This window comes from Oreochromis niloticus, unplaced genomic scaffold (genome assembly GCF_001858045.2).
Source record: "Oreochromis niloticus isolate F11D_XX unplaced genomic scaffold, O_niloticus_UMD_NMBU tig00001146_pilon, whole genome shotgun sequence".
Taxonomy (NCBI): Eukaryota; Metazoa; Chordata; class Actinopteri; order Cichliformes; family Cichlidae; genus Oreochromis; species Oreochromis niloticus.
The window spans coordinates 193,809-337,987 of record NW_020327324.1 but is presented as its reverse complement, the minus strand read 5'-3'; the positions used below and the strand labels follow the sequence as shown (position 1 = coordinate 337,987).

At 39.9% G+C, this 144,179-nt stretch overlaps 3 protein-coding genes and 6 long non-coding RNA genes across 10 annotated transcripts; all 9 read left to right on the top strand.

Moving 5' to 3' along the window:
• The first annotated feature begins 133 nt into the window (after positions 1–133).
• LOC109197073 (extensin-like) lies at positions 134–823 on the top strand. Its single transcript, XM_019352159.1, has one exon. It carries the CDS (start codon positions 134–136, stop codon positions 821–823), a length of 690 nt encoding a protein of 229 aa, XP_019207704.1.
• Positions 824–24,175: 23,352 nt separating this feature from the next.
• Positions 24,176–26,384, top strand: LOC112844747 (uncharacterized). Its single transcript, XR_003217494.1, has 4 exons — positions 24,176–24,361; positions 24,565–24,625; positions 25,956–26,228; positions 26,348–26,384. It is a non-coding gene; the product is annotated as an uncharacterized LOC112844747 (long non-coding RNA).
• Positions 26,385–27,144: 760 nt separating this feature from the next.
• On the top strand, positions 27,145–33,729 carry LOC109201648 (putative high affinity immunoglobulin gamma Fc receptor IC). Its single transcript, XM_025904368.1, has 5 exons — positions 27,145–27,273; positions 30,280–30,546; positions 31,029–31,307; positions 33,282–33,401; positions 33,659–33,729. Exons 1-5 carry the CDS (start codon positions 27,147–27,149, stop codon positions 33,727–33,729), a joined length of 864 nt encoding a protein of 287 aa, XP_025760153.1. The 5' UTR covers positions 27,145–27,146.
• A 148-nt stretch (positions 33,730–33,877) lies between these two features.
• On the top strand, positions 33,878–37,699 carry LOC109201641 (uncharacterized). Its single transcript, XR_002061702.2, has 3 exons — positions 33,878–33,933; positions 35,999–36,064; positions 36,196–37,699. It is a non-coding gene; the product is annotated as an uncharacterized LOC109201641 (long non-coding RNA).
• A 15,610-nt stretch (positions 37,700–53,309) lies between these two features.
• LOC109201621 (uncharacterized) lies at positions 53,310–118,747 on the top strand. Its single transcript, XM_025904371.1, has 6 exons — positions 53,310–53,661; positions 81,443–81,721; positions 113,869–113,976; positions 114,125–114,140; positions 114,220–114,311; positions 118,447–118,747. Exons 1-6 carry the CDS (start codon positions 53,586–53,588, stop codon positions 118,452–118,454), a joined length of 579 nt encoding a protein of 192 aa, XP_025760156.1. The 5' UTR covers positions 53,310–53,585; the 3' UTR covers positions 118,455–118,747.
• Positions 56,622–59,027, top strand: LOC109201623 (uncharacterized). Its single transcript, XR_002061678.2, has 4 exons — positions 56,622–56,676; positions 56,775–56,834; positions 57,191–57,253; positions 58,860–59,027. It is a non-coding gene; the product is annotated as an uncharacterized LOC109201623 (long non-coding RNA).
• LOC112844749 (uncharacterized) lies at positions 62,648–64,131 on the top strand. The gene is made up of 3 exons (XR_003217498.1): positions 62,648–62,909; positions 63,211–63,243; positions 63,914–64,131. It is a non-coding gene; the product is annotated as an uncharacterized LOC112844749 (long non-coding RNA).
• Positions 76,157–76,863, top strand: LOC112844748 (uncharacterized). Its single transcript, XR_003217497.1, has 3 exons — positions 76,157–76,248; positions 76,346–76,411; positions 76,538–76,863. It is a non-coding gene; the product is annotated as an uncharacterized LOC112844748 (long non-coding RNA).
• On the top strand, positions 88,073–98,013 carry LOC109201625 (uncharacterized). Of its 2 annotated transcripts, XR_002061681.2 has the most exons (5): positions 88,073–88,137; positions 95,651–95,799; positions 96,548–96,711; positions 96,790–96,924; positions 97,968–98,013. It is a non-coding gene; the product is annotated as an uncharacterized LOC109201625 (long non-coding RNA). The 2 variants fall into 2 exon arrangements; XR_002061680.2 differs by lacking the exon at positions 97,968–98,013 and having other exon boundaries at positions 96,790–97,148.
• Positions 118,748–144,179: the final 25,432 nt, after the last annotated feature.

Here is a 144,179-nt window from a genome sequence, read left to right as displayed (position 1 = left end):
TTAAGTTATTACAATTTGGACAGACAATTATACGGAAAGGGAGAAAGAGAAAGAAAGAAAGGGAGAAATAATACTTCTTTAACACCTGTTAAAAGAAGAAAAGAGCAAACAAACACAATATAGCCCCCAGAGCATGAAGTTGGCGCGGAGGAGACCTGGGCCCAGACATCCACAGCGCCCCCCCACCCCCCCACCAGAGTGCGAAAACCCAAGGAAGACCACTGGAGAGGCAACCGCACCATTGTCCCAGAAAGAGCTGAGGACAGCCTCAGACGTAGGGTCACCCAGCAACCACAGTGCAGAAGCCACAGAGGGCCGCAGTGACAGGCCCGCAGGTCCTGTTGGCAGCCAGCCGCACCAGAGCAGACTGAGCCACGGTCCCAGAGCCCCGAGGACCGAGGGCACCCCACCCTCCCGGAAGGGGCCCAACCTGGCCACAGGTACCAGGCCCACCAAGCAGCCGCCGGGAGTGAGTGAGTACGTACCTGAGCGCCCAGCCCTGGCACAAGCATACGTTCCCACCCTCATTCACACAAATACAAATACTCAGCACTCGCCCAATGTGGAGACAAACAGAAATGAACACTATACACCCATTCACACTCCCCAGACATACGCTATACTCCCAGGTCCAGGTATTGCAGCCCCCAGGGGGGCAATTAGCCCCCAGACCCAAGAGATGTTACCCCTTTCCCTGTGGTGGGGGCAAGCAGACCACCCCCGGCCCGGCAGTTGCAGGGAGGCCCAGTGTCACAGACCCCGACCAGACTGCTTAGTCCTCCCAGTCCCCCTGCCCCAATGGTGTGCAGAGAACAGGGTGTGAAGACCCCATACCTCACTCCGACCGCTTATACAGTATGTTGTGTTGCTCCATGTTGTTCTAAAGTGCATTAAAAACACAGGAAGAGTATGGTGCTTCCTGCCAGAAAGCAGTAGGTGTCAGCACGGCCCCTCCCGAAAACCCTCAATGTCTATATGCATTTAAAATTGAGAGGTGGACACCGGCCCCAGAGGTTAGGTTGCCTGAGGTATTCACTGAGCACGCTGTCAGTTGGGGCCATCTTCGTGATGTATTCGTGGATGTTTCTTGTCTCATCCTGGACTGTGGTGCTGACACTCACCACTCCCTGGCCTCCATCCTTCCACTTAGCATACAGCCTCAGGGTGCTGGACTTGGGGTGAAACCCTCCATGCATGGTAAGGAGCTTCCTCGTCTTGATGTCAGTGGCTTCTATCTCCTCCTTTGGCCAGCTTATCACCCCAGCAGGGTACCTGATCATGGGCAGGGCGTACATGTTGATAGCCCGGATCTTGTTCTTACCGTTCAGCTGAGTCCTCAGGACTTGCCTGACCCTCTGCAGGTACTTGGTGGTTGCAGCTTTCCTAGCGGCCTCTTCATGGTTCCCATTTGCCTGTGCAATCCCCAGGTACTTGTAGCTGTCCTCTACGTCTGCAATGTTTCATTCTAGTAGTTCGATCCCCTCAGTTCTGACTACCTTCCCTCTCTTTGTTACCATCCAACTACACTTCTCCAGTCCGAACAACATTCCAATGTCATTGCTGTATATCCTGGTGGTGTGGATCAGTGAATCAATGTCTCGTTCACTCTTGGCATACAGCTTGATGTCATCCACGTACAGGAGGTGGCTGACAACTTCTCCATTGTGTAGTCGGTATCCGTAGCCAGTCTTGTCAGTGATCTCACTGAGTGTTTCAGGCCTATGCAGAACAGCATTGAGGACAGAGCATCTCCTTGGTAGATCCCACACTTGATGGTTACTTGTGCTATGGGCTGTTGGCCTCTAGTGTTGTCCGCCACGTCCCCGTTGAGTTCCTGATGAAGGCTCTTAGGGTCCTGTTGATTTTGTATAGGTCCAGGCATTCCAGGATGCAGGAGTGGGGCATCGAGTCATAGGCCTTCTTGTAATCAATCCAGGCAGTGCACAGGTTGGTCAGCCTAGTCTTGTAGTCTCGGGCGACTGCTCTGTCTACCAGTAGCTGGTGTTTTGCACCTCTGGTATTCTTGCCAATCCCTTTCTGTACCCCACTCATGTATTGACCCATGTGCCTGTTCATCTTAGCCACTATGATGCCTGACAGGAGCTTCCATGTGGTACTGAGGCAGGTAATTGGTCGGTAGTTGGATGGGACTGGTCCCTTCTGGGGGTCCTTGAGGATCAGGACTGTCCGGCCTTCGTCTCTCGTCAACTAACAGCTGGTTCATTTATACTGCCAGAGGCTCATGGAGTGCAGTCAGCTTCTTCAGCCAGTAGGCGTGAACCATGTCAGGGTCTGGTGCTGTCCAACTCTTCATACTGGACACCCTTTCTTGGATATCTGCCACTGTGATGGTTACTGGACCCTGTTCAGGGATGTTGCTGTGGGCTGCCCTCAGATCCACTAGCCACTGAGCATTGCTGTTGTGGGTTGCGTCCTTCTCCCATATGCTCTTCCAGTATTGCTCCGTCTCCAGCCTTGGGGGTGCTGTTTTCATATTGTTCCCCTGCCACTAAGACTACACCGTAGCTGGTTCTGTGGAGAACAGCTGGTTTATTCTCCTGCCTTCGATCTCTCTGGTGTACCTCTTCAAGCGGCTGGCCAAGGCTGTGAGTCGTTGCTTTGCAGTTTCCAAGGCCTCAGGTATGGACAGCTTGTTGTACTTCTTAGGCACCTTCTTCATCGCACCTTTCTGCAGCTCTGATAGCTGGCTAACCTCCCTCCATGCTAACTTGATCTTAGCCTCTAGTCTCCTTCTCCATGGGGGGTATTTCTCCTTGTGGCTGTTCAACTTGTAGCCAAGCATCTCACTGATCACTGCTGCCGTAGTGTAGATCAGCTTGTTAGTCTCGGTAATCGTGGTGGTAGGGTTGTCCGTAGTGCTGCATTCACATCATCTAGTCGACCTTCTGAGGGTACTTCACGTAGTCTTGGTAACCGGCTATGGGGGATCCAGGTTTCAAGCTTTGCCATAATCCTGTCTTTCAGGTCAGTTACTCTCACATTCACTGATCCTTCTATCGCACTTGGGGCTTGGTACCCAATCTCGGGTGTTTTTTTAAAAGTAATTTTTATCATCCTTGATGTGGGCTGGAGATGCAATGACCTTAAAGCTGCAGGTAACCATCTTCACTGACCGCACCATCTGTGATGGAGGACTCATCCCTCCTGGTGTCCTGCAAGCAAACAATCGTATTTTTTAGAACACCAATCTGCTTTCTTCAAACATTATTTTCTGCATTTGCTATAGAACAGACCCCAATTTAGACAATCTCAGGCTCCCTCCCCACCGGAAAGGTGACATTCAATGTCCCATTTGTCAGTCTGGATAATTGTCGTTCAATTTAGGGCCTAAAGAGATATGTGCTTAAAAAAAGGCCCACCTAATTTAAATGTAACCATTACATGCTTGTTAAAAGCCAACTTCCAATATGTAAAGTTTCTAATAAGAAAAAGGACCAGATAAAACATATGGCAGAGTTTATATGTAACATAGGCAACCCCAAAATGTTTCTTATGATTCAGCTATGATTTAACTTAATTCTTTAGAAGGACAACTTAAATTACTTTATTTTCAACTATAAAGCCAACCTAGACTTTAAGCTAGACTTTAAGCATTCAACAGGCCACTAATCTGGTTTTTGGCTTTGTATGGCGTTATTTTTGTGCCTCGAAAAATTTGCAAGCGCAAATGTTGCATTTTGAGGAGAAAATTATTTTGAGCGAAGAAAAGTTTAATTTGAGCAAACAAAATTCATTGCTGCGTGCACGAAATGTATTTCAGTGTTTTCTATTATCCATATATACACACAATAACAGCCCCTCTTGCTCAGATCTCAGCTAAATCTAGTGGAGTGGTGTGGTTTAAACTAGATTAAAACCAACAATGGTCTTTAACCTCCTAAGACCCGAACTCTTCCACGGCATGCATTTTTAATTTCTCTTTGATATTGGGCATATTGGGGCCCAACGAATGTAAAAATGAAGAATTACCAGATTTTTTTTTTTACCTTATTTTTGTTTTTATGAAAAATCAGAGCCACATATGAGGATATTCGTTTAAAATTTTGATAGGACAATAGCAGTATAATGTCCTCGTAAGTGGATATCAGGCCCTTGTAGAGCAAAATTGAGTATTTTGGTCTAAATAACCCAAAATGTGATGTCCACATATGTGGACGCCAGGTCCTAGGAGGTTAAAAATATAAATTTTGAAATAAAATAATTAAACATACTAACTGAAAATGGATTTAGCTACATTATGGACGGTGTTCCCAGAGTGCAGTAGCTAGCGAGCTGACAGTAAGAGCAAGGTCGCATCCTTCAGCTGACCGGGAGGTCGAGGCACGATGTGCCAGGAGTGCAGTATTCTCACCGGCTCTTGTGAGCCTCGAACTTCCGGTCAGAGGTCTCTGAAAACGTCAGAGCACTTTTGCAAATATAAATATATGGGATGTCTTGATAAACTGAGCAGATATTTGAAGTTTACACAGCTACATTCTTGCCTGAAAATATCTTAAAAGTTTATTTTGTGACCCAGTAAAAGTAATATTAAAACTAAGTAGCTACCGCCATTGTTGGAAACTGGAATTGGCTGGGCCACGCTGTGAATTCTGGGATAGGTTGGGCCACGAAGGATGCATTTGGAGCAGACTCGAATGGAGACAGCCTTCATCGCCTGCCTGTTACATAATCGGCCTTCAAGTGCAACCCCCAAAGGATGCACCCTATTTTGTGAGATCTCACAAAAGTTAATTTTAATTTTTTTTTCTCCAATGTCCCTTGCGGGGCTTCGTACACTTGGGGTTTGAGCTGCCAGCTTTGCACAGATATACAAATGTAAAATGCGTTCAAGCCCCAGTGTAAAATTGGGATATCTAGGCTTCCAGTGTATCCCTGTGTTTCTTTTTCTAAATAAACGGAACAATTCGTAACCCCTTTTACTAGAAAACACAGATTTACCAATTACAGACACTCAACAGTAGCCTATAAATGTCTTTGTATTAGGTTTTTTATATGGTTTTTGTAAGTGAGGTGTCGATCTTTTTTTTGCTTGGAAAAGTCAGCCAGTCACCAGATGGGGGACACATTGGTTGCACTTCACTGGGGATCATCCTCTGCAGTGAGTATGTGCAAACTAATCTCTGTTTATTTTGAATATAGAAATCATCCAGGTAAAATGGAATAACACTTTGATGGTAATCTTATAATTCTCTAATGAAACCAGGCTAAGATTAATGTTAGCCTAATGAATAATCCTAAACATGTAATTAATAATTATCTGTTTTCTCGTAAAAGTGGTTACATGTTGTTTTGTTTATTTAGAAAAAAGAAACACGGGGAAACACTGGAAGCCAAGATGTCGCAGTTTTACACTAGGACATGAATTCATCTTACATTTGCAGATCTGTGCAAAGCCGGCAGCATGAAGTTAGTTTCAAATCTCCATGTGGGTATCAAGCGATTTGCCCACGTGTGTTAAAGGTTTTTTTTTTTTAAAAGTAAAATTATTGGATTCATGATGTTGAACTTAATAAATCGTGCATAATTGATCAGTATTTATTCAGGTTTGGATTTACTCATTTGTAAAATAGATCTTTGTGTGGTCAGATTGCTTTGTATTTGTGTGTGAGTTATCCAGGCGCTCTCGAGTTTTTGAAAGTTACACACTTATTGTACACATCTGTAGATATTACTTTACACTTCTGGATTATGTTATACACATTTGCAACACTTTTAAGTCAAATTACTCTCCATACCAATATTTATAAACAACCCAGGAGTCCTGTAATATGGTCTGAACACACCAAGTTAAAAAATAAAAAAAATATTTAACAGGAAAACAGGATTGATTGAAGAGTTGAAAATCTGAAGCAGCCAATACGCAAGTATCCTCAGATCACCTGTATATCAAAGATGTGAGACTCTGCCTCGTACCTCTTTTCCCAAATTGCAAATCACTTCACAGCTGTACTAAGGGTAATGTATGAGGCAGTTATGCCTCATGTGAGCCCAGCATTTTTATCCTAATTGGATATTTATTTATTTTCCTGTGAACAGTTCCCAATAAGCCCACTGTGACCCTGCAGCCATCCTGGACTCAGATATACAGCGGTGAGACAGTCACTGTCAGATGTGAGATTCAGGGAGGTGAAGGAGCTCAGTGGACGTATGAATGGAGAGCAGCCAAGTTAAACACACCTCCAACATCCAATGAACACAGAATCATCAGAGCTACTGAGTCTGACAGTGGAGGATACAGCTGCCGGAGCAGAAGGGACTATTTCTTCTCAGAGTGGAGTGATATCATCACACTGACTGTATCATGTAAGTTGGAGATCTTTCATCTATAATAGTTAAAAAAAAATGCTTCTTTTTGATACAACTTTGTAGCTGTCTTAGTGATGCTCAATAAATAGTTTTTGCTTTCAGTTGGCAAAGATCTTAAACAGATACTTTTTTCATTTTTTTTGAATAAACTTAAATGGTTTTTTTTTTTCATTTTCTGATGTTGCTGCACACGTGGATTACAGAAACTTGCAGAAACTGTATTATGATGTAGTTAGTTCAGGTCTTACTCTCTAACGCCAAGGAGACACACAAGTTTGTAAATGTGATAACTAAAGAATGAAGCGACACATCAGTTTCAAATTGATACCATAGGTGGGTCTACTGGGAAGAATCCATTGTGTGATGTTTACATCTTCCCTTCTGGGAACGCTGGCATCCTCCCACAGTCAAAACAAGTTTTACAAGTACACAAATCCAGAAATGTTGATTTCCACTTTTCTTCTCACTGTTAAAGAAAAACCTTAGAATTAGAAAATGTTCATGTCTCTGCAGTAGAAGATATGATTCTTCTAGAGTCTGATCAGTAAATTATTCCATACTTATATAACAATATAATATTTACTATCATTTCAACAACTATATCTCTAAAACAATGAATTAAATATTAAAGATTCACAGTGCAGCTTACACTGATATAAGAGCCTTGTGTGAGTCTGGCTGTGAGTGACACTCTGGTAAACCCATGATGGAATTGCAGGTGTAGAAACAGGAAATCCTTTGCTCTTTTCCAGTGAAATAGACAAATCAGAGTCTCACAGTAAGGTTTCTGCTGAGGAGGAAGATGAGAGTTTGCTACACAGAGTATAGTCAGTCAGTTTAGATTAACTTCTTTTTTTAAAAAAATTTGGGTCTAAAACACAATACAAGGTGAATTCATGTTTCTAAATTTCATTGAGGACCAAACAGAAAGACATTTGTTTAACCTGTTTGACATTATGATGTTCATATGGGAAATTCTTGACTTGAATTATAAGTGGGAAACAAACAGCATGATAAAAGCTCCAAATCAAAATGAATACAGGATTAGATCTGCTTCATCATCCAACAGTGGAAACTATCGCTGTAAGGGCAGAATGAAAAGTTCACAGCATAAAACAACAGAGTGGAGTGATTCAGTCACACTGACAGTTTCTGACAGTAAGTAGAGTCATAGTTCATTTAACCTGGAAATAGAAACAGTTTGTAAAAATGTGTTTTTATTAGTACATGTTGAGATATTTGACATGTTTAGATAGTCTCACTCTTAAAGTTCATCATAAATATTTGTGAGTCAACATTTTAGTGACATTGAATTCAGAGTTAAGAGACGAAACATTGAGAGAAAATCTTTGTTGAACAGATAAACCCCGTCCTGTCCTCACTGTGTCTCCATCATGGCTGAGTCCTGGAGCCTCAGTAACTCTGAACTGTGAGGTTGAACATCCGTCTGCAGGATGGAGCTTCTACTGGTATAAAGCTGTTCCTGATCTATCAGAGAAATCCTCCAGTTATGAGCTGCTACCTGATGGCAGTGGGACTGCACAGGACTCCTACATCATTCATGGACAGACACACACAGCAGGATATGTTGCAGAGCTGGAAGAGGAGACCCAGAGTATCACACTGATCACAGCCAACCAAAGTTTGTCTGGTCTGCAGGTGAGAGATTTTGTCTTTCCTCTCTTGTCATTTACCAGTGACAAGGATAAAATGAGATTTAAAGCCCATATTGGCAGATGACTGGTACTTTTATGTTTTCTAATTAGGTATTTCCTAATTATAACCTCTTCTCCACCATGGAAACATGGGGGGGCAGATTACACATGAGGGAGTAAAATGAGGAGATTATTTTGAAAAGAAGAGACACAGACAGGCCCAAAGAAACAAACATCCACTCATCTGTTGACTTCCTTAACTATAATTCAGGGTTGTGGGGAACACTGAGTCTATCCCAGCTGTCTTGAATGCTTGGAAAGAAGGAAACAGTTACCTTCTTTTCAAGTGCTCATAACTACGATGACCTGCGAATGACTGAGAACCCACAGACGTATCTCAGCTGTCACAGGGTGGTGAGAAATGGGGCCCAAGAAATGAACAACAAACTAAAACAGAAGAAAAAGACTGAGTCAGAGAGGAAAAGAAAATACTGGTAGAAAAGAGGATAAATAGATGAACACACAGACTGAGTGTTAACGTGTGACAAGAAATAAAGATTTGGAGACATGCAGAGGTTTAGAAGAAGTTTTACAATATTCACTTTTTCAGATGTTCATTCAGCAGCGTCTCTCACAGTGAGTCCTGACAGAGTGCAACACTTCACCTCTGACTCTGTCTCACTGACCTGTGAGGGAAACTTCACTGAGTGGAGAGTGAGGAAGTTCTCTGAGGACGGCTTCCTGTCTCACTGTTGTGACTGCCAGAAACTGCGTGGATCCTCTTATAAGATCCACAGCTTACAGGAGGGTGTTACAGTGTACTGGTGTGAGTCTGACTCTGGAGAGTTCAGTAATGGAGTCAAACTCACTGTGCAAGGTATTCATTAGTTTTTTTTCTAAATTTAAATTCTTCACAAATCCAATTGCTTCAACACAAATTTTAAACATTTCATGCTGTCTGTTAGAGACACCACTCAGCAGGTTGTAACAACTGACCCTCTCATTTGTTTCTTTCATTATTAAAAATAAATAAAAAATATATATATATATATATAAATATATATATATAGATAGATATAGATATAAATGTTATTTAATGTTTCAGTTTTTGTTTTATGGTTTGTGTTTTTTATTATTATTAATTTTGATATTTACAATCAAATATTTTTAATCTTTGATGTGAGTTCAAATTACACACACTAAATAAAGTTCATTCAGAGTTTGTGCTGGCATTGTGATCATGTGATCTGTTCAGCTTTATTTTGTTTCTGGCTCTGACCTAAAGTTTTCTCATTTCAGGTTTTGGACGTGAAAGAAGTTCATTTATCGTTCCGTTCATCATCGGACTTGTTAGTGGAATTATTGTCGTGCTGCTGCTGATGTCTTGCTACAGAAAGTTAAAGGGTGAGAGATTTTCTGATCGAATTTTAAAAGAATATTTTTCTTTTTGTAATGCTGTGACAGTTTTAAACAAACTGATGTAATAATGTTTGTGTTTTTACAGAACCCTGTTGTAACAGGTTGGTGCAGCAGTTTAGTTTCATTTTAAACACAACAATAACTTTGAATTACTCCTCATTACATTTACATTATTTGCTAAATGTTTCAGTCTCACTCAGTCTCAGAGCACCAATCAAAGCTCTGCTTCACAACAAACAAACAACCAGAGTGAAACTCAGGTTTACTCCTCTCTTCTTCATGGTGAGACCAGAAATTATTACTTTTCTCTTTATTACAGTTTTTAACACTCAGTTTGTTGTGAAGAAAAAAATCTTTTATTAGATAAAAACAAAAATAAATCATTATATTTAACTTCTTTTATAACTTCTATTTTCAATGACTTGTAGGTGATCTTTCAGTCTATGAATCAATCAGAGGCTCTGGAAACACTGGAAGTGGTACAAACAGTATAAACTTTGATAATAACAGAGCTGTAAGAAATGTAAATATTTATTCTGACTGATCAAACTTCATTATTTCAGCAGATGAATACAACAATGTCACATTTGGATTTCAGCTTGAAGGTCTTGATAAGAGGAGTGAGTACAACAAACATGAAATGTAATAATTGGTTGAATGTTTTTGTAACTTGTGTCATTTTAGAGGAAGACAGTCTCCATGTTATTAAATACAAATATCCATCATCACAACAGGCAGACATGATGGCACAGAGGAGAGCTCTGACTACAATAATGTGAATCCTGAATCAGCCTCAGGTACAAATGTGAACTCTACAGACACTGAATCATTAGTAATCAGATTACATGTGCAGTAAAATGAGTAACATCATTGTTGAAGTTTCAGAGTTTTGTGGAGCTGATGAGCTGAATCACGACTGGTTTTAGTTACGTTGTGTTTCTGTTGTGGTGTCTGAGTAAAATAATGAGCCTCTTAAATTTCAAACACATGCAGCTAAAATGTGAGAAAGTGTAAGTTTCCCTGATGAGATCAGTTCTGTGTGATTAAAGAGTGAAAGTGTAAAAGGTCAGAAAGCATCAAAACATCTTTGGCACCATTATTTCTTTGTTTTTTCACTTTTGAAGTCGTATTTGTTCTGATTTTGTTTCAGGTCCATAAAAAGATTATTTCAACAAAACTCAAGACTCACGAACAACGTCAGCAACAAAATCCAACTCAGAACATTTTGACAATGTTTAGAGAACTGCCAGCATCCAGATCAACAGCAGTTATATTAAACAATGACATGCTCTTGGTTTAATGTCAGCACTGGAAGACTGATAATATGGTTCATCTTTGTATTAAAATCTTATTGTGTTTATTTCTGTTGTAATAAGTGGAGGTTGGATGATGAGGGACATTGTTTCCATCAAGACACAATTTCATGATTTGGTTCTGTGAGTTTGTTTCAGTCTCTTATTTAAAAAAAATCTCTTTAAGATGTTCACTCACTTCTTCCTGAATTTTACCTGCGATCTTTAAAGCTTACTGTATGGACATGTTTATTGCATATTTTTGCATATCAGTAATAACAACAACAAATAATAATAATAATAATAATAATAATAATAATAATAATTCTCATGTTAATTACATTACTTGTTGCCAAATTGTGATGCACAAAAACTGTATAGTCATTGTTCAGATTTTACAGTGTGATTCATGTCATCACTGAGGCCATGAAAGAGGAAAAAATTGTGTATGATCAAATTGTTTTCTGTAGGTGATGTTTGTGTCTTTTATGCTGTGAACAGTTTGATGTGTGTAAAAAAATATTTAGTGCTTTAAAAATAATCAAAATAATATCACAACAACACTTCTTTGTTCCTCTGGGTGACCTGTGATGCTTATATGTGTATAAAGATGTTATTTCTGCTATATTTCTGCTATATCCTATTTATTAAACGTCAGAAAATGACTCATGATTTCTGTCTGAGCCTCCAGAAAAGAGGAAACTCAGCCTGTGGTTGAAGAGAAAAATGTTTTGTTCAGTAAATGACTTGTTTTAGCAAAGAGGCAACAAGAAATGCAAACAATAACAGCACAGTGTTGTTCTCTTGACAACTACATGCTGACATTCTCAAATATAAATATAAAGTATTTCCTTAGTTGAAGGGATATAAAGTGTCAGGTGTGCCCCTGTAGCACTGCACTTGTTCTCTGTGTGGACTGCACATTTTTATATCATCTACCTGTACTGGGAAAAATACCACACTGTGAGAACTGATGAAAACTCTCCTTTAGAAAACTATTCAGCATTTAGTTGTCAAGAGTGTGTTTCTCACACTGATAACCAGCTGTTTGTTTGATTATTATTATTGTATGATTATTTATGATATGTTCAGTTAGTTGTTCTGTTTTCACTTCTTTGCTGCCCGACATGTTGCTAACAGAACAAAGTACAGAACAAAGAAGTAATCTGTTCTCCACATCAGAGAGACATCAGTGTTCAAGGTCGGTCCTGTGAAAGACCCTTTATTTACCAAGTAGCCACCTGGACATATTTGGTCATTTTGGCTGTAAGAATCTCAGAATCAAACTACAAGTGAAGGCTTTTGTCCTTTTTTCAGAATAACCTCAGCGTTCAATATCTGGCAGCCATTTCACATTATTGTATTGTTATGAGTGGAACCACAGTTTAAAGTGGGAAAGAAAAACAAACTCTGTTTTTTCAGACTTATAGTTAAGTTGTTAAGTTTTTTATAAATCCTCCCTTTTATATTATAAATTTCCAGGTATTTTTGGGTGTTGCCACTTCTCCACACCCGCCTCTCTGTTCCGTGTGTCATCAATTCATCCCTATGATTGGACCGTCTTTGCACGTGCATTCTAATGATGCACTGTAAAGTTTCTTAATGCTCATCTTCTCATCTTTCAGTAACCGTTTGAAATGTCTCTCTTAACCCAACTGCTCGAGGAGTTACGGTAGTGTGGATCAGCCATGGTAAAATCCAGGGGGAGTTGATTTTTCTGTGTTCAGACAGCAGCAGCTTGTGAAAGTAATACACCAAGTATCCCCGAAAAGCTCAGCTTCTCTTCTTTTCTGAACCATTCACATTTTCCGCTGGTGGGCCCATTGTAAATAAGGGTAAGTGTCAGTGTGGATATACAGATATACAAAGTCCAATCACTGGACTGTGTTTACAGCTGGTGGCCAATAGGGGGAGACATTAATCGATTTATAACTTATTGTAGCTGTCATGGTCTCCCAGTCCTCCTGGTCAACCAACACGTTCTCTCTCCTCACAAGTATAATGAACTCGATACTTTACTTTCTGTTTCTGTTTGGTGTCTCCTGTACGCACTGCAGCAGTTTCATCAAAGAGGCAACCTGGCTGTGTTAAAGGTCATGAAAATTCATTCAGAATTAGCAACACCAATGATGTTATTAATTATATAACATCTGTGTTATATATTAAAAAGTATTGGTACCAGTATCAGTATCATCGATACAGGCCCTGTATTTACTTGGTATCAGATCGATACCAAATCTTGCAGTATTGCAAACAACAAACAAACAGTGAAATATTAAATTCTTTAAACTGTTATTATTTCAGCACCATGGACAGCACACAAGGTTTTTACTGCATGAGCTGTGCTCTCTAACATGTGACTGTTTGTAGTGTATAGATCTCTCTCTCTCTCTCTTATGGTGACAGGTTAATAATTTTCATCTAAAAAAAATACTGTTGTACTGTTTCTAGGGTCCCTGTCTCTGGGTATATGTGTACTCTGAAGAGCACATCAGGTCACTGCAAATGTTTATGTATATTTGAATTAAGAAATCATAAGAGAATCTGTCTCTCTCTCTACCCACAAAACCACATATAAATATATTTTTCTATGTGTAACTTCAGACGGTCAGATCATTGTCACTCTCCACCTTTCCCATACAAAAACATATCTCAGATATAATCACCATCTACCATACAGAAACACCTGTGACATATAAACATTGGGTTGTGTTTACAGCTGGTATTCAACATAGGGCACAATTTAGTTATTCATTGCAATGGATTAAACTGCTTGGCTGAGTGTTAAATATTTCCAAGAGCTGTGATGATAAAGGAGACTTTGACTTCAGAGTCTATTACTTACATCACAGCATGTTGCAGAAGACTAAAAAAATACTCTGTGTGTTGTAAATGTAGCTATAACTGTGTCTAAAGAACAAATTCAGATCAAAATAAAAGTAATTTTTTAGAAAGGATGAAACATTTCTTATTGATTATTGGCTGAAAGTGATTAAAATTTTTAATGTTGTGACACAGTGGGCCCGCACTCTGAAAGGGAGGGGAACATCTGAACGGAGGGAAACATTCAAAGAGGCATATGCCTGCTGAATGGCCTCCACAACCCGGTGGGACAATCGAGACTTAGACAGGGGTCTGCCCAGAAATCCAGAGTCGAAGCTGACAAATGGCTGGTCTGTCTTCCTAAACGGTCGGGTAAGCAAAACATGCTGTGCCAAAGCACGGAGATAGCACAGGGCAACCTGGCTCCCAGCTGTCTCCTTGTGCAGGTCCCCAGTGGGAGATATTCGTAACTCTGCATTTACTTGGACAGGTGAAATTCAAACAGGGTCATCAGCAGCAACCCAGGGTTAGGCCGGAGGATAACCCCTGTGTCACCTGCATCATTGCCTTTGGACCAACAGAGCATGCAACACACAAAGGATCATGTCAACTGCAGTCTTGTGGGGGTCCAGCTGGTGGACCGCACACCAGGAGGCAAACAGCCCCCAAAGAAAGCAGTAGGCAGTCCTGGTGGATCGTGCACAAAACTCCTGCAGCATTCTCACTTTTAGATCAGGCTGTGCATGGAGCCTCTCCCTCTCAGGGTACAGGCTGTCACCCTGAGTCCTACTGGGAAAAGATGGAACAGTGACCCCCTCACCTGGGACAGGAGGTCCCTCAGAACAGGGAGCTCCCGGGATGTCCTGGCCATGACTGGCAGGGAGAAGAACATATGGCAATGTGTCGATTCTCTGGGGGAAAGAAAGGTTTACTTCTGCCCCTCTGAAGCAACTCCAGATCTGGTGGACCACCTCTGGATGGAGTCTCCACTCCTCTTGGATTGGGCTCCCCCTCGACATATTGTAATGTCCACTTTCACGTTCAATGGCCCTGGCACATAAACTGCTTTCAGTGAGTAGAACAGGGTGAGCCCACTGCCACAGTCTGGTAGCTATCGTGCAGAGGAGGGGAGACCCTCGGCCCCCTTACCTGTAGATGTAAGCTACTGTGACCATGCTTTCTATCTTGATGATAACATGGTACCTTAACGGTCGCGACAGAAACTGCTTGAGTGCCAGGATGACAGCTTGCAGCTCCAGCATATTTATGTAGGAGACGCCCAATGACTGATATAACAGCTATTGACCGTAGAGCCCTCAGCCTCAGGAGCTGACCCCGCGAGTGAAGCCCAAATAGATCTAGGCACACCCCGAAGGTCTGCTGTCAATTCAGGGTGAGGGACATGTTGGCTCTGATGGACTCCACGGTCATGCCCAGAAATTACGTGATGTGGGAAGGCTGCACATGACATGAGCAGAGCTACATGACTGCAGCACCGTCCTTTAGTGCAGCAGAAGGATACGGCCCGATGCAGTGGGAGAAACTCTCACTCACTGGGTTAACAGCCAGTCGGCCACAGAGAGGACCCACTAACCATGTGAACCCACAAGACTGTGGGCAAGATGCCAGAGGGGCTCTGACTTTCAAGCATGTTTCTCACACAGCATGCTGGTGTTCTTGGCTTCTTGGTCTTATGGGGTGCAGATGCTCTCTGAGCACAATTTACCACACTGCCGGGTGTTATCTACACTAGTGTATTCAGCTTTTCTTGAATGTTTTGGTTCTGGGTCTCATCATGATGCACCTTCCTTGTGTTTCCGGGGTTTTGATATTATGAAGATTAAGGGCACAACTTCACAAATCTGAATACAAACACACACACAAAGAAAAGAAAGGGGGGTGATAATGTTTCAGATTAATATTAATTGACAGATGCCTCAGCGTGTAGACAAGACTACATATGACATGTGAGTCTAGTGGTTCAGGTCACCCTTTAGTTCTTTTCTGACCCCCCTTTGTTCTTCTGAGCAGACTGTGATGACTGCATGTGTGTAAAAGACTGTTGTTGGTTTATTTTTATCTGCTGAAAATCTGATACCACAACATTTCTGTCTGGGCCTCCAAGAAAAGAGGAAATGCAGCCTGTGGTTTCAGCCTGAAGTCTAACGTTTGTCTTCTTTAAAGTCAACACAGCACAGTGGAAATGTGCAGGTATGACAATGTGTGAAAACAGGTTAAAAGTAGCTTTATTGTGGTGATGACACATGCTGGACTAAAGAATAAATAAAGCATGTGGGCATCAAGAGAAACGGTGAAAAGCTTGTTTCTCACGCTCATGTCTTTAAGAGTCTCTGCATGGACGTGCTGTAAATGTTCATTTATCTCTGGAATAAATAAAATCATCCATCACTCTCTCTGTCCACAAAATCATATACAGACATGTTTTTCTTCTTACTGCAACTTCCAAACAGGCCAGTTCCTCACAGTATAACACAAAACTCCAAAGTATAATCACTGCTTTGTAACCAACAGAGGAGCCAGTAAATCATCTATACCTACTGATACTAATGTGTCTGTTTGGCTGGTGTTACAGAAATGGTTCCTGCACCTGTGATGATGACGTCAGTGTTCGACTCCAAACTGTCTGCTGGACTCTGCAGTATCACAGAGTCCCCAAGTTTTTAGGCCTTTTTTGACTTCATGTCTGGAGGCATTATGAACTCTTGAAATATTGATGTGTACTGAAACTTTTGCACTTATGTTAACACAAAAGTTGCAAATAAGGTAAAAACAGGAAGTTAAATCTTAATGTATTTTACCTTTGCCACAGAAAAGTGGAGGGATGGAGAAACACACCTGCTGTTAAACAATCTAAAACACTTGGATATCAACATGTTGGTGAGTGTGTGTAGATGATACTGCAACAAACCTTAATCATAACCTTTGTAAGAAAGTGTTTGACAGAATGAAGGATGGAGTTTAGCACTGCTCAGTGCCAAAATACTTATAAGGCCCTGAAACGAGACCCAGGTTTTGGTTACGCAAAGAAGCTGATCGATTGTCTGAAGCAGTTAGAATAGCACAAAGCTACTGACCTGACCTCATTCCACAGTCTATACCCAGGGGAAGCTACACCAAGTCTGTATGTTTTAATGAAGGGTGTACCTTTAACACCAGTTGTCTGTATGATCCACTTGGTCACCTATAACATCTAAAGGTTTCTGGCTTCGATCCTCAACCCGTTGGTAGGCAGCTCTAAACACCACATCCAGAACATCTTGGATTTTGTTGAGAAGGTTAAAGATAACATTAATGAGGCAGATGAAACAATTGTCTTGTACAATGTTACATCTCTCTTCAGTTGTCTTCCAGTCACTGAAGCAGTGGAGGTAGTTTGTAAGAGATTACAGGATAACCCCAACCTCAGCAACAGGACCACTCTCAGCACCGACCAAGTGTGTTTGCTCTTGGAACTGTGTCTTCATTTCACCTACTTCACATACAAGGGTCAGTACTTTTATGTGAAGCCTTATAAACAGCACTGTTTATAATGTTGGGGAAACCTGCAGTCAGCTGAGACTGAAGAAGTCAGTTGGATGAGTGAGAAAAGTTTTTCTCACTGAAAACTCTACATCCAGATGATCAGAATCAACTTTTTGGGAATGAAGGATGGAGGCTGTGTTTGTGAGCTTTACCTGTGATTGATACTATAGACTGTATATTGAAAATGGCCATTGTTATGTGTTTTGATCGAGTGAAAAACTGAGGTACACTGTAGGCTTAGTATCATATAAGTACTCACATGTGACACCGTTGCTAATACAGCTGCACTGGCTCCCCATTGAGTTCAGAGTTCATTTCAAGATTCTGGTACTGACCTACATCATTAAACTTCTACAGCCCAATGTGCCTAGCAGGTCTCTTAGGTCATATAATCAGGGTCTACTTGTCATTCATCATACAAGGCTGAGAACTAAAGGGAGACAGAGCTTTTGCCACTGTGGCTCCCAGACTGTGGAACTCTCTCCCACTGAGCTTAAGATCTGTGGACTCAGTAGCTTCTTTCAAAAAACAACTAAAAACACGTTTTTAGAATTGTATTTTGTTAACTGCTGTCTTTTTGTGTGTTTGAAGAACTTGGTGATTTTTTATCTAGAAAGGTGCTATATAAATATAGTTTTACTTGACTTACTAGACTCATATAGAGGAGACTAACAGAGTAGCCAGAGTACCTGGAGAGAACCCAGACAGGTAGAGGGAGAACATGCAAACTCCAGACAAAAAGTCCCAGCTGGTGGATTCAAATCCACAAACTTCCTCCTGTGAGGTAACAGTACACACCACTGTACCTCTGTGCCACTCATTTGTATTATTATTGAATATCTGTGTAGGTTCTCAGTCATCCAGGTCATGGTAGTCTAAGGAGTTTGGAAAGAAAGTCACTAAACTTCTTTAAGTTTCTTGAAGACGTCTCACCTCTCATCTAAGAGGCTTCTTCACTTCTAAAAGCAAATGGTGGAGAGTCCTGAGTGTTTAATCTTAGTGGGGATTGTCCATTAAGAGTATCATATACCCGTTTTTAATCATATGTGTAATCAAGGGATCTCAAAACTGCATTGTAGGTGACTGACAGTTGATACCATAAGTCACCACCTCTGGTCAATGATGGTCATTCACAGTGGACATAGATGGCCTCTTTCACTCACAGTATTTTCAGCTCAAAATGTGAACACGTGCACCTTCAAACGAGTCATATTTGATATGCTATTGGGAACAGATGAAAATAAATCAAATATTTGGAGATCATTGTCTGTGCATAATCCTGGAGAGTGAGTGAGTGTGGTGGCCTGAAACTGAGAACAATACATTTCGGGAAGACAGCATTCATGTATGGCACAATAGATGTTTGTGGATGTTCAGAAACATTGGCTGATAAGATGAGTCAAGATAAAATATTCCAACATTATGATGATCCACAGCACACTGCACAAATCACATAAAAGTCTCTGAGAATAAAACATAATTATGAGCTGGTAAAATATGTCACCTGACCTGAAACAACAGAAGGTAAGAAGAAAACACAAGAAGCAAGCCTGCATGTTTGCAGTGGACAGGAAATGTGAACACGTCACACAAGTGCTGTGGTCAAAGCTACAGGAGCTGTTTGAGGTTTCTATAAAAAGAAAGGAAGCACAGAGAGGCCACAGTCAGAAGAAACACTCTGGTCTTATCTGTATTAAATGCAGCTTCTCTTTTTATTATTGATGTAAAGTCAAAGTGTTTGAGATCAGCTGAGGATCAGAGTGCAGCAGGGCTGGATGTGAGGATGGGGCACTCTTTGCTCTGCATGACGGGCTTATTGTGTAAGTACTAAATACTTTAGTTCATTTTGAGTTTGATTTTCTGCCAGTTTGATCCTGATGATGTTTAATCTTTACTTTAGTGCTCGGTACTCTCTTCTATGTTAATGCTGGAGGTGAGAAATGTTTCTTTTTTATTACATTTATAAAATATGTATAATTTTGCTCTGATATTTCATATTTCATATTTCATGCACCATTTTAAATCACATTCTGTTTCTCTGTTTGTGCATCGTTTTATTTAAGGTATAAAATCAGTTTATTAACAATAGTCAGTTAAATCCTGCAGCTCTGTGCAGTCACTCTGTGGTTTTGCTCAGAATATTAATTAACTGCTTTAATTTGTTTCATGAAAACACATCTTATTGTTTTCAAGTCCAAATGTCACCAGGATGCAGTAAATCTTTTGACTCTTAACAGCAGCAATAAAAATCAGGACAGCTTCAAAATGACTTTATGCTTCCATCAATCTCTAACTTGATGTGTTTATGTGAACAGTTCCCAATAAGCCCACCGTGATCCTCGAACCATCCTGGCCTCAGATATACAGCAGTGAGACAGTCACTGTCAGATGTGAAGGAAGTCAGTCAGTGTTTGTATGGAGAGATGGCACATTAATCAGACCATCAACATCTGAATACAGAATCAGCAGAGCTACTGAGTCTGACAGTGGAGGATACAGCTGCTGCACCATGCCTGATTTAAAGTGCAGTGACATCATCACACTGACTGTATCATGTAAGTTGGACACATTTCATTCAGTCATATTGTTCTTTGTCTTAGTTTAGTAACAAAATCAGAGAAAATCATAACAAATATTAAACACAGATGTAATGATCTCAGTTTCCTCAGTACCTGCACATGTGTAGTTTCCACCACTGCAGCTCTGAATTATGACACAATTATTTTGTTTTTATAATTTATTTGAAGTTGTTGAACAAACATGATCAATAAATACAGAATGAGCAGAGCTGCTGTCTGACGATGGAAAATAGAGATGCTGAAAAAAGAAAAGGCTGATCATCAACAGAGAAGAGTTCTGTTATCACATCACAGCCCTGGTTGGAGTCGGGGATAGCATACAGTATGAAAAACATCTGTGTAAATTATGGTGACTGATAAATGCTGCTGACTGTCCACTGGTTATGCATCTTTATGCATATATATTTATGTGATCATGATCCTTAAAACAAACATTTAAATAAAAAACAGATTAACAAAAAATCTGAAAATAAGAGTTTCCACAATCAACTGGTCTCAGATCAGTTAACAGTGTATAGTTCACCTGTCTCTGCATTTAGGAGTACAGTTTGGTGGCAGAGCATAAAAACAGTCTCACCTTATTCTTGATTCACTCTGATAAAGTTTTCATCATGTTATATACATCCAGTGTTAGCTCCTGGCTCTCTAGCTGGCTAACAGTTAGCTGAGATACCTGTGCTGTCCTCATGTGCTGCTGACAGTTGTTGATTCTCATCTAATTTGCTTTAAAGACACTTTTTTATTCTTGTGCTGTTGATGCCTGTTTGCATCATGTGTGATGGTCACACTGAGATCAGGGACCGACCTACCTGAGAAACCTGAGATCTATTATTGAACTCCATCTATCTTCTTAACCCATCATCCAGGGTTGTGACCTATTAAGCACTTACTGAATACATAAAAAAAATACATAAATTATAAATTAATAAAAATAAATTTTGATTTTTTTTTAAATTACTATTGAGTTTTTATGTTGAAATCTTTATTTGTAATATGACAAAGTTCTTCCCCAAAGCAACTGACAGTCTGATGTTTGTCTTTCCTGTAACTACAACAGCAAGTAAACCCAGAGTCACACTGACAGCACACAGTTCAGTCATACCAGCAGGGGGCAGTGTGACACTGAGCTGCTCTGTGGAGGGCTCTGCTGGCTGGAAGTTTGACTGGTTCAGACGTGATTCACAGTTTTCTGGAGCTCAGAAAATAGGAGCTGGAACATCAGAGCACACTATCAGTATTTCAGAAGGAGGCATCTATTACTGCAGAGGAGGGAGAGGAGATCCAGTTTTCTCCACAGAGGACAGTGCTCCAGTTACAATTCAGAAACAAGGTGAAGGTGAAATTTGGTTGTGAAATAAGACGAAAAATCATGATTAAACTGAAGTAACAATTTATAAATATCATTTTTTCAGTTTAATATTTGTGTCTATTTGTTTGTTGAACAGTTTTGGCTGTTGTGAAACTGCAGCACAGCTGGTCTCAGATATTCACTGGTGAGACAATCACTCTCAGATGTGAGATTCAGGGAGGTGAAGGAAAGGTGTGGAAATATGAATGGACAGCACCCAACACAAACAGCCCTCCAACATCCAGTGAATACAGGATCAGCAGAGTTTCAGTGTCCCACAGTGGAGACTACAGATGTCGGGGTAGCAGTGACTATCTCTTAACAGGATGGAGTGATGCCTTCAGACTGACAGTTTCATGTGAGTTGGACCATGATTCATGCTGACATTTAATGTTTTCATGTTTACATCTGTCTTAACAGGAAAACTCCAACAATGATCCAGCTGTCTGCAGGCAGCTCAGGACAACAGTTTTTCTCACTGTGCAAACAGAAAGTAGAGACACCATGGAGGCTCTTAAAATATCAGCAATGTAAAGAGGAATGTACAGAGATGACAGTTTGATAAGAGAATGATAAATCAGTGAAATCTTTAGTTTGTTAAACAGTCTAATGTGTCACATGCAGGGAAACTAATTATTTTTTTGTGTTTGTAGATAAATTACTGTGTGAATGTTTAAAGTGTGATTAGTTCTGTAAGAAATGTATTCATGATGATGATTTAATTTTTCAATGGTTTTGTTTCTTCAACAGCAAGTAAACCCAGAGCCACACTGACAGCACACAGTTCAATCATACCAGCAGGGGGCAGTGTGACACTGAGCTGCTCTGTGGAGGGCTCTGCTGGCTGGAAGTTTGACTGGTTCAGACGTGATTCAGTCTCTTCTAAAGCTCAGCTCATGAGAGGAAATGAAGCAAACAGAGTTATTAGTGTCTCACAAGGAGGTCTGTACCACTGCAGAGGAGGGAGAGGAGATCCAGTTTACTACACAGCGGACAGCAGTGACGTCACAGTTGTGGAGACTTGTGAGTTTTAAACTTTCTGTTATTTAAGTTTCTCATGTGTTTCATACAAATGTAGAAATAAATATTGTGGCATCAACTCCAGAAAAGACTAGAAAAACTGCATATTTATAGCTCATTAGCTGCTGTTAGTCTTTAAATTGTGTTTTGTTAAATATTTTTGGCCTCTCTCTTTCTAAATGCTTCTTTATTCTAAAAAGACTTTAAGTGGACATGAAAGACTACATGTATGAAGCCATAGAGCCCTAAAAACAAATAAACAAAAATAAAGGTTAATCCTGAACATGTTGCCATCCGAGGTCATCACCAAGCTAACAGCTCAGCTAACATCAGGTCAGATCAGGGTCGGTAACCCGCGGCTCTTCCGCCCCTCAGCTGTGGCTCCCGCAAGCTTTGGGTGAAAAAATAAAAAATAAAAGTCCAACCTTGCTTTAAGAAGGTGGCCTGATGGGTAATGTATTCCGTGCCACAGGTTGAATGTTGTGGTGAAGACAGGGAGCGCCTCTCTCTGCGGTGTGTGCGAAGCAGCGAGTGAGAGTAACATCTGCAGGAGGAAGTTTACAGAGTGAGAAAAAGCAAAGTGTGTTTATAGCAGCAGCTACTGCAGCCAGAGAGAGTCTGACAGGCCCAGCTGTGAGCCAGATGTTAGTATCCAGCTGTTCACTGTGTTCACCGCCTCCAGAGGAAGAAAGTGTGCTGCTGTAACCTTCCCACGCCTCTCTCCATCTCTGCACTTTGCCATAAGTTGACCCAGAGCAGAAAGCTAGTTAGCAGCTACGAGCCAAACTCAGAACACTGAGCATCAGCCAGAGGTCTCCGTGGGTCAGAGCCGTGGATCTGGAGATAAACCTGCCATTCTGACACTCATGTCAACATGACACAGTCTGCTTTCATAAGGAGACAAATTTGTCTTGAAAGTGTTACAAATGTGCACGATATGATCAACAAGCAATGATTTGTGACTTGAAAGCAGCTCACATTTGTGGATCTGTGTGAAGCTGGCAGTTAGATTAGACTCAAAACCCCACGTGGGCACGAGACGTGATCTGTGCGTGTCAGGTGATTCGTCCACATGTATTTAAGGTTTTGTGACCTTTATATTATCACCAGATATGTTGTTATTGTGCAATAAATATCTTTATATTTTCGACCCTGAGCTGATGTAATTGTATTTTATACTCAGGGCTGCCCGTGGCTGCATGACAAAAACACAGAAGATGAGCTCATTGAAATGGACTGAAGACATAATTACATACAAATAGTTTTCATGATTATTCTTCTTATTTTACAATTATTGGACCACAGCTACGTTTTATTTACTTATTGTGAACTCAAACAGACCTGCACAATGATGCTTTATTTAAAGTAGGCCTGCACAGGCCTGTGCTGTTTTTCTCCTCTTTAATGTTTTTGTTAAAAAGTTCTTAAAAGGTAAAAAACTTCTTCTTATTATTAAGACATCTTGTATTGTATTAAGTATATTTATTATCATCTCTGAATTATGGACGATGAATTTTAAAGAAAGAAATCTGAAAAAACAATCCGGACCTTAAAATTTGTGCCTCAATGATCAGCAGTTACTCAGGTTTGTGTCGACACATTTGTAAAATAGTTTGTGTGAACTGGAGACCTGAAAAGTTGCACACAAATCACTGCACACATTTGTAAATATTACTTAATGCTTGTGAATCATATTATACACAGTTGTACCACTTTCAAGGTAAATTTGTTGCCATAAAAACAAGGATATACTGTCCACCTTCACTCCCTGTCTCTGTAGCAGTCAGTGGTTCTTCAAAGGGAAAATGCAGCTGTTAGCTGTAATGTTAGGATTTGTAGAGCACTTTATAAATGTGGAGTGTGTGGAGAACAGGCTGTGTGAGTCAGATACACCGGTGGGCCACCACACACGTGTACCACACGGTAAATAAATGTAAACACTGATTTTTCAATCCAGCTTCATTTACAGTGAAAATGTCACCAGGATGCAGTAAATCTTTCTCCTCTGAACAACAGCAAAAAGAAAATCAGGTTTCAAAATGACTTTATGTTTCTATTTGTCTCTAACTGGATATTTTCTGTGAACAGTTCCCAGTAAGCCCACTGTGACCCTGCAGCCATCCTGGACTCAGATATACAGCGGTGAGACAGTCACTGTCAGATGTGAGATTCAGGGAGGTGAAGGAGCTCAGTGGACGTATGAATGGAGAGCAGCCAAGTTAAACACACCTCCAACATCCAATGAACACAGAATCATCAGAGCTACTGAGTCTGACAGTGGAGGATACAGCTGCCGGGGCAGAAGGGACTATTTCTTCTCAGAGTGGAGTGATATCATCACACTGACTGTATCATGTAAGATCTTTCATCCACATTATTTCAAATTACTTATTGTGTTAATCTAACCTTTAATTGGGAAAATTAGTCATCTGCCTATTAAATAAAATCACAAATCAGATGTTAATTTATTTATTTTTTATTCTAGTAAACTTTCAAACATGATAACAGACAGTTTGTGTTTATATTACAAAACTGATCATTTAACCATTTGTGGACAGGCTGCAGTCTTCAGTGTCCATGAACAGCATCAACATGCTGGTTCAGACGTTTCTTCTCAGGGTGGAAATTCTTTCTTTTCTTCTTGTATAAAAATATTTGTAATTTTAGTTTTAATTCAAAATGATTGGTTAAAAATATATAACATTTCATGAATATCAAAGAAAAAGCAAGCGAATGTTTCAGTTCAACATGCGCTCCAGTCAGACATTAAACTTCAGTAACACTGTGCAGTTATGAAACTTTAATCTGAGTCAAACTGATTTAATCAGCATTAAATAAATCAATGAAATAAACATCACCCCACAGATAAAACCTCAGTGAATTATGTCCAGTGTTCACTCAGTGTGGGTGTTAAACTGTGTGACTGGAGTCGTGCTTTGTGGCATCGAGAGCTCAGAACAGTCCATCAGCTAACAGTTAGCAAAGCTAACATCGAAGCGCTTATGCAAATAGACTCAAACAAACTGACCATGGATTAAAAAAGTACACTTGGTGACCGACAAACAGGGTATTTTAAAACTTTACTTATACTCGATAGCACTATAATTGCTGCTTGTGAATTGAAATGCATTCTGGGATACCTGGCTGCCCCACGTCCACAGTACCACCAGTTCATCGCAGTCAATTTTCTAGTATCGATCTGTGCTGACTTACTCTACATGGTAACCAATCAGATGTTAGACAAGCTGCAGTGGCAGCGTTAAACAAGACCCTCCACAGGTTGTTCACATTTTGGCAAGTTTGGTCTCATGAGGAACACAGACTCCATCTTTAGCTGAATTAAACTCAAAGGACTCCTGTGTGGTTTTATTTATTGGAGACTTCATTGGAGTCTGTCAGCCTCTCTGATTGTTGAGTTTTTCTCTGTAAATAAGGTGTTTACATTATTCAAAATTAAATTTAAGATCATAGAAAACTACCTGAACTTGATGTTGGAACCATGTCAGCGATGGTCACGGTGCTCGAACAATAACAGACACCATTCAGTGTAGTGTGACTTTAGACTATTATTAAAGGGAAATGTAGAGAGGACACAAACAAACTGACCATGGATTAAACATGGATAAAGTACTTTGTATTTGTAACATTTGTCTTTGAATAGATGAAGAATAAATCAGAGGGAATCTGTAGTGTAGTTGTGCATGAAGACAGTCTAATGTGTCACATGCAGGTAAATATTTTCTGTTTGGTGCTAGAAGCTAAATGACTGAGTGAATGTGTGAAGTTTGATCATTACTATTAAGCACTTACTGAAAAAAACAACAAATTGCATATTTCTAAAATGATTCTTGAATTTTTTACTTTCTCTTTAAAATCTTTATTTATTGCAACAAAGTTTTTCCTGAAGCAAGTGACAGTCTGATGTTTGTCTTTCCTGTAACTACAACAGCAAGTAAACCCAGAGCCACACTGACAGCACACAGTTCAGTCATACCAGCAGGGGGCAGTGTGACACTGAGCTGCTCTGTGGAGGGCTCTGCTGGCTGGAAGTTTGACTGGTTCAGACGTGATTCACAGTTTTCTGGAGCTCAGAAAATAGGAGCTGGAACATCAGAGCACACTATCAGTATTTCAGAAGGAGGCATCTATTACTGCAGAGGAGGGAGAGGAGATCCAGTTTTCTCCACAGAGGACAGTGCTCCAGTTACAATTCAGAAACAAGGTGAGGGTGAAATTTTGTTGTGAAATAAAATGAAAAATCATGATTAAACTGAAGTAACAATTTATAAATATGATTTATGATTTTTTTCAGTTTAATATTTGTGTTTGTTTGTTGAACAGTTTTGGCTGCTGTGAAACTGCAGCACAGCTGGTCTCAGATATTCACTGGTGAGACAATCACTCTCAGATGTGAGATTCAGGGAGGTGAAGGAAAGGTGTGGAAATATGAATGGACAGCACCCAACACAAACAGCCCTCCAACATCCAGTGAATACAGGATCAGCAGAGTTTCAGTGTCCCACAGTGGAGACTACAGATGTCGGGGTAGCAGTGACTATCTCTTAACAGGATGGAGTGATGCCTTCAGACTGACAGTTTCATGTGAGTTGGACCATGATTCATGCTGACATTTAATGTTTTCATGTTTACATCTGTCTTAACAGGAAAACTCCAACAATGATCCAGCTGTCTGCAGGCAGCTCAGGACAACAGTTTTTCTCACTGTGCAAACAGAAAGCAGAGACACCATGGAGGCTCTTAAAACATCAGCAATGTAAAGAGGAATGTACAGAGATGATAGTTTGATAAGAGAATGATAAATCAGTGAAATCTTTAGTTTGTTAGACAATCTAATGTGTGACATGCAGGGAAACTAATTATTTTTTTGTGTTTGTAGATAAATTACTGTGTGAATGTTTAAAGTGTGAATAGTTCTGTAAGAAATGTATTCATGATGAAGATTTAATTTTTCAATGGTTTTGTTTCTTCAACAGCAAGTAAACCCAGAGCCACACTGACAGCACACAGTTCAATCATACCAGCAGGGGGCAGTGTGACACTGAGCTGCTCTGTGGAGGGCTCTGCTGGCTGGAAGTTTGACTGGTTCAGACGTGATTCAGTCTCTTCTAAAGCTCAGCTCATGAGAGGAAATGAAGCCAACAGAGTTATTAGTGTCTCACAAGGAGGTCTGTACCACTGCAGAGGAGGGAGAGGAGATCCAGTTTACTACACAGAGGACAGCAGTGACGTCACAGTTACAGAAACTCGTGAGTTTAATTATTTTATTTCTACCAGACTAAGAGGTCATTATGTAATGTGTGCTAACAACTTTATCTAATAGCTGTGAGTTTATTAACCCTCAAATGAGTTTTCTGCTCATTAAGATTACTTGGAGAGGTGGGAAAATACAAACATTTATTCAACTTTTATGCTCGTTTTGAGCGAGGGAACCCCACAACCACAACCAAAGCAGACATGACGCCAGACCACCAACCTCTGACTCTCTCCCCCACCGATGTAGGAGCGGTGCTGAGCAGGATCAATGTCCACAAGGCTGCAGGTCCTGATGGCATACCCGGGCGTGTTCTCAGAGCGTGTTCTGGGGAGCTTGCAGGAGTGCACACAGACATATTCAATCTGTCCTTGGCCCACGCTGTGGTACCGGCCTGCTTCAAATCCACCTCCATCGTCCCGATACCCAAAAACTCCAACCCATCTAGCCTCAATGACTACCGCCCAGTAGCCCTCACCCCCATCATCACTAAGTGCTTAGAGCAGCTGGTCTTAGCACACTTCAAATCCTGTCTCCCTCCCACCCTGGACCCCCACCAATTCGCATACCGCCAGAACAGGAGCACAGAGGATGCAGTCTCCATCGCACTGCACTCTGTCCTCTCACACCTGGACAACAACAACACCTACGCCAGAATGCTGTTTATAGACTTCAGTTCAGCATTCAATACAATCCACCCCTCACAACTCATCAGGAAACTGACAGACCTGGGCATCAGTTCCCTCATCTGCAAATGGTTACTGGACTTCCTGACCAACCGCCCCCAACATGTCCGACTGGATAACCGCTGCTCATCAACAATTACAATGAACACCGGTGTACCACAAGGCTGTGTGATGAGCCCTTTCCTCTACTCCCTCTTCACCCACGACTGCAGACCTGCTGATGGTTCCAACACCATCATTAAGTTTGCAGATGACACCACGGTGATTGGCCTCATCAGTGACAATGATGAGACCGCCTACAGGGAGGAGGTGGATCGTCTGGCTGAGTGGTGCGACGCAAACAACCTGCTGCTTAACACCGAGAAGACTAAGGAGCTCATCGTGGACTACAGGAGGAATGCTGACCCACATCCACCCATCTACATTAAGGGGACGGCTGTGGAGCGTGTGAGCAGCTTCAAGTTCCTGGGAGTCCACATCTCCGAGGATCTCATCTGGACGACCAACTGCTCCAAGCTGGTCAAGAAGGCTCACCAGCGCCTCTTCTTCTTGAGGACTCTGAGGAAGAACCACCTGTCCTCAGACATCCTGGTGAACTTCTATCGCTGCACCATCGAGAGCATCCTGACCAACTGTATAACAGTCTGGTACGGGAACTGCTCTGCCTTGGACCGGAAGGCGTTGCAGAGGGTCGTGAAAACTGCCCAGCGCATCGCCGGAGCACCACTTCCTGCCATAAAGGACATCTACAGGAAGCGGTGTCTGAAAAGGGCTGGGAAAATCATCAAAGACCCCAGTCACCCAGCACATGGACTCTTCACCCTCCTGCCCTCTGGGAGGCGCTACAGGAGCCTCCGGACTAAGACCACCAGGTACCGGAACAGCTTCTTCCCCACAGCTGTCAGACTCCTGAACTCTGCCTCCTGACATCTGACCCACGTTAAACTCATGGACTGAACATACACACACCCACAACCACTAGCACTTTATCACTATCACAATTATCCACATATCTCACTTATCTTAACTGCACTACTGTATAGTTCTGTGTAAATATCATTCTGTACATACGATAATTTTTAATCCTACAACTGTTTATAACTTGCATAGTTCACATTCTGTATAACTGTATATCTCAGATTTCTGTATAGTTTTTATTTCATATTTATATCCTGTTCATAGCCTGTACATACTTATAGTTATAGAATATTCATAACATACTTCACACCGTGTACATTATAACATACCATAATAGACCCATTTCTGTAATATACTTACATATCTATATTATTGCTAATATATATTGTAATATATCTATATCACGACTAAAACACTTTCTGGATGGATGCAAACTGCATTTCGTTGCCCTGTACCTGTGACATGTGCAATGACAATAAAGTTGAATTCTATTCTATTCTAACTTTGGTTTTGATTTAAGTCCAAAATGGTGAGATTAAGGACTCACCCTTACAGAGAATGTCTCCAAAAAACATCAACAAAACGATTCACACCTTTAAAAAATGTGTTTTAGCTACAAAAGTTCAAATTCCAAAGAAAAATGAGACCTTGCAGTGAAAGTTTCAGATTTGTTTTAATAACAAACAATAAAACAATTGTTTCTGTGTTACAGTGTTGATGTAAATACCAGCCGTACCTGCAGGTGTAAACACGAGACTGTGCTGTAACTATGTAAACACTGTATATGAGAGTTGTGTTGGATCTGAGTGTTCAGCGTTCAGCATGGTGATGGCTGAGGGATAAAAGCTGTTCCTTAGTTTGTTAGTTCTTGTCTTTATGGCTCTGAAATGTCTGCCTGAAGGTAGACGTTCAAACAGTGCATGACCTGGGTGAGATGGATCCTGAAGGATTTTCTTCATGTTCCTGAGACTGCGGGAGCTGTGCAGTTCTTCAAGTGAGGGCAAAGGATGGCTGACTATCCTCTGGGTGACCTGTATAACCCTGTGGAGCTCTTTCCTCTGTGCTACTGTGCAGCTGTGCTATACAGTTCTTCATGTAGCACAGTATGCTATCAAAAACCAGCTACAGGTCAGGGTGTTGGAAAATATCTCAGTGCATCCTGATGAAGCAGTCCTGCCTCTGGCCTGGTTTTGACTCTTTGTGCTGTTTATAGCTATTTTGCAAAGTGGGATGTGGCCGTGATCAAAAACTGTTATCTGTGGTCAGACTTCCTGAGGTGTGGTTTAACCCTGTAGCCTGTTGGAGGCTGATTTTTTTCACTCACGTTACTCTCATGTTTTAAACAGCAGAATTTTCATGTTTTTATTTGTCTCTAACTGGATATTTTCTGTGAACAGTTCCCAGTAAGCCCACTGTGACCCTGCAGCCATCCTGGACTCAGATATACAGCGGTGAGACAGTCACTGTCAGATGTGAGATTCAGGGAGGTGAAGGAGCTCAGTGGACGTATGAATGGAGAGCAGCCAAGTTAAACACACCTCCAACATCCAATGAACACAGAATCATCAGAGCTACTGAGTCTGACAGTGGAGGATACAGCTGCCGGGGCAGAAGGGACTATTTCTTCTCAGAGTGGAGTGATATCATCACACTGACTGTATCATGTAAGATCTTCATCCAGAGTATCTAAATAAGGAAAAAGCACTTCTTCTTTCTTACAGCTTTATAACTGTCTTTCATGTTGGTCAGTAAAATGTTTAGTTTTTATTCCAACAACAAAAACCTGAACAGCAGCTTTTTATTCACAGTGAAGAGAACAAAACATATGAGAGTAACTTCTCTGCTGTGCAGCTCTAATACATGAAAGATGAAATGCAGAACAAATGCTGAATCTGTCTCAGCTGCTCCACCACATCCACTAAGAAACATTAAATCCACTGATTGTTCCTCATGTGTGTCTTTAACTTAGAAATGCAGCAAATTAAATCTGAAAGATTAGTGTTGTGTTTGTGTGATAGTTGTACAGTTTGTTGTAGCTTCACCATTAAAGTTATGTGATATTTATTATTTCCATATTTCCACCAAGTTATTTCAACTGGTTTGATTCAGTCATTGACTTTTGTTCTTTGTCTAAACTGAACTGCAGATAAACCAAAGGCCAAACTGAGAGCTGATAACACAGCTGTTCCAGTAGGGGGCAGTGTGACCCTGACCTGCTCTGTGAACCCATCATCATCATCTGGATGGAAATACTACTGGTACAGAGATGAGAAATCCTCTGAAGCCCTGACCACACAAGATGCAGTTTTCCACTCAAATGGACAAATCAGTGTCTCACAGGAAGGACTCTACAGGTGCAGAGGAGGAAGAGGAAACCCAGTTTACTACACAGAGGACAGCCAGTCAGTCAGGATTGGGAAAACTGGTCAGTTTGACATGAAGTCAGATAAATTTCTGATTAAGGAGGAAGATGAAGAACAAAAGGCATTAACATTTTTGACATTCATGTGTTTTTATTGTACTTTCTTGAACAGTAACAGCCTCAAACAGGCCTGTTGTGACTCTGTATCCAAACTGGTCTGAGATATACAGAGGAGAGACGATCACTGTCAGATGTGAGATCCATGGAGGAGACACTGAGTGGGATTATGAGTGGGAAACAAACAGCAGGATAAAAGCTCCAAATCAAAATGAATACAGGATTAGATCTGCTTCATCAGCCAACAGTGGAAACTATCGCTGTAAGGGCAGAATGAAAAGTTCACAGCATAAAACAACAGAGTGGAGTGATTCAGTCACACTGACAGTTTCTGACAGTAAGTAGAGTCATAGTTCATTTAACCTGGAAATAGAAACAGTTTGTAAAAATGTGTTTTTATTAGTACATGTTGAGATATTTGACATGTTTAGATAGTCTCACTCTTAAAGTTCATCATAAATATTTGTGAGTCAACATTTTAGTGACATTGAATTCAGAGTTAAGAGACGAAACATTGAGAGAAAATCTTTGTTGAACAGATAAACCCCGTCCTGTCCTCACTGTGTCTCCATCATGGCTGAGTCCTGGAGCCTCAGTAACTCTGAACTGTGAGGTTGAACATCCGTCTGCAGGATGGAGCTTCTACTGGTATAAAGCTGTTCCTGATCTATCAGAGAAATCCTCCAGTTATGAGCTGCTACCTGATGGCAGTGGGACTGCACAGGACTCCTACATCATTCATGGACAGACACACACAGCAGGATATGTGTGCAGAGCTGGAAGAGGAGACCCAGAGTATCACACTGATCACAGTCAACCAAAGTTTGTCTGGTCTGCAGGTCAGTTTGAGGAATTTTAATCTTCATGTTGATGATTTGAAAGTCTGTAAATCTGGCTGCATAACTAGCAGGACTCCTGTGAACCACACAAAAGTCAGACGTATATTTTCACTGTGATATTTTGAATCCTAACATCTGTGAGCTTTGTCTCTTCACTGCATGTTGTTTCCAGATGTTCATTCAGCAGCGTCTCTCACAGTGAGTCCTGACAGAGTGCAACACTTCACCTCTGACTCTGTCTCACTGACCTGTGAGGGAAACTTCACTGAGTGGAGAGTGAGGAAGTTCTCTGAGGACGGCCGACTGTCCTCTGACTGTAGGAGAATGACTGGATCCACATGTAACATCAACACATCAAAGTCAGATACTGCAGTGTACTGGTGTGAGTCTGGATCAGGAGAGTTCGGCAGTGCAGTCAACATCACTGTACAGAGTATGTTATTATACATTTACTTCTTGGATTTGAATGATTTAGACGTCACATGAACATTTGTCCCAGCTTTGCTGTATGTGAAGTCATTATGTGATAAAAATAAAACACAAACAGCAGTTTTTAAATACACAAGATCAGATCTTCATGATGAAAAACATTTGTACAATCTGTTCTTATTATTGTTTGTCAGCTTTTTCTAAAAGTGTGCACCAGCTGATGTGACTGAAACAATTGTGTGTGATTGTGTCACAGATGATGGTAATGGTCCTATCCTGGTGAGTCCTGTTCATCCTGTGACTGAGGGAGCTTCTGTTAGTCTGAGCTGCAGTTTGAGAACACAAAAAATACTTTCCAATGTGTTTTTCTATCACAATGACAAACTTATTCAAAATGATACCCGAGGGGAGCTGAAGATCTCTGCAGTGTCAAAGTCTGATGAAGGTTTCTACAAGTGTCAGTACTCAGGAAGAGAGTCAGCACAGAGCTGGATGTCAGTTAAAGGTGAGCAGGATCAAAACATTTGATGCATTTTTGTAAATGAGTTTTGTTTTAAGGCTTGAAGTCACCTCGCTTCATTTTCTGAGAACTTTCCTAAAATTATTTTATGAATTATAAATTATAATTAAACTTTATTGTTTGTTGTCACAGTAACTGTATCAGGAGCTGACAGCTCTTCATCTCCTGTGTGGTTGATTGTTGGACTGGTTTGTGGAGTCTCTCTCATTATTATTCTCCTGCTCTTGTTGTATCGCTGCAGAAGAACCAACAGTGAGACCTTTTCCTTTACTTATCATCATTCAATGAAGCTGTGTTCAGAGTTTAACATGGGAAATATGGGACAAGGAACTATAACTTTATATCCACACTGACACTTAAAGCCTGTCGCAGGACCTACCTTGAACACTGAGGTCTCTGATGTGGAGAATAGATTACTTCAAATGTTCTTTTGAATTATCATTCAAAGACGTAAATCCATCATGAGGTTCATTTAAAAGCAAAAGTCTTATTTTACATTTTTAATAAAGGTGCTGTTAATGAGCAGACGTTTAACCAACATCATCATCAGCCAGTGTACTCCTCTCTTCTTGCTGGTTAGTTTTTCATCTATTTATAATATTATGCTGCTGTTTGCAACAAGACTGTACTTATTACATCTGCTGCAGCTTTTAATATAAATGTTATTTTCAATAATATTTGTGTTTAATTTAATATCACAGACATGAGGTGACTGATTTTCTCTGACCTGCAGGTGATCGTTGTGTCTATGAGATAATCAGAAGATCTGAAAACTCTGACAATGGTGAAGTATAAACTTTCATTAATATAGAGCTTGTGGAAGCTGGATGATTATACAATAACTATGTTTAACATTGAAGTCTATGCGTCCAACCATTTTCTTATGCTTGGGGGCCAGGTCGTGGGGGCAGCATCCTAAACAGAGAGGCCACATCCTCCAGCTTGTCTGGGGGAACACCAAGGCTTCCCCATACCAGCCCACAGATATAATCTCTTCAGCATTTTCTGGGTCTGCCCCAGGGTCTCCTCACAGTGGGACATGCCTGAAAAACCTCACACAGGAGGCATCCTTGTCAGATGCATGAACCACCTCAAATGTGGTTCTACTCTTAGCCCCTCCCACATGGCCAAACACCTAACCCTATCTCTAAAGGAGAGGCAAGCCACCCTTCGAAGTAAGCTTATTTCCACGATCTCGTTCTTTGGGGTCACTAACCCAGAGCTTGACCATAAGTGAGGGTAGAAATGTAGATTGAGAGCTTAACTTTTACGGTCAGTTCTCTCTTCATCTTGACGTACCGGTACAGTGGACGTAGCACCAATCTGCTCCCCTCTCCTCCTGTGAGTGGTGGGCTTATAGGAGGGTGGACTAGGGCTGGGTATCATCACTAATTTCTAGAATCGATTCGATTCTGATTCACAAGGTCCCGAATCGATTTGATCCACGATTCGATTCGATTCAATTCTATTTGAATCTGGGAAATTTTGACAGTCAGAAATATTATAATTCAGATCAGTACATTTACATATTTTTGTATCTACAAAAAGGAAGCTGACACATGCAAGACTTTATCAAAGGTGTGAGCGTCACAGCAGATGCCTTTGTGTCAAAGTAGCTGAAGATAAAACACAGAAAAACATGAAGGTGGTTTTTCTGGCCTGGATTTTATAAAAATATTCTGCAGTACATCAAAAACGAAAGAAAACCATTAATCAACATATGAACGTTACCTCTGACGTTACAGCGGTTTTATTAGAAACACAGCTAAGCATTTTGCATTTTGCATAATTTTAAAAAGTTTAAATTTGTTCAGTATTGAACGGCAGAAATTAGGTTTTCTTTTTGGAAGTAAGTAAAAGGAAAAAAACAGCGGCCGACTTGTGCGCAACAAGCAAGCGAATAATGCAGAAAACAGATTTTTAGACGGGAAACTGTTCTTGAAGTACAGAGAGAGAGAGAGAGAGAGAGCTGTGCATGACGTGTGATTTTATCGTGGTGGAAGCAAAACAGTAAAAGTCAGAGTGATTTCATGACGATGTTTATGTGAAGCGTAGTTTGGATCTTCTTTTGCTGCTGGTTCGGTCAATATTGTTTGGAGAGAGATGAAACTAACAGCTTTAGAATCAGCGCTAAAAGTGCGTGAACACAAAGCGCGGACCCGCCGACAGATCAGAATCAGCGAGCTGTCGGCTTTCAGCCCCGACCGTGTCCGTGCCGTCAGGTGAGAAAGGCGACATCTCACTGATTCTGATCCGCAGGTCCGCGCTTTGTGTTTACGTCTTTGTGCAGAATCTGTGTACCTGCTCTCATTTACTGTCTTAGCTGTTTCCTGGTTGTTGAAATTTTGTGAGGTTTCATCTGAGATTCTGGCATTTCGGGCAAAATAAATTTATATTAAAAAGGATTTTAATGAATCGATTTCACGTTATCCAAGCCAGAATCGATTTTAATCAATAAATCGATTATAAAAACCCACCCCTAGGGTGGACCCATGTCCTTTTTTTGGGCTATGCCCAGCCAGGCCCCATGGACCAATGCCTGGCCACCAGGCGCTTGCTCTTAGGCACCCTCCCCAGGCATTGCTTCATGGTGGGACCCCGTTAACCCTTTCAAGGGCAGAGTGAACTGTTCCTTTCATTCAGGTTTTTTTTTAAATTATTATTCTTTGTCTGGTCTTGGGTGAGGGACCGGATAAAACTTGCCATTGGAGACCCTACCAGGGGGCACCACCCCTCTCCTCCAACAACAACATAGCTCCTGGGATCCATGGGACACACAAACCCCTCCACCACAATAATTTAGAGATTCACGGAAGGGAACATTAACATCAGTAAGATTATTATTTCAGGTCCAGCAGAAGATGTTTACGCCAATGTCGCGTCTGTGATTCAGCTCAAAGTCATTAACAAGACAAGTGAGTGCACAAAATGCAAGATTTAAAATGCAAATTATACAATGGTAATTATTCTCACTGATAATAAATGCATTTAAGCACAGAACAGAGGGTGTTTGTTTTGAAATGCTTTCATTTGATCACCTCAACAGGGCAACGTGGTGACGCAGAGGAGAGCTCTGACTACAATAATGTCAATCTGTCAGGGTGCTGGGTCGTTGACCAAAGATTCTGAGGTTATTTTGCTTTTGTGAGTCTCTCTGTGAAAGTGTGAAGATGGTCTAAGTTTAAGTTTATACAGTTTAACCAGGAGTTTAGTTCTTTCTATGTTTCTGAGTTTTCTTGTATTTCCAGTTTATGGTTTATTGTCTGTGAGGTTCCACTTGTGTGTTTGTCTCATCCCTGTGTTGCTTGTGAGAGTCTGTCGTGTCATCCATGTTTATGCTCACTCGCCCTCTGTGTGTCTTAGTAGTGTCAGTGTGTTTTGTCTCCTTCTGTTTCATCTTTTGTCTCCCTGTTTGTTTATCCCCGTTTCTGCATCAAGCTCGTGTGTTCATGTACTTCCTGTTTTATTTTGACAGTATTTCATCCCGTGTTCAGTGTGTTTGGTTTGGCTTCCCTGTCTCGTTACATTCGATTCATCAGAGCTGTTTTCCAATGTGTTTCCACTTCACTGATCATCTCTCAATCCTTCAAAGGTGTGTCGAGGTATTCCCAGTGTTCCACGTTTTCTGTTAGTTTAAGTTTGAGCTTTCCCAGTTTAGTTTTTTTTTTCTCAGTCAGTTCTTTGTTTATTTTTGGATAACCTGATTTGGTTCATGTTTGTTTCCAGCCCTGAAAAACGTTTTTTGTTAAAATTTTGATTTTGCCTCTCGTTGTCTGCATTTGGGTCCTTACAAAGAGCCACACAGTCTGCAGCTACAGATTGTGACAAAATCCAAATTTAGTCACAGCTCTAAAATCTTAACAGCAGCTCTTTAGCTGTTTTTCCTCTTTAAAGTCTCTTAAATACTTGAAGTCACTTTGAGTGAAAAGGAGAAGATTTTGAATTCGAAGCAATGATCCTGATGCCTGAGTTTATATTTCCTTCAGAAAGAATCACTCAGTGTGTTTCACTTGTTTCTCTCCCATTAGATAATAATTTTTATTTACTTTAATATACTGTAGATCTTTTTATCTTTTTAATTATTTATTTTATTTTAATATATTATAAAGTCTTTCTGTGAAGCACTTTGTAACTTTGCCAATGAAAGTGTGATATAAATAAAGTGTGTTGTTGTTGTGTGTCAGACTGAGAGTACATGTTACAGCTGTTCAGTGTTGTGCATGAATCCACTGAAGGAGAGCTTTCATTTAAAGGCACTCATTGTCATTTAAAACAGCTTACAACCCTCCAACATGAACTAAAGCTGTCAACATAATGGGAAGTAACAACTGCTCTGACGTTATGCTCAGCAGCCTTTTTACTGTGTAGCAGAGTTTTCCCAGTTTTCTCAGGAGGTCCGGCTCATACTTTCATGTAATACCGATTTATTTTGACAGTGTCAGTCACATGTTCAGCAAGACCATGATAACTCTGTGCATGACACATGAATCTTAATTTTCTATTTTATGTATTTTTATTCCACTGTAATGTCTTTATTATCTGTTCAATAAAGTGAGCTGTAAAAATTCAAATCACTTTTAAACTACTTAAAATACAGTTTCTAACTTTCTCTTCTGCTTCATGACTTTTTTATGCATTGAAATTGAAGGAGCTCATGATTTCTGGCTTAACCACACAGAGAAGAGGAAACACAGCCTGTGGTTTGAGCCACAAGTCTTCCTTTCAGCAGATTTATGATTGATTCATGTTCTCATCAAACTTCACACAGCAGAGAGGAAACAAGGAGTTCAGACAAAGAGCACAGCGAGAATTTCATAAGCAGCTGTTTTCCTGATTGTTGATTTATGATCTGCTCATTTAGTCCTTCTGTGTTCATTTTATTGCTACATGACGTCTTACTAGAACATTTTGTTATTTATTATCAAAGAACCATCAAGTCATTGTTTAATGTAAGTTCTCATATTTTACTTTTTAGATGCACATTAATTTTAGTTTGCATCTGTGTGGGTTTCCTCCATGAACTCCAGCTTCTTAACCAGCTGTTCTTATTATTTATGATATGTTCATTTAGTTATTCTGTTTTCACTTCATTGCTACCTGACATCTTGCTAACAGAACATTTGAAGTCATCTATTCTCCACATCAGAGAGACATCAGTGTTCAATGTAGGTCCTGTGACAGGCTTTAAGTGTCAGTGTGGATATAAAGTTATAGCTTCTTGTCCCATATTTCCCATGTCAAACTCTGAACACAGCTTCCAAGTCCAATCACTGGACTGTGCTTACAGCTGGTGACCAATAGAGGGAGACATTAATCCATTTATAATTTATTGTAAGGAGTGAGAACGTGTTGATATGACTGAAGAACAGAGAGACGATGATATTGACTTTGGACCCTATCATGAAAATAACCAGGCCTTGGATGGATGTCATAGTGATCAAAGCATTTACATTAACAAACTTTAAAAATACAGTTTTATTTTTAAAATTCCACAACTTCCACAAGATGAATAAAACTTTTAAATGAGTTTTATTGGACTCCAGTAAATAGTAATCATGGGCAGATCGATCCAAATATTGATAATTTTGATACCAGCATTTGTATCGATGTTGATCAATACGAGTGTAATGAGCTCGATACTTCAGTTTCTGTTCTCCTGCATGCACTGCTGCAGTTTCATCAAAGAGGCAACCTGGCTGTCTGTGTAAATGCTGCTGCTTTCAGGTGTCACAGAGCAGCCTCAGTTTGCTTCTCCTCTCTTGTGTTTTATTTTTTACTGTCACTGACTCAGCAGTGCCGGCAAACGTGCTCAGCTAACCAGGACCGTCCAGCAACGCAGTAAGCAGAGAATATCTATGTAGATAACTGTGGTAATAATAATATTTCAGTTATATTACTTTAATTTTCAAAGTGAAACTGGCTAATTCTTACTTTAGCCAACTCATGAAGTCTCATTTATGCTAAAACATTGATATAATACATTTATCTCACTGAAGCATTAAAATGAAAACAATTACAGGAATTGAAACAAATATACCAAATATAGTATGGCTCAGATTTAATTCAATATAATTACCCTGTTGTGCTAAATGTGAAAAGGATACTGTATGATTACTGTAGTTAAAATACTATTAGATGTGCTAGATTATTGTTTTTTATTTTGGTTCCAGGTTTTAACTAATTAATAATCCAAAGGACAAAAGAAAAAACTTAATGGCCATGAAAGTTCATTCATTCAGAATTAGCAATCTGATGATGTAGTTAATAATTAAAAAGTATTGGTACTGGTATCAGTATCAGTGATACAGGCCTTGTATTTTACTTGATATCAGATTAATATCAAATCTTGCACACGCATCTTATTGCACACGTCTAGAAATAGTGAACTATTAAATTTATTAAACAGTTAAAACTTCAGCACCATGGACAGCGCACAAGGTTTTCACTGGAGGAGCTGTGCTCTCTAACATGTGACTGTTTGTAGTGGTGGACCTGCACACATTTAGCTGCATGCACATATAGATCTGTCTTTCACATTTATGGGCATAGGTTAATAATTTTCATTAAAAACAAAAATGAAATAATTTACTGTTGTACTGTTTCTAGGGTCCCTGTCCCTGGGTTACATCATGTCACTGCAAAAGTGTATGTATATGTGAAATAAGAAATCTCAAGAGAATCTGTCTCTCTCTCTCTACACACAAAACCACATGTAAATATATTTTTCTTTGTGTAACTTCAGACAGTCAGATCCTTGTCATTCTCCACCTTTCTCATGCAAAAACACCCCTCAAATATAAACACTGGGTTGTGTTTAGAGCTGGTATTCAACAGAGGGTGCAATTTAGTTATTTATTGAAATGAATTAATCTGCTTGGCTCACTGTTAAATATTCTAATCCTTCTACTTGTAAGTCACTGGGTGTCCATCTGAAACTGGGAAATTAAGGAGTCGGCCTCATTAAGTGCTAAATGACCCAAGAGAACAGCCTTGATTGCTGCCACCATGCCTCGCAGGGTAACTGCACATTTATTACCTCCAGCTGGGACTGCAGAAACTGCAGGATCATTTCAACTGTGGGGGTCCAGCTGGTGGACCTCACCAGGAGGCCAACAGCCACCAGCAGAAGGATTAGTAGTCCTGGTGGGTGGTGTAAAAGACTCCTGTAGTGTTCTCACTTCTGGATCAGGCTGGATCAGGGACTACAGAAACTGCAGGATAATGTCAACTGTGGCGCCGGATTATTGTTGTGTTTTTTGTTTTTTTTGTCTTTGTGTGCTTTTTTGTCTTCTTTTTTATGGCACAGGTAGGTGGGGCAGCAATTCACTGAGCCTCTGGCACACCTGCTACTCGTCAGACGCTTTCATCAGAAGCGTTCTTAAGGAGCTGCACGACAATTGTCTAGTATCTAAGTATTGTCCTTTTCAGGGGTGTCTGTGTAACTGTTCGCCCAGATGGAAAAATGTTGACTCCCTGGAAAAAAAGAAAAAGGTTGACTTCTGTCCTGTCTCTTGTGACAATGACATGGTGCCCCTGCAGACACAACAGAACTTACTTGAGTGCCAGGATGACAGCTTGCAGCTCCAGCATTTACAGTGAGGTCAATAAGTATTTGATCACCCTGTGATTTTGCAACTTCTCTTACTTAGAAATCATGAAGTCGACAATTTTCAGCATAGGTGCATTTCCACAGTGAGAGACAGAATCTAAAAAGAAAAATCCGGAAATCACATTGTATGATTTTTGAACAATTTATTTGTGAATTACTTTGTCAAACAAGTATTTGATCACTTGAGTCAAAAAAATTTAATATTTGGTACAGAAGCCTTTGTTAATTACAGCGGTCAAACGGTTCCTGTAGTTCTTCACCAGGTTTGCACACACTGCAGGAGGGATTTTGGCCCACTCCTCCATACAGATCTTCTCTACATCTGTCAGGTTTCGGGGTTGTCGCTGAGCAACACGGAGTTTCAGCTCCCTCAAAGATTTTCTATTGGATTTAGGTCTGGAGACTGGCTCGGCCACTCCAGAACCTTAATATGCTTCTTACGGAGCCACTTCTTGGTTTTTCTGGCTGTGTGCTTTGGGTCATTGTCATGTTGGAAGACCCAGCCACGACCCATCTTTAATGCTCTGACTGAAGGAAGGAGGTTTTTGCCCAATATGTCACAATACATGGCCCCGTTCATCCTCTCCTTAATACAGTGCAGTCGTCCTGTCCCCTATGCAGGAAAACACCCCCAGAGCATGATGCTTCCAGCCCCATGCTTCACTGTACGTATGGTATTATTGGGATGATACTCATCATTCTTCCTCCTCCAAACACGGTGAATGGAGTTAAGACCAAAAAGTTCTACTTTGGGCTCATCTGACCACAGGACTTTCTCCCATGACTACTCTGGATTATCCAGATGATCCCTGGCAAACTTCAGACGGGCCTGGACATGGGCTGACTTAAGCAGGGGAATCTTCCGTGCGATGCAAGATTTTAAACCATGATGTCTTAGTATATTACTGATAGTAGCCTTGGAAACGATAGTCCCAGCTCTCTTCACGGCATTGACCAGCTCCTCCCGTGTAGTTCTGGGCTGATTCTTCACCATTCTTGGCATCACTGAAACCCCACGAGGAGAGATCTTCCGTGGGGCCAACGGACATTGACAGTCATCGTTAGCCTCTTCCATTTCCTGACAATTGCTCCAACAGTTGTTCTTTTTTCATCAAGCCGCTTAGCAATTGCCCCGTAGCCCTTTCCAGCTTTGGTCTACAATTTTGTCTCTTGTGTCTTGTGACAGCTCTTTGGTTTTGCCTATGTTGCTACTTAGACTTTGGCTGATTGTGGGGTGCACAGGTGTCTTTATGACAGCTAACGACCTCAAACAGGTGCTACTAATTTAGAATCATGAGCAGAGTGTAGCTGGACTATTTGAAAGCAAAATAACAGGTCTTTGTGGGTCAGAAATCTGGCTGATAAGCAAGTGATCAAATACTTATTTGACACAGTAATTCACAAATAAATTGTTTGAAAATTATACAATGTGATTACCAGATTTTTCTTTTTAGATTCTGTCTCTCACAGTGGAAATGCACCTATGCTGAAAATTGTAGACCCCTCCATGACTTTTAAGTAAGAGAAGTTGCAAAATGGGTGATCAAATACTTATTGACCTCACTGTAAATGTCTGAGACAACCAATGACTGATCTAACAGCTGCTGAGTCGAGAGCCTTCATGGACTGTGCACCAACCTGTTGGGGAGTCATCTGTGAGGACCAACGAGCGGTAAGTCACAGGACCCATCCCTTGGCCCTCCTCCAGGCTGGTCGAGTACCCTCCACCGATGGAGAGCTCGATGTAGCCCCTGTGAGACCACCACTGTTGGGACTGTGTTAAAACATGCTTTAGTTTCTCACATTTTTAATGCAATCCTTGTTCACCCTACTGAATTAAAGCTGAAAGTCTGAGTTTCATTTAAAAAAAATTCAGGGGTTTGGGGTGGGGTGGGATTAAGGAAGTTTCAGAGTACTGCAGATTCCTCAGCCTGTAGATGATAGTACATATGAGTCTAGTGGTGCACGTCACCCCCTCCCTGTTTGTTCTTTGTTTCTCTGAGCAGACTGTGATGACTGCATGTGTGGAAAAGACTGTTGTAGGTTTGGTTTATTTTTATCTGCAGAAAATCAGAGACCACAAAATTTCTTTCTGGGCCTCCAAGAAAAGAGGAAATGCAGCCTGTGGTTTCAGCCTGAAGTCTAACGTTTGTCTTTCAACACAGCACAGTGGAAATGTGCAGGTATGACAATGTGTGAAAACAGGTTAAAAGTAGCTTTATTGTGGTGATGACACATGCTGGACTAAAGAATAAATAAAGCATGTGGGCATCAAGAGAAACGGTGAAAAGCTTGTTTCTCACACTCATGTCTTTAAGAGTCTCTGCATGGACGTGCTGTAAATGTTCATTTATCTCTGAAATAAATAAAATCATCCATCACTCTCTCTGTCCACAAAATCAGAGACAGATACAGTGATACAAATAAATTATTTAAAAATCATACAATGTGATTTCCAGAATTGTTTTCAAAATCCTGTCTCTCACAGTGGGAATGCAGCTACATCGTGAATTTCAGACCCCTCCATGATTTCTAAGTGGGAGAACTTGCAAAATCGCAGGGTGTTTGACTACTTATGTTCCTCATTGTATGTTTTCCTTCTTACTGCAACTTCCAAACAGGCCAGTTCCTCACAGTATAACACAAAACTCCAAAGTATAATCACTGCTTTGTAACCAACAGAGTGGAGCCAGTAAATCATCTATACCTACTGATACTAATGTGTCTTTTTGGCTGGTGTTACAGAAATGGTTCCTACACCTGTGATGATGACGTCAGTGTTTGACTCCAAACTGTCTGCTGGACTCTGCAGTATCACAGAGTCCCCAAGTTCTTAGGCCATTTTAGACTTCATGTCTGGAGGCATTACAACCTCATGACATATTGATATGTACTGAAATTTCTGCACTTATGTTAACATATAAGCTGCAAATAACATAAAAACAGGAAGTAACATTTTAATGTATTTTACCTTTCCCACAGAAAAGTGGAGGGATGGAGAAACACACCTGTTGTTAAACAATCTAAAACACTTGGATATCAACATGTTTGTGAGTGTGTGTAGATGATACTGCAACAGACCTTAATTGTAACCTTTGTAAGAAAATGTTTGACAGAATGAAGGTGTCACAGCGAGTGAGATGATAAAGGAGGATCCAATTGCAGGCACTTGTAAAGGTGTGAAGGTGGTTTATTGAAAACACAGCACAGGGAAAAATGGCAAACGAAGACAAACTAAACTATACTGGAAAACAACTAAACTACAGAGCAGGAACCAGAACATGAACATGAACATGAAAGAGGGCGAGCAGAGGCAGATGACGGTTAACAGCAGGGATAACACACAGAAGGAGCACGGTGAATACACAGACGGACCAGCAACTACAATGACAGAAGACGCGACTTAAATACACACAGAGAAATACAGGGAGATTACACACAGGTGTGGACACAGCTGGGAGTAATTAACGAGACGAGACAAGGGAGGTAAAACTGAACACACTCACATGAGACGCAGACCTTCACAATAAAACAAGAAACAAGAACACTACACAAGGACGCAGACACGACACTGAGAGACAGACAGAATACAGGTCCTTCTCAAAAAATTAGCATATTGTGATAAAGTTCATTATTTCCTGTAATGTACTGATAAACATTAGACTTTCATATATTTTAGATTCATTACACACAACTGAAGTAGTTCAAGCCTTTCATTGTTTTAATATTGATGATTTTGGCATTCATAACTCATGAAAACCCAAAATTTCTGTCTCAAAAAATTAGCATATTTCATCCGACCAATAAAAGAAAAGTGTTTTTAATACAAAAAAAAGTCAACCTTCAAATAATTATGTTCAGTTATGCACTCAATACTTGGTCGGGAATCCTTTTGCAGAAATGACTGCTTCAATGCGGCGTGGCATGGAGGCAGTCAGCCTGTGGCACTGCTGAGGTGTTATGGAGGCCCAGGATGCTTCGATAGCGGCCTTAAGCTCATCCAGAGGGTTGAGTATTGCGTCTCTCAACTTTCTCTTCACAATATCCCACAGATTCTCTATGGGGCTCAGGTCAGGAGAGTTGGCAGGCCAATTGAGCACAGTAATACCATGGTCAGTAAAGCATTTACCAGTGGTTTTGGCACTGTGAGCAGGTGCCAGGTCGTGCTGAAAAATGAAATCTTCATCTCCATGAAGCTTTTCAGCAGATGGAAGCATGAAGTGCTCCAAAATCTCCTGATAGCTAGCTGCATTGACCCTGCCCTTGATAAAACACAGTGGACCAACACCAGCAGCTGACATGGCACCCCAGACCATCACTGACTGTGGGTACTTGACACTGGACTTCAGGCATTTTGGCATTTCCCTCTCCCCAGTCTTCCTCCAGACTCTGGCACCTTGATTTCCGAATGACATGCAAAAGTTGCTTTCATCCGAAAAAAGTACTTTGGACCACTGAGCAACAGTCCAGTGCTGCTTCTCTGTAGCCCAGGTCAGGCGGTTATGCTGCTGTTTCTGGTTCAAAAGTGGCTTGACCTGGGGAATGTGGCACCTGTAGCCCATTTCCTGCACACGCCTGTACACGGTGGCTCTGGATGTTTCTACTCCAGACTCAGTCCACTGCTTCCGCAGGTCCCCCAGGGTCTGGAATCGGTCCTTCTCCACAATCTTCTCTTCCTCAGGGTCCGGTCACCTCTTCTCGTTGTGCAGCGTTTTCTGCCACACTTTTTCCTTCCCACAGACTTCCCACTGAGGTGCCTTGATACAGCACTCTGGGAACAGCCTATCCGTTCAGAAATTTCTTTCTGTGTCGTACCCTCTTGCTTGAGGGTGTCAATGATGGTAAAATGGTAAATGGACTGATTCTTATATAGCACTTTTCTACTCTCCCGGAGTACTCAAAGCACTCTATACAACATGCCTCATTCACCCAATCACACCCACTCGTACAAGCACTTCTAAACACAGTGCAAACTAACCTGCATTCACAGACATTCGTACTCCGATGAATGCATCGGAGGGCAATTTGGGGTTAGTATCTTGCCCAAGGATACTTGGCATGCAGATCGGGGAAGCCAAGAATCGAACCACCGACCTTCCGATCAGTAGCTGATCTGCTCTACCACCTGAGCCACAGCCACCCACAGCCTTCTGGACAGCAGTCAGGTCGGCAGTCTTACCCATGATTGCGGTTTTGAGTAATGAACCAGGCTGGGAGTTTTTAAAAGCCTCAGGAATCCTTTGCAGGTGTTTAGAGTTAATTCGTTGATTCAGATGATTAGGTTAATAGCTCGTTTAGAGAACCTTTTCATGATATGCTAATTTTTTTGAGACAGGAATTTTGGGTTTTCATGAGTTATGTATGCCAAAATCATAAATATTAAAACAATGAAAGGCTTGAACTACTTCAGTTGTGTGTAATGAATCTAAAATATATGAAAGTCTAATGTTTATCAGTACATTGCAGAAAATAATGAACTTTATCACAATATGCTAATTTTTTGAGAAGGACCTGTATGGTGCTGTGGAAGAATTTCTTTTATTTATGTATCATTCACATTATTTTATTGTATAATGCCTTGGTGCCACTGGATTTTAGCATGTCTCAATGTTTCTCACACTCATACTGTTAACACATAGTGTCAGGGAGTTGGAGGGAAGCATTCAAACAGCTGTGTACTGCCTTTTGTTCCTGTAAGAGGTATTTAACTGAGGGCTCAGTTAGGAACTCTGCAGATCGTCTGCCCCAGCGATGCATTCCCTCACCAAGCTTTAGTTTCTGTCCTTTTTTTGATTAAAGGACGTTAGCTACCGCTCACCGTTTGTCTGCAGGCTTTATTAACTGGAAAACTTCCACAACAGTGGGAAACAAGAGTGTAATTATTATCTCTGCGTAACTGAATATGCTTGGTGACAGTGTTATATTTAATGAATTTGTGTACAAATAACTTTAGATATGGCTGCATGGATTTTGTTTCTATTCCGTATGATTCTGACTGGAATGTGAAATGTGAGACGCTCAGATTGTGATGCATTTGTGGCGTTTTTAGAACAAATGATGTGAATAAATAAAGGTGAGGAAACTCAGAAAGAAAGGAAAACACTCTACCTGTCGTCCATCTCATCATTTACCTGTTTTTTCAGGACCAGATATAATCTGCTGACAGACCTTTAACTAGCCGTGTGTTTCATAGGTCAAAATCTTTGTAAATACCACACACACACACACACACGTACTATGTTGCGTTGAGTTTTCTAGACACATGTTGTTCTTACAGTGTTTCAGATTTATTTGCAATCTGTTTGTTTTTTGTATTGTTGTTAAATATTGAGTGAGTTTATCAAGTTGTCTACAGATGAGTGTTAGTGTTTTTCTTTGATATGCCATCAAATCATAAACTTTACTTTGAATTCAAATGTTCTCATTTTACTTTAGTTTGTGAGTCACACACGTCTTTAGAAGAACTACACAGTGAGTCACTTCCTGTGTTTGGGGTCACAACCAAACAAAGTAGAATTTCAGCGCATCGTGAGAACATTTACAGATCTGTGCTGAGCTTGAAGAAACATTGTGACTGTAAAAAAGGATGTCTGGAGGTACAGAACAACTTATACAACTACAAGTCAGAACTGTGCTCTATGACACCATGAATAATAATGAATACACCAAAACACTTGCTGAAACGATGACTTTCAGTCAGCAGCAGAAGAAAACTCCAGCAGGATCCACAGGACACGACAACAAAGATAAAACTATGACCTGCAAAGTGTGTCAGTAACTAAGCAACAGAGCACCTTTGTATATCACAGAGAAAGGTAGGAACACAAAACAGGAAATAAACTTAAATGTTTGCAGTGGACAGGAAATGTGAACACGTCACACAACTGCTGTGGTCAAAGCTACAGGAGCTGTTTGAGGTTGGTGTAAAAGGAAGGAAGCACAGAGAGGTGATAGAAGGAGGAGCTGAATATAAACTCTGGTCTTATCTACATTAAGTGCAGCTTCTCTTTGTTCTGCATTTATTATCAATGCAAAGTCGAACACTTTGAGATTAGATGCAGATCAGTGTGCAGGGCTGGACGTGAGGATGGGGCACTCTTTGCTCTGTTTGCTGGGGTTATTCTGTGAGTACAATACACACCTTTACTGTTTGAATGGCAGCGATGAAGGAAAATGTTTCTCACTGGTGACAATTACAGTGTATCACTGCTTTAACCTGTTTACCTGACAGCTTCAACACAGCAGACTAAATCTTTCTTCATGTTTCAGCCTGTTTGACAGCTAATAGAAACACATAAATTTGATGATGAGCAATAACTGTACAATCTGAAGATTTACCTTTAAAAGCCTCAGTTTATATATTTATTGTGATTTTGTCAGTTGTATAATGTCTGATGATGTTTCATTATTTTAGTGCTCAGTACAGTCATCCATGGAAACACTGAAGGTGAGAAACTGTTTTTTTTCTCATGTGTTTCTCTAAATGACGTCCTCTGTGTTATATTTTGTATCATAAACCAAACATTTCATTGAGATTATTGGTTAAAATGTTAATATAACCGTGTTAAGTGTGTGAGCACTCAAACACACACCCACGATACAAACTGTATGTTTACTGAAGAGCTGTGGCTTCATACATGTGGATTTTCTTTTCATGTTTATCTGATCTGAAAATGTCAACAGTGTGTGTAGTGCAGATTATCTCACTGAGTTATGCTTTTGGGATGTATGCTGGATTATATAGTGGGATTTTTTTTTTTTTTTTTGATTACCTCTTGGAGTTATAAATATGCTAATTATCAAAAGCTCCAGACAGATGACAAATTAAAGGAAAAACCAACATGAAACATGGTAACCAAATGCTGCTCTGAGCTCAGCATAGAGTTTGTTACCTTCATCCCTCATTTGGTGTTTTGATTAGAAGCTGTCTAACACGTCACTCCAAAAGTCTGTGTAGATGTTCAGTGTGTTGAATTGTGTGGCTGCAAAAACTCCAATAGATGATTCACATTATTTAAGTTTGCATCAAACATTCAGAGCAACGATTTTATAGTTTTGATCTTTTTCTAAATGACAGAACTTGGAGTGAAGCCCACTCTGACAGCAGACAGATTAACCATACCAGCAGGGGGCAGTGTGACACTGACCTGTGATGTAAAACACTCTGCTGACTTTGAATATGACTGGTTAAGAGAACCCCGTTTCAACTCTGAGAAGACCACAGTAACTGGTGAATCAAAGAGAGAACTGGTGACCTCTAAAGCCGGCATCTACAGCTGCAGAGGACGTATAAAAGGGACAAATTTACTCATAAAAGAAAGTGACTCAGTCATCATTCAGGAAACTGGTGAGTCTAAAATTTTATTCTGGAATAAAACAGCTTGAATTCTCCAAAGTTTCTCCATTTCTAAATATGAAATCTCTTAATGCAGAGTTTGTGACCTTTGATTGTCTCTGAAAATTTAGTTCTGTGTTTTATATTTAATTAGTGGATAAATCATTGAACCTAATACAGCTGATTAAAGTTATTGATCTGAACTGTGCAGAAAAGAAAACATCAAACTTCTTCATCCTGTCATGTGATGAAAGATGAGGAACTAAATGCACAGGAGGGTGAGACTGACAACACTGAAGGAAAAAGTTAAACTAAAGACTAAATTAAAGAAGAACTAAAGGTGCCATAAAATACTCAAGAATCAACTAAGATCAATAAACAAAAGTACAAACACGAACAAACAAATTTAACCTAAAAAAACCTCAGAAACACAAAGTCAGACCCGGGATCACGACACACTCCAGATTTCTACATCCTCTTTAGTTTCATCAAATATTCACGTTTGATGTTTTTATGATTAAATTTAAATTAGAAGCTCTCTAATATGTAACTCCATTAGCTTTCAGTTAAGTTGTGATATTTTTTCACTTCATTTGCATCAAATATGTTCAGTTTTTTTTTGTTTTGTTTTGTTTTTGTTTTTGTATTTCGTAATTACAGGACATGAAGTGAATGTTACTGTAACAGCAGACAGCACAACCATACCAGCAGGGGGCAGTGTGACACTGACCTGTGATGTGAAACACTCTGCTGACTTAAAATATGAGTGGGTCAGAGAAACCTCATCTGCAGTGAAGTCCACAGAAGCTGTTGGATCAGATAAAGTGATCAGGATCTCTAAAGGAGGAAAATACCAATGCAGAGGATGGAGAACAGACATAACTTCACTCATAGCACAAAGTGACTCAGTCATCATTCAGGAAATTGGTGAGTTTAAACATTTAATCTGAAAGTAATTTATGGACCTGTCAAGCATCTAATGAGGGCTAATAAAACTGTCATAATTTTATGATGTAATAACAACAACAATAACAACAACAACAACAACAACAACAACAACAATAATAATAATAATAATAATAATAATGTATGTAGTATATAACGAGTTAGAAATTAAATGTATGGGTCAGTCATTCCTAAGCATGTTTTTATGTCACTTAAAAATCATTTAATATTCTATTTATTTGTATTTGAAAATCATAACTGAACAGTGAGTGGGACATAATTTGTGACTTGTCCTTACAACAGAAAGGTAACAATGCAGGCTGGGAGATGCAGGCTTCACCAGAAGTCTACATTTAATTTTATTCATACATGTTTAAATGGTAAAAACTGAGACTTAGACATTCTTCTCTGTGGGAGTCTGACCGCCCAGAGCGAGTGAACAGAAATTCTCACCTGCTCGACTTTCAGTGACCTGGAGCTCCTCCTCTGTGCCAATCAAACCTATAATAACAGGTGATGCACGTATGCAGCGTTCAAACACCTCCCATTGTGGCTCTGTAGAACCATGAATGCTCCTAATTTTTTTAAAGATGATTTTTTTCAGGCCTTTTAGCTTTTATTGAATAGAGACAATGTAGATAGACAGGAAAGCCGAGTGAGAGAGAGAGAAAAATGAAGACATGCAGCAAAGGGGTGCAGGCCGGGACACGAACCTGACCATACTGCTCACCCACTGAGCTGAACTGGAAATCGCTGTTTTTGAATTTTTAATGATGGAATTGTTTCTAGAATAATAATACAAACAGAGTCATTCAATTACATATCTCAATATCATTTTATATGTAGATGGAAATAATAGTGAATGATGTTTTCAGTGATGCAGTGTTTGCTCACCTTTCCTTGTTACTGGAAACCACTCCATCCTCTTTTATATATTTGAATCAGTGGATAAATGATTGAAATGAGTTCAGCTGTTTTAAAGTTATTGATCTGAACAGAAAGGTGAACATAAAACATTCATTCCAGATTTCTGCATCTGTTTTTGTTCTGTTGTTCTGCAAACTTCTTACTCTTGTTAATTGACCTTTTTATAGAAAGTACTTTTCATTTCCATCATCCAGCAGGATGAGATTCAGCTACAGAAATGATACAAATGTTTATTAATTCCTTTTGTGTCATAACTGTAGAATTTTGCTGTGGAAAGTTTCCAACAGGATCGATGTGGCGCTGCAGCACAGCTGGTCTCAGATATTCACTGGTGAGACAATCACTCTCAGATGTGAGATTCAGGGAGGTGAAGGAAAGGTGTGGAAATATGAATGGACAGCACCCAACACAAACAGCCCTCCAACATCCAGTGAATACAGGATCAGCAGAGTTTCAGTGTCCCACAGTGGAGACTACAGATGTCGGGGTAGCAGTGACTATCTCTTAACAGGATGGAGTGATGCCTTCACACTGACAGTTTCATGTAAGTTGGTTTATGAATCAAACTGAAGTTTCCTGTTTTGTGTTTTAAACTCAACATCAAAAAACACAAACTTGTGTTTAGTGCCAGTCAGAGTCAGAGCCACACTGAGAGCAGAAAGGACAATCACAGCAGTGATACCAGCAGTTCTTCAGTCTGTCTTTCAGTGTAGTTACATTAAAATCATTAAAATCAGGACACAGTTTATGAAATTTGGGGGATCAAGGCCAAAGAAAGAAGCCATTTCATTTTACTGTGTGTAGCCGGTCTAAACTTACACTGTTGCTGCAAACTGTGTTGTGTCAATGAGGAGATGAGTCAGCAGTTGCTTTGCCTGCTGATGCGAGTTTATTCTCCAACACTGTTTAAATGAAAATTAATTCAGTTCAGCAGCTTCTTGTGATTGGGCTTCTACATGCACAGCTTTAAAAGAAGCAGTGTCTTTGAATACATCAACCAAGATTTGAACCATTTTAGCACTTTTACTGTGCTTAACATCTCTGTAACAGGATCATTAGCATAATCTCATCTCTCCCCAGCAGGGCCTCCTTCAAAACTACAGGAAGTGACACATGTGGGAAGTCAAAGGTTACAGAGAAAATGAAAGCTTTCATATACAAAATAAATACACAAAATAACTAGATACATATGTATGACTTGGGTATAAAAAAATAATGACAAAACCAAATAACAGAGGATGGATTCTCTGTGAAATATAAATAAATGTATTTTAATGCACATCTTACATGTGGATTCAGATTACTGTTTACAAATTGTACAAAAAAGTTTTTTTACTATAGAAAAACTTTTGTCTGTCGAGTTTTGACTTTCTTAGGAAGCTGTTTAGATTTTCCTTTATCCCTGCATTAAGGGTTTGTGTTTCCACTGGAAGCAAACATCTCTTTTTAAAAATAGAGCAGTGTTGCATTCTGGGAAATAGAGTATAATTTGAAGCTTCGATTTAAAATGAAACACTACAATTATCAGGGGCTGCACTTCGGTCGGTTTCACCAGTCTGCTGCAGATCATGTAGCAGTTCTTTTGTGCAGATTTTCAGGAAAGATGTTTGGCCTCATGCATTTCAGTCTGTTTGAGGTCTGGACTTTGAATGAATCATTGCTCTCCTGCACCATCAAGTAAATGTAACACAGGCAGTGCGATCATAATGACAACATGATGTGTGATGCTTTGAATTGAATAAATTAATGAATGATGTTTGTGATGCCAGTAGATATATTCTTAATGTTTCATACTAGTGATACAATGAATGTGCTTAAGTTACTAGGGGCAACATATAACACATCCTCAGTGCTGGATTTAAGCTTTCTTTTTTTGTAAGTGACTATACGATAATATCATTAGAGCATTTTCATTTACCCAGAGTCACTGACTTAGAAGCTTCTGATGTGTTTAGTTATGATTTTTTGTTTTTATGCAATTTTAAGGAATCATGTGCATATTTATATAATTTTCCTCTTTCATAACAGCAGATAATCCCAGGGCCACACTGACAGCAGGAACAACAATCATACCAGTAGGGGGCAGTGTGACACTGACCTGCTCTGTGCAGAGCTCTGATGGATGGAAATATGAGTGGTTCAGACGAACCCAAAGAACCTCTGAAGTTCAAATCAGAGATCAACAAAACAGAGATATCAGAGTATCTCAAGGAGGAAACTACAGCTGCAGAGGAACAAGAGGAAACCCAGTTTACTACACTGATATAAGTGATGATGTCACCATTGAGAAAACCTGTGAGTTCAGTAATTTAGTTTGAAATATACATTCACTCATGATTATCAAACATACAATGTGAAGTTTTCTGTGTTGATTTCATGTTTCTATTTGTATCTCAACTGTTAATATGTGTAAACAGTTTCCAATAAAGTTGTTGTAAAACAACAACCCAACTGGCCTCAGATATTCAGAGGTGAGACGATCACTCTGACATGTGAGGTGCAGGAAGGAGGTGAAACCACTGAGTGGGAGTATAAATGGAGAGGACCCAGGACACCCACACAGTGGACACACAATAATGATGTGACATTCAGAGTTTCTGAGTCCAGCAGTGGAGACTACATGTGTAAGAGTCGACGCAGAGATGACTCATATTCTTCAACAGAGTGGAGTGAAGCCTTCACATTGTCAGGATCAAGTAAGTCATGTTTGTTGTGTGATCTCCATTTGACAAATGTCATAATGGTCAGCACAGGATGAATTCAATGGTCTACAAAGCATGTTCCATTGTTAGTCAGACAAAGAGCTGCAGCTGATAGTAGCCTCATTGTAGACAGTTTGTCACCACTTTGTGTCATCAACTTTCAGCTGGTATAGAGACGCCAATGCTGACCTGCTGCTCCATCACCTGAGGACAATAATGAGGACAATAATGAGATAAACAGGATAAATAAATAATATATTCAAACAAATAACAATTGATCTACAATTTCTATAAAAAAAGAATAAAAGTAATTCTGAACTATCACCTGATCAAATACTGCCATCTTTTAAAATAAATAAACACACAGACATACCACCAAAAATAATGGTACTGTTTCTATGATTAACATTCTCACAACTCTGAGTCACTTCCACTCACCTTTAGCAGGAGGCTTATTGAGATTGATATCTTTAAACTCCAGGGTCCTAAAGACGGACCAGCTTATTAATCAATCTTCAAGTACTTTTTAAAGAGAGCCAAGAAAATATAACTTTCACAGCGTCGATCAAAACGATTGTACAGTTAGTATCTCTTCAAGATCACCAAGATTTGGTGATGTTCACCAATTTCCATCTAGTTATTTAAACTGTTTCGATTGAGTCATTTACTTTTTTCCCCTTTTTTTTGCCTGTCCCGTTTCTTTAGCCGTCAGAATTGATGTCTGAACACAGATACCCAACAGATTTACTCATCAAGGCCTTGCCGTATTGGTCCATTTGATCAACCTTTGTTTTAATTTCATTTCATTTCATTTTCAGTTGTTACAGATGGGACAGACATGGCTGGGGGATAGGAAAGGGAGAAAGAAAGATGAAGGAAAACAAAAGCAGAGGGGAAGAGGGACAGTGAGAAAGGACACTAAAAAAGAAAAAAAATCTCCCAGATCACCTGTTGAGAGAAAACAAGCAAAAAAAATTTAGAGCAACATAATAAACACAACACGATTGCATTAATCTAGCTAAGTGTAAATAACAGTAAATGCTAAATATTGAATGTTGTTATGCAGCACGCAGGACCGACAGCACACAATGTGCTTTGAGGTAGCAGCCAAGAAAGATGTAGTTTGTGTTTATGAACAGTGAACATCTGTGTACACGATTCAGTCATTTACTTTTGTTCTTTTTCTAAACTGAACTGCAGATAAACCAAAGGCCACACTGAGAGCTGATAACACATCTGTTCCAGTAGGGGGCAGTGTGACCCTGACCTGCTCTGTGAACCCATCATCATCATCATCTGGATGGAAATACTACTGGTACAGAGGTGAGAAATCCTCTGAAGCCCTGACCACACAAGATGCAGTTTTCCACTCAAATGGACAAATCAGTGTCTCACAGGAAGGACTCTACAGGTGCAGAGGAGGAAGAGGAAACCCAGTTTACTACACAGAGGACAGCCAAGAAGTTCAGATTAACAAAACTGGTGAGTTTAGATTCTGCATCAATGTTGAATAGATTGATGATTGAGGATTAATATGAAGGTCAAACACAATTACATCTCATGGTAACCTCTTTGACATTGTAATAATGGTTGAACATGAATAGTCATGTAAAATGTGGAGTCTAGAGAATCAGTGTCAGGAATGTGATCCAAGGAGGGGAGACTAGGTAGGATTATGAATGTGAAACAACCACTTTCAGCAAATCTCCAAATCAGCATAAATTCACAATTAGTTCTGCAGCAATTCTACAAGTAACACTGCAAGTAGTGTAGAACAGGAGTCACAACATCAAACCACAGAGCAGAGTCATGCTGACAGTTTCTGACAGGAAACAGAAAATCTCAATGTAAACATCAGTTTTTGTTTCTTTATATTAAGATTTTACATGTTTGACATATTTATATAGTAAAAGTTTGTAAAGCAGATTTACTGAAGTCAACATTTTAAGAGACTCGATTGTGCTGATGTGTTTACTGTTGTGAGTCAAGTCATTTAAAAATGACAGGAGTTGACTCAAAGTGGTTTCAAGTCAAGGAAAATCGATGAACTGGATTTATTATAAAATTATCTTATAAAATATCAAATATAATTAAACTTTATTGTTTGTTGTTACAGTAACTGTGTCAGGAGCTGACAGCTCTTCATCTCCTGTGTGGTTGATTGTTGGACTGGTTTGTGGAGTCTCTCTCATTATTATTCTCCTGCTCTTGTTGTATCGCTGCAGACGGTCCAAGTGTAAGAGCCTCTTCTTTTCATGCTGTATCAGAGAGTTTATTTACTACATGGACTTTAATTATTCACACATATACATGTATTCTGATCTCATGACACAAAATAAAACATCACAAACATGTGTAATAACATTTGTCTCTTTCACAGATTCCTGCTTCACCAGGTTGGTAAAATACTTTTTATTATTATTTTAAACAAACATCAGTTACTTTTGAGTTTATTGTGTTTATTTCATGTTTCAGGTGGATCCAGTCTGAGAGTCACAGTCCGGGCTCCTCCACAAATCATGGAGTCAACCAGAATGAAACTCATGAATACAACTCTCTTCATCCTGGTCAGCACTTAAACCGATCTTTATTATCATTATTAATATTGACTTTTCATTCAGTCTCCATTAACAGGAACATTTCTCAGGTTCAGTTTGTGCTCAGCAGTTTTTCAAAGAACATTTATCAAAATCCAGTTGGACAAACATCCAAATAACCAACTGACTACATGCACAAAAGATCAGAAACAAACAGGATTTTACAACCTGATTGTATCTTTAACTCGACTGAAAGAATCCACAAATGTTATTGTTTCATATCAGAACAACACAAACAGTAACACCATGATGGGTTCATGCTCTGAAAATATCTGATAGTCCTGGATTTGACTTAAACACAACTAATGAAATTAAATGTGATGTGTTTACAAACATTTTTATATTTCAGGTACAGATGAACCCCGAGACGTCACATATTCTCTTATTAAACTTCAAAACCTTAGAAAGAAGAGTGAGTACACAAAACACTCAGTGTAGAAAAAAGTCTGGGAAGTTTTTAAAGTGTTTAAAATGTTTTAATTATTTTAATTAATCTGATCATCTTAACAGGGAAGCATCATAAACCAGAGCAGAGTGCTGTTTACTCTGAGGTGAAGACGGGAGCTGCAGGTACAGTCACAACAGTCTCATTCAGTGTTTGTACTTGAATGTGTCATCACATCATTATATTGCAGGTAATTATAGGTCAACATGGAGTTTAGTTATTCACTTACCAAGCTTAGCTACTACATACGACCACTACACATCAGCAGAGTTGAATCTTATACACATCGAGGGCCGTTCAGAGTTTAGTGTAAGTTTGTCTGCTTCATATACAGAATGATATTGTTATTGTACAGTATGGTATTGTCCATCTATATGTCCCCAAACTAAATAGTTTCTCTCATGTTTTTACTCTGTAGTAATGTTCTTGTCATCATATCTGTGCTGAACAAATGTGTCCTGAGCTCTGACGTCTCTTTTAGAGGACAGTCTGATGTATGCTGAGGTCAAACAGCCCAAAAAAGAAAAAGCCAAGAACAACAAAGGTGAGCAAAGTCTGCCATCATCTCCACTGAATATTGTTCATCACCGTTAATTGCTAAGATATTAGAGAAGGTTGTGGCTAAGCAGCTTACAGCAGTTTTAGACAAACATAATCTCTTTGACAAATTTCAGTCTGGCTTTCGTAGAGCTCATTCTACTGAAACAGCCCTTCTTAGAGTTTCCAGTGACATTCTGATGCAAAACGATGCGGGAAAGTGTTATGTGCTCCTAATGTTGGACCTCACGTCAGCCTTTGACACCGTTGACCATTACATTTTGCTTGAAAGGCTGAAATACTGGGTTGGTGTATCTGGGTCTGCCTTAGAGTGGTTCTCCTCGTATCTCTATGAACGATACTTTTCTGTGGCGGTCTCTAAGTACAGGTCATCTTCCACGTCCCTGTCCTATGGTGTGCCACAAGGTTCTGTGTTGGGGCCCTTATTGTTTTTAATATATGTACTTCCTCTTCAGCATGTTTTGAGCCCTTTTGAGGACATTCGCTACCACTGCTACGCAGACGACATCCAGCTATATATGTCTTTTAAACCTGAAGATGTTTCTAAGCTACAGATTCTAAATGTGTGCTTAGAAACTATCAAAGGTTGGATGGCTGACAACTTCCTCCAACTTAATGAAGAAAAGACTGAAGTCCTTGTATGTGCTCCAGACAGACATGTACCTAACATAATGAATGCTCTTGGTCCTCTTTCAACATTTGTGAAATCGTCTATCAGGAACCTAGGGGTAACCTTTGATTCTGCTCTTACCCTGGATGTCCACGTCAAATCTCTGGTTCGGTCCTGCTTCTATCATTTAAGAAACATTTCTAAAGTGAGCCCTATAGTATCTCATACTGAACTGGAGATTGTTATTCATGCATTCATTTCATCACGATTGGACTACTGTAATTCACTGTTTACATGTCTAAACAAAAACTCCCTGGAGCGTCTGCAGATTGTCCAAAATGCTGCAGCAAGGCTTCTGACAAGAACATCTAAGTACTCTCATGTGACACCGTTGCTTATACAGCTGTACTGGCTCCCCGTTGAATTCAGAGTCCATTTTAAGATACTGGTTCTGACATTTAAAGCTCTTCAAGGACAAGCACCAGCCTATATCATTGAACTTTTACAGCCCTATGTCCCTAGTAGGTCCCTGAGGTCTTGTGATCAGGGCCTACTTGTTATTCAGCATACTAGGCTGAAAACCAAGGGTGATAGCGCTTTTGCCACTGTGGCCGCCAGACTGTGGAACTCTCTTCCTCAGAACTTAAGATCTGCAGACTCATTGATTACTTTTAAAAAACAGCTAAAAACACATTTTCCAAACAACTTTGGACTGTTTTTGTTTTATACCTTGTGAAGCACTTTGTGATCTTTTATCTAGAAATGTGCTATATAAATAAAATTTTACTTACTTACTTACTTACATCATGTTTATCTGCTCTTAAAATGTAAATCTGTTTATTTTAATATTTATATTTACGTATTCATGCGTACTACTTACTTGGTTAATAAAATCTAATTCTATCTTTGCATTAGTGGAGACATCCAGTTTCCTCCTGGTTAATGATATTATTGTTTTCAATGATCTTCTCTTCATTCACAGGAAAATCAAGTCCTGCAGCTGATGCAGCAGTTTATTCTGAAGTCACATCAGGAAGCTCTCTCAGTAATTCTGCTGCCATGCAGGCTGATTTATTCTTCACATTATTAAATGTCTTCAGCTCATAATATCTTTACATGTTGGAAATCACTTTGTCTTTTTGTGCTTGTCTTACAGGTCAGTGAGGAGAGCTGTAGCAGCAAAGCCAAGAAGAAGCTTTTTATGAAGCCACTCTTGCTCCTCTGCTCCCCAAATATCAGACATGCTCAGCTTTATGTACAGTTACAATATTAATTCATAATATCATATAGACATATTGCTGTCTTTTAGTATAAAACAAATGGAGGTGTATTCATATTTAATATTCATGCTTTTTATCTTTGGTTATTTTTTATAAAGATTTTGTAATAAACCTTGAATGTATCTAACATGTTCCAACAGCAGTGAGAACAAAGTGTGAAATATTTGATCTTTAGTATCTGACAGCACAACTTAAAGTTTGCAGTGTTTCACAAGTAAATACTGATATGGGACCAACAAATACTTTAACTGTGTTTGTCTAAAGATCTCGTACATTATATAAATAAGAATTATATCATAGGCAGTAAATATGAACTTATTTCAATTATATTTTTGTCTCTTTGATTATTTTATGCTTCTGTAGTTAGAAGGTAGAAATAAAATCTTTTTGCATTTGAATATTTTATGTTTATGTCTGATTTTTGTTTCCTGTATGAGATTATTCACAGACTAACAACACAAGCAGATTGTAACTGTGTTATCATGCAAACCTGAAATAAACAGATGTGAGTATGATTTGCACAGTGGTCACTAACAGTACAGAGCATGACAGCAGTCTGCATGTATCTGACACAGAGGACTGTGAAGCAGAACATTTACAGAGAGAAGCTCTCTGTGTGCTGCTGTCACAGGATGCAGTCAAAGGAAAAGAGAACTTGTACATGTGATAAATCTCATATAAAAGATTGCATAGAGACAGAACATCACAGAGCACTAAAGCTCTGCATCAATCATAGGAAACATGACTCAGAGAAGTAGCAGTATTACAATTCATTAATACGACACGGGGCACAGGTCAGGGTCCTGCTCACTCAGGTATAAACTTAACCAGCTGGGTTGAGCTAGCTTGGCATTTTCCTCTGCAAAATCACCATAAACACTGCTGATCATGTGCTCTAATAACTCAACTGTATGTGCTGTAGATGGGTTTCCCTCCTCACTATCAATCATGACCTTGACTTATAAAGCAGGTGAGCAACAATAACTATGCTATCACCCTTTACTTTGTCCTGTCATCATTAGTAAATAATTTGTTGATTTAGTCTTTTTCCTTTCTAGTAAAATCTCATTTTTAACCATGTTCTGATGTTTTATGGTCTGAATACAGTCCTGTGTTCCCTTTTGATTTAATGAAGTGGTAAATATTAAAGTAACATCATGTTTTATCATGTATTTAATCGATTATAAGTGCAACAATGGGGTTGATATGTTTTAACAATAAACATGAACACATATATAGAGCACCAGGTTTTACATACTTGCAATGACTCCATTTGCATTTTTCTCATTCTGCATAAAAACGTCTGAAGAAAGTTTGTTTTGATTTACTCAGATGCAGTTTCAGTGTTACTAGCTTACATCGTTACACTTCAAACAGATTTACTGTATGAAGGACTCCTGCTGTATCCTCACCTGCTGGAGGAATGGATGACATTAGATTTATCTCCATACAAGCACATGTGAGTATTAAATTAATTGAAATGTAAAAAAAAAAAAACACAGAGGAGATTTAAAGAAAACATGGAGGTAAACTGGTAAAAACCCCCACTACTGTTAAAAATTCAAAAGAAATGGCAGCACAGGTGGGACACAAAGGCAAAGACAGGATGGATCAAGTCAAGACATCAGAGAGAAACACAAGAGAAGAAATAGGTTAAGAAAGGTTCACAGGAATAAAAATTAATTATGTATGCTTGTAGGAAAGTGTAATACAGAATATTTTTATTGAAATGTAGTGGATTCAAGGGAGCTGGAGAAATCCTTAAACTAAGATACAGAAGCAGGAAGTTTAGAGGTTTTATTGCAGGGGGTCAAGAATGGTGGTGTGAGAGGAGTTTAGAGTTTTTAAAGGAAACAGAAATTCTGCACTGAGGATGAAAGACAAACAGTATTTGGAGTCTGGTGTTACCATCCAAGCTGCGTTAAAGCCACTGAGCACCAGGGCAGACTGTTTCTGACCTGTGTTTGTTTTTGAGTTAACCTCTTAAAACTCTTTGCAAATGGAAAATGTTGTATATTTCTGATGGATGTAAAACTTTTAAAACACTTAAAGAAAATTCTAATAATTTCAGACCTGCACAGAAATGTATTGATTATGTCTTATTGAAGCAGCAATATCAAACAGTATTACAAGATCAAACTGCAAAGAATAACATCTTTACTCTTCTGAGCAGCTTACATGTGTGTGAAAGACTGTTGGTGGTCACCATCTATTCTCCCACAGGCTTATTTTTATCCACTGACAGGCCTCATGGTTTCTGGTTGGGTCACCATGAACAGAGGAAATGCAGCCTGTGGTTTCAGCCTGAAGTCTTCAGTGTATCTGATGTTTAGTTTTATGTTATCAGCTCACAGTAGAGAGTTAACAAGGAATTCAGACAAAGAGCACAGTATGAATTTCACTTTGACCTCTGTGTGTATGACACATGTTTATATGATGTGCCTGTGCTGGAATAACAGTAATAATTAATCATGCTGGACAATGTGTGAAAACAGACTAAAGTAGCATCATTGTGGTGATGACGGACTATGTGGGCATCGAGAGAAGCTGTGAAAAGTTTTTCTCATGCTAGAAGCAGAAAATTGTCTCTCTTAAAATAAAAAAATAAAATAGAAGAGTTTCCTTTTACAATGTTCAAACCTTTTGGAAAACTGGTAAAAATATCTTTGAGAAATTGTTGAAGGCTCGTTGACTGATGTCAGCCATGTTGGATGTCTCAGCTGAGTGCTCTGCATGAATTACTGATCCCCGGTGGTTAATCCGTGCACTGCATGTGTGTCTGTATACATCAGGTTCTTTAACGTGAGCAGAAAAAGCCAAGCAACAAACTCTGTTAAAGAAGATGAAAAGAAATTTGATGAATGTCGGTCAAATATTCTTCTGTTAGAGGAGACAAAGACAAATTGGCTCACATTCAGTGAGACAGTTCAGTGAATCTGTAGTTGTGATACTGAAGCGTGGAGGCAGGACACGACAACAAAGATAATAATAATGGATTGGATTTATATAGCGCTTTTCAAGGAACCCAAAGCGCTTTACAATTCCACTATTCATTCACACACTGGTGGAGGCAAGCTACAGTTGTAGCCACAGCTGCCCTGGGGCAGACTGACAGAAGCGAGGCTGCCATATCACGCCATCGGCCCCTCTGGCCAACACCAGTAGGCGGCAGGTGAAGTGTCTTGACCAAGGACACAACGACCAGGACAGAGAGCACAGGGATCGAACCGGTGACCTTCCAGTTACAGATGTGCTTCCCAACCCCCTGAGCCACGGTCAGAGAAAGAAGAAAAAAGACAAAATATGTCTCATTGAAAAGAAAAAAAAGGAAACAGTTCACTACCAGTCTACCTATCTATCATTAAAACTCAAAACTAACACTATGACCTGCAAAGTGTGTCAGTAACTAAGCAACAGAACACCTTTGTATATCACAGAGAAAGGTAGGAACACAAAAGAGGAAAGAAGCTTAAATGTTTGCAGTGGACAGGAAATGTGAACACGTCACACGACTGCTGTGGTCAAAGCTACAGGAGCTGTTTGAGGTTGGTGTAAAAGGAAGGAAGCACAGAGAGGTGATAGAAGGAGGAGCTGAATATAAACTCTGGTCTTATCTACATTAAGTGCAGCTTCTCTTTGTTCTGCATTTATTATCAATGCAAAGTCGAACACTTTGAGATTAGATGCAGATCAGCGTGCAGGGCTGGACGTGAGGATGGGGCACTCTTTGCTCTGTTTGCTGGGGTTATTCTGTGAGTACAATACACACCTTTACTGTTTGAATGGCAGCGATGAAGGAAAATGTTTCTCACTGGTGACAATTACAGTGTATCACTGCTTTAACCTGTTTACCTGACAGCTTCAACACAGCAGACTAGATCTTTTTTTTTTTTTATGTTTCAGCCTGTTTGACAGCCAATAGAAACACATAAATTTGGTGATGAGTAATAACTGTGCCATCTGAAGATTTACCTTTAAAAAGCCTCAGTTTATATATTTATTGTGATTTTGTCAGTTGTATAATGTCTGATGATGCTTCATTCATTATTTTAGTGCTCAGTACAGTCAAACATGGAAACACTGAAGGTGAGAAATAGTTTTTTCTTCCATTTATATCATACGTGTTGATCTTAACTAGTATTTAGCTTCTCCTGTGTTGCTCTAAATGACGTCCTCTGTGATATATTTTGTATCATAAACCAAACATTTCATTGAGATTATTGGTTAAAATGTTAATATAACCATGTTAAGTGTGTGAGCACTCAAACACACACCCACGATACAAACTGTATATTTACTGAAGAGCTGTGGCTTCATACATGTGGATTTTCTTTTCATGTTTATCTGATCTGAAAATATCAACAGTGTGTGTAGCGCAGATTATCTCACTGAGTGATACTTTTGGGATGTATGCTGGATTATATAGTGGGATTTTTTTTTTTTTGGATTACCTCTTGGAGTTATAAATATGCTAATTATCAAAAGCTCCACACAGATGACAACTTAAAGGAAAATCCAATATCAAACATGGTAACCAAATGCTGCTCTGAGCTCAGCATAGAGTTTGTTACCTTCATCCCTCATTTGGTGTTTTGATTAGAAGCTGTCTAACATGTCACTCCAAAAGTCTGTGTAGATGTTCAGTGTGTTGAATTGTGTGGCTGCAAAAACTCCAATAGATGATTCACATTATTTAAGTTTGCATCAAACATTCAGAGCAACGATTTTGTAGTTTTGATCTTTTTCTAAATGACAGAACTTGGAGTGAAGCCCACTCTGACAGCAGACAGATTAACCATACCAGCAGGGGGCAGTGTGACACTGACCTGTGATGTAAAACACTCTGCTGACTTTGAATATGACTGGTTAAGAGAACCCCGTTTCAACTCTGAGAAGACCAGAGTAACTGGTGAATCAAAGAGAGAACTGGTGACCTCTGAAGCCGGCATCTACACCTGCAGAGGACGTATAAAAGGGACAAATTTACTCATAAAAGAAAGTGACTCAGTCATCATTCAGGAAACTGGTGAGTCTAAAATTTTATTCTGGAATAAAACAATTTGGGTTCTCTAACGTTTAAGAAATTCATGTTGAAAAACTAGCAAACGTAAAAAAACAGTGAATAATGTGACCTCATCTTTGCTCTATAATGAAGAATCATTTCTGTAACCTCTTAATGCAGTGTTTGTAAGCTTTGATTGCCTCTGAAAATTAAGTTCTGTGTTTTATATTTAATTACAGGATAAATAATTGAACATAATACAGCTGTTTAAAGTTATTGATCTAAACCGTGCACAAAAAAAAGTATTTATCCTGTCATAAGAAAAAAGGAAACTTTACACACACACACACACACACACACACACACACACACACAAAGGGAAGAAAATGCAACATAAGACACAATAAACAAATGACTACCAAAATAGAACAGGAAATGAAAATTACCAAAATAAAACAGGGAGTTTGGATTAATAAGTAAACAGTGAAACAGATACAATAATTAAGTTAAAGTGGAACTGACACTGGAGGATGAGACAGGAAACACAGAGGGAACAAATTCAACTTTCAGACTAAATTATAAGAAGAACTAAAGACTCCAAAAATACTCAAGAATAAATGAAGTTCAATAAACAAAACTACAAAGATGAATAAACAAAAAATTTAACCTAAAAATCTCAGAAATACAAAATCAGACCCAGGATCACGACACACTCCAGATTTCTACATCCATTTTTAGTTTCATCAAATATTCCCATGTTTGATGGTTTTATGCTAAAAATTGAAATTAGAAGCTGTCTAACATGTAACTCCATTAACTTCTAGTTGAGTTGGGTACTTTTTCACTTAATTTACATCAAATACTTTAACTGTATGTTTTTTTTCCCCATTTCCTTTTATTTCTTAATTACAGGACATGGAGTGAAGATCACTTTAATAGCAGACAGCAAAATCATACCAGCAGGGGGCAGTGTGACACTGACCTGTGATGTGAAACACTCTGCTGACTTAAAATATGAGTGGGTCAGAGAAACCTCATCTGCAGTGAAGTCCACAGAAGCTGTTGGATCAGATAAAGTGATCAGGATCTCTAAAGGAGGAAAATACCAATGCAGAGGATGGAGAACAGACATAACTTCACTCATAGCACAAAGTGATCCAGTCATCATTCAGGAAACTGGTGAGTTTAAAAATGTCATATGAAATAAAACAACATGGATTCTCCAAAACTTGGAGGAGATCAGAGAGGGATATTATTATGATATAAATTTATGTCACAAAGTGATTTATGGCCCCAACTGGTCAAGTTATTTATTGTAATTAAGCTGTCATAATAAACAACGGGATTATAATATTGAATAAAAATGTTATTTCTTTTATAATATGTTTTTATAATATGTTAAAATTATTTATTTTAATATGTTCATCAGTCAGAAATTAAATGTTTGTTTCAGTCATTCATAAACATGTTTTGTGTTTTGGCTCCTGATGCTCAGGTTGCTGTTATCAATCACAGTTTTTGGACAGAGTGACATCACTCTAGGTGATAGGCTCATTTCACAGGCCATCCTGACCAATGGCTGTGGAGCTGTCATAGAAACCTTTTTGAATGATTCTGAAGATACTCTGAAGAGTCAGCTCAGAGATGAGAGATAGTTTAATAAAGATTTCTCTGGTGCTCATGATTCTTAAGTGATCATTAACAGGACTGACTGAGGATCAGTGAAGAGGGCGAAACACAGCGAGGGTGTAAAGAACTTCATGTTCTGAGACCATCAAACATCTTTTTCTGTGAGAGAGAAACAATGAGACAATTATAACAATAATAATAGTTTAATATTTAATGACTGAAACAAAATGGTTTGCTATGTTTAGGTATGAGCTACAGATGTGAGCAGCACATTTTTTGTAGATTCAATGACTGGGCGATCAGACCTCTGTACTGGTTGTTTGTGGCTCTGTAGACACGTGACCTAGAACCACAGCTGCAGTTGTCACCATCATCATGACCTGTGAAGCAATAATCACACATGAAATACATGATTTTTACTCGTCTCCGTGCCTGTCACTATGGCACAGCTCCAGACTCCTTTCTCCCGTCCAGGCCCCAACGTCCTACTGAAATAAGGGGACGTGTGATCAGATGACTTCCCCCGGCTTGACCGGTCCCCTGCACCTGAGCCACAAACCACACCCACCACAAATAGAAATGGAAATAATAGTAAATGATGCTTTTAATGATTTAGTATTTCCTTGCCTTTCCTTGTTACTGGACACCACTCCATCCTCTTGTATATATTTGAATCAGAGTATAAATGCTTAAAATGAGTTCAGCTGTTTTAAAATTACTGATCTGAACAGAAAGGTGAACATAAAACATTCATTCCAGATTTCTGCATCTATTTTTGTTCTGTTAGGATTTCAAGCTGCGAACTTCTCACGCTTGTTAATCGGCCTTTTTATAGAAACTATTTTTCTTTTCCATTTTCAATCAGCCAGCAGGAGGAGTTTCAGCTACAGGGATTATAAAAATGTTCATTCATTCCTTTTATGTCCTAACTGAGGAATTTTACTGTGAAAAGTTTCCAATAGGATCAATGTGACGGTACCGCACAGCTGGTCTCATATGTTCACTGGTGAGACAATCACTCTCAGATGTGAGATTCAGGGAGGTGAAGGAAAGGCGTGGAAATATGAATGGACAGCACCCAACACAAACAGCCCTCCAACATCCAGTGAATACAGGATCAGCAGAGTTTCAGTGTCCCACAGTGGAGACTACAGATGTCGGGGTAGCAGTGACTATCTCTTAACAGGATGGAGTGATGCCTTCACACTGACAGTTTCATGTAAGTTGGACCATGATTCATGCTGAAGTTTCCTGTTTTAATGTTTACATTTACGTCAGCTGATTTATAACCTCAACCACAGACTTTAATATAGATCATTTTATTGGAGACTATTTATTTCTGTGAAAATCAGAAAATCATATTTTAATAGTTACAGTACACTGAATGGTATCGTTTATTTCTGTTGGAGTGGGAGAGGTTTATCATTCTTACACCCAGACTATTTGTTATCATCAGGGTTTATAAAGTCATTTTAATACTATTAAATAGTACTATTTTAATAGTAATATAAAAAACTAGAACTATTAATAGTACTATTTTTGTATTTTCTTTACTACTATTGAAAACTTATTCAAAAACCCTGTGATTGTTTGGGAAAAAGAAGATAAAAAGCCTTTCACCAAACACTGATTGTCAGTCATCAGTGACAAGGTTCCCACATTCAAAGTGACTGAAAGTTATTTACAGTGATTTATTATTTCCATTTTAAATAATTCATAGACCTGCAACAATGGCCAAATAACATTTTACAAATTCATGATAACACTCCAAAAGAAATCAAAGATGTTGTTCAGTGCATGAAACTATTAAAATATTAATGAAAAGTCAAACAGAGATGATAAGAAATTCAAAACTGTTTTATCTGATATTTGTCTTTCAATGAATAATAAATCAGAGCGAGTTTGATTTTGTAACACAATCTGATCTGTCACTTGCAGAGTAATTACTCATTTCTATTAAAAATGACAGTAGTATAGGCCTATTTAACACAATATACAGTTTACACAAGACAATTTTATTTCTTACATTAATGTCATTTATTTTTACTGTCATAAACAGGATGTGACAAGCTATAATTATAACAACTGTACTGCATTAAAAACATTCACAGCAGGCGGGATATCTGGTCTTAAAGTGATCAAATATGAACCCTGCTTCGGTGGCAAAACTACTCTGCGTTTATTAAGGCTGTAGTGTTTTTAAACAGGTTTTACTGCTTTGTATCTTGTTCTATTTAATCTGAACAAGCCCCTTAAAACAGTCAGTGATCACTGTCGACCTCTCTCGGTTTTTATTACCACTATTCTTCAGCAGCACGTTTTAAAGCTGTTTTTAAAACCTTACGAACTACAGCCCAGCCCATGCAGCAGTATGTTAATGACAAACCACGTATTGTGGATGGATTATCACATCATTATATACCAGCTAGCCCAACTCCAGTAACCCTACAAACGTCACTCCTCTTTACTTTTCTGTTGTCATTTATGTCTGAAGTGATAGCAGACTGTACGTTTAATTTTTCAGAAATCCCCCAGTCAGAACATGGTATATTATTTAATCTTTACAATATTTTTTTTGGAGACTTCCTGTGTATCGCTAGAAGGAGCCCACGGTTTGAGAATGACTGGTTTAGATAAACCCGCGGTCATAGTGAGACCAGAAAAGGCAGTCATACAGTCAATCACTCCTCACAGCCTCACTGTTTTTCTCCATCTGTTAAATGAACACAAAATTATCTTTTTCTTTTTGTGCAGGTCCATTCTTAAGTAGAAATCAACAAATTTACCATTATTATGAAATATATATTCTTAATATTTCTCTGATGATTTTATGCTTCTCTTTTATAAATCTTTTGTGACCAGTTCTCAATAAGCCCACTGTGACCCTGCAGCCATCCTGGACTCAGATATACAGCGGTGAGACAGTCACTGTCAGATGTGAGATTCAGGGAGGTGAAGGAGCTCAGTGGACGTATGAATGGAGAGCAGCCAAGTTAAACACACCTCCAACATCCAATGAATACAGAATCATCAGAGCTACTGAGTCTGACAGTGGAGGATACAGCTGCCGGGGCAGAAGGGACTATTTCTTCTCAGAGTGGAGTGATATCATCACACTGACTGTGTCATGTAAGTTGGAAATGTTTCATCTATAATCGGTAAAAAACAAACAAACCCAAACACACACAAAAACAACTCTTTAATACAGCTTTCTAGCTATTGTAGTGCTGCTCAGCTTTCATATGCCAAGGACCCAAAATGCAGGACTCTCGGAGACAGGACTTTAAACTTAAAGCACAGCTTTATTGCTGGGAAAAAACCTCATAATAAATTAAACTGACCAAAAAACAAAACAAAACTCTGGACAGAGGAACTAAGGACTGATACACTGGAAGAGGAAAAACTAAACAGGAGCATGAGACAACACACAGCATGTTGAGAGTACGACGTGACAGAGAGCACAGGAAAACACGGGGCTTATATACTGTTAAGGTTCAAAAATGTTGAGGGGGAATTCAAAAATAACCACAGATCCGGCCGGGTGCAATTAGACGACATTTTAATGAACACATGTGTGAGTCCGAACGCTGTGCAGATTTCAGCGTCGAACTACCTTACAATAGTCAGACAAAGGTTTTATAGGGTTGGGGGTGATATTGCTCCCCCCCCCTCTCAGACACAATACAGCATACGTCAACTCAAAACCACAAATGTTCTGTCAACAACTTTTAACATAGTTTTAAACAGAACATCATCTTCGCGTCGAAGCCAGGTGCTTCCTGTCTCCATCCTCGGACGCTCGCCTCCGCTGTCGCTTATCTCTGGGACATCTGATGTACTTCCTGGAACAGACTAACACGTACGCACCCCGACTTCTTACCTACTCAAAGGAGTCTATCTAATATGTGTATGTATATGTCAGCTTCTGCTGCCCTCTGGTTCACCCTTCACTTCATCAGCTACACCTTGTAACCTTTTCACTAGACAGAAGGCCAGCACAACTGAAACTCTGTGTGTGTATGTCTCGTCTGTCTGTGCGTGCACGCTGCATGTGCTCTCTGAACCTTAGTTGACCTCAACTTAGGCAACCAGGCTAAGGCCATCCTGTGTGTAATGATCTTGACTTACATGTAAAATATATAAAACAAATGTTTCAATCTAATACAACTACTTAAAGCTTAATCAAAGATAAATGCATAAAAGACACCCTACTCTTAACTTGCACTTAGACTCTGCTTTCGGTTTCACTTCTGCAGAAGCATGCAACTTCAAACACATGTAACTTCCTGTCTTTACACAGAATATATTTCCTGTCCCTGCACTCAGTTTCTCACCCACTGAAGACTATGTGTAAGAATATAAAAACATTCAAAAGCCTTTAAAATTATAGATTCAACTCAACAGTTTAAGGTGGTTCTTGCTGGACTTGTAATAAAGACAAATATAATACCAATATATTTGAACATCTGAATGCATCTGCATGCAACATCACTATTAATAATGAAATGGTAATGATGATTATAAAAATAGCAGCAAATAATAGCAGTAAAACATTTCTCCTCTTGACAATACACAGGGAGTAATCAGGGAATGGGCAACAGGAGGGAGACACAGCTGGGAGAAATTAGGCTAACGAGACAGGGGAGAAGTAAAACTGAACACACTGACATGAGACATGAACATGATCCTTCAAAGTAAAACAGGAAATAAGAAAATTCACAAAAATGCAAACTTGACACTGAGAGAGACAGGAAGATATGACACATGGAACTACAACTATACTAAACATGAGACCAACCGAAGAACAAATCCTTAAACACGAATAAACAGAAACATAGAATTCTAATAATAGTCAAGAAAGAACAAGAATCAGAATACAATACCAAATATAAAATCAAACCAAAACATGACAACTCAAAATACCTCAAAAACCATGACAGTGTGGTAGCAATAGCAAAGGCACGGTCACCTCTGGCTTTTAAACGAGACCTTGGTTGCACTAAAAGCAGTTGACTAGAAGACCTTAGTGCTCTCTTGGGGTTATACAGGTTGTACTGCCTTTCCCTCTTCACACTGCGCTGAAGAGGAACAGGCAGCAAGGTTTAACCCTTTTCTTCCATCAAGACTCTGGAGACCATTACTCTTTGTCCACAGGTTTAATGATGTAGAAAGTGTGAAACTGAAACAAACATAACACAATTACAGTCACAAAGTATATTCTTTAAATCTTCCATATACACTGTACCAACAATCTACAATAATCTAAATCAACATAGCGTAGCACTTTAGCTGCGAGAATAAGCATAGCCGCAATCTAAACATGTGGTTTCAACAACTTATCAAAGTTACACATTAAACTTCCCTCATGTCACAAAATACTACAGGAACTACAGGTGAGTATCAAATAAACAATATACATACAGACGATGCTCCAAAAGATGAAGGATTGGGGGCAGATGCATGTGGATTCCTAGCAGTCACTTAGCCATGTGTAAACTTCAATAAACCTTACTACTTCCTGCTTCCTTCCACTTCCTACTTCCTGCGATGTCTCCAGGTGTCTATTAAACTATTAAAGGGACAGCTGCACTAACACTATCAGCACACAGGTCAAGGAGATAGGTAAAGTAACTAGGAGTCAGTTTATTTAAAATTTTAAAAGTGAAAAAAAGGATTTTAAAATCCTTGCTTGTCTAATTTGAAGGAGCTATCCAGGAGCACCCTGGAATGAGAGAGATGGCTGGCAGAAGACCCCAGTGTATCAGTTAGCTGGTCCAGGGGAATGTGGCTATGAAAAACAATAATTTCCGTTTTGTTTTCATTTAAGGTAAGAGAGTTATGAGATAGCCAGTCTTTAATATCCCACAGACAGTCAAACAAAGGCAGGAATGAAAACGGGGCATCCAGATTCAGAGGGAAGTAGATTTGGATGTCATCTGCGTAGCAGTGGAAGGAGATGTTATGTTTTTTTGAAAATGAGTCCCAAGGGCAGCATGTACAAGGACAACAACGTAGGACGTAACAAAGACCCCTGAGGCACACCACAGTAAAAAGGGGCAGAAGAGGAAGAGTATTTCCCCATGGTGACGGAGAACAATCTCTCAGATAGATATGATTTGAAGCATGAAAGAACATTACCTTTAAGGCCAACTACATGTTCTTCATGAGAAGGAGGAATGTCATGCAGCATATTAGAGCTTCTCAAATGATCAGTTTTTTCCTTCAAAGTTGAAAAAGACATAAGACGTAAAGACATAAGTGCATGCAACGACCATGGCAGCAACAGACGTGTGTAGATCAACAATAGATAATATAGAGTGTGGGAGAGAGTACCATGCAGCCAGGGGCGGTCCTGGCCTGTTTGGTGCCCTGGGTCCCTCTTTTCTGGGATTTCACACAACCCAGGAACAATGATTAATACATAATGGGCTTGGACTGACACCATTATGACTGAAATGTGCTCTATTTGGAAGGAGCCCGCCCCCTCCCCTTTCGACAGGTTGTGTGTGAGATTTCAGCACAGCATCAGCAGCAAGCAGGCGCATAATCAACCCATCTGCGCTCCAGATGGATTAATTGCGTTAAAATTTTTAATTGTGTTAATGGTGATGACGGCGTTAACGTTGACAGCCCTAGTTTGTTCGTTTGTTTTTATTTATTTTGTTTTATTTGGGGAGCTGGTTATTAGGTGCCGCTCCAGCCAGCCAGAGAATCCCCAGCCATCCCACCCCTCTCCTCCCTGTGCAGCAAGCAACAGGTGAACCTTGTAAATGGAGCGCGCCCTTACTCCTCATGCAATGCAATGGCCATGCAATCCCCAAAATGCGCTGACATGATGTCAGGGCAGCATGGGTGCGAGCAACTTTTTTTTTGCTGATGCCCATGATGCCGCCCCCACCACAATGCCGCCCTGGGCAACTGCCCATGTCACCGCCACTGCATGCAGTGTTTAAAACGTGGACATACTGACATTACTTTAAGTTTTATTCAGTGAAAAGTGACAGTCCGCTGTACACGCTGCATGAGAAGAAAACTTCTTTCTACAGCAGAAAATTAAACTTAAAATCTGAGCAAGCACCTAGCACGCTGCCACGGGAATGTGAAGTTCATAGAGAAACACCCGGATCCTCCCACTGACATGACCGCTGCAGCACCGGGCAAACCTCCCCACTCCTGCTAAACAAGTGAAAATAGATTTATAAGGGACAGGACTTAGTGCCACTGAATATTTGATTTTAATTATTTTTTGCTGTGTTTTACTTGCATCTATTTGAAAGAGTGAGTGTAAACAAAAAAACATTATTTTATTTAATATGCTGGAATATGGTTGCATATTATTTAATTTTGCTTAATGCAATGTGCATAAATTGTAGAAAGAGGCTTTCCATTTGATTCAATTTTATATGATAGATGCATAAAAAATAGAATTGTGCTGAAAGGTCTATTCAAGTAACTTGACCAACACTGGCTGCCTATATTATTATCATTTGTTTTTTTCTCAATTTAGATTATTATTAATAATAGTAATAGTAATAGTGTGTATCACAATAAAAATTCAAATGAATGAATGAACAATGACAGTGGTGGTTAAGACTGTCACCTCGCAGCAAGAAGGTCCTGGATTTGAATGGACTGTTCTCTCCAAGTTTGTGACGGCCTCTGTGGGTACCCCAGTGTCCTACAGTCAAAACAAGCTTTACATCCAGACAAATCCACAAATGTTGATTAGGATTAGAAAGTGTTCATTTCTTTGCAGTAGAACGTCTGCTTCTTTTAGAGTCAGATCAGTATATTATTTCACACTTCAAGTATAATATTTACTATCAATATAACAAATATATTCCTAAAACAGTGAATTAAATATTTAAAAAATCCACATTGGAGCTCACACTGTTCCAAGTGATCTTTGTGAGTCATGATAGAATTACTGGTAATGAGACTTGAAATCCTTTAAGCCTTGCAGTTTTCAACGCGAGTTGACAAATCAGAGTCTCACAGGAAGGTCTCTTCCTTCGTGCAGAGGAAGAAGAGGAAACCCATTTTACTACACAGAGTACAACAGGGAATAAGTGAAGTTTTGATTTTGGGTTTAAAGAACAATGTAGAATAAATTCACGACTCAGCATTTAGATGAAGACACAACAGCATCATATTTCTTAAACCTGTTTGGCATTATGATGTTGAGCAATTCTTGAACTGGACTGTGTCAAATAAGACTGAAAGGAGACACTGAGTGGGATTATGAGTGGGAAACAAACAGCATGATAAAAGCTCCAAATCAAAATGAATACAGGATTAGATCTGCTTCATCATCCAACAGTGGAAACTATCGCTGTAAGGGCAGAATGAAAAGTTCACAGCATAAAACAACAGAGTGGAGTGATTCAGTCACACTGACAGTTTCTGACAGTAAGTAGAGTCATAGTTCATTTAAGCTGGAAATAGAAACAGTTTGTAAAAATGTGTTTTTATTAGTACATGTTGAGATATTTGACATGTTTAGATAGTCTCACTCTTAAAGTTCATCATAAATATTTGTGAGTCAACATTTTAGTGACATTGAATTCAGAGTTAAGAGACGAAACATTGAGAGAAAATCTTTGTTGAACAGATAAACCCCGTCCTGTCCTCACTGTGTCTCCATCATGGCTGAGTCCTGGAGCCTCAGTAACTCTGAACTGTGAGGTTGAACATCCGTCTGCAGGATGGAGCTTCTACTGGTATAAAGCTGTTCCTGATCTATCAGAGAAATCCTCCAGTTATGAGCTGCTACCTGATGGCAGTGGGACTGCACAGGACTCCTACATCATTCATGGACAGACACACACAGCAGGATATGTGTGCAGAGCTGGAAGAGGAGACCCAGAGTATCACACTGATCACAGTCAACCAAAGTTTGTCTGGTCTGCAGGTCAGTTTGTTTCTTCCCAATAATTTGTGCCATCACTGTAATCCACCAAGATTCAGCCCATTAAAATCTTTTTTTTTCTAATACTAATTTTATATTTTGAATGCTAACATTTGTGAGCTTTGTCTCTTCACTGCATGTTGTTTCCAGATGTTCATTCAGCAGCGTCTCTCACAGTGAGTCCTGACAGAGTGCAACACTTCACCTCTGACTCTGTCTCACTGACCTGTGAGGGAAACTTCACTGAGTGGAGAGTGAGGAAGTTCTCTGAGGACGGCCGACTGTACTCTGACTGTAGGAGAATGACTGGATCCACATGTAACATCAACACATCAAAGTCAGATACTGCAGTGTACTGGTGTGAGTCTGGATCAGGAGAGTTCAGCAGTGCAGTCAACATCACTGTACAGAGTATGTTATTATACATTTACTTCTTGGATTTTAATGATTTAAACATCACATTAACATTTGTCCCAGCTTTGCTGTATGTGAAGTAATTTCATGTGGGAAAAATAAAACACATACAGCAGTTTTTAAAAATACAAGATCAGATCTTCATGATGAAAAACATTTGTACAATCTGTTCTTATTATTGTTTGTCAGCTTTTTCTCAAAGTGTGCACCAGCTGATGTGACTGAAACAATTGTGTGTGATTGTGTCACAGATGATGGTAATGGTCCTATCCTGGTGAGTCCTGTTCATCCTGTGACTGAGGGAGCTTCTGTGAGTCTGAGCTGCAGTTTGAGAACACAAAAAATACTTTCCAATGTGTTTTTCTATCACAATGACAAACTTATTCAAAATGATACCCGAGGAGAGCTGAAGATCTCTGCAGTGTCAAAGTCTGATGAAGGTTTCTACAAGTGTCAGTACTCAGGAAGAGAGTCAGCACAGAGCTGGATGTCAGTTAAAGGTGAGCAGGATCAAAACATGCGATGGATTTTTGTAAATGATTTTTTTTGTTTTAAGATTTGAAGTCAACTGGCTCTATTTTCTGAGACTTTTATGAAAATAAATAAGTTTATCAATAATATCTTTCTTGTCACAGTAACTGTGTCAGGAGCTGACAGCTCTTCATCTCCTGTGTGGTTGATTGTTGGACTGGTTTGTGGAGTCTTTCTCATTATTATTCTCCTGCTCTTGTTGTATTGCTGCACAACAACCAACTGTGAGACCTTTTCCTTTACTTACTACAAACACTCAAACACACAAATGCATCATGAGGTCCATATAAAAGCAATCAAGCAAGTCACATTTTATATTCTAATAAAGGTGCTGCTAATGAGCAGATGCTCAGTCAGGATGAAGATCAGCAGCAAGTGTACTCCTCTCTTCTTCATGGTTAGTTTTTCATGTAGTTTTAAATATTCTGATGCTGTTTGCAACAAGACTGTTCTTATTACATCTGCTGCAGATTTTAATATAAATGTTATTTGCAAGAACATTTGTGTTTAAATTAGTATCACAGACATGAGGTGACTGATTTTCTCTGACCTGCAGGTGATCGTTGTGTCTATGAGACACTCAGAAGATGTGAAAACACTGAAAATGGTAAAGTTTACACTTTCATTAATATAGAGCTTGTGGAAGCTGGATGATTATACAATAACTGTGTTTAACATGAAAGTCAATCAGATTATTATTTCAGGTCCAGCAGAAGGTGATTACACCAATGTCACATCTGTGATTCAGCTCAAAGTCGTTAACAAGACAAGTGAGTGCACAAAATGTGAGATTTGCAAAATATACATTGGTAATTATTCTCACTGATAATAAATGCATTTGTGGACAAAACAGAGGGAGTTTGTTTTGAAATGCTTTCATTTGATCACCTCAACAGGGCAACGTGGTGACCCAGAGGAGAGCTCTGACTACAATGATGTCAATCCAATTTCAGCCACAGCTCTAAAATCTTAACAGCAGCTCTTTAGCTGTTTTTCTCTTTTTCTCTTTAATGTCTCTTAAAAACTCGAAGTGACTTTGAGTGAAAAGGTGAAGATTTTGAATTCGAAGCAATGATCCTGACAGAGTTTATGTGTCCTTCAGAAAGAATCGCTCAGTGTGTTTCGCTTGTTTCTTTCCCATTAGATAATAATTTTAATGGACTTTAATGGACTGTAGATCTGTCTATCTTTTTAGCTATTTCTCTGATTTTAACAGATTATGAATGTCTTTCTGTGAAGCACTTTGTAACTTTGTTAATAAAGGTTTTTTGTTAATCAGATCAGATCAGATAGTCCCACACATGGGAAATTTGTTTTGTTACAGCAGAAAGTGGAATGTGCTAAGTTGCAGTTGGAAAAATAAGAAAAAACACTGGAACAGAATAAGATAATCAGAATAAGATACAGTGGTCCCTCGTTTATTGCGGGAGTTACATTCTACAAATAACCCGCGATAGGTGAAATCCACGAAGTAGCCAACTTTATTTTTTAACAATTATTGTAGATGTTTTAAGGCTGTAAAACCCTTCACTACACACTTTATACACTTTTCTCAGACAGGCATGAACATTTGCACACTTTTTTCTCTTGCTTAAACACTCTCACAGTTCAGACCTTCGTAGAAAAATAAGTCCAGTGTTATAGAAGAATGAAACCAAAGGCACCTGCGGTTCCCTTTGATGGTGCAAAACATTTCATCAACACTGTTGTGTTTGTTGGGGAGAAAACTTACAAACATACAGTACAGCACTTCAGAGTCTCACTGCTAGCGATCGAAGATTTGCACGAGGTAGACGCAGAACACAATGCGCTGTAAAAAAAAAAAAAAAAAAAAAAGGATAAATAAATTAAAAATAATTAAAAAGCATGCAAAACTGCACAAAAAATATCAGCGAAACAGAGGGCTGCGAAAGGTTAACCACGTTATAGCGAGGGACCACTGTACCTTACACAATAGAATAAAATAAAATACTGAATACAACAGAATAAAAATGCTATATACAACTGAGTAAAATATAATGTTGTCAGAAAAAGCGAATTGTACTTAGTATTATTGCACATGTGTGGATGTGTGTTTTTGGTCAGCTGCAAAGTCTTTGTTGTGGAGTCTGACAGCAGCAGGAAGGAAACACCTGCGGAGTCTCTCTGTCCCACACCGTGGGTGCAGCAGCCTGCCACTGAAGGAGCTGCTCAGTGCTGTCAGAGTCTCCTGCATGGGGTGGTTATTAATACATCCTTAATTAAGTAACGTCTGCCGCCGCAGACTGTGAGGTGTGGAGAGAGGTTGGTCACGAATGCAGACACTGAAGACGGACTTGAACTGAGACTGAACCTTTATTACAGTAAAGCAGAATACAAGCAAAAGCAAAAGGTGACAGAGAGTAAACAAGGAAAACCTGAACTGGGACAAACCTACCCCCCCCCCCCCCCCAAAAAAAAAAAACAAGAATAAAGAAATTAAATACCTGAGGCATGGGAAATGCAGTTTGTAGTGATGGCCCTCTTGAAACTGACGCTCCGGAGCAGTAGCGGTTTTAGATACGGGCGACACGGGCGGTTGCCCGGGCGGCATCGTGGTGGGGGCGGCATCACGGGCATCGGCAAAAAAAAATTAAAAATTGCTGGGAGTAAGGGCGCCCTCCGTTTGCGAGGTGCGCCTGCTGCTTGCGGCACAGGGAGGAGAGGGCGGGGTGGCGGGGGATTCTCTGGCTGGCTGGAGCAGCATCTAATAACCAACTCGCAAAATAAAACAAAATAAAAACAAACCAACAACACGAAAACACCAGACACTATGATAAAGACTTATAATTTGTACCGATGTTTTTCTATATTTCCCTCGGGATGAATAAAGCATAATCAATCAATCAATCAATAATCAATACACGAAAAGTGAGCGCGAGAGCCCTCGGTGCGCCTGCTCGCTGCTGAAGTCAAAGTAAACTTTATTGTCATCTCCGCTACATACAGTCCAGTATATAGAGAGACGAGACGACGAGGCTCCAGTTACAGCAGTGCAAGTAAACGAACAATAAATATTTAAGAGTAAGAAAATAAATATACACTTTAGGACTCGGGGTAAAGGGATCAATAACAATTTAAAATGTATATTTTATATTTTGTTGATTTAAAGTCTCACACACAACCCGTTTTTAAAGTTTAAAAAAGAGAAAAGAAGAGGAGGAGTGTAGCGACTTCCACAGTCGCTAGAGGCCGGGGACTGAGCCTGCCTATTTGCCTGACGCGCTGTCAACTTTACGCAATAATGCGAGAGGTGGAATTGCTTGCTTGTTTATTAAAGTGCTTGAAAAGTTTACAGAGCAATGTGATCGGCTCGCGATTCAAACTCTTAAAACATCACAGGCTCTAATGCAACAAGGGGAAACTCGTTGTGCTGCGGTCAACAAAAACTACAGCTACCCAGCCCTCCTCTCTGTCAAAATCAAACCAGTGAATGACAGACTGACAACGCCCTCTTAATGTCACCGCTAGCACCCACGTGACTCCTGTTACACATCACCATAGCAACCAAACAAATGAAAACCCAGTGATCATTAAAATTCAATATTTAATTATGGCTCCTACAAGGAGAAACGAGCAAAAGATACAGGTAAGCAGATGTGTCATTGGATAATGGCAGGTCATGTATCCTAAAACTTTCAGAATACTTTCTTAATTATGTGGGTTACAGCTCCTCCAAGAAGAAATGGTAAAAATAGTTACAGTAACAGACTAAACTCCAAACAATATATACAATAATATAATATTAATATAATAGTGATTAGTCAGTGTCAATTGTTGATTTGTCCTGTTCTCATTGTATGATGAATTATGATGTCTGTTTAGTAGCCGTTTGCATACTATATTTTCTCTGTCTTCATATGTGTGTGTGTGTGTGTGTGTGTGTGTGTGTGGTGGGGGGTGGGGGGGGCGCCAGAGGGAGTGTTCGCCCAGGGCGCCAAATAGGCTAGGACCGCCACTGCTCCGGAGCGTGTGTCGAAAAAAACAACACACTGGTTCAGAAGCACTGTGTCGAAGCTTGCTTCGTTTGGCAAAAGTCACGTGACCAGTGACGTCCGAAGCTTCATTATGCACGTAACTGCTTCGGTACCTGATTCAAATGGAACGAAGTGAATCATTCACGGGATTTGTGGAGTGTTTTGATGGTGACAGATAGCGAACCACTGATCATTCCACTGAGAGATTTGATTCTGTTGTGTGGGAGTATTTTGAGTTGATTCTGGTCGGTGGGTTTTCCAGCTTTGTGTTCTGGCTGTTTGCTCTTGTTTTGTGCGTGTTTATTTTATCTGAAAACGGGAAAAACTTAAAATGTCAAAAATCTGCTTTTCATAATATAAATATCATTAAATAACTTTAGAAAAACTTCCATTTGACTCGTAACATTTAATGTTATAAAAAGATATATTTTATTTAAAAAAAAAAATCTTAAAATGTTAGTCTACAAAATGTGCAACAATTTAATATATTTGTTCTCTTTAGCTGATAGTTTGTGGAGCCATAACTGCATCTCTACCAGTTTTTCTGCACTCCAGCCTCTTCTGTTCCATGTGAAGGGATTTTCCTTAAGGCAGGAGAAATTATCTCCACGAAAAGGAACAGGTTCGGCCATCGGAACAAATTCTCTTCTTGAATAAAAATGAAAAAGGGTTTCCTTAAATGCATCATGTTTTGAATTTGCAAGTTCATAAGCATTTTCGATTTCCATTTCACAATCAATTCTACTCCCAGGTCAAAAATATGTATAAGAAAATTTCCCTAATATAATATTATTTATAAATATACCCGTCTAGAGATTAACTGCATAAGTACATGGAGGCAGGACCTCACAGCAGAAGCATACTGCATAATGTGCATTATTATATGTATGTTATATGTAACGTGGTATTTTTCAATTATTGTATTTGCCAACATCAAGAAGTCACAAGCAAAGAAAGACTAAACCATGGTGCATTTTCAAACAAGGAAAGTTTACTGGTCAAAATTATTTATTAAACAAATAAACTACATTTTTTAACACCAAAAAATACGCGTTCAAAGCAACACAACAGCAGCCCAATATCAGACAGAATTCCACTCTGTAGAGTGGGCAATCATTATGAAGCAGTTGGTTTTATTTTGTGGATTCAAGCTGCTCTTCATATTTTTTGGACACAAGATGTCACCAGAGAGGACTGTGTTGAAAAGCTTCGAGTAATGAACCGTTTTTCAATACAAGCTTCAGCGCTTCAGAAAGCTTCATTTGGCCATCACTAGCAGTTTGTGATAAGCAGGAAAAACGCAGATGAACTGACAGGGAACAAAGGGAAACGTGACATAACAGGGCACACAACAGGGAGGAACAGGTGAACCTAATCCGACAAAATGAGACAGCGAGGAAGCAAAACAGAATACGCTGACGCAGGACATGGGACTGTCAAAGTAAAACAGGAAATACATGAAAATAGAAACAAGGAACACTAGACGTAACACAAGGAACACGAGAGGGACAGTCACAAAACCTGAGGGCTAAAGAATAACAAAGGGAACTAGTAATACAAAAGGCAAAACCATGAAAAACCACAAAATAACAGAATCTTAAAGAATCTAAAACCTAAACATGGAGTCACCAGACCGTGACAAATTACTCTTTAAATACACTAAAGAAAATATAAGTTTCACAGCGTCGATCAAAATGAGTTTACAGTTTATTGTTTATTGTTTATGTTCACCATTTCCGTCTAGTTGTTTAAATCATTTAGATTCAGTCATTTATTTGTTTGTTCTTTTTCTAAACTGAACTGCAGATAAACCAAAGGCCAAACTGAGAGCTGATAACACAGCTGTTCCAGTAGGGGGCAGTGTGACCCTGACCTGCTCTGTGAACCCATCATCATCATCTGGATGGAAATACTACTGGTACAGAGATGAGAAATCCTCTGAAGCCCTGACCACACAAGATGCAGTTTTCCACTCAAATGGACAAATCAGTGTCTCACAGGAAGGACTCTACAGGTGCAGAGGAGGAAGAGGAAACCCAGTTTACTACACAGAGGACAGCCAAGAAGTTCACATTAACACAACTGGTGAGTTTGTTAGGACATTTTAAGAGACTGGGCTCATGTAGATGTGTTCACTGTGGGAAGTCAAGTCATTTAAACACAGCAGGAGTTGACTCAGAATCTAGTCAAGGAAAACAGATGAACTGGATCTTTTGTAAAGTTATGTTATGAAATATTAAACATAAAAAAGTTGATTAATAATTAATTTTTGTTTGTTGTTACAGTAACTGTGTCAGGAGCTGACAGCTCTTCATCTCCTGTGTGGTTGATTGTTGGACTGGTTTGTGGAGTCTCTCTCATTATTATTCTCCTGCTCTTGTTGTATCTCTGCAGACAGTCCAAGTGTAAGAGCCTCTTCTTTTCATGCTGTATTAGAGAGTTTATTTACTACATACACTTTAATTATTCACACATATACATGTATTCTGATCGAACAATTTAAATCACAAACATGTGTAATAACATTTGTCTCTTTCACAGGTTCCTGCTTCACCAGGTTGGTAAAATACTTTTTATTATTATTTTAAACAAACATCAGTTACTTTTGAGTTTATTGTGTTTATTTCATGTTTTAGGTGGATCCAGTCTGAGAGTCACAGTCCGGGCTCCTCCACAAATCATGGAGTCAACCAGAATGAAACTCATGAATACAACTCTCTTCATCCTGGTCAGCACTTAAACCGATCTTATACACATCGAGGGCCGTTCAGAGTTTAGTGTAAGTTTGTCTGCTTCATATACAGAATGATATTGTTATTGTACAGTATGGTATTGTCCATCTATATGTCCCCAAACTAAGTAGTTTTCTCTTATGTTTTTACTGTCTCTCAGTAATTCTGCTGCCATGCAGGCTGATTTATTCTTCACATTATTAAATGTCTTCAGCTCATAATATCTTTACATGTTGGAAATCACTTTGTCTTTTTGTGCTTGTCTTACAGGTCAGTGAGGAGAGCTGTAGCAGCAAAGGCAAGAAGAAGCTTTTTATGAAGCCACTCTTGCTCCTCTGCTCCCCAAATATCAGACATGCTCAGCTTTATGTACAGCTACAACATTACATCATAATATCATGTACAGTACTTACTTATAGCAAAAAGTATATGGAGGTATATTCATATTTGAGTTCTATGCTTTATAGTCAGGTATTTCTTACATTCATTCTTAAACTTTTCTTTTAAACCTTTTTTAAGAGCAGTGAGAACAAAGTTTGAAATATGTGATCTTTAGTAGCTGATTGCACGACTCACATTAGGACGTACTGGTGTGACCAACAACACATATATTTACTGTATTGGTCTAAATTGATACAAATGATATGATCGGTACTGTATAAATTTAAATGCAATAAATATGTTTCATTTATTTTTTTTCTGTTTTTTTTTCTATTTTATAATTTTCTACATGTATAGTTAGAAGGTTTACATTTGAATGTTTTATGTTGACTTTGGTTCAGTGTATAAGATTATTTCCAAACTAACAACACAACAAGAGGTTAACAGGAGCTTCCACTACAGGAGGCTGTAATGTTAAATTTAGTCTATAACATTTTCTGTTGTCCAAATGTTAATTCAAAATGACCCCACGAACCACAGTAATAGGTTTGTACTTCATGTAATACTTTATTTTAAAATTATTACATCATCATTTATAATATTAAACATATTAAATACATATTTTTAATAAAGAATACTGTGGTTACCTGTGTTTATAAATTATGCACTAATGTGTAGTAATGGAGGAGAAAAGCTTTATGACAGATTAAGTAAATATTTGCTTATACATCACTAATGCTTAATAGTATTTATGTTAAAGTGTTACTGAAGTCACAGATGTAGCCAAATCTGGGAAGCTGTTTTATTTACTGCTGAGCTGCACATGCGCAGAGCCTGCTGCAGGCTGTCTGTTGAATTCACAACGGCACCAGAGCGCCGTCATGTTTATAAATGAATTTGGTAGATGTGACAGACTGATTTAAAATAATCCTGGATTAACAATAACCTCAGTTAACAGCCTGATATCTTCTTCTAAAGCAGAGCTGCACCAGAGCAGATTGTTTTTGTCTTTAGAAGTTCAGACTTTGTCACGAACCAGCTCAAAAATAAACTCTACTTTACTGTCATCACAAATAAGAGAGTAGGGTGCAGAGAGTTTGTTCCAGATTTACTTTAATGATCCTTAATTGAGTGAAGAGTCAAGTAGCATTGGAAATGACCTAAACCCAGTGAGGGTGTGTATACGTGTGGCCCTAAATAAATCAGAATATAACAAAGATTAATCTTCAACCCCATACACCAACAATCTGTTACATCTCCATGAAATAATCAACTAAACATTCTGGATAAATTAAATACAACAGCAAAGTAAAAAGCGACCGACAGGTCAGGAACGGAGTTCTGGAAAATATTAATATATAACTAAAAAAAACACAGCTCCTTTAAAATCTTACAAATATGGGGACTTGCCCTCTCATGAGCATTATGAAAATATGCCATTAAACATATCCACTCATTTTTTAAAACACAACCTGTTCACTGAGTTTGTATTTGCAGCTTTCATCAACCACTCCTAAGGAAGTGGATGGAAGAGGTTTGAAAAAAAAATAAGTCGTGGCTGCTGTCGTGGATACAGTTTTCTTGTGGATGGTTGCTTCACACGCTGAACAGAAAAACTGATTTCCAGAAGAAACACAGTCAAGGCACTGGACAACATCACAATCATTTTGTAACCACCTGTCTGATCATTTTAATCAATTGTGCAAGGGCTAATTTCCACAACCACATAAAGAAAACTGTTTCCTCACCATCACAGTCAAATCTTTCCCATTGTACAGAATATCATGACGGTCATTGCAGAAATGAATGAATGAAGCTGTATTATATGTGTTAATGTGAGCTGTGTATAAATGACATAGTGGCATTTCTTTATCAGTCGGTGAAGCAGCCACGTCCCGTATCTCATGTCAGAAATGGGCTGTTGATTTTTTAAATGGAAAAATAAAGGCTGACATTATTCAGACTGTCAGAACTCAAAACATGGGACATCTGGAAGAAGCTCCTCACTTTCTGGGACCTTCCCAGTGCCAGCAGGTTGAACAGCACAAGTAACCTATGTCACTGATGATTAATATAAAAGATCGGGTGTTATTATTTTAGTTATTAATTTAGTCATAATACAAAAATAATGCAAACATGCATCTTTTGTTTCCAGCTCATCAGCCATGGTCTTCCCTGCCTCCAGCCATCCTTTATATTTTCTCATGACTCAGATTCCAGGTTCACATAAGAAAACAGAAAAAGTTTGAAAGGACAGAATTAAGACAGAAACAAAATACAGAGAAAAGCACAAAATAGAAACAATGACACAGAAGAAAAGTGGGAGAAAGATGAATAAGGAAGTGTCGGGTTTCTAAATCTGATTACAGCCTGAAAAAAATAATGAAAACATATGAGCCAGGATTAGTTTGTGCAACTGAGCATTTTTGCAGAACACATTACAAAAACTCATCGAAGACAATGTAAATGTGTGTATATCAAAGCTATGGAGTTTATTGATCTAAACCAGTGGTTCCCAAACTTTTTTTGCCAGGCCCCCCTTTTTCACAAGAAAAATGTTCGCGCTCCCCCCCCCCCCCCCCCGCACAAACTCCATTGCGGTTTATTTCACACCTCAAACATTTAGTAAACAATTAAGCAAATACAAGTAAACGGCAACAAATTACAGGTAGTAATAAAATATACTACTAACTCTTTTATGCTGCGTCCACACCTACACGGGTATTTTTGAAAACGCAGCTGTTTCTATGCGTTTGGGCTTTTCGTCCACACGTAAACGGTGTTGCGATTCACCGAAAACGGAGATTATTTAAAACTCCTTTTTTGCGTTTATGTGTGGACGAGGATTACAGAGTTCGTCACGCAACGTCAAAGGTATGTGCCTCTTTTCACGTCACGCTGTGCGCCACGTTATTGTTTACATGAGATGAATTGCAGAATGGCAGATAGAGACAAAATACTGTTACTGTTAATCTGACTATCTGCAGGTTTTACACGCGTACATATACACATGCAGTTACTGTCCCTCCATTTAAAAAGGCAGAGGCGTCACGGTGTAATTATTTTACCTGTAGTTGTTTTTTTTTCCTGTGTACTAATATTCAACATTGCTGTCAATACATTTTTCAAAAAATGTCTCTCTTTGGCTTGGAAGGAAGTTGGTTTGGAAACATATTTGGCGATGCTTCATCTCCTGCTTTGCGTTTGTGTGGGAGCCCCGTCAAAAATCTGTCCATTATGCTAGCAGTGTCCAAGCTTTCTTTTTTTTTTTTCTTTTCATCGGCCCCACACTTTGGGAACCACTGATCTAAACAATCGGGGACTCTGCAGATTAGGCTCAGACTGCTGCCTGAATTCTTGAGGCTCTGAAAGCAGGAGCAACAACTGGGGTCATGTATGCAACATGTGGTCTGTGATCCTGGACTCATCCCAAATCTCACCTATCTCACATGTACAGGATCTTTTAAGCATCCTTTAATATTCTCCATCTCCTTTTTCCTCGTTTTTTAAGTAGAAGTGATGTTTTTACAGAATGTGTTTGGATGATTGCTGTTAGCTGTTAGCTGCTCATCTATCAAGAGCTTTATTCTGCAGAGCCAACACTTTTAATAAAGCTTAACAAAATACAGCAGGATAACGCCTGCACACATTAATACTAAGGTCTCTTTATTCAAAGATAGGAGCATGTCTCCATCTCCTGAACCACACATAAGGAGACGGCCATTTGACATTTAATCAAGGGCATAGATTTGGTATTTTAGACTTTACTTTACTTTAGGCTTATTCCATATAAATCAGGTATCAAACAAAAATAAAAATAGTTTCAAATACAGTCATGACAATAAATTAATATGACTTTAAGGACTTAACAACATTACTTCAGTTATAGTACACCAACATCTCTTATACATTAGCACTAGTGCGGCTCCGCGTGGTTTGGGCAAATAAATTAGAAGTATTTAGCTGAAGTGTATTTTATTTATGTTAGTTCTTTTTAACTTGTAGTTCTAAATTGGAAGATTATTGTGATATTGAAATATAAAAATAAAATTATATTCTATTATTTTTTCATCGCTCAAAATAAACGTCACACTCGCGGAAGCCGGTATACCCGCCGAAACGCCGTGCATTTATCGAGACTTTCAACCCCAGGTAGGCCAATTATGGATCTTCGGATCCACATTATGTCAGCAGCTGTTCTCCACCGTGAACTATAGACAAACACCGTGCGTAAACTGACTTCGTATAGCCCCGATTTGCGGACTCTGTGCGCAGAGGTTCAGGAGCAGAAGTCCCATTGTAAACAAATCACGGCAGACCCGACGATGTTTCCATGAGCATGCTTTTGAGCATCTCTTTATTGACCACTTTTCACACACGGTTGCTGTACGCATACAGCCGGCTGTAGCTTTTCAGCTCACAGCCCGACATACACCACCAACAACACAACAGCACACATAGTCCAGACGTAAAGGCAGCGAGGCGTGATTGCGGGTGTCGCTCAGGTGCGTCCGCCTCCCCTGCAGCGGCGCTGCAAACCACGCCCCGCCGCACGCATTAACCGGGTAAAATACATATTTAGGCAGAATTTTGCAAATATCTATTTTTCATTTTTCAGCAGCATAGTGCTTTTTTCAAATTATTTTTTAAGAGTCAGGTCAAGGCTCCAACAGCCCAAAGGCGATATAAGGGTGGCGGCTCACAACAGTTTTTGTTTGCTACATGGATCATTTTAGTTCAGCTGGGTGTCTTTCCTTTTGTTATATTTCTTTAAGAGTTCAAAATGTGTTGATTACATAAATATAATTTAATTTTCTCTGTAGCACTTCATGGATTTCATAAGCAGCACACCTTAGTTGTTCACACAAAGCATAAAGATAAAAAACAATATATACAGTGTTATCTTCATTTTAGATGTCAAAAAGTATTTGCGGCTCCCAGTGTTTTCTTTTGCGTGGAAACCGGGTCCAAATGGCTCTTTGGGTGTAAAAGGTTGCAGACCCCTGGCCTAGGCCCTAGGGTTTATTTCTGGGATTTCGCACAACCCAGGATTCAAATCATGAATACATAATGGGCTTGGATTTACAACATTATGAATGAAATCTATTTGGAAGCAGCCAGCCCCCCTTTCCTTTTGACGAGTTGTGTGTGAGACTTTAAATCATCAAACTGTAAATTATAAATTTTAAATTGTTATTGATCCCTTTATCCCTGGTCCTAAAGTGTATATTTATTTATTGGAATGTGCATGCGCAGACAGATTGCGCGACCGGCGGGCCTTGAACTTTCTAAGGGAAAAACACTTTCTCACGGACGGTGACGAAGCGGATAACAGTCTTGAGTACCTGCTGGTCTTTGAAGCTGTGGATTCTGGGACTGTTGGAAAAGGTAAAACATTTTCATTAAAACCTTTTTACTGTTTTGTTTTTGTTACTCGTCATTGTAGCTTGCTGTTAATGCTGTGCTAACAGTAACGCTTAGCTATGTTAGATACGTTAGCCTTTGACGTTAACGCAATTTAGTAGTGATGGCCAAATGAAGCTTTCTGAAGCACTGAAGCTTGTATTGAAAAACGGTTCATTATTCAATTCAATTCAATTCAATTTTATTTATATAGCGCCAAATCACAACAAAAGTCGCCTCAAGGCGCTTTATATTGTACAGTAGATAGCACAATAATAAATACAGAGAAAAACCCAACAATCATATGACCCCCTATGAGCAAGCACTTTGGCGACAGTGGGAAGGAAAAACTCCCTTTTAACAGGAAGAAACCTCCGGCAGAACCAGGCTCAGGGAGGGGCGGGGCCATCTGCTGCGACCGGTTGGGGTGAAAGAAGGAAAACAGGATGAAAGACATGCTGTGGAAGAGAGACAGAGATTAATAACAGATATGATTCGATGCACAGAGGTCTATTAGCACATAGTGAGTGAGAAAGGTGACTGGAAGGGAAAAACTCAATGCATCATGGGAATCCCCGGCAGCCTACGTCTATTGCAGCATAACTAAGGGAGGATTCAGGGTCACCTGGTCCAGCCCTAACTATATGCTTTAGCAAAAAGGAAAGTTTTAAGCCTAATCTTGAAAGTAGAGATAGTGTCTGTCTCCCGAATCCAAACTGGAAGTTGGTTCCACAGAAGAGGGGCCTGAAAACTGAAGGCTCTGCCTCCCATTCTACTTTTAAATACTCTAGGAACAACAAGTAGGCCTGCAGTGCAAGAGCGAAGTGCTCTAATAGGGTGATATGGTACTACAAGGTCATTAAGATAAGATGGGGCCTGATTATTTAAGACCTTGTATGTGAGGAGCAGGATTTTGAATTCAATTCTGGATTTAACAGGAAGCCAATGAAGGGAAGCCAAAACAGGAGAAATATGCTCTCTCTTTCTAGTCCCTGTCAGTACTCTTGCTGCAGCATTTTGGATTAGCTGAAGGCTTCTCAGCGAGTTTTTAGGACTTCCTGATAATAGTGAATTACAGTAGTCCAGCCTGGAAGTAATAAATGCATGAACTAGTTTTTCAGCATCACTCTGAGACAGGATATTTCTAATTTTAGAGATGTTGCACAAATGGAAGAAAGCAGTCTTACATATTTGTTTAATATGTGCATTGAAGGATATGTCCTGGTCAAAAATGACTCCAAGGTTTCTCACAGTGTTACTGGAGGCCAAGGTAATGCCATCCAGAGTAAGAATCTGCTTAGATACCATATTTCTAAGATTCTCAGGGCCGAGTACAATAACCTCAGTTTTATCTGAATTAAGAAGCAGAAAGTTAGCGGCCATCCAGGTCTTTATGTCTTTAAGACATTCCTGCAGTTTAACTAATTGGTGTGTGTTACCTGGCTTCATGGATAGATAGAGCTGCGTGTCATCTGCATAGCAGTGAAAATTTATGCTATGTCTTCTAATGATGCTGCCTAGGGGAAGCATGTATAATGTAAATAGAATTGGTCCTAGCACTGAACCCTGTGGAACACCATAATTGACCTTAGTGTCTGAAGAGGACTCTCCATTTACATGTACAAACTGGAGTCTATTAGATAGATATGATACAAACCACTGCAGTGCAGTACCTGTAATACCTACAGCATGTTCTAATCGCTCTAATAGGATATTATGGTCAACAGTATCGAACGCAGCACTGAGGTCTAGCAGGACAAGCACAGAGATGAGTCCACTGTCAGAGGCCATAAGAAGATCATTTGTAACCTTCACTAAAGCTGTTTCTGTGCTGTGCTGAGCTCTGAAACCTGACTGAAACGCTTCAAATAAGCCATTCCTCTGCAGATGATCAGTTAACTGTTTGACAACTACTCTTTCAAGGATTTTTGATATGAAAGGAAGGTTGGAGATTGGCCTATAATTAGCTAAGACAGCTGGGTCTAGAGATGGCTTTTTAAGTAAAGGTTTAACTACAGCCACCTTGAAGGCCTGTGGTACATAGCCGATTATTAGAGATAGGTTGATCATAATTAAGATCGAAGAATTAATTAATGGCAGGACTTCTTTGAGCAGTTTTGTAGGAATGGGGTCTAAAAGACACGTTGATGGTTTGGAGGAATTAATTATTGAAGTTAACTCAGAAAGATCAATTGGAGAAAAAGAGTCTAACTTAACATTGATGGTACTAAGAGTAGCTGTAGATAATATTACATCTGTGGGATGATTATTGGTAATTTTTTCTCTAATGATAAAAATTTTATTTGTGAAGAAGTTCATGAAGTCATTACTAGTTAGCGTTAAAGGGATTGTTGGCTCAGTAGAGCTCTGACTTTTTGTCAGCCTGGCTACAGTGCTGAAGAGAAACCTGGGGTTGTTCTTATTTTCTTCAATCAGTGACGAATAGTAAGATGTTCTGGCTTTGCGGAGGGCTTTCTTATAAAGCAGCAAACTATTTCTCCAGGCTAAATGATGATCCTCTAAATTTGTGACACGCCATTTCCTCTCCAGCTTACGAGTTATCTGCTTTAGGCTACGTGTTTGAGAATTATACCACGGAGTCAGGGACTTTGGATTTGAGGCCTTAGTTTTCACAGGAGCTACAGTATCCAGAGTCGTACGTAGTGAGGAGGTAAAATTATTAACAAGATAATCGACCTTTGTTGGAGTAGTGTTCAGATAGCTGCTCTGCTCTATGTTGGTACAGGGCATTGAAGATGATAACAGTGGGTGGATTATATTCTTAAACTTAGTTACAGCACTTTCAGAAAGACATCTACTTTGATAAAGTCTACTCTCCACTGCTGTGTAATCAATTATTGTAAATGTAAATGTTATCAGGAAATGATCAGACAGCAGAGGGTTTTCAGGAAACACTGTTAAATGTTCAGTTTCTATGCCATATGTTAAAACAAGATCTAGAGTGTGATTAAAGTGGTGGGTGGGTTCTTTTACATTTTGAGAGAAGCCAATTGAGTCTAATAACAGATTAAATGCGATGTTGAGGCTGTCATTTTTAGCATCTACATGGATGTTAAAATCACCCACAATAATTATTTTATCTGAGCTGAGCACTAAATCAGATAAAAAGTCTGAGAAATCAGAGAGAAACTCTGTGTAAGGCCCAGGTGGACGATAGATGATAACAAGTAAGACTGGTTTCTGAGTTTTACAGCTGGGGTGGACGAGGCTAAGCATCAGGCTTTCAAATGAATTAAAAGTCTGTCTTGGTCTTTCGTTAATTAATTACTCGAAGCTTTTCAACACAGTTCTCTCTGGTGACATCTTGTGTCCAAAAAATATGAAGAGCAGCTTGAATCCACAAAATAAAACCAACTGCTTCATAATGATAGCTCACTCTACAGAGTGGAATTCTGTCTGATATTGGGCTGCTGTTGTGTTGCTTTGAACGCGTATTTTTTGGTGTTAAAAAATGTAGTTTATTTGTTTAATAAATAATTTTGACCAGTAAACTTTCCTTGTTTGAAAATGCACCATGGTTTAGTCTTTCTTTGCTTGTGACTTCTTGATGTTGGCAAATACAATAATTGAAAAATACCACGTTACATATAACATACATATAATAATGCACATTATGCAGTATGCTTCTGCTGTGAGGTCCTGCCTCCATGTACTTATGCAGTTAATCTCTAGACGGGTATATTTATAAATAATATTATATTAGGGAAATTTTCTTATACATATTTTTGACCTGGGAGTAGAATTGATTGTGAAATGGAAAGGGAAAATGCTTATGAACTTGCAAATTCAAAACATGATGCATTTAAGGAAACCCTTTTTCATTTTTATTCAAGAAGAGAATTTGTTCCGATGGCCGAACCTGTTCCTTTTCGTGGAGATAATTTCTCCTGCCTTAAGGAAAATCCCTTCACATGGAACAGAAGAGGCTGGAGTGCAGAAAAACTGGTAGAGATGCAGTTATGGCTCCACAAACTATCAGCTAAAGAGAACAAATATATTAAATTGTTGCACATTTTGTAGACTAACATTTTAAGATTTTTTTTTTTTTAATAAAATATGTCTTTTTATAACATTAAATGTTACGAGTCAAATGGAAGTTTTTCTAAAGTTATTTAATGATATTTATATTATGAAAAGCAGATTTTTGACATTTTAAGTTTTTCCCGTTTTCAGATAAAATAAACACGCACAAAACAAGAGCAAACACCCAGAACACAAAGCTAGAAAACCCCCCGACCAAAATCAACTCAAAATACTCCCACACAACAGAATCAAATCTCTCAGTGGAATGATCAGTGGTTCGCTATCTGCCACCATCAAAACACTCCACAAATCCCGTGAATGATTCACTTCGTTCCATTTGAATCAGGTACCGAAGCAGTTACGTGCATAATGAAGCTTCGGACGTCACTGGTCACGTGACTTTTGCCAAACGAAGCAAGCCTCGACACAGTGCTTCTGAATCTGAACCAGTGTGTTGTTTTTTTCGACACACGCTCCGGAGCGTCAGCTTCAAGAGGGCCATCACTACAATTTAGTATCGGTATACAGAACTGTTTTCCTAAGAAAACCACTGGTATAATTAAGTGAAGGTGCTCCCAACTAATTTGAACCTTTGACTTCTAAAATATGTGGTTCTATTGCGTGCTGTGTACATAACCTAATGTCAGCTAGACCGATATTAAAATTTATAATATTGTTAAAGTCACTAAAATGGCGCCTGAAGCCTGTTGTGATGTGAGCTCTGTGTCTGCTCTAGAAACTCTGAAATTCAGTAGAGCTGAGCCGTACATTAAATACTCACATCAGCCTGTACTTTGAATTCTGTAAGAGCTGTATAAAATAAAGCTATGCATAAGTGTTTTGAATGAATAGAAATGTGACACATGAGAAGGTGTGTCTTTGACTGTTCCTGTATAACTTATTTTCGGACTAGCTGACAAGTTATGCTCTGGTCATTTGATGTTACCAGGATGGATGTCCTTTTGTAATATAGTTAAATTTTCTTTGTACATTTCATTTATCCACCATCATACATTAAGCCAAGAAGAGGTCATTATACTAACAAGAGGTATCAACGCTGGGCAAAAGTTCAGCATGTGGTTAAAGTTTGTAATCCAGCCAGGGTGTAAATATCACTCAGCAGCCAGTCGTAGAGCTGAAGCAGGTGGCATCAACACATAAATCTACTCTACCCGGCTTAAATCACATGACCACCTCTGACCGAAAAGCTGTAGATTTTTCTTGTTTGCACAAATTAATTAAGACTTACACTAGCAGTTTGCAGACCACTTCAGGGGAAAAATCAACACCATCAGATGTGATATTTTATCTTCTCGTGATATGATTTTAAACACATCTGAAGGCTCGATTGTACCCGAGGAGACACTGGACAGTTTTGTCCTGGTTAATGCTGAGAACCTTAAGAACGTTTTCTCCACAGTGAGACCCACCACATGTCTTTTAGATCCAATCCCCTCTTTACTTTTTAAAATACTTTATGGATTTTTTGAAGCTGAGCTTTTATACATGATGAATTGCTCTCTTCAGTTCCCTGCTGCCTTTAAAATGGCAGTGGTGAGGTCAGTCTGGATTTAGGGTGAACCACAGCACAGAGACCGCTCTCCTAAAGGTTTTAAATGATCTTAGATGTAACTGGGACTCCCAAAAGCTCTCAGTCCTGGTGCTACTGGATCTAAGCGCAGCCTTTGATACAGTAGACCACGCTATTCTTTTAAACAGACTGAAACACATGGTGGGCCTCTCTGGTGCTGTACACAACTGGTTCACTTCCTATCTCTCAGACAGAACTTTTATGGTGAGTATGGATACATGCTCCTCTAAGATCCATAAAATGACATGTGGTGTGCCCCAAGGGTCGGTCTTAGGCCCTGTACTTTTTAATTTGTATATGCTCCCTCTTGGCAGTGTCATCAGGAGGCATGGAGTGAACTTCCACAGTTACGCTGATGACACTCAGCTGTACATCTCCGTGTCTCCTGATGACACCAGACCAATGGATGCTCTTTTTAACTGTATTCTAGATATAAAATCTTGGATGGCAGAAAACTTTTTACAGCTTAACCAGGACAAAACTGAAGTTTTAATCATCGGTCCTGAGGCTCAGAGAGAGAAACTCTTGTCTAAATTACAGGCATTTTCACTATGTCCTTCACTACAAGTGAAAAACTTGGGTGTTATTTTTGACTCTGAGCTTGGTTTTATCCCACATATTAAACACGTAACCAAAATTGGATTCTATCATCTAAAAAATATAGCCAGAGTCCGCCCTATTCTCTCTCGGGCCAACACGGAGATGCTGATGCATGCTTTTATTACCAATCGCATTGATTACTGTAATGCCCTGCTCTCTGGTCTCCCCAAAAAGAATATTTCACCTTTGCAACTTTTGCAAAACTCTGCAGCTCGTGTGCTGACGAAGACCAGAGGGCGGGCCCACATTACACCGGTTTTACAATCGCTGCATTGGCTCCCCGTGTGTTTCAGGATCGATTTTAAAGTTCTTTTATTGGTTTTTAAATGTCTTAATGGTCTTGGGCCTTCTTATCTTTCAGATCTGCTTTTACCGTATGAACCCTCGCGGACCCTGAGGTCCTCTGGTACTGGCCTTTGATTGTCCCTAAAGTCAGGACACATACTCACGGAGAGGCAGCTTTTCAGTGGTATGGTCCTCGTCTGTGGAACAGCCTGCCGGAGGAGCTCAGGGCCGCAGAGAACGTACATGTTTTTAAGAACAGGCTCAAGACCCACCTTTTTAATTTAGCTTTTAACTAACGTTTATTTATTTTATGCTTATTTATTCTAACCTGTTATTCTATTTATATTATTAATTTAGTTTTTACCTAATATTTATTGATTTTATTCTTATTCATTTTTTATCTTCTTACTCTGTTTATACTTATATTTATATTGTATCCCACTCTTATTTATTTTATCTCTTTATCCTGTTTATATTCTTATTAGGTCATATCTCCAGTGTTTCCTCGGAGGGGGCTCTCTGCACCGGGGCTGTGATCGACTGTTGCTGCTGGGGCTCTGTGGGTCTTCTCAGCCTGGCTGGGGGGCTTGTTTGCCTCCCTCCTGCTGCGTGCCCAGCCTGGAGGCTGCGGTCTGTGACTGGCTCCCGGTGCAGACGGCTTCCTGTGATAGTGTTTCGTCACTTGGCTAATGCGTACCCAGCTTAATATTATTCTTTTAAGTGTGTGTGTGTATGTGTGTGTGTGTGTGTGAGAGTGTGTGTGTGTGTGTGGGGGGGGGGGGGGGAGAGAGAGAATGTGTGTATTCATGATCGTTTCTGTTAATGACAGTGTGGGGAGTGAGTGGGAGGGTGGGGTGGGCTGCTTTTAACCATGTAAAGCACTTTGTGCTACAGTTTTTTTTTTTTTGTATGAAAAGTGCTTTATAAATAAAGATTGATTGATTGATTGATTGATTGATTGACTAATTCTTTTCACAGCTCCAACAAAATGAGGAAGAGGAGCGGGAGAAACACACTTAGATTGAATTACAATTGGATGGAAGTCGAGGACAAGGAGAAGGAAGCTTAGGATGAGGAGGAAGAAAAGCAGCAGGAGCATCTTTAGGGATCTCTATGATGTCATTGAGGTTTGTTTCATTAATATTGTCCTCTCACAAAGAAAGATGACTTGTTTTAGTTCACCTACTCCCTGTATTAAGTAGTGATTTGCAAAACGTTGTGGAAAACCACGGAGCAGGCACGTATAGCGCACCTGCAGGTAAATGAACATCAAATCTCTAAGACTAAAATCTGTATTATACTTTTAGTCTTAAGAACATATGTTGTATATTTATCACCCTTATGATAAAACCCATGTCAGCCATTGGTTTATGGACTCAACATTTGCTTTATTGCTATTGCTATGTGGGTTTTTGTGAGCCTTTTGGGACCATATTAGGATGAGGGATCAGAATCTGGAGTCGTGCACACTACTGTTTCCTTTAGTGTGTATCCATAAGATTTGTACAACAGATCCAAGTTGTGCCTTGAAAACAGGAACGTTGTCTGCATAGAGGAGAACTTTAATAGCAGGCTTGTACAAAGTGAGGCTTTGTGCTCACATTTGCTGCAAACACTCGTTTTAATTCTGTTTTCCCTGTTTTGATGCAGAATTCAGTTGAAATCAGGGAAGAACTGGACTTGTTTTTTATAATGTGTTCTTGTGAATTAATTGTGTATCGCATACATTTGATTTGACTTTCTGCGAGACAACAGTCGTCCGCTGGCCAAAAAAGTTTTCCAAATACCTCCACGTTATCAAGCCTGGATTTAGAAAAGAATAGCAAAAAAATCTGCACCTCCTGCTTCACATGCAATTTGTGTTTGTGTGTTCAGAGGCGGCGGCGAGAGGGGAGACCTCGGCTCATCCAGCTGGAGAGCCTGACCAGGAGGAGTCTACATTAACTCGGCTCTTCCAGGGCACCCTGCAGACTCGGCTGCTGGCAACAGCGAGGGATGATGTGAACGCCAAACTGGAGTCCATCACAGGTCGACTGCAGGTATGTGAGTCAGACCTTCTGAGGAGGGTTTCACTTTTCTCTCTTCTTTATAATTGACCCTTGTTTTCTCTCTCTCAGCTCCTTGTCTCAGAGATGGAGGGATTTGAAGCACAAAGGGAGCAGCTTGTCGTTTGGTTGGCTGATATGGATGCCCGCCTGAGTGAGGTTGACCAGCTGACAGGAAACACCTGTGAAAAACTGAAACAACTGCAGGTGTGGCGTTGTTTTGATATGACATATATTTGATATGATACATACGTCAGAGACATTATCCTAAACTGGACTAACAAAGAACCAGGAGTCCAACATGAAACTTACCTTACATAAGGTAAGGCTGAAGTTCATTGATAATTTTGATCAAAAACTTGTTGTTGAAATATTTTTACTGAACATGCAAACATCTGCTGATGACAATGTGTTGATTTATTGGTCTGTTATGAAGCTATTGCTATTTCTAATGTGTTTTTATCACTTTCTGATGTTTTATTAATTAAACAATACATGTATTAATTGTTGTTATCTATAAATATAGTATTTATGTATATTTATTTATAGTATAGTAAAATTTTTTAATTATTACTGTTTAAATGACTAATATGTGACATGTATTAGTAGTGATGTTGTGCTGAGGGTTAAAATGCCTTTTTGTCTTTTGGTATATTACGAAATGGCAATAAACCATTAATATATGTCTATGCTGTGCTCGTGTTTATTTTACCCTACTCAAATTCAATTTATGATACATTTTATTTTGAAAGATTTAAAATGGTTCTTTAAAGAACCATTTCAAAAAAGGTTCTTTAAAATGGTTTTTTAAAGGACCATTTGAAGGACCTTTTGAAAAATGGTTCTTTAAAGAACCATTTCTTTCAGTGGTTCTTTGAAGAACCATTAAAGGTGCCTCAAAGAACCATTTCTTGATGGTTCTTTGGGGCACATGTCACATGTGCCATACATACTGACTTTAACGTGTGTTTGAACGAGCTGACGGTTCACTCGTTAAGCTGAAAGAAAGATGCTTTAATCACAGGAGTCACACGTGTCCACTGGACCATCTGGGAACTCTTCTTGTTTAGCACTCGTAATAACACAAACACTAAATCCTCCTTCTCTTGTGCTGTTTTGTAGCAGTGTATACACCTGAGACTGTCACCTGTCTGTCTGTCCTGCACTCTCTCTCTGTTTCTTTCTCTCTGATTGTGGAATAAAAGTATGAACATGTATTTATAAGTTACACTTGTGTTTGAATCCTGCAGCTTATCACACATTTGATTTCCATGTGTGACAACTGCAAGTGTCCAGAGTGAGGACAGACTGAGGGACCCACTGCTGCACATCATCTGTGAGGCTTTGCACCCCTGACGATCCACCAGGACAAACTCAGCAGTGTGTGAGGAAGAGGAGGAGGAAGAGCCAGCAGCAGCTGACAGATGGAGAGAATAGACAGACTGTTCCCTGTTTGTGAAGGACTGCTAGAAAAGTTTAACATAACTAATTGTCTGTCCTGAACCAGTCTTATTAGGTAATGTTCAAATAATGTTATCATCCCAGTGTTTTCAGTGTGGGAGAAAGTACTCAGGGCCTTCAAGTTACACACTATGAAAGGCAGAGACAAGTTTAATATTCAGAAACATAAAGTGTGTATCAGCAGCAGAATGGACCTAAAAATAAATGTTTGTTTCAGTTCTATGAAGCTTTGAGTATTTTGGATTAGTAGTACTGCTGTGTTTGTTGCATCATATTGCTGTAATTGTTTATATGCTTTATATATTCTGAGGTAAGTTGATCTATAGTGTTACATCATATTCTATAAGGATGTTATGTGTTTGTATAGTTTCTGCCCAGTTTGACCCATTTAGCAGAAGTCGGCCTGTTTAAAGCTCTGATATCTATTCTGTATGACTTAAAGCAGTTATGACATGCTCTGATTTTCTCACTCAATAAAGGAATATTTCATATATCAGTCTAATCTTCATTCTATCAGAAACAGTTATCACAGCTCGTACATTTGCTTTTTACACATATATGTAAGCATTGAGCCAAATTTAGTAATGCCAACATACTGAAGGAACAACATTTGTCTCTTATATGTGATACATTTATATATGCACTGTCAAAGATGCGTGTCTTTGAGTGAAGATTTAAGGTGATAGAAAATATAAATAACTGCAACTTGAATCTTTACTGAAGCTCAGTATTTGACACGGCGTTCACTCACATGAATTTCACTCACATGTGCTGTACCAGTGTACCTGCACATGTGACGTGACAATAGAAGTGATTTGATTTGAGACTTCAAACTCACTGCTGTAATAACTTATAATGATTAATATAATAACTATAATATTGACCATATCATATTTACACTGACTTTAGTCTCATGAACAACATTAACTAATTGTTATTTACTAGCTAATCTTAAAATGACTGTTCAGTACAGATATGAAGGCCAACAATCACGTTTTACAGTCCTGTGGTCTCAGTCTCAGATACTTATTAAATCACACAAAGCTCGTGTAGAAACAAACAAACAAATGAACAAAATATGTTCTCCTTCATTTCTGTCAACCACACGTTTCCAGCTATCATGGTTGCTAGGCAACCTGGGCAGCGCGACGGAGGCTAGACCGTCCCATTTCACAAGCCTCGCACTTCCGGCCTTAGCGGTCTTTGAGTACGCGGCCCTTGAGGACCGTTGAGGCTGCGTACTTTAAGGCTGCAGACCCTGAATTGGGATATGTTGTGAAATCTGTTTATGTTGTTCTAGTAAGGCTACCATGGGGGCAGCCACTAGAGGTCGCTAGAATACTGTTTTATATATGTTTGCTTCCGGAATTGATGTAGGCACGTACGCTGCTGCTACAATTCAATAAAAGCGGTTTGTGCTTGAGAACGCTGCGTCTTATTGCCTCCGATCATGACATGGTGTCAGAATTGAGGACTTCACGCCGAGTTACACGGAGAAATGGCTAAATTTGGACCTCCGGAGCCGTTCGACTTTACACAGCCGGCGGAGTGGCCGATATGGCGGCAGAGATTCTCCCGTTTTCGAGTGGCGTCCAAGCTAGCGCTGGAGAGCGGCGAAGTGCAGGTGAACTCGCTCCTTTACTCCATGGGGAGAGATGCTGAACCAATATATGGCTCATTTGTGTTTCCTGCTGCTACAGAGGCCAGGCCAAGTCCACAGTTTGAGTACGATCTGGTTTTACAGAAGTTCGATGAGCACTTCGTCCCAAAGAGAAACGTTATCCACGACCGCGCCTGTTTTCACAAACGGAGCCAGAGGGCCGGGGAGACGGTCGAGGCTTTCGTGCGGAGCCTGTACGAGCTCGCGCAGCACTGCGAGTTCGGCGGCAGTAAAGACGAGCAGATCCGGGACCGTATCGTCATTGGATTAATTGACAAAGATGTTTCACAAAAACTGCAGCTGGAGGGGGACCTAACTCTGGATAGAGCCATTCAACTGGCACGCCAGAGTGAACAAGTCAAACAGCAAAGTGCGGAGCGAGTGGAAAGCACTGTGAATGAGGTGAAACAGAGGCATTATAACAGCATGAGAAGGAGTTACTACCAACCTCGTCAGGTACGTGAGCAACAACATAGTGAGAGTAAACCAAAGTGCCAAAGATGCAACAGGGTGCATGACAAAAGAGAAAACTGCCCAGCCCGCAATAAAAGATGCAGAAAGTGCAACAAGCTGGGACACTTTGAAATTGTATGCAAAACCAAAATGCTAAAAGAGGTCAGGGCTGAGGCTGTAGAGGATTCAGATGAGGATTCATTCTTCATAGGGGAGCTTTTCCTGGGAGCAGTAACTGAGCCAAAAACTACAGTCATTGGGGAGTCAGGCTCAGATGCCGACTGGGACATTGAGCTACTAGTAAATGGCAGTCCAGTTGATTTCAAAATTGATACAGGCGCAGACACCACTGTTATGACAGAAACGACCTTTAATAAGCTACAACAGAGACCCAAACTTATCCAGTGTAAGCCAACTGTGTACAGCCCTGGTGGAAAAGTCAAGTGCATGGGTAAATTCCTTGCTACTACGGTGTACAAAGGCCAAAAGTACCAGTACTCGATTACAGTTATAAAAGGGCGGTACGCTAGTAACCTACTGGGAAAGACAGTGGCGAAGCGCATGGGACTAGTTGCTAGAGTTAACAAAATCAGTAGTGACTTAACAGAGGATGTGTTTGGAGAAATTGGCCTGCTGAACTGTGAACCTGTAAAAATTGAGCTGACCGAAGATGCAGTGCCGTACAGTGTAACCACCCCACGCCGGGTGCCTTTTCCTCTCCTCCCAAAGGTGGAAAAGGAAATAAAGCGCATGCTCAAACTTGGCATCATTGAGGAAGTCACCGAGCCAACAGACTGGTGTGCACCAATGGTGCCTGCTCCAAAGCGCAACAAGGATGAGGTCAGAGTGTGTGTGGACTTAAAACGTCTGAATAAGGGAGTAAAGCGTGAACGGTACATCTTGCCCACATTGGATGACATAACTCCCAAGTTAGCAGGGGCTAAAGTTTTCTCCACTTTGGATGCCTCCAGTGGGTTCTGGCAAATACCACTGGAACCCAGCTGCCAAAAACTAACCACGTTCATAACTCCCATGGGCAGGTTTTGCTTCAGACGCCTGCCATTTGGCATAACTTCAGCACCCGAGATCTTCCAGCGGCTCATGAGCACCTTGCTCAAGGGCCTAGAGGGGACTGTCGTCGTGATGGATGACATACTGGTTTTCGGGGCTAACAAAGAGGAGCATGACCGACGCTTAGATGCAGTATTACAGACAATCAAAGCATCAGGCCTTAAGCTTAACAGGTCCAAGTGCCACTTCGGAAAGAATGAACTACAGTTCTTCGGTCACATCATCAGTGCGGATGGTGTGAAACCTGATGATGGCAAGGTGGAGGCTATTGCTAGGATGCCCAGCCCCACCAATGTAGAACAACTCAGGCAGGTACTCGGATTAATAAACTATGTTGGAAAATTCCTGCCGGGCCTGTCCACGGTGCTGCACCCCCTCTCAAATCTTCTCAAGAAAGAGACTATATGGGTGTGGGGCGAGCCTCAGGAGCAAGCATTCAACAAAGCGAAAGCAATGCTCGTGGCTGCACCAGCACTTTGTTATTATGATGCAGGCCGACCAACAGTTGTCAGTGCGGACGCCAGCAGCTATGGTCTGGGTGCTGCACTGTTACAGGACCATGAGGGGGAGTTACGGCCTGTTGCTTTTTGTTCTCGCACGCTCACAGACGCAGAGAAAAGATATTCGCAGATCGAAAAAGAGTGTTTAGCATCTGTCTGGGCCTGTGAACGTTTTGCCCGCTACATCCAAGGCATGGGTCAGGTACGCCTACAAACTGACCATAAGCCCTTGGTGCCTTTGATCAACTCATACGACCTTGATAAAACGCCACTGAGATGTCAGAGACTGCTGATGCGGCTGATGCGATTCAATGTCACTGCTGAGCATGTTCCCGGTAAACAGTTAGTGGTGGCAGACGCACTCTCCAGACATCCACTGCACGGATGCTACCCGTCCGAGACAGACAGCCAGGTCAAAGCATATGTGAGCAACGTAGTGACAAGCAAACCTATCAAGTCACATAAGTTGGAGGAAATTCGTAGAGCTACACAGAGGGACCCAGAGCTTCAAAAAGCAATCATCTTCATCAGACAAGGGTGGCCTCGGAGAATGGCAAAGAACTCACCACTGCAAGGTTTTTATGCAGCCAGAAGCCACCTTTCAGAATCAGATGGTCTAGTGCTCTACCACGATCGCATCGTAATTCCTACAGCACTCAGACCCAGTGTCCTTGACCAATTACATGAAGGCCACCAAGGACTAACTAAATGTAGGGAGCGCGCAAGATCAACAGTGTGGTGGCCCAACATTGGACTTCAAATAACACACAAGGTGAGGTCATGCATCTTTTGTAGAGAGCACAAGCCTACACAGCGACGGGAACCCCTTGTGACTACTCCTTTGCCCAATGGCCCCTGGCAAAAGATTGCAGCTGATCTGTGCGAGCTCGAGGGTAAGAACTTTCTTGTCGTTGTTGACTATTTTTCAAGAGACATTGAGATTGCTTCCCTCACTACAACAACAAGCAGACAGGTCATTAACAAGCTCAAACATATGTTCGTTAGATGGGGCATCCCATTAGAACTGGTCAGTGATAATGGGACGCAGTTCACGTCATCGGAGTTCCAAGACTTCAAACTGAGTTATGGCTTCACCCACACTACGTCGAGCCCTCATTACCCCCAGTCAAATGGAGCTGCTGAAAGAGCTGTCCAAACAGCCAAGTTCATTCTCAAACAGCCTGACCCCTGCTTAGCCTTAATGAGTTACCGCTCTACACCAATTGCAGCAACCGGTGCAAGCCCAGCTCAACTTATGACAGGACGTCAAATCCGCACCACCGTCCCAGTACTCGAACAGACATTGCTGCCCAGTCCAGTCAATAGGGACACGGTGTGCCAAAGGGATGCTGCAGCTAAGAACTCTTACAGATTCTTCTACAACCGCAGACATTCAGCTCGTCCACTTCCTGAGCTTCTCCCAGGCCAGGATGTTGTAGTGAAGCTGGACGGGGAAAAGGGGTGGACGACTCCAGCCAAGGTCATCAGTAAGTCTAAAGAGCCGAGATCCTATTTGGTGGAGATGGCGAATGGGAACGTGACTCGCCGCAACAGACGACACCTTCAGCCTGTCCCAGGCACCGCTGATCCTGAGGAGCCGCAGCAGAGCACTGTTCCAGCTACACCGACTACTCCAACTAAAGTGGCGGTTGCTTCCCAGGAACCACCAGTAAGGCAGGCATTGCCAGTCCCTGCCCCGGGGTCTCCTCTCCGCCCTACCACACCTGTGAGAGTGACTTCCAGGGGGCGGGAGATTAAAGTACCTCTCAGATTCAGAGACTGAGACCTATCTCCTTTCTATGTTCTAAGGGCAGAATAATCCCTTATCAGGACTGAGGGTAGTCTACCCCTGTGATGTCCTGCGTCCTGACAACACTGTTTTATGTTGAAAGTACTTTTGTTAAAGGGGGAGATGTTGTGAAATCTGTTTATGTTGTTCTAGTAAGGCTACCATGGGGGCAGCCACTAGAGGTCGCTAGAATACTGTTTTATATATGTTTGCTTCCGGAATTGATGTAGGCACGTACGCTGCTGCTACAATTCAATAAAAGCGGTTTGTGCTTGAGAACGCTGCGTCTTATTGCCTCCGATCATGACAGGATACAGCCAAGGAGGGGGGCAAGAAAGAAGGAGGAGAAGAGGGAGAGGACAACACCACGCCCACACACTCCCACAGCCTCACAGGATGTAACAACAAGCGTCACAGAGCACTGTTGTTTTAAAGCAGGACATAAAAAGAAGCCTAATTCTGGGAGTTCATCCTTTGGACAAGTGAGATTAAAACAAGTTTGTTCAACCGTCACAGTGAAACCTGACGCTGACTTCCAGCCACTGAGTCCAAAAACCTGGCAGCGGAGAAATATTCCCAGATGTCGATATACAGGATACGGAAAAAAAAAAAAAATCAGAGTTTTTCAAGAAGAAAGAGGTTGAAGAAAATTGTTGCCTTAAAGTAAAAGAGCAGGTTTTATGGTCTTATTATAGAAAGTCGAAGGAGAACAACACGAGAAACGCGCATCTGTTTTCAGTGGGCAGGGAATGTAAATACGTCATAGGTGCTGTTGGAGCTGCTGTTGGAGGCTGGAGTGAAAACACAGAGAGGCCAGTTCGAGGAAGAAGCTACAGTCTTATATGTATTACAGCGTCTTTCTTCTTCTTCGCTTAAAAATTATCAGTGCATCACAGAGCAGCAGAGCTGGATGTGAGGATGAAGCGCTCTTTGCGTGCTCGAGTTATTCTGTCAGTACATCACTGACCCAGATTACAAAGTGACTCTGGGGCGGATCCGGTTCGGACTCACTTTGCTATCTGGGGACTCTTTCTGTTTGAATGTTACCGACTAAAGGAACCATTTTAGGACCGTCTCAGTGTATGAGGTGGTTAACGCCGTTTCACTCAGAGCTTGAACTTCAATTGTTTTTTACGTCGCACCATCAAAATAAGAGAGAGAGATCGTGTAACCATTATGTTAGCTAACTCCTTGGATCATTTTAAAGGTTGAATATCATGTTGCACACACACTGTCACACTCTTATCTATATAAAGAACTACATCTCTTTCTTCTGCTTAATTTTTAGTTTGAAGTAAAACAGTTAAAGATTAGCTGCATCAGAGAGCAGCAGAGCTGGATGTGAGGATGAAGCGCTCTTTGCTCTGCATGCTGGAGTTACTCTGTAAGTACATCACTGACTTTCTCTGTTTGCATGTTATTGATTAAAGAAACTGATTTTCATTTGTGTAAATTTCATGAAGAAGTGAAAAAGTTTGTCTTAGAATTTGATTGGTTCTGACTTGTGTCTGTTTAACATTGTGTGGGATACACTGCAGTTTTACACTTACAGTTTATAGTTTATGAGCTCAGAAAATGATTTGAGGATCAACATGAACTGAAAATTCACCTTTTTTAATGAGTTTGATGATGTTTCAATCTCGATTTTAGGGCTAAGTACACTCTACTATGGAAATGCAGAAGGTAAGATTTTGCTTCTTTTTTTTCTTTTCTTCTCGTTTATAAAATCTTAATATTATCGGTCTGTATCTGTCATGATCCTGGGTTTGGGACCAAGAGTTTTCAGTTTTGAACTCTCAGTTTCTGTTTGATATTATGTTTCACATGGTTTGTTGTAGTTTTACAGTTTTGAGTTGATCTAATATTAGACTTTGTCTTGGGTTGTGTTTTCATTCACATTCTGTGTGTATTGTTATCATTTTTATTTATTTTTCAAGGTTGTTTCCCATCCTCCTGTGTTCCCTGAGTCTAGTCTGTGTGTCCTGTGTCTCCTGTGCTTAGTCAGTTTCATCTTCATGTTTGTTTACCTTTTGTCTGGGTCAAGTTTGTGTCTTTGTGTCTCTGTTTTCATGTGAAGTTTCATCAGTAAAGCTGTTTTGAGTTTAGTTCTGCTTCCACATCCTGCATATTGGGTCCTAACGTGCCTGCTGCACAGCAACCCATGACAGTATCACTCTAAATTAATCTTCATGTTTACATTTTTGCCACAGCTGAACCAAAATTTAGACAAAGAACACAAACAAGAGTTTACAAAATTATCAAGAGTTTATTTCCACAGATACGAGTAGCTGAGACAAACAGGTGACTGAGATAAATGTGAGGGCTGATTATCCACGGGTGGAGAGCCTCCAGCTCTCTCAGAGTCTTTCTGATGTGAGGGAAGTAAAGAACAGGCTGAGTTAGAATAGATTTGGGTTACAGGCAGGACGGAAGAGCGAGAGCTGAGGCGAGTGAGTGTGGCCGAGTGGTCAGAGACACGAGGATGGATGAAGATCCAGGAGGAACAGAGATGAGCTCAGCAAGTGAATCAGATTTGAATGAGTCTGTGATGTAGCAGTGTGATGATGGCCTCCCTCACTTGCATTAATATCTTTTTGGGCTTCATATTTAAAATTACAGTAAAAAGCTATAAAATACAAATTCAACACTTTGAATCAACTTCAGATATTATGTTTGCTTCATTTGTCCTGAAATAACAAGAGAGCAGCTCTCACCTGGACACAGACTGATGGTCAGTCTGTTGTTTCATTAATTTTAAACATCTTAAAATGGAGCCCTGTGGATAGAAATGGCTGTTATTCTTAAACAGTTGATTGACTTTAATGGGTTTTTTTGTAAAACCCCCTGATAAAAGCTGAAAGTCTGCACTTCAGTCACATATTGATTATTTGATTTACGATCCACTGTGGTGGTGAACAGATGCAGAACTACAAATCTGGTAAAACATTATGGCCTTTTTAAAATTCTCATCAAACCTGCAGTGACAATAGTTCTCTTGTTCTGGGGGGATTTGTTTTCTTTCTATATTTCTAACTTACAGTACATGACAAGGCCACTCTGACAGCAGACAGCACAACCATACCAGCAGGGGGCAGTGTGACACTGACCTGTGATGTGAAGGAATCTGCTGACTTAGAATATGAGTGGTTCAGACAAACGTCATCTGAAGAAAAGTCCATAATAACTGATGAATCAGGCAGAGTGATCTCTGTGTCTGAAGGAGGAAACTACACCTGTAGGGCTGAAGGGAAAAATATCATAATGACAGAAAGTGACTCAGTCACAGTTCAGGAAACTGGTGAGATTGAACATTTCACTTGAAATAAAACATTTTTTATGTTATTATTATTATTACTAGTAGTTTCTTTTATTTTTTTTATTGTATTTGAGCTATTTTTAAAGATTCCTGCACAACAAATAATTCACATAGTTATGATGAAAAGCTGCTGTTGGATGTTTTTCTTTCTCAGTTCATAACAGGATCACAGTAAAACTGCAGCACAGCTGGTCTCAGATATTCACTGGTGAGACAATCACTCTCAGATGTGAGATTCAGGGAGGTGAAGGAAAGGTGTGGAAATATGAATGGACAGCACCCAACACAAACAGCCCTCCAACATCCAGTGAATACAGGATCAGCAGAGTTTCAGTGTCCCACAGTGGAGACTACAGATGTCGGGGTAGCAGTGACTATCTCTTAACAGGATGGAGTGATGCCTTCAGACTGACAGTTTCATGTAAGTTGGACCATGATTCATGCTGACATTTAATTCAATTCAATTCAATTTTATTTATATAGCGCCAAATCACAACAAAAGTCGCCTCAAGGCGCTTAATATTGTACAGTAGATCGCACAATAATAAATACAGAGAAAAACCCAACAATCATATGACCCCCTATGAGCAAGCACTTTGGCGACAGTGGGAAGGAAAAACTCCCTTTTAACAGGAAGAAACCGGCAGAACCAGGCTCAGGGAGGGGCGGCCATCTGCTGGGACCGGTTGGGGTGAGAGAAGGAGGACAGGATAAAGACATGCTGTGGAAGAGAGACAGAGATTAATAACAGATATGATTCGATGCAGAGAGGTCTATTAATACATAGTGAGTGAGAAAGGTGACTGGAAAGGAAAAACTCAATGCATCATGGGAATCCCCGGCAGCCTACGTCTATTGCAGCATAACTAAGGGAGGATTCAGGGTCACCTGGTCCAGCCCTAACTATATGCTTTAGCAAAAAGGAAAGTTTTAAGCCTAATCTTGAAAGTAGAGATAGTGTCTGTCTCCCGAATCCAAACTGGAAGCTGGTTCCACAGAAGAGGGGCCTGAAAACTGAAGGCTCTGCCTCCCATTCTACTTTTAAATACTCTAGGAACAGCAAGTAGGCCTGCAGAACGAGAGCGAAGTGCTCTAATGGGGTGATATGGTACTACAAGGTCATTAAGATAAGATGGGGCCTGATTATTTAAGACCTTGTATGTGAGGAGCAGGATTTTGAATTCAATTCTGGATTTAACAGGAAGCCAATGAAGGGAAGCCAAAACAGGAGAAATATGCTCTCTCTTTCTAGTCCCTGTCAGTACCCTTGCTGCAGCATTTTGGATTAGCTGAAGACTTTTCAGTGAGTTTTTAGGACTTCCTGATAATAGTGAATTACAGTAGTCCAGCCTGGAAGTAATAAATGCATGAACTAGTTTTTCAGCATCACTCTGAGACAGGATATTTCTAATTTTAGAGATGTTGCGCAAATGGAAGAAAGCAGTCTTACATATTTGTTTAATATGTGCGTTGAAGGACATGTCCTGGTCAAAAATGACTCCAAGGTTCCTCACAGCATTACTGGAGGCCAAGGTAATGCCATCCAGAGTAAGAATCTGCTTAGATACCATATTTCTAAGATTTTCAGGGCCGAGTACAATAACCTCAGTTTTATCTGAATTAAGAAGCAGAAAGTTAGCGGCCATCCAGGTCTTTATATGTCTTTAAGACATTCCTGCAGTTTAACTAATTGGTGTGTGTTACCTGGCTTCATGGATAGATAGAGCTGCGTGTCATCTGCATAGCAGTGAAAATTTATGCTATGTCTTCTAATGATGCTGCCTAGGGGAAGCATGTATAATGTAAATAGAATTGGTCCTAGCACTGAACCCTGTGGAACACCATAATTGACCTTAGTGGGTGAAGAGGACTCTCCATTTACATGTACAAATTGGAGTCTATTAGATAGATATGATACAAACCACTGCAGCACAGTACCTGTAATACCTACAGCATGTTCTAATCGCTCTAATAGGATATTATGGTCGACAGTATCGAATGCAGCACTGAGGTCTAGCAGGACAAGCACAGAGATGAGTCCACTGTCAGAGGCCATAAGAAGATCATTTGTAACCTTCACTAAAGCTGTTTCTGTGCTGTGATGAGCTCTGAAACCTGACTGAAACGCTTCAAATAAGCCATTCCTCTGCAGATGATCTGTTAGCTGTTTGACAACTACTCTTTCAAGGATTTTTGATATGAAAGGAAGGTTGGAGATTGGCCTATAATTAGCTAAGACAGCTGGGTCTAGAGATGGCATATTGAGTAAAGGTTTAACTACAGCCACCTTGAAGGCCTGTGGTACATAGCCGATTATTAGAGATAGGTTGATCATATTTAAGATTGAAGAATTAATTAATGGCAGGACTTCTTTGAGCAGTTTTGTAGGAATGGGCTCTAAAAGACACGTTGATGGTTTGGAGGAATTAATTATTGAAGTTAACTCAGAAAGATCAATTGGAGAAAAAGAGTCTAACTTAACATTGATGGTACTAAGAGTAGCTGTAGATAATATTACATCTGTGGGATGATTATTGGTAATTTTTTCTCTAATGATAAAAATTTTATTTGTGAAGAAGTTCATGAAGTCATTACTAGTTAACGTTAAAGGGATTGTTGGCTCAGTAGAGCTCTGACTTTTTGTCAGCCTGGCTACAGTGCTGAAGAGAAACCTGGGGTTGTTCTTATTTTCTTCAATCAGTGACGAATAGTAAGATGTTCTGGCTTTGCGGAGGGCTTTCTTATAAAGCAGCAAACTATTTCTCCAGGCTAAATGATGATCCTCTAAATTTGTGACACGCCATTTCCTCTCCAGCTTACGAGTTATCTGCTTTAGGCTACGTGTTTGAGAATTATACCACGGAGTCAGGGACTTCTGATTTGAGGCCTTAGTTTTCACAGGAGCTACAGTATCCAGAGTCGTACGTAGTGAGGAGGTAAAATTATTAACAAGATAATCAACCTCTGTTGGAGTAGCGTTCAGATAGCTGCTCTGCTCTATGTTGGTACAGGGCATTGAAGATGATAACAGTGGGTGGATTATATTCTTAAACTTAGTTACAGCACTTTCAGAAAGACATCTACTTTGATAAAGTCTACTCTCCACTGCTGTGTAATCAATTATTGTAAATGTTATCAGGAAATGATCAGACAGCAGAGGGTTTTTAGGAAACACTGTTAAATGTTCAGTTTCTATGCCATATGTTAAAACAAGATCTAGAGTGTGATTAAAGTGGTGGGTGGGTTCTTTTACATTTTGAGAGAAGCCAATTGAGTCTAATAACAGATTAAATGCGATGTTGAGGCTGTCATTTTTAGCATCTACATTGATGTTAAAATCACCCACAATAATTATTTTATCTGAGCTGAGCACTAAATCAGATAAAAAGTCTGAGAAATCAGAGAGAAACTCTGTGTAAGGCCCAGGTGGACGATAGATGATAACAAGTAAGACTGGTTTCTGAGTTTTACAGCTGGGGTGGACGAGGCTAAGCATCAGGCTTTCAAATGAATTAAAAGTCTGTCTTGGTCTTTCGTTAATTATTAGACTGGTGTGAAAAATTGCTGCCACACCGCCCCCTCGGCCTGTGCTTCGAGGTTTCTGGTAGTTAGAATGACTCGGGGGTGTTGATTCATTTAAACTAACATAATCATCCAGCTGCAACCAGGTTTCTGTAAGGCAGAGTAAATCGATTTGTTGATCAATTATTAAGTCATGTACTAACAGAGACTTGGAGGAGAGAGACCTAATATTTAATAATCCACATTTCACTGTTTTACTCTTTGGTTCAGATGTGGATACTGTATTGTTCTTTCTTTTTGATTGTTTATGTTTAAGTTGTTTATTGCTGGTTTTTAGTTTGTTTTTTGTCTGTTTGGGAGCTGACACGGTCTCAATGGAGATGGGTTTTTGGGGGGGTAGCAGGAGGAGAGAAGCTGCAGAGAGGCGTGTAAGACGAATGTTTTAATGTTTACATCTGTCTTAACAGGAAAACTGTTACTGTAAACTGAAAGCGAGAGTTCAAGAACCAATAAGTGGGATCGATAAGCAAGCAGAGACTAATGATTCCCAGGACTTAGACTACTGGGAACCAGTTCTCTACTCCCATCCCTGCATGCAGGATTATGAATTACTGTTTGTGTTTGTAGATAAATTAATCAGTGTTTAAAGTGTGATCAGTACTGTCACAAGTTTATTCTTGATTATGTTTTAATGTTTTACTTATTTTGTTTCTTCAACAGCAAGTAAACCCAGAGCCACACTGACAGCACACAGTTCAATCATACCAGCAGGGGGCAGTGTGACACTGAGCTGCTCTGTGGAGGGCTCTGCTGGCTGGAAGTTTGACTGGTTCAGACGTGATTCAGTCTCTTCTAAAGCTCAGCTCATGAGAGGAAATGAAGCAAACAGAGTTATTAGTGTCTCACAAGGAGGTCTGTACCACTGCAGAGGAGGGAGAGGAGATCCAGTTTACTACACAGAGGACAGCAGTGACGTCACAGTTACAGAAATTCGTGAGTTTAATTATTTTATTCTAAACCCTGAAAGAAGCACACTGTTAGTTTTCCTGACTACTGTATTATATATGCAGCTTTAGAAATGACTAGAATACAACACATTTACTGTTATTATATGAAATAGAAATCATAATATTCTTTTGTTGGTTTTATGTTTCTGTTTTATGGATATTTTCCTGTGAACAGTTCCCAGTAAGCCCACTGTGACCCTGCAGCCATCCTGGACTCAGATATACAGCGGTGAGACAGTCACTGTCAGATGTGAGATTCAGGGAGGTGAAGGAGCTCAGTGGATGTATGAATGGAGAGCAGCCAAGTTAAACACACCTCCAACATCCAATGAACACAGAATCATCAGAGCTACTGAGTCTGACAGTGGAGGATACAGCTGCCGGGGCAGAAGGGACTATTTCTTCTCAGAGTGGAGTGATATCATCACACTGACTGTATCATGTAAGATCTTTCATCCAGAGTATCTAAATAAGGAAAAAGCACTTCTTTTTTCTTACAGCTTTATAACTGTCTTTCATGTTGGTCAGTAAAATGTTTAGTTTTTATTCCAACAACAAAAACCTGAACAGCAGCTTTTTATTCACAGTGAAGAGAACAAAACATATGAGAGTAACTTCTCTGCTGTGCAGCTCTAATACATGAAAGATGAAATGCAGAACAAATGCTGAATCTGTCTCAGCTGCTCCACCACATCCACTAAGAAACATTAAATCCACTGATTGGTTCACAGCATAAAACAACAGAGTGGAGTGATTCAGTCACACTGACAGTTTCTGACAGTAAGTAGAGTCATAGTTCATTTAAGCTGGAAATAGAAACAGTTTGTAAAAATGTGTTTTTATTAGTACATGTTGAGATATTTGACATGTTTAGATAGTCTCACTCTTAAAGTTCATCATAAATATTTGTGAGTCAACATTTTAGTGACATTGAATTCAGAGTTAAGAGACGAAACATTGAGAGAAAATCTTTGTTGAACAGATAAAGCCCGTCCTGTCCTCACTGTGTCTCCATCATGGCTGAGTCCTGGAGCCTCAGTAACTCTGAACTGTGAGGTTGAACATCCGTCTGCAGGATGGAGCTTCTACTGGTATAAAGCTGTTCCTGATCTATCAGAGAAATCCTCCAGTTATGAGCTGCTACCTGATGGCAGTGGGACTGCACAGGACTCCTACATCATTCATGGACAGACACACACAGCAGGATATGTGTGCAGAGCTGGAAGAGGAGACCCAGAGTATCACACTGATCACAGTCAACCAAAGTTTGTCTGGTCTGCAGGTCAGTTTGTTTCTTCCCAATAATTTGTGCCATCACTGTAATCCACCAAGATTCAGCTCATTAAAATCTTTTTTTTCCTAATACTAATTTTATATTTTGAATCCTAACATCTGTGAGCTTTGTCTCTTCACTGCATGTTGTTTCCAGATGTTCATTCAGCAGCGTCTCTCACAGTGAGTCCTGACAGAGTGCAACACTTCACCTCTGACTCTGTCTCACTGACCTGTGAGGGAAACTTCACTGAGTGGAGAGTGAGGAAGTTCTCTGAGGACGGCCGACTGTACTCTGACTGTAGGAGAATGACTGGATCCACATGTAACATCAACACATCAAAGTCAGATACTGCAGTGTACTGGTGTGAGTCTGGATCAGGAGAGTTCAGCAGTGCAGTCAACATCACTGTACAGAGTATGTTATTATACATTTACTTCTTGGATTTTATTGATTTAAACATCACATGAACATTTGTCCCAGCTTTGCTGTATGTGAAGTAATTTATGTGGTAAAAATAAAACACATACAGCAGTTCTTAAATACACAAGATCAGATCTTCATGATGAAAAAGCATTTGTACAATCAGTTCTTATTATTGTTTGTCAGCTTTTTCTAAAAGTGTGCACCAGCTGATGTGACTGAAACAATTGTGTGTGATTGTGTCACAGATGATGGTAATGGTCCTATCCTGGTGAGTCCTGTTCATCCTGTGACTGAGGGAGCTTCTGTTAGTCTGAGCTGCAGTTTGAGAACACAAAAAATACTTTCCAACGTGTTTTTCTATCACAATGACAAACTTATTCAAAATGATCCCCGAGGGGAGCTGAAGATCTCTGCAGTGTCAAAGTCTGATGAAGGTTTCTACAAGTGTCAGTACTCAGGAAGAGAGTCAGCACAGAGCTGGATGTCAGTTAAAGGTGAGCAGCATCAAAATAGTTGATGGATTTTTATAAACCAGTTGATGACTGAGAAGGAACATTAGATTTTCTGATTTAAGTCTCAAAGTCACTTGGCTCTATTTTACAAAATTATATATATATATATAAATACATATAATTCATTAATAATTAATTATTATTTGTTGTAACTGTGTCAGGAGCTGACAGCTCTTCATCTCCTGTGTGGTTGATTGTTGGACTGGTTTGTGGAGTCTCTCTCATTATTATTCTCCTGCTCTTGTTGTATCGCTGCAGACAGTCCAAGTGTAAGAGCCTCTTCTGTATTACAGAGTTTATTTACTACACACACTTTAATTATTCACACATATACATGTATTCTAATCTCATGACACAAAATAAAAATGGAACAATTCACATCACAAACATGTGTAATAATATTTGTCTCTTTCACAGATTCCTGCTTCACCAGGTTGGTAAAATACTTTTTATTATTACTTTAAACAAACATCAGTTACTTTTGAGTTTATTGTGTTTATTTCATATTTTAGGTCGATCCAGTCTGAGAGTCACAGTCCGGGCTCCTCCACAAATCATGGAGTCAACCAGAATGAAACTCATGAATACAACTCTCTTCATCCTGGTCAGCACTTAAACCGATCTTTATTATCATTATTAATATTGACTTTTCATTCAGTCTCCATTAACAGGAACATTTCTTCGGTTCAGTTTGTGCTCAGCAGTTTTTCAAAGAACATTTATCAAAATCCAGTTGGACAAATATCTAAATAACCAACTGACTACATGCACAAAAGATCAGAAACAAACAGGATTTTACAACCTGATTGTATCTTTAACTCGACTGAAAGAATCCACAAATGTTATTGTTTCATATCAGAACAACACAAACAGTAACACCATGATGGGTTCATGGTCTGAAAATATCTAATAGTCCTGGTTTTGACTTAAACACAACTAATGAAATTAAATGTGATGTGTTCTATATATATATATATATATATATATCCAGCTGCGTACGCAGCTGGATAGCGTAGATACGCAACTGGATAGCGTAGATACGCAGCTGGATAGCGTAGATGCGTAGTGGTTAGACTACACGCCTTTGGAGCAGAAGATCGCAAGTTCGATTCCTGCCTGGGGCGTCTGTATCCAGTAAGGGTCCTAAGGCTAGACCCCCTATGCTAAAAGTGAGCCTACCGCAGACATGAGCGAGACAGATAGATATGAAGGCATGCCGGCTCGGACGTCGCCCGGATCAACAAGGTCCGCGTCAGGTGTTGAGGAACCAGGGCACCCTGACGACAAGTGGGCTACTGGAACAAGAAGGCATCGGTGGGCAAGAGACGAAAACAGGGCGTTGTTGAAATGCTACTACGCAAGTAACCCTGGCGGAAGGGGTTACATGAATAGGATGAGGGACCTATGGATTCTTCGATACCCAACATCCACAATGACGGCGAAACAACTAGTAGCTCAGTGTTCCAACATTCGAAAGAAGGGACTGCTCTCACAGCTAGAGATTGAGATTTATGGTACAACATAAATGCTACGGCAAGGAGGAGTCAGGACGCCAGGTCACTGACCTGAAAGATAGGATCATGGCCAAGCTTGAAACCTGGACCCCCCCTAGCCGGTTACCAAGATTACGTGAAGTACCCTCAGAAGGTCTGCTAGATGATGTTAATGCAGCACTACGGATGATACCTACAACCACGATTACCGACACTAACAAGCTGATCTACACTACGGCATCAGTGAGATGCTTGGCTACAAGTTGAACAGCCACAAGGGGCAGTACCCTCCCTGGAGAAGGAGGCTAGAGGCTAAGATCAAAGTAGTGTGGAGGGAGGTTAGCCAACTATCGGAGTTGCAGAAAGGCGCGACAAAGAAGGTGCATAAGAAATACAGCAAGCTGTCCATACCTGAGGCCTTGGAAACTGCCAAGCAAAGACTCACAGCCTTGGCCAGCCGCTTGAGGAGGTACACCAGAGAGATAGAAGGCAGGAGAATAAACCAGCTGTTCTCCACAGAACCAGCAAAGGTGTACTCTCAGTGGCAAGGGAACAATAAGAGAACAGCACCACCAAGGCTGGAGACGGAGCAATACTGGAAGAGCATATGGGAGAAGGATGCAACCCATAACGGCAATGCTCAGTGGCTAGTGGATCTGAGGGCAGACCATAGCGACCTCCCTGAACAGGGTCCAGTAACCATCACAGTGGCAGACATCCAAGAAAGGGTCTCCAGTATGAAGAGTTGGACAGCACCAGGGCCCGACATGGTTCACGCCTACTGGCTGAAGAAGCTGACTGCACTCCACGAGCGTCTGGCAGCACAAATGAACCAGCTGCTAGTTAACGAGAGACACCCGGAATGGCTAACCGAAGGTCGGACGGTCCTGATCCCCAAGGACCCCAAGAAGGGACCGGTCCCATCCAACTACCGACCAATAACCTGCCTCAGTACTACATGGAAGCTCCTGTCAGGCATCATATCGGCTAAGATGAACAGGCACATGGGTCAATACATGAGCGGGGCACAGAAAGGAATTGGCAAGAATACCAGAGGAGCAAAACACCAGCTACTGGTAGACAGAACAGTCAGCCGAGACTGCAAGACCAGACTGACCAACCTGTGCACTGCCTGGATTGATTACAAGAAGGCCTATGACTCAATGCCCCACAGCTGGATACTGGAATGCCTAGAATTGTACAAGATCAACAGGACCCTAAGAGCCTTCATCAGGAACTCAATGGGAATGTGGCACACAACACTAGAGGCCAACTCCAAGCCCATAGCACAAGTCACCATCAAGTGCGGGATCTACCAAGGAGATGCTCTGTCCCCACTGCTGTTCTGCATAGTCCTGAACCCCCTCAGTGAGATCATTAACAAGACTGGCTACGGATACCGACTACGGAACGGAGCGGTTGTCAGCCACCTCCTGTACATGGATGACATCAAGCTGTATGCCAAGAGTGAACGAGACATCGATTCACTGATACACACTACCAGGCTATACAGCAATGACATTGGAATGTCATTCGGACTGGAGAAGTGTAGTCGGATGGTAACAAAGAGAGGGAAGGTAGTCAGAACTGAGGGGATTGAACTACCAGAAGGCAACATTGCAGACATAGAGGACAGTTACAAGTACCTGGGGATCCCACAGGCGAATGGGAACCATGAAGAGGCCGCTAGGAAAGCTGCAACCACCAAGTACCTGCAGAGGGTCAGGCAAGTCCTGAGGAGTCAGCTGAACGGTAAGAACAAGATCCAGGCTATCAACACCTACGCCCTGCCCGTGATCAGGTACCCTGCTGGGGTAATAGGCTGGCCAAAGGAGGAGATAGAAGCCACTGACATCAAGACAAGAAAGCTCCTTACCATGCATGGAGGGTTTCACCCCAAGTCTAGCACCCTGAGGTTGTACGCTAAGCGGAAGGAAGGGGGCCGGGGACTGGTGAGTGTCAGCACCACAGTCCAGGATGAGACAAGAAACATCCACGAATACATCACGAAGATGGCCCCAACTGACAGTGTGCTCAGTGAATACCTCAGACAGCAGAAACCCAAGAAAGAGGAGGAAGGCGAGGAACCATCATGGAAGGACAGGCCCCTGCACGGTATGTACCACCGGCAGATAGAGGAGGTGGCTGATATACAGAAATCCTACCAGTGGCTGAACAAAGCTGGACTGAAAGACAGCACAGAGGCACTAATCATGGCAGCACAAGAACAAGCTCTGAGTACAAGATCCATAGAGGCTGGGGTCTATCACACCAGGCAAGACCCCAGGTGCAGGCTGTGTAAAGATGCCCCAGAGACAATCCAGCACATAACAGCAGGGTGCAAGATGCTAGCAGGCAAGGCATACATGGAACGCCATAACCAAGTGGCCGGCATAGTGTACAGGAACATCTGTGCCGAGTATAACCTGGAAGTCCCAAGGTCAAAATGGGAGATGCCCCCAAGGGTGATGGAGAATGACCGAGCTAAGATCCTGTGGGACTTCCAGATGCAGACGGACAAAATGGTGGTGGCTAACCAACCGGACATAGTGGTGGTAGACAAACAGAAGAAGACAGCTGTAGTGATCGATGTAGCGGTTCCGAATGACAGCAATATCAGGAAGAAGGAACACGAGAAGCTGGAGAAATACCAAGGGCTCAGAGAAGAGTTCGAGAGGATGTGGAGGGTGAAGGTAACGGTGGTCCCCGTGGTAATCGGAGCACTAGGTGCGGTGACTCCCAAGCTAGGCGAGTGGCTCCAGCAGATCCCGGGAACAACATCGGAGATCTCTGTCCAGAAGAGCGCAGTCCTGGGAACAGCTAAGATACTGCGCAGGACCCTCAAGCTCCCAGGCCTCTGGTAGAGGACCCGAGCTTGAAGGATAAACCGCCCGCAGGGGCGTGCTGGGTGTTTTTTTTTATATATATATATACATATACATATATATATATACATATATATATATATATGTACATATATATATATATATATGTATATATATATGTGTACATATTTATATACATATATGTATGTGTGTATATATATATATATATACACACACATACATATATGTATGTGTGTGTGTATATGTGTATTTGCCTTTTATTCTGAAGTCACATCAGGAAGCTCTCTCAGTAATTCTGCTGCCATGCAGGCTGATTTATTCTTCACATTATTAAATGTCTTCAGCTCATAATATCTTTACATGTTGGAAATCACTTTGTCTTTTTGTGCTTGTCTTACAGGTCAGTGAGGAGAGCTGTAGCAGCAAAGCCAAGAAGAAGCTTTTTATGGAGCCATTCTTGCTCCTCTGCTCCCCAAATATCAGACATGCTCAGCTTTATGTACAGCTACAATATTAAATCATAATATCATATAGAGTTATTGCTCTCTTTTAGTATAAAACATATGGAGATGTATTTCTATTTAACCCTTTAAAGCCGGTCGGAGCGGGCACGCTCCGTTTTGCGTAACTATTTTTAAATCCCTGTAGTACCGGAACCACGTAAGCTAGCACAATAATTTTTTTTGCATATGAAACCGGAGGAGTTGTACTTACATCTTATGCCATCAGCTTGTCCTAGGTCACAGTTTCCTTCCACATGTAGCTTTGCAAAAATTGCATAAAAAGCGCTTGCAGGAACAAAAACATAATATTCCAGAAACACACTTTGCCGATCCGATCAGCTGTTTGTAACACTTCCTACATTGAAATAGACAGCGCGAACTATCGCATGTCCGCCATTACCTGCCCGAAACTGGAAGTGACGTCATTTTCGCGGAAAATTTAGTTTTTTACTTGTAGGCCTTAAAAGCCTATACTGGTGTTTTTAAAAGTCATGTTTGACTTTATGCTTTTTTGAATAGTTTCTGGGATGCTTAGAACTCAAATTGCACTGCTTTAAATAGTTTATTTTGATGCACGTGCTGTTTTCTTTGCAAATTTGCATTGTAGGATTGTTTTTTCAGTTTTTTCTGCAGTATATAAAAATTGGTGTATCTCAAAAATAAAACTATGAAGACACTGAAAATAAATTTCCTGTTGTTGTAAACTATTTTTTTCAACTTTTTTGTATTTAAAGTTTTGAGGGATAAACCTCTTAAATTTCTCCAAGTAGAAATATATGTAAAAAAAAACCCAAAAACGATTTTCAATTTTTTTGTAGTTTATTGCACTTTTTTGCAATTTATGTAGTTACTATGGACTTAATGCATACATATTATTAAAATTTGGGCTATAACAGTTGTATTGATGTATATCAACTTGAAATGCTCCCAAAAATGGCACTACAGCATGTAAAAATATAAAGTAAGCTCTGGTGGACTTGGTTCTATGGTAGGTCTTAAAGGGTTAATAAAATAATCAAATTACAGGATTTACATTTCTGTTAGAATACTTTTAATTAACTGCTTTAGCCCACTTACAATGAAAAGTAAAAAAATCTTGTTCATGACCTGTGTAGTATGTTAACACTATTGGAAGTAAAAATAACTTGAACTCCAATTTTGAAAACACAACATTTATTTTTTTTTTATTATGCTCTGACTTGTATTATGAGTATGAGTGTGTGTGAAGCTCCTGCTGTACACTAACCCCCTGACTGTGCGGGAGTCCTGTAACTCTTTTGTCTGCAAAATACAGTATATAATAACCAATGCTGGGCAAGTTACTTTGAAAAAGCAATTAATAGTTACTAGTTCCTTCTTCAAAAAAGGAACTGAGTTTTGCAAACAACAAAGTTATGTGCAGCTATTCATCTAAAAATGCAGCCAAGGCGTTTTTTTAAAATAAATATTTCAAACTATTTACAGAACAATCAGGTGTTCTGCATCAAATAAGATGCCACACAAATTATTTGTGCCACTCCAAAGAATAATTTCTGTCCACTATAAGATAAAGGAGCACATAACAAGTCTGATACCTGCAGGCCTGACAGCAGGAGGTATATCACCACCTATAGACAGCATTTACACAGTAATCTGCCTTTGGTGGCTTTTTGGCAGCAACTGTAACATTCAGCTGTCCCCCCCCTCTCTTTTTCGACACAATTTAAAAACTGGTATATAGTTTGAAGTCCACACTTTTAACACAAAAATGGAAATTGGGGTTGCCTTGGGCTGACATCTTGTTGCTATGTCATCTTAAATTGGTCATGAGATTGGTTTACCATGACTACTTTATTCTTCCTCAGCTAATCATCAGCACTTCTGCGATTGTCCCCCCCTATCTCCCGGTACGCTGAAGACAGCTTCAACCGTCAGTATGTTGAAAAATAGTAACGAGTCCTCACCCCATTTTCTTGTTAGTAAGGGCATTGTAACGATAGAAATAGTAATTTTTCAGATTACTAGTTACTGAAAAAAGTAATGTCTGTTATTCCCATCACTGATAATGACACAATTATTTGCATTTCTACTACTCAGAAACTAGTGAAAGTATTTAATGATCAATATCCACAAATGAAAAGTAAATAAATGACACTAGATGAGCACAAATCTGACTGAAAACTTAAACTTCACCTTAATTTTTCTGTCTGTCCTGCTCATATCTCCAATGTTTGTACACATTGTCGGTAGCATATCGTCACTCCACATCGGCCACACCGCTTTGCCAGCTAAAACACTGGTGGTGGCACATAAGGACGCTGTCATGGCCAGTCAACGTTGATTAGCTGCGCATATACGAATGTGAATCGCATCATTGGCTGGAGAAGCCACTCAAAGGTCACTTGCACTGCAAAACAGCACAGAATGAATTGTTATGTATTTATTTGAATTTCAATTCAGGTTGGATTTTTTATTTTTTTTGTGCACAGCACAGATTTTCTGTGCATGGAGACCATGTCAGCAGTGCGCGATTGCACATGTGCGCAGCTTAGAGGGAACAGTAGCAGTGGGTAAAGGTGATGGTCAAACCACCTCCCTTCATGATTATGTCCCGCCATTATTTTCTTACCACGTTAATTTCACCTTCCTCTGTCTGTTCACTCTGTTGTTGTTGTTCCTCCACTTGCAACAGCAGCAGCCTCCTGTGACTGTGAGGGCTGGTTACTGGTTGTTGCTAGTACTACCTGATGGTGCTCCGAAAGCTAACGTCATTAATTTGATACTTTTTACGGCATTTATTTTTATTTTTTCTGTCTCAGCTCTTCAGCTCTATCTTTTCACTACTTCTTTTACACTAAACTCTGTTCCACAGCGAAGGTAGGGGAGGGTTGTGTTGAGAGATTTCATTGGACAATACAATATCAGGATGAAAATGAACAAATGGGCTGCTTTACTGCCGGTACGCAACAGCTCTTCAATTGACTCATGGGCTCAAATGTTCTGATTGGAAAAGGTTGAACATGAATAGTCATGTAAAATGTGGAGTCTAGAGAATCAGAGTCAGGAATGTGAACAAAGGAGGGGAGAATAAGTGGGATTATGAATGTGAAACATCCACTTTAAGCAAATCTCTAAATCAACAATAAATTCACAATTAGTTCTGTAGCAGTTCTATAAGTAACATTGCAAGTAGTAATTCAGCTCTGAGTACAATAATGTGAATCCTGAATCAGTCTCAGGTACAAATGTGAACTCTACAGACAATGAACACATTAGTAATCAGATTACATGTGCAGTAAAATGTGTGACATTGTTCTTAATTTCAGTTTTGTGGAGCTGATGAGCTGAATCACTTTTTATATGACTGTTGTGACTGCTGTTGTGGTGTCTGAATAAAATAGAGAGCCTCTTAAATTTCAAACACACATGCAGTTCTGTGTGATTAAAGAATGAAAGTGTAAAAGGTCAGAAAGCATCATCACATCTTTGCCACCATTATTTCTTTGTTTTTAACTTTTAAAGTCGTATTTGTTCTGATTTTGTTTCAGGTCCATAAAAAGATTATTTCAACAAAACTCAAGACTCACGAACAACGTCAGCAACAAAATCCAACTCAGAACATTTTGACAACGTTTAGAGAACTGCCAGCATCCAGATCAACAGCAGTTATATTAAACAATGACATGCTCTTGGTTTAATGTCAGAAGACTGATAATATGGTTCATCTTTGTATTAAAATCTTATTGTGTTCATTTGTTTGTAGCAAGTGGAGGTTGGATGGTGTGGGACATTGTTTCCATCAAGACACAAGTTCAATATTTTATTATACAAGTTTGATTCAGTCTCTTTTTTATTTCTTTAAGATGTTCCCTCACTTTTTTCGAAATTTTATATGTGATCTCTACAGCTTACTGGACATGCTTATTGCATATTTTTCATATCAGTAAAAAAAAATAGTTTAAAAATGTTTAGAATACTTGATGCCAAATCATGATACGGATTTTACAGTGTGATTCATGTCATCACTAAGACCATGAGAGAGAAAATTTTGTGTACGATCAAAGTGATTGTTTTCTGTAGGTGATGTTTGTGTCTTTTATACTGTGTACAGTTTAATGTGTGTAAAATAATTGTGGTCCTTTTAAAAATGCAACATTTTCTTCAAAATAATATTACACCACACCTCTTTGTTCCTCTGAGTGACCTTTGATGCTCATATATGTATAAAAATCTTGTTTCTAACTGTCTGCAATATGATATTTATTAATCAGCTGAAAATGACTCATGATTTCTGTCTGAGCTCCCAGAAAAGAGGAAACTCAGCCTGTGGATGAGGAGAAAAATGTTTTGTTCAGTAAATGACTTGTTTTAGCAAAGAGGAAACAAGAAATGCAGACAATAACAGCACAGTGGTGTTGTCTTCACAACTACATGCTGAAATTGTCAAATATAAATATAAAGTATTTCCTTAGTTGAAGGGATATAAAGTGTCAGGTGTGCCCCTGTAGCACTGCAAGTGTTCTCTGTGTGGACTGCACATTTTTATATCATCTACCTGTACTGGGAAAAATACCACACTGTGAGAACTGATGAAAACTCTCCTTTAGAAAAATAGCAGCAAATAGTTGTTAAGAGAAGCTGTGAAGAGTGTGTTTCTCACACTGATAACAACTGATAACAACAAACTGTATGAGCTCAGATTGTGGTCATAAATACTTTGTACTTGTAAATCAAATGTGTATTTGTGATTTCAGTTTTGTAACCTAACCGAAATATGTGATTTTTTGTTTGTTTGTGCATGTACAGATGAGTATTTGTGCGTGTGTAAAAAAGATTTGTGTTTGTAAAAGATATTTATACGAGTTAAAAAAAATTTTTTTAAGGTCTGCTTACACGTAAGAAGCAAAAAACTACTTGTAAAACTCTTCACTCAAGTTTCCTGGCTGTGTGTGGATTTCAACTTTCTTTCAGCTGATTGCTCAATGTCATGTCAAACACAGATTTAACAATGCAATCAGAGAACAAGTGGGTTTGGCTGTCGGAGGGGTTGTGATTGACATGACATTGAGCAATCAGCTGAAAGGAAGAAAAATGTACACACACACAAATACTCATCTGTAGATGCACACACACAAAAAAAAATCCACGTTTTGGTTTACAAGGTTACAAAACTCAGTTCACAAATACGCATTTGATTTACAGGTACAAAATATTTATGATATGATATATTTATTTGAGCCCATATTAGCCAGAGTCCGCCTGCTTCACTTATCAGCACACCGAGTTTTTAGTTTAGTTTCAAATAAACAATAAAATATTAAATTAATCAAACTGTTAGAATTTCAGGACCATGGACAACACACAAGGTTTTCACTGCATGACCTGTGCTGTCTTACACCTGACTGTTTATAGTGGTGGACCTGCACAAATTCAGCTGCATACACACACACACACACACACACACACACACACACACACACACACACACACACACACACACACTCTATTTATGTTTTATTTATCTCTATTCTCTTTTTCTGTCTTGCTTTAATTTTTTTTTTTTGTAAATCTTTAAAATATAAAACATCATAATCAAAGTGAGATTTAGAAATTTCCTAACCTCTGTTCCTTGACCTAAATTATGTGTATTAGGTCAAGGAAAGGTCGGTAGGAGAACTAAAAGGACCTAGCAAACGAGAAGAGCCGTGCACTGAAAGTCTGAACCACTTTAAAACATGTGATGTCTGCAATGCTGAAACTACAACATGCAGAAGATGGACTACAAAATGCACATCTTGTTTCATCAATGTGCTCTTCAGTGTGTCTGAATGTCAGAAAGCCGCCACCATATAAACATGGTGAATGGAAATGTAACTAGACAATTATAACTGATACAGAAAGCCATCCAAGAGACAGAGTGATTTATAGTCCTGGAAACCCCTCCCTGTGTATTAATAACCTGGCTGATACAGACACTCACACGCAGTTAATGTTCAGGTTAATATTCAGTATTATGTTGCTGCTCTGAGAACGCACGACCACACACATACGGGGAAAACTTGAAGTAGCAGCAACACAACAGACATCAGTGATGTTACAGCAAGTTAGTTTGATTGTTGTCTGTCCTTAAACATGACTACAGTGACTGAGACCATTAATGTGTCCACAAAGTGTTTACTGCTGTATTACATCAGCTGAAGATCAGGATTGTTTTCTCATAGACTTCAACACAATCTGTTACAGTAACTGGTGGGACTCAAACGCAGGACTCCGTTTGCTCAAAGGAAGAACAGAGGATTTATTCATAAACACCAGATGAAATGTGCGACAGTGACAAAGTGCTATATACAAGGGTGCGGTTGTTGTAATATAGCATCCACTATCTCCTGCTTGCATATTTCTGAAAACATCTTAGTGGTGTGGCAGCCGTTGATTGAGCCAGCCCTGCAAACCCTGTGGATGGACGATGCAGTGGACAGTGGGAGGAAGCATCCTAAAGCTCTCTTTGCAGACCACCTTTTGTGATTCTCCACTCACCGACCAGAAAAGACAAATGGCAGGTCTCAGTTGCAGCACCCCATTCATGTCTGATCTTGCTTCGGCAGATTCAGCAACACTGCCAGAGACTTCCTGTAATCTACTAAAGTTGTTAAAGAAACGGTCCAGGAACAGGTCATTCAGGTTAATCCTGTATGAAAAACTGTAAATATTGTTTTTCCTTCTTTAAATATTGTTGGCATATTAGAAATATTCTTGTTTAATTGTTATTGCTATTTACTTTATTGCCATCAAATAAATATCCATGTAAAATTGTTCAAAGTTAGAGTTATGTTCATACATGTCAAAAATACCTGTTAATAAAATGAGTTCAGTGACAGTTAGTGTTTGTTGTAATCAGTTTATTAATAACATAAAACTTTAAAACAAATGCAACACATATAACAATGTCACAAATATATTCAAATAAATACATTTCTTAATGAATAACTTATTTTGGAACTAATCTTTCAGCAATTGAAAACAGTCTGTCCGTCCTCTCCCTGCTCTCCTCTCCTCAGCCTCTCTTTGCTGCCTCATGTCCTCTCTGATGAGGTCTAACAGCTCATCATCCCTGTCTCTTTTCCTCTTTCTCCCCGTTGTGTGTGGCTCATCCCCTTCCCCCTCGCTTTCGTTTTGGTCACCCACTGCTGCTACTTGGCCCTGGAGTGTCCTCAGGGAGAGAGGACATTAGGACAGGAGGCCTAAGGGAAGGCCTCTGTCCTATCACCTCATCCATGAGGGCAAACCAGGGCCAAGTAGCAGCAGTGGGCTTCCCACTGACAATTAAAAAAGGACAGCAGGCAAATAAAAACAACACAACAACTCTTAGTAATTGCACATTTATTAGCTTGTGTTCTTAAGAATTATGTTCTTGATAACACACATACATACTTTGTATTTCTTTTTAAGTTATCTCATTTCTTCTGGCCTGCAAGTGGGTGACTTTCACCAGCAGGCCCATTTTCTCGAGAATTGTCCTGATCACACACAACAAATATGAGAAGAGAGGAAATCATGGCAACTATGTTAATCCTTAAATCTAAAAGTTTTCACAGCAGAACACCAGAGGAACACCGTCTGGACATCACAGGTTCAGTGGAGGTTAAACACTGGACTTAATTCACTCAGGTTCTGTCTGTCGGGTCACGTTTACTTCACAGTTTTATTTACAACTGAGCAAATCGGTTTGGCTCTGATTAAAGTTACGTTTCATAACTGCATACTCTTACCGAAGTTTAATGTCTCACTGGCACATGTGTTAGACTGAACTATTCGCTTTTCTTTATCTGGTGTGTTTTGGATTTTTTAACATTGAATTTTGAGATTAAACTGACTTTTAGAATGTCTTTTTATACAAGGAGGAAAGAGAAGGCGCATTTTCACGAAGAGGAGCAGCGTGTTCATCATGACGACTGCAACCTGTACAGAAATATTACATCATCTGTTTTTTAATAGTTATTCAACTGTATTCTAAGCACCAGCTGTCTGTTAGGATTTTTAGAGTTTACTTAACTAAAATTAAATGAGGTTAATATATGATTTGTGTAAGTTTTTTTTTTTTTTTTTAATGTTTTGGTCATGTTGTGTTTGACTGTCAAAGGTTTGTTACAAACTATGAAACACATCGTGCAGACTTCTGGATGTTAGAAGAAAACTAATACTGCTCATGAATGAGACTAAAGGCAGGAAAGTTTCCTTTAAAACTAAACATGTTAATAGGACCTCCACATTTATATCATAGTTTATGATATAGCACGTGTATTTCAGTAATAGCCGATTTATTTCAGTGTAGTGGTGAACAGTAACTATAATTTATCCAAGTTAACTTCAGTTAACCATTCAGACGGTTCTTTTGCAATGAAAAACATAAACACTCATGTCGCCAGTAAGTTTCAGTGCCAACAGTAACCATGGTAACCACGGATTCTGAGCGGCTGGACGCAGGTCAGACAACAATTTTACATATATGATCTTAAAACAGGACACAGCCACTGTAAGTGATGACCTCATATCAAATGTGTACGTAGACTGAGTCTATGTTTGACGTGTGTTTTATATCTAATCTTCGCTGTCTAACATTAAAACAGCAGCGAGTCTGCAACTGAGGGAATACAACCTCAAACAGGTTTGATCGTTTCTTGCATGTATTAATTTGGTGATTTCTTAAATGTATAAATGTTATTCTAATCTGCTGCTGAGTCTCTTACGCTGATGAAAATGCAGATAACACAGATCATGAACACCTGTTCAATCAGTCACATTCATTCCACTTTGATCTGCGACAAACTGACGCGTTTAACTCTGTTACAACAGTATTGCATTAAACTGCTATATTTTTGTGTTCTTTATGCTGTAGATTTTCACATCTCTGGAATAGTTTGCAATAATAAGAATGATTTTCTGTAAAAGAATATTGATATGACCCATGAATTAGATTTGTAGATGACCTGACCTCGCTCCATGGTGTACAGGGCCATTTACCCTAATGATTATTCACAATAAAAATATAAACCCAACAGTTACTACATGACGGAAACACCAATGTTATGTATTTTAATAAAGTTTATGTGTATATACACAGGTCACACTGATCATTGAACAAAAAACACAAAGATCAGATGTTAATCGGATTTATTTTCTCTCTCTCCTCCTTAAACATGTTTTTAATGTTAGTTATAATTAAGAATTATAAGTATAACCTCAGTAAATGAAGTCAGTGTTCAGCGGGGGTTATGGCAGCTGTGTACCGGGGCCTGCGCTTTGTCGGCGGTAATAACAGCTTGATTGCTTGCGAGGCAAGCAGGTCTATGACACGCTTTGCCGTGAGACTAGGCTGGGCAGACATCTCCAAAATAATCGAAGCACTTTTGCAAAGAGGCTCCATCTTGACAAACCGACCAGATATCTGAAGATTAAACCACTACATTTTCGGCTAAAACATATTACAAGTGTATTTGGTGACACACAAACAGGGTTCTTTAAAGTGCAGTTCTGTTAGTTTCCACATGCCGGTTGTTGGTGTGCAGAAACGCCTTCTAGAGAGAATGGCCACCAGGCCAAAGCAATGGTTTTGACTCGATCAGCGTTAACCCCGCCCCCTGAGTTTTATGGGTGAGACAGATAAAATTATTTCATGGTGAGAGCTGAAGGAGTCAAGTGTGCCAAAATGAATTAATACACCATTAAATATGAATTAAATGTGTCAATAATTAATTAAAATGTGAAATAAATAAATAATGAATGAAATGTGTCATAAATATTTATTTAATTAATTTTTTCCAATTTTGATTAATTATTGCCAAATTTAATTAATTCATTAATGGTGTATGTAATTAATTCATTATGTCAGCCCTGGCGTTCCATATACTCACTATATTATCCATCTAGCAAAGCCTCCACATGTTCTCACTGTAATCTCCCCCTCATTAATGAGTTAATGCTTGCACTAATCAATCTGAATGTTCGAGGTGAGAGGGGAAAACGCATTTTACTCGCAGTACTCAAGCTGACTTACCTTTATTTGAATGACGACATACTTACAATGTGGAGGCTTAAAAATAGACAAATCTTGTACCCAACCATTGGTGAATTGGATGTGCACCTCCAGAGATTTATAACTGCGAAACTGGTTCGCTGTGTATGCGACTCCACAGACAAGGTACTAAAATATATCAGGGTAAGTAAATGGCAGTAGGTCTTCGGGGTTTCTACTCCACTGCCGTATTTTATACAGGTCCACATTTCCAATGCATGCTATTTTTTGTAAGGACCATCTCTTTGCATCTGGATGCAATCTGTCTCTATACAGTCCTTTTTCTTTTGAGCTGCTTTTAAGCATGATTTGTAGCAGTCTTCCTTCCAACACAGTTTGTTTTGATTCTTTGCCTTCAAAAATGGCGCCACGATCCCACAATATATTGCGCCGTTACGTCCTTTCCAAAGCCCTATAATCCAGTTCTAAGATCCCTTCCCAGATGCCTTAGCGCCCACTCACATCCTGGGCCATCTGACCTCAGGAAATTACATGATTGGGTGGGGTTAGGTTAGGTTTCACCCAAAACCTTTGGGTGAGCTCATTGATTGTGACCTATACACCCGATCTCACACCTTGGCTTGTGTGATTAGGTAGAGGACCATTATGCACCTTAGAACACACATACATCAACACTACATATGAGCGGGCAGAGGGAGGTTTGGAGTCTTCACACACCCCCGTTCTCTGTTGCCTGTTGGGCCGGGGGGGGCTGGGAGGAGGAGTTGGCCGTCCGATTGGTGTCTGGAATGTGGGGCCTCCCTGCTGCTGCGGAGTCGGGACGGTCTACTTCTCTCCACCCCAGGGAAGAGGGTAACACTACCTGGGTCTGGGTGCAGTCTCCCCCTCCAGGGGCAAGGGTACCTAGACCTGGGGTATAGAGTACGCATGGGGAGTGTGATTGTGTGTGCAGTGTCTATTTATGTCTGTCTCCACGTTGGGTGAGTGCTGAGTAATTGCATATAAGAGCATGAGGGTGGGAATGGATGTTTGTATCTGTGTGTGCCTGTTTGTCTGTGTCTATATGTCAGGTTGGGTATCAGATGCCACCTCTCTAGGGACATCTCAGGCCCTCCAAGGTATGGAGGCCTGTCTCCCCCCACCACTCCCCCTGCCAGTGGCAGACGCCCTCAGACATCGGTGCGTTGGTGGTTCTTGGTGTCCGGGGATGGTAAGCACCGGCTCACTCCTGGTGGCTGCTTGTCAGGGCCTGGAGCCTGGGGCTCACTCGGGCCCCTTCAGGGGGTGGGGTGCCCTCGGCCTCTCGGCCTGGGGCTCGGTCGCTCTGGCACAGCTGGCTGCCGGCGGAGCTCACGGGCACATCACTGCAACCCCCCCTGGCTTCTGCTCCGCGGCTGCTGAGTGACCCCTCATCTGGGACTCTCCTCAGCTCTTTCTGGGATAGTGGCGCGGCTGCCCCTCTGTTGGTCTTCCTTGGTCTCTTGTGTTCTGAGGGCCTCTGGATGTCTGGAGTCTTGATCTCCTCCATACCTGCTTCATGCCCTGGTGGACGGGGCTGTGGCTCCCCACACCCTCTAGCAGATCATTACATGAAGGAACCTTTTAAATACAAGCGCGCTCATGCTCACAGGTGTACACACGGGTGCTCACACACACAAACTACACCCTTTTTGGCTCCTACCTCAAAGAACACTGTGCGCTGTCGATCCTATGTGCTGCACAATAATATTCAATATTTAGTATTCACTGTTATATTCACATAGATTATCGCGATGATGTTGTTTATCATATTGCTCTCTTTTTGCCCTTTATCACCGTTCCTCTTCCCTGCTTTTTTCCTTTCCCTACCTGTCTTTCTTTCTACCTTTTCTTTCCCCCAGTCATGTCTGTCCCGTGTGTAGTGTAGGAATGTTTAGCTTATTTTAGAGTTTAGAAATGTGTTAAGATAGAATGTAGAATTGTGGTAGAGACACTGACACTGCCCTGGATATAAATAAAGGCCTGACTGTGTCATGAACTTAGGAGTAGATTTTAGGAGACCCTCCCCAGTTGAACTGTGAAAGTAAGACAAAGAGGAGTTAATGCTGAGTGGAAATTCCCCAGAGGATACCTGTGTGGGGGTCTCAACATTTAACTTGATAACTGTGGTCTGGAGGGGAGATGGTATTTATGGCCCCTAGGAAGAGACACATACCCACAGTGTTTTAACTGATACACTCACACATCCATATGCACACTCACTCACGTGCACGCACATACCAGGTATGCACACACAGGCACTCATTTGCTCGTGCACATAGACACAGACACAGAGTTTGCAGCACACATGGGGATTTATGATGGGGTCGCTCCTATAAAGCTGGCTGTGACTAACAAAGGGGTGAAGATTGTTTCAGAGGGACACCGGCCTCGTCTTCCCTTCTAGAAGTGCATGCTTAAATGAAGATGAATAAAGATGAATAAAGATTTTGTAAAAATAACTACTGAGTTCCGGTGCCGTTTTCTGGATCCCTCGACGAATAAAAAACTGATTTCGTAACAGTAGCAAGTGAAAATAAAGTAAAATAAACAATAAAGGCAAAGGTGAATCAAATAGACCAATACGGCAAGGCCGGGATGGTCCATTTGTTAAAGTAAATCCATTGGGCATCTTTCATGGCCTTTAGACAATAATTCTGATGGCAAAAGAACCGAACGGGACAGGCGGGAAAAAAAAAAAAAAAAAAGGTAGACCATTAGGGGGTCCATTGTCCCTCTTGGGGGGACACTCCCACAGGGCTTAAATCTGGGATTCTCCACCACTTCACCCTAGAACTGAAGAAGCTTCTTGGATGACAGGTGAAACGTTTTCATGCAACTTAAAGAAGTCCAGAGGCTTTTCTTTCCAAGCTCCTTACACCAGTCTGATGTCAGTGTATTCAGTTTTGCACCCTCCCTGTCTCATCATGTTAATCAGGTTCAGCCATGTCTCCCTCCTGTGTGCAGTGTCCTCATTTCCCTCTGTACTTACAGTGTGTGTTCTCCTGTTCTCTGCAGACATGGACCTACAAAGTGAAACAGGAAACTCAGCACAAATGCAGAGACACAGACTCAGAGACACGAGCTTTACACAGAGACTGACTGAACTGGAAGAGACGGAGTACAGAACCGAAACCTAGCGACTAGCAAATCTTAACAGAATACCAAACCAGAATAAACTAGAACATAATGTAATAATAATAATAATAATAATAATAATAATAAACAAAAAACACTGGGTCAAATGACCCAGGACCATGACAGTCTTTCTGTGTCTTCCTCAAACTTTGTTTCCTGCTTTTTAGGTTTGTGTATTTTGGGCTGATATGATGTGAATAATTTTTTTGTGTGTGTGTGTCTCTGAGTCCAGCATTGACAGATGACTTGTGATTTGTCTTTGGCATGATCAGTTTTTGTCTGCTTGCCTTACAAGCTGTTCATTAAATGGAAGTGAACTTCCTCTGATAAAACTGGAACAATGTCAGTGTTATTAAATAATCATGACTCATGTTTGTGTATCTGAACAAATCTCTTAAAAGTGTATCCAAATGGAGAGTGATATCTATTTCTGATGGATGCACAAGTTTTAAAACACTGAAACAAAATTCCAAAAAATTCAGAGTTGCAAAGAAATGCAAGATCACACTGCAAACATAACAACAGTGAATGACATATTTGTTCTTTTGAACAACCTGCAATAACCACATGTGTTGTTGGTTACTGTCAGTCTCTCACAGACAGTTTCTTTTAATCTAATGATAGACTGGGCCACTAAGAAATGAGGAAATGCAGCCTGTGGTTTCAGCCTGAAGTTTTCTTTGTTGCAAATGTCTTGTTTCATTTTATCAGCACACAGCAGAGAGTTAAAAAGGAATCCAGACAAAGAGCAAAGTGTAAATGTTCACTTTCATTTTTGTCTGCATGGCACATTTTTATACAATGTGTCATATTGGTGATGACACACTAAAGAAAAAAAATGTCTATGGGCACCAAGAGAAGCTGAGAAATATTTGTTTCGCACCCTTGAGCTGCTTCCATTGAGAGCCTGTGCATGTACATGGTGTAAAAGTAATCCTAACTGCAACTTTAAAAGAGGCGAATTTTAAAGTATGTGTTAAACAGAGTATAGCAGGTGCACTCTGTCTGCACACCTTCATAAAATAAGATAATCATTACTATCTTACTTTATGAAGGTGATTTTGGACCTCAGTGGGAAACAGATCTATGCTGCATGCTCACATGTAAGGGACTTGTCAATGAGGAAGTGTCCCCACCCTAAAACCTTTAGTACTTTATTCGCCTTAAACATGATGTGAGTGACTGAGACCATTAAATAAAACCATCATTATTAATCCATTAGAACTTTAAGGACTGTTAACCCAATGTAAAACTTCTGTGTGTTTGTATCAAGTTTGTATTATTATTTTATATGAAGTTGAATGAAGTTCATGTTAACTGTGTGTAATGAGGATCTTGGTTATAGATTCACAGGAAGTCTCACTTCTCAGTAAAGACACATGATTGGTGGAAAATACTGTGTGAATATTTCTGTGTGGTATAACTGTAGGTGACCACATAGCTGCAGGCTCATCTGTATCACCCCTTAACTTAAAAATAAAATGATATCATTTTATTCCCACCATCAGTCTTCAGAGCTAAAATGAGGGAGAACCGTTGAAGCTAATTGTGTGCTGCTCTCCTTTAGCCCCTTTAGCCCTGCTAGCTGACAGCACAGGCAGATTATAGGGAGACTGTGTCGGAGTTTTAAAAGGTCAGCTGTCTGGTTTGTTGTTCTCTTACTCCTTAAGTCATGAGAAAATATTTACTGTCCATTTCCTAAGTCCTTCATTTTACTATAAATAGCACACTAATATATAAACTGTGCTTTAATTGTTATAGTTACTACTTAAAGTTATTACACTGGAAAAAGAAATCTGATTCCACATCTTATAGAAAGTATGAAACTTAATGTTTTCTAACATATATTAGTTCTGGTGTGAATGCTGTGGTCACAGTGATGTTTCATTGTAGGGCTTTTTATATTTCCTCACTATGAATTCAGTTTATAAAATTACTATGGCAACACATTTAAGGACTATGTGTTATAACACCATTAGATTTTAATTGTTTACTAATAAGTTACAATACCTGGCCTCTGTTTCAGGGCTTCTACAACAAGTTCACAAAATCATGGTTTCTTTTTAAAATGATTATAATAAAGCTGCAAACAATGAACAAGTAATCCAAAGCAGACTGGTATCAGACACTGTGACTGAGGACAAAGAGAAACTGAAGCTTGGTTCGTTTTTGCTTGTTAAGACTGTCTCTAAATTCAGTCAAACGCTGAATAGTCTTAAAAAAGATGACCTGCAATTTCTCTCCAGCCTTATCACTTTTTTCCTACGGTTACTTTATAAGACTCTCTCTCCACACATGGAATGTTACATATTCCATGTGTACGGAATGACCCGTACATGAGGCAGGGTTTTGAAATTCTTTAAGACACTCTGGTTTACCCAGTCACACCCCACAGCTTAGTTTGATAGGAACATGTCTCCAAAAGGCCTCGAAGCTGGAGAGAAAACCAATGTTTTTGTGGGCCTTTTTTAGCTTTATTGGACAGAGCCGTAAAAAATGACAGTGAGAGGGAGAAAGGGGAAGACATTTGGCAAAGGGCCACAGGTTGGACTCAAACCCGGGCCAGCCACTCTACACCATGTGGTAAATGGTTGCCTGCTCATCCCAGTGAGCTAAACCGGCACCAGAAAACCAAGGTCACAAAGTATTCTTACATTCTCTATCACATTGAGACCATCCACTCTGGTACATATTACATGTGCATGGGGTAACTCTCCCCGTGAACAGATGATGCAGTCCAATACCTTAAGCACATTACATGCACACCAGATTAGGGCTCTGCCAGATGCGAAGGCCAACCCCTGAGAGCAGAGGGGCTATCTGTCTGCAAGATACAAGACTGGCACCTAAGAGTCCTGCAAGATGCAGGTACCAACTGTAATAGAGTAGCCACTTTGTTCAGCCCACAAGAAGCCAGGCTGACTGTGGAAATCATGCCTTGTTGGCTGTTGCCAAGAACCACCCAACACCCATTCTCAAAGGAGGGGCTGGCTGCTACATTTTGGTGTCAAGACTGTAGAATCTGGAATCACACCACTGCACAAATGAGGCCCCTCCAAAAAAGTTTAAGAAAAAATGTTAATAATCCCAGAGAGAAATTGAGAATACTGTATGCTTTTTTCTTGATAAATTAAAAACGTTTGAAACACTAAAATCCAATAAATTCAGACTTGCAGTGATTATGTTTAATTTAAGAAGCAGTATCAAGCAGTAATAAAAGATCAAAGTACAAGCATGACAATATGTTGTTATATATGTTTTTCTTCTTCTGAGCAGGCTGTAATGTCTACGTGTGTAGAAGACCGTTGGTGGTTACTGCCTGCTCTACCACAGGCTTATTTTCGTGTATTAATAGTTCAGGTCACCTAGAAAAGACGAAATGCAGCCTGTGGTTTCAGTCTGAGGTCTTCCGTTTAGCAGATGTCTTGTTTTATGTTATCAGCTCACAGCAGAGAGTTAACAAGAAATGAAGAAACATGTAGCAGTGATAATTGTTACTGTTATTCTACCACAGACAGACAAAAATGTGCCTTGCATACAAACGCCGAAGTGCAATTCGCACTGTGATATCTAAGTATAGTTGCCACTGTGTGAAAACAGGTAAAAGCGGAGCCACTGTGGTGATCATATACTGAAGAGAAAACAATGTTTGTGCGCATCAAGAGAAACTGTGAAAAGCTTGTTTCTCATGCTGAAAAGCAGCTGCCTTTAAAAGTCTCTGTATGTACATGTTGTAGCTGTTCATCCACCCATCCATACTCTTAGAATTAACCTTGTCAGGGCTGAGTGGGTTCTTTCCGTGTAGATGTTCATATATGTATGAATTAAATAAAATACGCTATATTTCCATCTTGCTGATATGATTTTCTTCTTATTGAAACTCCAAAACAGGCCAGTCCCTCTTCCCATATTAACAACTTAAAAGACATAACTCTAAAGTATAATCAGTGGTTTGTAACCTGTCAATAAAGTAAAAAGTTGTAGGCAGTCCAGAGACTGGACTCGGTAGATAAGTTGTGCGCCCCAGCGCGCAAAAAACAAGTGCTTAATGCTCTAACAGCACCTACTTTTTTCTGCTCCCTTTATGGATCATGGAATAATGAACTCCAGCTCTAAAAGTGTTGAGGACCTTTCGGACATTCTTCATTCTACCTGCACTGATATTTTGGACTCTATTGACTGTGCGCGCTAAGCCATTATCAGTGACATGGTTGAATGAACATATGCGCTCCCTTAGATATGAGTATAGACATGCCGAAAGGAGATGGAAGGAAGAAGGGCAGACTGCACGTTTCTCTACAGATTTTAAGGACTCTTCTTTCCGCTTACCAAGAAGCTGTAAAAACTGCAAAGACGCAGTTTGTCTCAAACAGTCATATGCCACAGGTACTATTTAAGGTCCTTGATTGTTTTCTTAGTCCACGTGATAATGCCGGAGTCATTTCTTCACCAAGTATCTGTGATGACTTTTAACAACAAGGTTCTATCTATTAGGGCTCTTCTCTCGTTGACTGCTGCCTCAGATTCTAGTCTTTCTCCTATGTGCTCAGCTGTCTTAGAGCAGTTTGAGCCTGTCTCCCTTAACGATTTGACTGTGGTAGTTTGTCACCTAAGATCATTACACTGCCCCTCTGATTGTCTCCCCCCAAGTTTGCTTAAAAACACTTTTAATACTGTTGGGTATTTTATCCTGAGATTAGTCCTATCATGCTTTAAACAAGCTATAGTTCAGCCTCTTCTTAGAAAACACAACCTGGACCCAACTGTTCTGTCCAATTATAGGCCAATCTCAAAGCTTTCTTTTCTTTCTAAAGTTCTGGAGAAAGTGGTCTATTTACAGTTCCAGGCCCACCTTGATTTTAACAAGATCTCTGAAAAATTTCAATCTGGTTTTAAATCACTACATAGCACTGAGATGGCACTTTTAAGGATTTTTAATGATAATCTTTTAACTCTGGACACTGGCAGCCCTGCTGCCCTTTTTGTTGTTAGACCTGTCAGCAGCCTTTGACACGGTCGACCACGACATCCTGTTATCACGGCTGGAATTTCATGCTGGCCTAAAAGGATCTGCCCTCCAGTGGTTTTGGTCCTACTTGTCAGGAAGGTATTTTTTACGTTAATATGGGCCCCCATAGCTCCAGAATAGCCCCTTCTTAATTATGGTGTACCTCAAGGTTCTATTTTGGGTCCTGCCCTGTTCGCACTGTATTTGTTGCCATTTTGTAGTGGTACAACATTTCATTCCACTGTTTTACTGATGATTTGCAGATTTATCTGCCTTTAAAAGCAGGGTCAGACCGTCCCCAGCTTTTATTACGCTGCCTTGATGGCATCATCAACATCATCAACAGTGGATGTCCTTAAATTTTCTAAAGCTAAACAAAAATAAAACTGAAGTTGTCATTTTCGGCAACGTTAATAATCACATCGAGTCCCCTTTCCTCCTACTGTAAAACACATGTAAAAAACCTCGGTGTCTACCTTGATGGTTCTTTTAAATTGAATAAGTGGGTGAGTGCAGTAGTCCAGTCCTGATTCTTTCAGTTAAGACAGCTAGCCAAGGTCAAGCCATGCCTTCTGGCTAACGTCTTCAAACGTGTCATTCACATTTTCCTTACCTGCAGATTGGACTTCTGCAATTCATTGTATTTTGTTCTTGACCAGGCCTCCATTCATTGCCTTCAGATGGTCCAAAATGCAGCTGCTTGCCAGCTAACTGGCACCAAACAGAGAGAGCATATATCTCCATTTTTTGCCACCCTACACTGGCTTCCTGTCTCCTACAGGATCCAATTTAAACTTTTACTTTTTGTTTTTCACTTAACGCCCGTGTCCCTTCTTACCTGTCTGATCTCCTTTCTGTTTATGCTCCAGGAAAAACCATGAGGTCTAGCTCAAAATTAATGCTATGCATCCCACAGCCTAATCTCAAATCTTGTGTTGGTCACTGTCACTGTTGGTCACTCTTAATCTTTTTACTTTGTTAATCTTATTCATTGTATATCCTATTGTTTATTTTACTCATGTTTTAATATTTAATATATACACTGATTTATTTTTACCTTCTTTTTCAATTATGTATTTATTTGTTTATTGGTTTCATTGTATGCTTAATGTATGGTTTTTAACTGCTATCTCTGTTTTATTATTGGAAAGCACTTTGGTCAACTTTGTTGTTTTTAAAAGTGCTATATAAATAAAGTTGGATTGGATTGGATTGTGGCGATAGAGCCTTCTCTGTGGAAGGTCCCAGACTTTGGAATAGTCTTTCCCTAAATATTAGATCTGCACAAACACTTGATCAATTTAAATCGCTACTAAAGACATATTTTTATGCCCTAGCTTTTTTTTTTTTTTTTTTTTTGCCTGTCTCGTTTGGATCTTTAGCCATCAGAATTGTTGTCTGAAGGCCAAGAAAGATGCCAAGCGGCTTTACTTTACCAATTGGATCATCATGGCCTTGCCATATTGGTCCATTTGATTGACCTTTATTATAATTATGTATTTATTTTATTTTATTTTCGGTTTTTACAGACGGGACAGACATGACTAGGGGATAGGACAGGGAGAAAGAATGAAAGAAAGAGAGGGAGTGAAAGAAAAATAGAGGAGAGAAGAGATGGTGAGAAAGCGGGGAAGAGAAAAAAAAAGAAAAACAAACAAAACATCTTCTGTTTTTTCTTATCTCCATACAGGTGATCCAGGTGTTTTGTATGCCCTGGCTTTTAACACACTATGACCCAAGCATTTTGGTCTGATTTAATAGTTATAGTTAATAGTTATTGTGTTAATTCTCTTACTGTCCTATCATTATTTATATGGTAAATGGTAAATGGCCTGTATTTGTATAGCACTTTACTTAGTCCCTAAGGACCCCAAAGCGCTTTACACTACATTCAGTCATCCACCCATTCACACATACATTCACACACTGGTGATGACAAGCTACATTGTAGCCACAGCTGCCCTGGGGCGCACTGACAGAGGCGCCCCAATATAGGCGCCCCAGGGCGCTTACATTGCTATTATTGTTTTATATTGTTACTTTTTAATGGGATTTTTTTTATATTTTTAAGCACTTTGTGCAGCATCATCTGTCTGGAAATGTGCTATGTTAATAAATTTGACCTTGACCTTGATCAATGTCCAAACCCTGCATGTTCACTGTTGTAATGGGGGGCGACCTATTGCTGAAGTCAATTACCAGCTCCTTCATCTTGCTGGCATTGATGCGAAGATGGTTCTGTTCACACCAGCTGACGAAGTCATTTTTGACCCCCCTGTATTCCAGATCGTTTTCCCTCTGACTCCCGACCCACAATGGCAGTGTCGTCTGAGAACTTCTGGAGATGGCAAGTGTCCGTGTTATAACTGAAGTCCGCAGTGTACAGGGTGAAGAGGAAAGGGGTGAGTACTGTTCCTTGTGGGGCCCCCGTGCTACATACTACCACCTCAGGCACACAGTCCCACAGCCTCACATACTGGGGTCTACTGGTAAGGTAGTCAACAATCCACGTGGACAACTGATGATCCACTTCCGCTCCCTGCAGCTTCCCCCTTAGCACTGCAGGCTGGATTGTGTTGAAGGCACTGGAGAAATCAAACAACATGACTCTCACAGTGCACAAGGCACTCTCCAGATGTATCGATGCAGCATCCACGCTGATGTTCGGCTGGTAGGCAAACTGCAGCAGGTCTAGATCTCTCCCGACTAGTGGGCGAAGGTGGTGAAGTATGATCCTCTCCATGGTCTTCATCAGGTGTGAAGTCAGGGCAACGGGTCTGAAATAGTTTGGCTCCTTGGGGTGCGTTGTCTTTGGGACCGGCACAACGCAGGAGGTCTTCCACAGAATGGGGACCCTCTCCAGGCTGAGACTGAGGTTCAAGATGTATGTGATAACCTCACAGAGTTGATCTGCACAATCCCTCAATAGTCTGGAGCTGATTCCATTCCTGGTTTTCATCTTGTTCACCTGATCCGCACCTGGTCAGTTATAATAATATGTATGGTTAAAATTGTACTGTAAACTGACACTATTAAGGTGTCCACAAAGTGTTTACTGCTGTATTACATCAGCTTAACATCAGGGTTGTTTTCTCATAGACTTCAATACTGGAATACTGCAAAAACTGGAACAGAAGCTCTTCTTTTTATAGTAAATACCACTTCGATAATGGAAGAAACTTGATTTATTTTAAAAAACACATTAGCTCTGTTGTAAATGTGGTTGTAACTGCAATGTTTTATTGTAGTACTCAGTTACTGTGGTAACATGTGTATAAATAAAAACAATAAAAACAGTTAGATATACACGCGTTTACCAGTAAGTCATGATATCAGGCTTCTGTTTTAGAGCTTCTGCAATAAATTTGCTAATTTATTAATTTCTGATGATAAAGATTTTAGTAAAATTGTAAACAAGAGCCATGTGTTATTAATCTTTTACACTTCAATTCAGTCACTGCAGTATTTTTGATGTGGTATTCTACACATAATTGAATACTTTGGACTGAGGGAAGGATTTCACCTCTTCAGTCTTTTCCTGTTTCATATGTTAGGCTATCCCCTCTCTATCCCCTCTCTGATTTTGGTAATTCCATGCAGATGGAAATCCAAACAAAACACGCAATAAGAGGCTCAAATGTAAGCTTCCTGTTAATGTTGGTGGCGTCAGTTACACAATGGACCCAGAGCCAACACAACAGAGCCAGCAGTGGATGGGCAGAAATGCATTCCTTACTTGGAAATATCAACACCAACTTCATATTTAAAGACCAAAGGGATGGGTGAAATCTGACCATGCAATGCAAACTCAGTTTGCCCACAACCAAGCTGGTCTCAGTGTCGAAAGACTCCACCTCCAACCTAAAGAAACATCTGGAAGTAAGTTCTTTTTTAAAAACTAATGTTAGCCTACTGCAAGTACCTTGTAATAGTTGTGGTAGCTACCTGGATTATGTGCCACTTCAGTATCTTTGATGTACTACTGCTGTACTATACTATAATTATACTGTTACCGAAGACTACTCACCACCAAGCAAATATTGTTAGCTGGTGTTAGCTGAGGTTAGTGACTGTTAGACTTGATGGATAGCATTACAACCTGCTTGCTGCAAATAATCATGTGCAGTTCTGAAAGCAGGCAGAAAGAAAACATATTACTGATACAAAAATTGTTTTCTACATGAGATCACTGCAAAAAGTGCAGCCTTACCTAATGTCCACTGAGAGTTAAAAACTTACTAAATTCTTTCATCTTAAATAAAATGATAAGCGTTGCTGCTTTACCAGGTGTAACAACTAAGTTTAACATCCAGGCATCCATGAGAACATAATTTAATAAATTTAATGGAGTTAGAAGTTAGCAGGAAGTTAGCTCGCTAGTTTCCACCTAAACATGATTGTTTAGAAGGGTTAAAGAAATCTGAGCTGGCAGCAATCACTTCAGAGTGTCGGGTCAGAACACTTGCAAATGTTCAGATGTGAGAGGAACAAACAGGCAGACTCCAGGAATAAAGTTGTCATTCTTTGTATTTCCAATTGAGAATGTGCCCGCAGGTGGGCGAGAGAGTGTGTGTGTGTGTGGTTTCTATAGACAAAGCATAATGATATAAATCAATTAGAAATCAAATTATATAATAAACATAAATATCCAACTGAGGTGTACTCAAATACAGTATACAAGTAAATAAGCTGACCTATCACTTTAGACTGGTTACATAAACTTAAAGTCAGACAATATGCATTAACACACTGCATACAACTATGCACTGAAGGCAACTTTACACTGTATAATCATCTGGTACACAGAGCACAGAATCAATAACACGATAACAACGAATCTCTCTGCTAGAAGCTAATTAGCGAACAAATCTGTTATGCTAGCGAACTGCCACTTATGCATAACGTGATCCGATCCAATAATTTACGTCAGTATCGGACCGCCAGGGTTAAGGGTTATACGTAATATCGGATTGGTCCATCTCTAACACAAACCTAACCCTTTTGTACAATGATATACCATGTTCTGACTGAGAGATTTCTGTAAAAATTAAAAAGTACAGCTCTGCTATCACTTCCGACATAAATGTAGACAGGAAAGTAAACAGCAGTGACTTTTGTTGGGGTACTGAAGTTGGACTTCACGGGGGATCAATAAATTATAAAGTATATATTAAAGTATAAAGTATACATTATTATTATGTGCTACATGATCACTAGCGACACAACATATTTGTGTACAAATATCATTAACCCTTTAAAGCCGGTCGGAGCGGGCACGCTCCGCTTTGCATAACTATTTTTAAATCCCCGTAGAACCGGAACCACGTAAGCTAGCACAATAATTTTTTTTTGCATATGAAACCGGAGGAGTTGTACTTACATCTCATGCCATCAGCTTGTCCTAGGTCACGGTTTCCTTCCACATATAGCCGATCCGATCAGCTGTTCATAACACTTCCTACATTGAAATAGATGTCAGCGTGAACTATCCCATGTCAGCCATTACCTGCCCGAAACCGGAAGTGACGTCATTTTTCGCGGAAAATGTAGTTTTTTACTTGTAGGCCTTATAAGCCTATACTGGTGTTTTTAAAAGTCATGTTTGACTTTATGCTTTTCTGAATAGTTTCTAGGATGCTTAGAACTCAAATTGCACTGCTGGAAATAGTTTATTTTGATGCACATGCTGTTATTTTGCAAATTTGCATTATAGGATTGTTTTTCGTTTTTTCTGCAGTATATAAAAACTGGTGTATCTGAAAAATAAAACTATGAAGACACTCAAAATAAATTTCCTGTGGTTGGAAACTATTCTTTGCAATTTTTTTGTATTTAAAGTTTTGAGGGACAAACCTCTTAAATTTCTCTAAGTAGAAATATATGTAAAAAAAACAAAAACGATTTTCAATTTTTTGGTAGTTTATTGCAATTTTTGCAATTTATGTAGTTGCTATGGACTTAATGCATACATATTATTAAAATTTGGGCTAGAACAGTTGTATTGATGTATAGCAACTTGAAATGCTCCCAAAAATGGCACTACAGCATTTAAAAATATAAAGTAAGCTCTGGTGGATTTGGTTCTATGGTAGGTCTTAAAGGGTTAAATATGGCTGTATGGATTTTGTTTATATTCCATATGATTCCGATTGGAAAATGAAATGTGAGATTCTCAGCCTGTGACGCATTTGCGGTGTGTTTAGAACAAATGAATGTGAATAAATAAAGATCTGGCATAATCAGTTCTTTATTGTCAAAGGAAAACACTCTACCTGTCATCCATCTCGTCATTTACCTGTTTTGTCAGGACCAGATGTAATCTTCTGACAGACCTTTAACTAGTGTCATGTTTCATAGGTCAAAATCTTTGTAAATAGCAGACACACACACACACACACACACACAGTATGTTGCATCCAGTTTAGCTTAAATGTTTGCAGTGGACAGGAAATGTGAACAAGTCACACAATTGCTGCAGTCAAAGCTACAGGAGCTGTTTGAGGTTGGTGTAAAAAGAAAGAAAGCACAGAGAGGTGATAGAAGGAGGAGCTGAATAAAAAGTCTGGTCTTAAATACATTAAGTGCAGCTTCTCTTTGTTCTGCAATTATTATCAATGCAACGTTCAACACTGAGATTAGATGCAGATCAGCGTGCAGGCCTGGATGTGACGATGGGGCACTCTTTGCTCTGTTTGCTGGGGTTATTCTGTGAGTACAATACACACCTTTACTGTTTGAATGGCAGCGATGAAGGAAAATGTTTCTCACTGGTGACAATTACAGTGAATCACTGCTTTAACCAGTTTACCTGACAGCTTCAACACAGCATACGACTGTTTAAACTGTTAGATGCACTACTGCTGTTTGCGTACATTACATTTACTGTACACAATTTATTAATATTGTTTTTATGTTTTTTGTACTGAAAAGTTATATTCTTTCATATTTTAAATAATATTTTTTTTTCATGTTTGCAGCCTGTTTGACTAATAGTAACACAGAAAGGTGTTAGCTAATGAGCAATAACTGTGCCATCTGAAGATTTACCTTTAAAAAGCCTCAGTTTATATATTTATTGTGATTTTGTCAGTTGTATAATGTCTGATGATGCTTCATTCATTATTTTAGTGCTCAGTACAGTCATCCATGGAAACACTGAAGGTGAGAAATTGTTTTTTTTTCTTTCTTTTATATCATTTGTGTTGTTTTTAACTAGTAGTAGAATCTCCTGTGTTGCTCTAAATGACGTCCTCTGTGTTATATTTTGTATCATAAACCAAAAATTTCATTGAGATTATTGGTTAAAATGTTAATATAACCATGTTAAGTGTGTGAGCACTCAAACACACACCCACGATACAAACTGTATATTTACTGAAGAGCTGTGGCTTCATACATGTGGATTTTCTTTTCATGTTTATCTGATCTGAAAATATCAACAGTGTGTGTAGTTG

Coding starts and splice junctions, on each gene's coding strand:
- LOC109197073 (XM_019352159.1), top strand. CDS start 134: ATGAAGTTGGCGCGGAGGAGACCTGGGCCCAGACATCCACAGCGCCCC.
- LOC109201648 (XM_025904368.1), top strand. CDS start 27,147: ATGAGAGGAAATGAAGCCAACAGAGTTATTAGTGTCTCACAAGGAGGT. Junction 31,308..33,281: donor AGTCAGGATTGGGAAAACTG/GTCAGTTTGACA, acceptor TTGTTGTCACAG/TAACTGTATCAGGAGCTGAC. Junction 33,402..33,658: donor TCGCTGCAGAAGAACCAACA/GTGAGACCTTTT, acceptor TTTTTAATAAAG/GTGCTGTTAATGAGCAGACG.
- LOC109201621 (XM_025904371.1), top strand. CDS start 53,586: ATGTGTAAGAGTCGACGCAGAGATGACTCATATTCTTCAACAGAGTGG. Junction 53,662..81,442: donor CTTCACATTGTCAGGATCAA/GTAAGTCATGTT, acceptor ACTGAACTGCAG/ATAAACCAAAGGCCAAACTG. Junction 81,722..113,868: donor AGTTCACATTAACACAACTG/GTGAGTTTGTTA, acceptor TAACTGTGTCAG/GAGCTGACAGCTCTTCATCT.